Source organism: Coturnix japonica, unplaced genomic scaffold, assembly GCF_054131305.1.
Source record: "Coturnix japonica strain WE unplaced genomic scaffold, WE-NBRP24 Scf107, whole genome shotgun sequence".
Taxonomy (NCBI): Eukaryota; Metazoa; Chordata; class Aves; order Galliformes; family Phasianidae; genus Coturnix; species Coturnix japonica.
In genome coordinates, this window is record NW_028189010.1 from 1 (window position 1) to 123,681 (window position 123,681).

The window sequence follows — 123,681 nt, forward strand, 5'->3', positions numbered from 1 at the left end:
ATGTGGGGACAATAGGGGGATATGGGAGCAATAGGGGGGATATAGGGACTATAGGGGGGATATGGGGACTATAGGGGGATGTGGGGGCAATAGGGGGGATATGGGGACTATAGAGGGGATATGGGGACACAGTGGGGGGATGTGGGGGCAATAGGGGGGACATGGGGACTATAGAGGGGATATGGGGACAATAGGGGGGAAATGGGGGCAATAGGGGGGATATGGGGGCAATAGGGGACACAATGGGGGTACATGGGGACTATAGGGGGAATATGGGGGCAATAGGGGGATATGGGGACTATAGGGGGGATGTGGGAGCAATAGGGGGCAATAGGGGGCAATAGGGAGGATATGGGGGCAATAGGGGGGATATGGGGAATATAGGGGGGATGAGGGGGCAATAGGGGGCAATAGGGGGGATATGGGGACAATAGGGGGGATGTGGGGACAATAGGGGGCGATAGGGGCCAATAGGGGGCGATAGGGGACAATAGAGGGCGATAGGGGACAATAGGGGGCGATAGGGGACAATAGGGGGCGATAGGGGACAATAGGGGGCGATAGGGGACAATAGGGGGGACAATATGGGGGATATGGGGACAATAGGGGGATGTGGGGGCTATAGGGGGGATATGGGGACTATAGGAGACACAATGGGGGGACATGGGGACAATAGGGGGATGTGGGGACAATAGGGGGCACATGGGGACAATAGGGGGGATATGGGGGCAATAGGGGATGACTGGGGACACAATGGGGGGACATGGGGGCAATAGGGGGTCATGGAGACTATAGGGGGGATATGGGGACTATAGAGGGGATATGGGGGCAATAGGGGGGATGTGGGGGCAATAGGGGGGATATGGGGGACATGGGGACTATAGGGGGGATGTGGGGGCTATAGGGGGGATGTGGGGGCAATAGGGGGGCAATAGAGGGCAATAGGGGGGACATGGGGGCAATAGGAGGCAATAGGGGGCAATAGGGAGGATATGGGGGCAATAGGGGGGATATGGGGAATATAGGGGGATGAGGGGGCAATAGGGGGCAATAGGGGGGATATGGGGACAATAGGGGGGATGTGGGGACAATAGGGGGCGATAGGGGACAATAGGGGGCGATAGGGGACAATAGGGGGGATGTGGGGGCACAATGAGGATGTTGGGGACATTGGGGATATTGGGGTCAATGGGTACATTGGGGTCAATGGGGATATTGGGGGCAATGGGGACAATAGGGGCATTGGGGATAATGGGGACAATGGGGACATTGGGGATATTGGGGACAATGGGGACAATGGGGACACAATGGGGGGACATGGGGGCAATAGGGGGGATATGGGGGCAATAGGGGGACATGGGGGCAATAGGGGTGATTGGGGACTCAATGGGGCCTTGTGGACTCAATGGGGCCTCGTGTCCCCCCCGTTGCCGCCATGTTGCCCCTCAGGTGATTGGGGGCAATGAGGACCCCCACGGGGTGGTGCTGAAGGACCTGGCCCCCCCCCCGGTGTTGGTGGCACTTCGGGTCCATCCCCGAAGCCCCCGCGCCATGAGCGTCTGCATGAGGATGGAGCTCTACGGCTGCACATGGGACGGTCAGTGGCACCCCATAGCGCCCCATAGCGCCCCATAGCGCCCCATAGAGCCCCATAGCGCCCCATAGCGCCCCATAGAGCCCCATAGAGCCCCATAGCGCCCCATAGAGCCCCATAGCACCCCATAGCGCCCCATAGCGCCCCATAGAACCCTATGGAACCCCATAGAGCCCCATAGCGCCCCATAGCACCCCATAGCACCCCATAGCGCCCCATAGTGCCCCATAGCACCCCATAGCACCCCATAGCACCCGATAGCACCCCATAGCACCCCATAGAACCCCATAGAACCCTATGGCACCCCATAGCACCCCATAGCACCCCATAGAGCCCCATAGCACCCCATAGCACCCCATAGAGCTCCATAGAGCCCCATAGCACCCCATAGCACCCTATGGAACCCCATAGCACCCCATAGAGCCCCATAGCGCCCCATAGCACCCCATAGCACCCTATGGCACCCTATAGCACCCTATGGAACCCTATGGCACCCCATAGCACCCTATGGCACCCCATAGCACCCCATAGCACCCTATGGAACCCTATGGCACCCTATGGCACCCCATGGCACCCCATAGTACCCCATAGAGCCCCATAGCACCCCATAGCACCCCATAGCACCCCATAGAACCCTATGGCACCCCATGGCACCCCATAGCACCCCATAGCACCCCATGGCACCCCATAGCACCCCATAGCACCCCATAGCACCCTATAGCACCCCATAGAACCCTATGGCACCCCATAGAGCCCCATAGCACCCCATAGCACCCCATGGCACCCCATAGCACCCCATAGCACCCTATGGCACCCTATGGCACCCCATAGCACCCTATGGCACCCCATAGCACCCCATAGCACCCCATAGCGCCCCATAGCACCCCATAGCACCCCATGGCACCCTATGGCACCCCATAGCACCCTATGGCACCCCATGGCACCCCATAGCGCCCTATGGCACCCCATAGAGCCCCATAGCACCCCATAGCACCCTATGTCACCCCATGGCACCCCATGGCACCCTATGGAACCCTATGGCACCCAATGTCACCCTATGGCACCCTATGTCACCCCATGGCACCCCATGGCGCCCATCTCTGCCCCCAGCCGGCCTGCTGTCCTACACCGCCCCACGGGGACACGCCATGACCCTCCACCCCACAACCATCGTCCTCAATGACTCCACCTACGACGGGGACAGCGCCGGACCGTGAGTCCCATAATATCCCCTAATGGCCCCAAATGGCCCCTAATATCCCCTAATAGCCCCTAATAGCCCCTAATAGCCCCTAATATCCCCTAATAGCCCCTAATATCCCCTAATAGCCCCTAATAGCCCCTAATATCCCCTAATAGACCCTAATATCCCCTAATGGCCCCTAATATCCCCTAATATCCCCTAATATCCCCTAATAGCCCCTAATATCCCCTAATGGCCCCTAATATCCCCTAATATCCCCTAATAGCCCCTAATATCCCCTAATATCCCCTAATGGCCCCTAATATCCCCTAATATCCCCTAATAGCCCCTAATATCCCCTAATAGCCCCTAATAGCCCCTAATATCCCCTAATATCCCCTAATAGCCCCTAATATCCCCTAATGGCCCCTAATATCCCCTAATATCCCCTAATATCCCCTAATATCCCCTAATAGCCCCTAATATCCCCTAATATCCCCTAATAGCCCCTAATATCCCCTAATATCCCCTAATATCCCCTAATGGCCCCAAATGGCCCCAAATGGCCCCTAATGGCCCCTAATATCCCCTAATAGCCCCTAATATCCCCTAATATCCCCTAATATCCCCTAATGGCCCCTAATATCCCCTAATAGCCCCTAATGGCCCCTAATATCCCCTAATATCCCCTAATAGCCCCTAATATCCCCTAATATCCCCTAATAGCCCCTAATAGCCCCTAATATCCCCTAATGGCCCCTAATATCCCCTAATGGCCCCTAATATCCCCTAATATATCCCCTAATAGCCCCTAATAGCCCTTAATATCCCCTAATATCCCCTAATATCCCCTAATATCCCCTAATAGCCCCTAATATCCCCTAATGGCCCCTAATATCCCCTAATATCCCCTAATAGCCCCTAATATCCCCTAATGGCCCCAAATGGACCCAAATGGACCCAAGTTGGCCCCAAATGGCCCCAAATGAACCCAAATGGACCCAAATAGGCTCCAAATGGCCCCAAATAGCCCCAAATAGGCTCCAAATGGCCCCAAACATCCCCAAACTGGCCCCAAATGGCCCCCAAACCAACCCTAAATGTCCCCAAAACCACCCCAAAATGGCCCCAAACCACCCCAAATATCCCAAAACCAACCCAAATTGTCCCTAAACCACCCCAAATGGCCCCAAACCAACCCTAAATGGCTCCAAATGGCCCCAAACATCCCCAAGTTGGCCCCAAATTGGCCCCAAATGGCCCCAAACCAACCCTAAATGGCCCCAGACCACCCCAAATGGTCCCCAAACCACCCCAAACTGACCCTAAACCACCCATAAATGCCCCCAAAACCAACCCTAAATGGCCCCAAAACCAACCCAAATTGTCCCCAAACCACCCCAAATGCCCCTAAACCACCCCAAATGCCCCCAAACCACCCCAAAATGCCCCAAACCACCCCAAATTGCCCCCAAACCACCCCAAATCATCCCAGGGCTGACCCATACGAGCAGCTCTATGGGGTCTCGGTGGGTGAGCAGACCCCCTTGGCTGCCCCCCAGGCTGCTCTATGGGGGGCTGGGCCAGCTGGCGGATGGGGTTGTGGGGCTGGAGGACTTCACACGGAGCCGAGAGCGGCGGCTTTGGCCCGGTTACGACTACGTGGGGTGGAGGAGACCCCCAGGACCCCAGCCCCATTTAGAGCTGCAGTTTGAGTTCGAGCACATGAGGGTGTTCCGTGCCATGCAGGTGACCCACGGTGACCCCATAGCGGGTGTGGGGGGTGGTTATGGGGTCAATGGTTGGGTTATAGGGTCAATGGTTGGTTAAGGGGTGGTTGGTTGGGTTATGGGGTCAATGGTTGGGTTGTAGGGTCAATGGTTGAGTTATGCGGTGGTTGGTTGGGTTGTAGGGTCCGTGGTTGAGTTATGGGGTCAATGGTTGGGTTATGGGGTGGTTGGTTGGGTTGTAGGGTCTGTGGTTGGGTTATGGGGTCTGTGGTTGGGTTATGGGGTCAATGGTTGGGTTATGGGGTGGTTGGTTGAGTTGTAGGGTCAATGGTTGGGTTATGGGGTCAATGGTTAGGTTGTAGGGTCTATGGTTGGGTTATGGGGTGGTTGGTTGGGTTATGGGGTGGTTGGTTGGGTTATGGGATCAGTGGTTGGGTTATATGGTCAGTGGTTGGGTTATAGGGTCAATGGTTGGGTTATGGGGTCTGTGGTTGGGTTATATGGTCTGTGGTTGGGTTATGGGGTCAATGGTTGGGTTATGGGGTCAATGGTTGGGTTATGCAGTCAATGGTTGGGTTATGGGGTGGTTGGATGGGTTATGGGGTGGTTGGTTGGGTTATGGGGTCAATGGTTGGGTTATGGGGTGGTTGGTTGGGTGATGGGGTCAATGGTTGGGTTGTAGGGTCAATAGTTGGGTTATGGGGTCAATGGTTGGATAATGGAGTCAATGGTTGGGTTATGGGGTCAATGGTTGGGTTATGGGGTGGTTGGTTGGGTTGTAGGGTCTGTGGTTGGGTTATGGGGTCAATGGTTGGGTTATAGGGTCAATGGTTGGGTTATAGGGTCAATGGTTGGGTTATGGGGTGGTTGGTTGGGTTATGGGGTCAATGGTTGAGTTGTAGGGTCTGTGGTTGGGTTATGGGGCCAATAGTTGGGTTATGGGGTGGTTGGTTGGGTTATGGGGTCAATGGTTGGGTTATAGGGTCAATGGTTGGGTTATAGGGTCAATGGTTGGGTTATGGGGTGGTTGGTTGGGTTGTAGGGTCTGTGGTTGGGTTATGGGGTCAATGGTTGGGTTATAGGGTCAATGGTTGGGTTATGGGGTGGTTGGTTGGGTTGTAGGGTCCGTGGTTGGGTTATGGGGTCAATGGTTGGGTTATGGGGTCAATGGTTGGGTTGTAGGGTCAATGGTTGGGTTATAGGGTCACTGGTTGGGTTATGGGGAGGTTGGTTGGGTTATAGGGTCTGTGGTTGGGTTATGGGGTCAATGGTTGGGTGATGGGGTCAATGGTTGGGTTATGGGGCCAATAGTTGGGTTATGGGGTGGTTGGTTGGGTTGTAGGGTCTGTGGTTGGGTTATGGGGTCAATGGTTGGGTTATGGGGTCAATGGTTGGGTTATGGGGTCAATGGTTGGGTTATAGGGTCAATGGTTGGGTTATGGGGTCAATGGTTGGGTTATGGGGTGGTTGGTTGAGTTATGGGGTGGTTGGTTGGGTTATGGGGTCAATGGTTGGGTTACGGGGTCTATGGTTGGGTTATGGGGTCTGTGGTTGGGTTATGGGGTGGTTGGTTGGGTTGTAGGGTCTGTGGTTGGGTGATGAGGTCAATGGTTGGGTTATGGGGTCAATGGTTGGGTTATGGGGTCAATGGTTGGGTTATGGGGTGGTTGGTTGGGTTATGGGGTCAATGGTTGGGTTATGGGGTGGTTGGTTGGGTTGTAGGGTCAGTGGTTGGGTTATGGGGTCAATGGTTGGGTTATGGGGTCACTGGTTGGGTTATAGGGTCAATGGTTGAGTTATGGGGTCTGTGGTTGGGTTATGGGGTCAATGGTTGGGTGATGGGATCAATGGTTGGGTTATGGGGTCAGTGGTTGGGTTATGGGGTCAATGGTTGGGTTATAGGGTCAATGGTTGGGTTATGGGGTCAATGGTTGGGTTATGGGGTCTATGGTTGGGTTATGGGGTCAATGGTTGGGTTATGGGGTCAGTGGTTGGGTTATAGGGTCAATGGTTGGGTTATGGGGTCAATGGTTGGGTTATGGGGTCTGTGGTTGGGTTATGGGGCCAATAGTTGGGTTATGGGGTGGTTGGTTGGGTTATGGGGTCAATGGTTGGGTTATAGGGTAGTTGGTTGAGTTATGGGGTCAATAGTTGGGTGATGGAGTCAATGGTTGGGTTATGGGGTCAATACTTGGGTTATGGGGTCACTGGTTGGGTTATGGGGTCACTGGTTGGGTTATAGGGTCAATGGTTGGGTTATAGGGTCAGTGGTTGGGTTATGGGGTCAATGGTTGGATAATGGAGTCAATGGTTGGGATATGGGGTCTGTGGTTGGGTTATGGGGTGGTTGGTTGGGTTGTAGGGTCAATGGTTGGGTTATGGGGTCAATGGTTGGCTTATGGGGTCAATGGTTGGGTGATGGGGTCAATGGTTGGGTTATAGGGTCAATGGTTGGGTTATGGGGTCAATGGTTGAGTTATGGGGTCAGTGGTTGGGTTATGGGACCAACAGTCTCATTATGGGATGTCCGGTTGCATTATGTCTTGGTTGGTCTGAGTTATGGGTCTGTTACGGGTCCATCATTTGAACCAGGTCAGATGATCTATGGGGTCGACCCCAAGCCCCCCCCATAGACCACCCCCCTGCCCCCCACCCCATATAGGTCCACTGCAACAACATGCACACGCGTGGGGTGAGCGTCTTCATGTCGGTGCAGTGTCGCTTTAAGAGCAGCCCTGACGCCCCCTGGGACCCCCCCGAATCCCCCCACCACCCCCAAGGGACGAGTGGGGACCCCCGGGGGGACCCCCGAGCCCTGTGGGTCACTGTCCCTTTAAGGGGGCGCCGCGCTCGCTTCGTTAGCTGCCGATTCTTCTTCGCTAACGAGTGGATGCTCTTCAGCGAGGTCAGCTTCGAATCCGGTGAGGGCATTAATTAGTGATGGGGTTGTTAATTAAGTGATGGGGTCGTTAATTAATGATAGAGTCATTAATGAAGTGATGGGGTCATTAATTGGGTAGTGGGGACATTAATGAAGTGATGGGGTCGTTAATTGGGTTTTGGGGTCATTAATTGGGTAGTGGGGTCATTAATTAAGTGATGGGGTCGTTAATTAAGTGATGGGGTCATTAATTAATTGATAGGGTCATTAATGAAGTGATGGGGTCATTAATTGGGTAGTGGGGTCATTAATGAAATGATGGGGTCGTTAATCAAGTGATGGGGTCGTTAATTAAGTGATGGGGTCATTAATTAATTGATAGGGTCATTAATTAAGTGATGGGGTCATTCATTAAGTGATGGGGTCATTCATTAAGTGATGGGGTCATTAATTAAGTAGTGTGATCATTAATTAATTGACAGGGCCATTAATTAAGTGGTGGGGTTATTAATTAAGTGATGAGGTCATTAATTAAGTGGTGGGGTTGTTAATTAAGTGATGGGGTCATTAATTAATTGATAGGGTCATTAATGAAGTGATGGGGTCATTAATTGGGTAGTGGGGTCATTAATGAAGTGATGGGGTCGTTAATGAAGTGATGGGGTTGGTAATTAAGTGGTGGGGTTGTTAATTAAGTGATGGGGTCATTAATGAAGTGATGGGGTCATTAATTGGGTAGTGGGGTCATTAATGAAGTGATGGGGTCGTTCATTAAGTGATAGAGTCATTAATTAAGTGGTGGGGTCGTTAATTAAGTGATGGGGTCGTTAATTAAGTGATGGGGTCGTTAATTAAGTGATAGGCTCATTCATTAAGTGATGGGATCATTAATTAATCAGTGGGGTCATTAATTGGGTGGTGGGGTCGTTAATTAAGTGATCGGGTCATTCATTAAGTGATGGGGTCGTTAATTATGTGATGGGATTGTTAATTAATTGATGGGTCATTAATTAATTGGGTAATGGGGCCATTGGTTGGTTAATGAGCTCATTAAGCAGCAACAAGGCCATTGATTGGCCGACGAGCTCGTTAACAGCCCCAACCAACCCCATTAGCTATGCTAATTAATTAACGAGCTGGGGATCCTGGTCCCTTAATTAGCCGCTTCATTAAGGCTCTCATTAATGCAGATGTGGTGGAAGAAGCAATGGCCGCCAGTGATTGGCTCCCATCAACGCCCCCCATGGAATCCACCAATCACAGCACGGCTGGTGGGTGGGGCTTAATGGGGGCGGGGCTTAAAGGTTGGACCAATAGGGTGGGACTTGGAGGGGGCGGGGCTTAATGGGGTCGGTGTCCCCCCATTGGCAGCCCCTTGGGAGCCCAAAGCCGGGCAACCAATGGCCAAAGAGGATCACAGCCACACGTCCATCCTGATTGGCTGCTTGGTGGCCATCATCCTGCTCCTATTGGCCGTCATCGTCCTCATCCTCTGGCGGCATCATTGGAGGAAGATCTTGGGGAAGGTGAGGAGTTGATTGGTCGGTAATGGGGTGATGGGGGCGTTGATTGGCTAACGGGGTCCTTAATGTGGTTATGGGGCGGTTCATTGGTTAATGGGGTCCTCAATGTGGTTATGGGGCGGTCCATTGGTCAATGGGGTCCTCAATGTGGTTATGGGGCGGTTCATTGGTCAATGGGGTCCTCAATGTGGTTATGGGGTGGTCCATTGGTTAACAGGGTCCTCAATGGGGTTATGGGGTTGTCCATTGGTCAATGGGGTCCTCAATGTGGTTATGGGGCGGTTCATTGGTCAATGGGGTCCTCAATGTGGTTATGGGGCGGTCCATTGGGTAATGGGGTCCTCAATGTGGTTATGGGGCGGTTCATTGGTTAATGGGGTCCTTAATGGGGTCCTCAATGTGGTTATGGGTTGGTCCATTGGTCAATGGGGCCCTCAATGTGGTTATGGGGCGGTCCATTGGTCAATGGGGTCCTTAATGGGGTTATGGGGTGGTTCAATGGGTAATGGGGTCCTTAATGGAGTCCTCAATGTGGTTATGGGGCGGTCCATTGGTCAATGGGGTCCTCAATGTGGTTATGGGGCGGTCCATTGGTTAATGGGGCCCTCAATGTGGTTATGGGGTGGTTCATTGGTTAATGGGGTCCTTAATGGGGTCCTTAATTAGGTTATGGGGTGGTTCAATGGGTAATGGGGTCCTCAATGTGGTTATGGGGCGGTTCATTGGGTAATGGGGTCCTTAATGGGGTTATGGGGCGGTTCAATGGGTAACAAGGTCCTTAATGGGGTCCTCAATGTGGTTATGGGGCAGTTCATTGGGTAATGGGGTCTTTAATGGGGTTATGGGGTGGTTCATTGATTAATGGGGTCCTTAATGGGGTCCTCAATGTGGTTATGGGGCGGTTCAATGGGTAATGGGGTCCTCAATGTGGTTATGGGGCGGTCCATTGGTCAATGGGGTTCTCAATGTGGTTATGGGGCGGTTCATTGGTTAATGGGGTCCTCAATGTAGTTATGGGGCGGTTCATTGGTTAATGGGGTCCTTAATGGGGTTATGGGGTGGTTCAATGGGTAATGGGGTCCTTAATGGGGTCCTCAATGTGGTTATGGGGTTGTCCATTGGTCGATGGGGCCCTCAATGTGGTTATGGGGCGGTCCATTGGTCAATGGGGTCCTCAATGTGGTTATGGGGCGGTTCATTGGTCAATGGGGTCCTCAATGTGGTTATGGGGCAGTTCATTGGTTAATGGGGTCATTAATGGGGTCCTCAATGTGGTTATGGGGTTGTCCATTGGTCAATGGGGTCCTCAATGTGGTTATGGGGCGGTCCATTGGTTAATGGGGTCCTCAATGTGGTTATGGGGCGGTTCATTGGTTAATGGGGCCCTCAATGTGGTTATGGGGCGGTTCATTGGTTAATGGGGTCATTAATGGGGTCCTCAATGTGGTTATGGGGCGGTCCATTGGTTAATGGGGTCACTAATGGGGCCCTCCATGTGGTTATGGGGCGGTTCATTGGGTAATGGGGTTTTTAATGGGGTTATGGGGCTGTCCATTGGTTAATGGGGTCATTAATAGGGTCCTCAATGTGGTTATGGGGTTGTCCATTGGTTAATGGGGTCATTAATGGGGTCCTCCATGTGGTTATGGGGCGGTCCATTGGTTAATGGGGTCCTCAATGTGGTTATGGGGTTGTCCATTGGTTAATGGGGTCCTTAATGGGGTTATGGGGTGGTTCAATGGGTAATGGGGTCCTTAATGGGGTCCTCAATGTGGTTATGGGGTGGTTCATTGGTCAATGGGGTCCTCAATGTGGTTATGGGGTTGTCCATTGGGTAATGGGGTCCTCAATGTGGTTATGGGGTTGTCCATTGGTCAATGGGGTCCTCAATGTGGTTATGGGGCTGTCCATTGGTCAATGGGGTCCTCAATGTGGTTATGGGGCGGTCCATTGGTCAATGGGGTCATTAATGTGGTTATGGGGCGGCCCCATGCAGGCCCAGCGCCGTCCCTCGGAGGAGGAGCTGCGTGTGCAGCTGTCGGTGCCCGGTGACACCGTGGTGATCAATAACGCCACCGCGATGGGACGGGGGTCACCGCGATACGAGAGGATCCCACCCGGGCTGGGGGAGTATCAGGAGCCCAACGGACCCACATTGCCCCCAGTGCCCCCTGTGCCTGGTGAGGGGGCTGGGGGGAGCGGGGACGGGGGGGGAGAGGGGGGGAAGGAGGGGAGAGAGGAGGGGGAGATGGAGGGAGGGAGATGGAGGGAAGTAGGGAGAGATGGAAGGAGGGAAGGAGGGAGGGATGGAAGGAGAGATGGAAGGAGATGGGGAGATGGGAAGGGGGGAGATGGAAGGAGGGATGGGATGGGATGGGATGGGATGGGATGGAGAGAGGGAGGGAGGGAGGGAGAGATGGAAGGAGGGAAGGAGGGAGGGATGGGGAGATGGAGGGGGGGGAGATGGAGGGAGGGAGGGAGGGATGAGATGGAGAGGGAGAGGGAGGGAGAGAGGAGGGAGGGAAGGAGGGAGGGATGGGGGGGAGATGGAGGGAGGGAGGGAGGGAGGGATGGGATGGAGAGGGAGGGAGGGAGGAAAGGAAGGAGAGATGGAGGAAGGGAAGGAGGGAGGGATGGGGGGAGATGAAGGGAGGGAGGGAGGGAGGGATGGGAAGGGGAAGATGGAGGGAGGGAAGGTGGGAGGGAGGGAGGGAGGAAAGGAAGGAGAGATGGAAGGAGAGATGGAAGGAGGGAGGGAAGGAGGAAGGGATGGGGAGATGGAGGGAGGGAGGGAGGGATGGGATGGAGAGGGAGGGAGAGAAGGGAGGGAAGGATGGAGGGATGGGGGGAGATGGAGGGAGGGAGGAAAGGAAGGAGAGATGGAGGAAGGGAAGGATGGAGGGATGGGGAGATGGAGGGAGGGAGGAATGGGGGAGAGGAGGGAGGGAAGGAGATAAGTAAGGAGAGATGGAAGGAGGAAGGGGAGATGGAGGAAAGGAGGGAGATGGAGGAGGGAGGGAAGGGAGGAGAGATGGAGAAAGGGAAGGATGGAGGGATGGGGAGATGGAGAGAAGGGGGGGGATGGAGGGAGGGAGGGATGGGGGGGAGGTATGGGGAGATGGGAAGGGGGGAGATGGAAGGAGGGAGGGAAGGATGGAGGGATGGGGGGAGATGGAGGGAGGGAGATGGAGGGAAGGAAGGAAGGGAGGAGGGGGGGAGAGGAGGGAGAGAAGGAGGGAGGGATGGGGGGGAGATGGAAGGAGAGAGGGAGGGAGGGATGGGATGGAGAGGGAGGGAGGGAGGAAAGGAAGGAGAGATGGAGGAAGGGAAGGAGGGAGGGATGGGGAGATGGAGGGAGGGAGGGAGAGAGGGAGGGAGGGAGGGAGGGATGGAGATGAAGGAGGGAGAGAGTGGAGGGAGGGAAGGAGGGAGAGAAAGAGAGATGGAGGAAGGAAAGGAGAGAGGGATGGATTGAGATGGAGGGAAGGAGGGAAGGGAGGAGGGGAGGAGAGGAGGGAGAGAAGGAGGGAGGGAAGGGAGGAAGGATAGAGAGGGAAGGAGGGAGGGATGGATGGGGGGATGGATGGGGGGATGGATGGGGGGATGGAGGCCCCGCCCTGATCCAGGCCCCGCCCCCCACCCAACCAATAGCGCCCTTCGCCAACCCGGCCTATCGCCTCCTACTGGCCACCTACGCTCAGCCAATAGGAGGGCTCGCCCGCGCCCCGCCCGACGGAGCCAAGCCAATCAACACCGACGGTGAGGCCACGCCCACTCCTCGCCCCGCCCACCTCCGGCCTTAAGCCCCGCCCCTTTTTGACGCCTCCCCTCCCCCCATAGGTTCAATGGAAGCCGAGTTGGGGGCTGGGGCCTACGCGGAAGCCGACGTCACCGGAGGCTCCGCCTACTCCCTGGCTGGCCCCGCCCCCTGCGTTGGCCCCGCCCCCAGCCCCGCCCTCCCCTCCTTCCCACGGGGTCAACTTCGATTCCGGGAGAAACTGGGGGAGGGGCAGTTCGGAGAGGTGAGAAACGACCACCAGGACATGGAACCTTCAAATAGAGGACGCGGCCCCTTTAAGACGAGGCCACGCCCCCTATAGAGGCCACGCCCAACCCATAGGCCACGCCCACATCGTAAGCCACGCCCCCTTAATGCCCCACAGCCAATACGAGGCCACGCCCACATCATAAGCCACGCCCACCAGTTCGTAGCCACGCCCCCAAACCCGAGGCCACGCCCACCACCCTTATCCTCATCCCCTATTGGTTCACAGTGACTCTAAGACCACGCCCCCAATAGACAACACCCAATCGGAGCACAGCGTGGCCACACCCACTTCCCCAGGCCACGCCCCCAGCTTGCTGTCATCCAATAGCAAGCCAGCTCCAAAGCCACGCCCACCGACTTCCAAACCACGCCCACTATCACAAAGCCACGCCCCCACCCCTCCCATTGGCTCAGATTGTGCTCATTTGCATGAAGCCACGCCCCCAAACCCCAAACCACGCCCACTATCACAAAGCCACGCCCCCACCCCTCCCATTGGCTCAGGTCATACTCATTTGCATGAAGCCACGCCCCCATACCACAAACCACGCCCACTAACTCAGACCACGCCCCCGCATAAAAGCCACGCCCCTTTATACGAAGCCACGCCCACTAACAAGAAGCCACGCCCCCTTTACATGAAGCCACGCCCCTATCATGAAGCCACGCCCCTTTAGACGAAGCCACGCCCACACAACCGAAGCCCCGCCCCCTTTACATGAAGACACGCCCCTTAATCAAAGCCACGCCCCTTTACACGAAGCCACGCCCACTATCAAGAAGCCACGCCCACACAATCGAAGCCCCGCCCCCTTTACCTAAAGCCCAGTCCCTTCCATGAAGCCACGCCCCCTTATCATGAAGCCACGCCCACACAATCGAAGCCACGCCCCCTTTGCCTAAAGCCCCGCCTCCTTAACATGAAGCCACGCCCCTTTACACGAAGCCACGCCCACACAACCGAAGCCCCGCCCCCTTTACATGAAGCAACGCCCCATATCCAAGAAGCCCCGCCCCCATCCAAGAAGCCCCGCCCCCAGCCATGAAGCCACGCCCCTTTACATGAAGCCACGCCCCCTTAATCAAAGTCACGCCCCTTTCCATGAAGCCACGCCCCCTTTACACAAAGCCACGCCCCCTATCAAGAAGCCCCGTCCATTTACATGAAACCACGCCCCCTTTCATGAAGCCCCGCCTCCTTTACACGACGCCCCGCCCCCCCCCATAGGTTTTGCTGTGCGAAGTCGAAGACCCCCAGGAGCTGCCCCCCCCCTCCCGCCCCCCGGAGCTGCCCCACGGGCGCCCCCTGTTGGTGGCCGTCAAAGTGCTGAGAGCCGACGCCTCCAAGAACGCCAGGTGGGGGGGGGGGGGTAAAGGGGGCAATGGGGGTCGTGGGGGTCGTGCCCCCCCATTATCCCCAATAGGAGGGGTCCCTCATTGCCCCCCATTATCCCCTATAGGAGGGGTCCCTCAATGCCCCCCATTATCCCCTATAGGAGGGGTCCCTCATTGCCCCCCATTATCCCCTATAGGAGGGGTCCCTCATTGCCCCCCATTATCCCCTATAGGAGGGGTCCCTCATTGCCCCACCATTATCCCCTATAGGAGGGGACCCTCAATCCCCCCCCATTATCCCCTATAGGAGGGGTCCCTCATTGCCCCCCATTATCCCCTATAGGAGGGGTCCCTCATTGCCCCCCATTATCCCCTATAGGAGGGGTCCCTCATTGCCCCACCATTATCCCCTATAGGAGGGGACCCTCAATCCCCCCCCATTATCCCCTATAGGAGGGGTCCCTCATTGCCCCCCATTATCCCCTATAGGAGGGGTCCCTCATTGCCCCCCATTATCCCCTATAGGAGGGGTCCCTCATTGCCCCCCATTATCCCCTATAGGAGGGGTCCCTCATCGCCCCCCATTATCCCCTATAGGAGGGGTCCCTCATCGCCCCCCATTATCCCCTATAGGAGGGGTCCCTCATTGCCCCCCATTATCCCCTATAGGAGGGGTCCCTCAATGCCCCCCATTATCCCCTATAGGAGGGGTCCCTCATCGCCCCCCATTATCCCCTATAGGAGGGGTCCCTCAATGCCCCCCATTATCCCCTATAGGAGGGGTCCCTCATTGCCCCCCATTATCCCCTATAGGAGGGGTCCCTCAATGCCCCCCATTATCCCCTATAGGAGGGGTCCCTCATCGCCCCCCATTATCCCCTATAGGAGGGGTCCCTCAATGCCCCCCATTATCCCCTATAGGAGGGGTCCCTCATCGCCCCCCATTATCCCCTATAGGAGGGGACCCTCAATGCCCCCCATTATCCCCTATAGGAGGGGTCCCTCATTGTCCCCCATTATCCCCTATAGGAGGGGTCCCTCATTGCCCTCCATTATCCCCTATAGGAGGGGTCCCTCATTGCCCCCCATTATCCCCTATAGGAGGGGTCCCTCATTGCCCCCCATTATCCCCCATAGGAGGGGTCCCTCATTGCCCCCCATTATCCCCCATAGGAGGGGTCCCTCATTGCCCCCCATTATCCCCTATAGGAGGGGTCCCTCATTGCCCCCCATTATCCCCTATAGGAGGGGTCCCTCATTGCCCCCCATTATCCCCTATAGGAGGGGTCCCTCATTGCCCCCCATTATCCCCTATAGGAGGGGTCCCTCATTGCCCCCCATTATCCCCCATAGGAGGGGTCCCTCATTGCCCCCCATTATCCCCCATAGGAGGGGTCCCTCATTGCCCCCCATTATCCCCCATAGGAGGGGTCCCTCATTGCCCCCCATTATCCCCCATAGGAGGGGTCCCTCATTGCCCCCCATTATCCCCTATAGGAGGGGTCCCTCATTGCCCCCCATTATCCCCTATAGGAGGGGTCCCTCATTGCCCCCCATTATCCCCTATAGGAGGGGTCCCTCATTGCCCCCCATTATCCCCTATAGGAGGGGTCCCTCATTGCCCCCCATTATCCCCCATAGGAGGGGTCCCTCATTGCCCCCCATTATCCCCCATAGGAGGGGTCCCTCATTGCCCCCCATTATCCCCCATAGGAGGGGTCCCTCATTGCCCCCCATTATCCCCCATAGGAGGGGTCCCTCATTGCCCCCCATTATCCCCCATAGGAGGGACTTCCTGCACGAGGCTCGCACCCTGGGCTGTTTGCGGGACCCCAACATCGTCCGTTTGCTGGGGGTTTGTTCGGGGCCGGGGGGTCCGTGGTGCATCGTCACCGAGTACATGGAGCACGGGGACCTGCACCGATTCCTGGGGGGGCCACGGGGGAACACGCTCAGGTGGGGACGCAGCCCATAAACACCCCAGTATTCAGCCCCCATTCACATACCTTAAAGCCAACCCCGTTACATGACCCCCACCCCAACCCCATTACCCACCCCCCTAACCCCTCTACCAGCCCCCCAACCCCATTATGGACCCCCCAACCCCAACCCCATTACACAACCCCAACCCCAACCCCATTACCCAACAACCCCCATCCCAACCCCATTATGGACCCCCCAACCCCATTATGGACCCCCCATCCCAACCCCATTACATGACCCCCATCCCAACCCCATTATGGACCCCCCATCCCAACCTCATTACCCAGCCCCCATCCCAACCCCATTACCCACCCCCCTAACCCCTTTACCAGCCCCCCAACCCCGTTATGGACCCCCCAACCCAACCCCATTATACAACCCCCATCCCAACCCCATTACCCAGCCCCCCTAACCCCTTTACCAGCCCCCCAACCCCATTATGGACCCCCCAACCCCAGCCCCATTACACAACCCCCATCCCAACCCCATTATGGACCCCCCAACCCCAACCCCATTACACGACCCCCATCCCAACCCCATTATGGACCCCCCAACCCCAACCCCATTACATGACCCCCATCCCAACCCCATTACCCAACAACCCCAACCCCAACCCCATTACCCAGCCCCCCTAACCCCTTAACCAGCCCCCCAACCCCATTATGGACCCCCAACCCCATTACACAACCCCAACCCCATTATACAACCCCCATCCCAACCCCATTACCCAGCCCCCCAACCCCATTATGGACCCCCCATCCCAACCCCATTACACAACCCCAACCCCATTATACAACCCCCATCCCAACCCCATTACACGACCCCCATCCCAACCCATTACCCACCCCCCTAACCCCTTTACCAGCCCCCCAACCCCATTATGGACCCCCCAACCCCAACCCCATTACACAACCCCCATCCCAACCCCCTTTACCAGCCCATCAACCCCGACTCCAACCCCATTACAAGCCCCCTAATCCCAATCCCTCCTTAAGTCCCGCCCCCAGCCCATCTAAGCCCCGCCCCCTCCATTTAAGCCACGCCCCATCCATTTAAGCACCGCCCCCATTCAATCTAAGCTCCGCCCCTCCGTTTAAGCCCCGCCCCTTCCATCTAAGCCCCACCCAACCCATTTAAGCCCCGCCCCTTCCATCTAAGCCCCACCCAACCCATTTAAGCCCCGCCCATTCCATCTAAGCCACACCCCCATCCAATCTAAGCCCCTTCCATCTAAGCCCCGCCCCCTTCCAATCTAAGCCTCGCCCAATCCATATAAGCCCCGCCCCTTCCAATCTAAGCCCCGCCCACATCTCAATTAAGCCCCGCCCCCTCCATTTAAGCCCCTCCCACAGCCTATTTAAGCCCATCCTCATCAATATAAGCCCCGCCCCTTCCAATCTAAGCCCCGCTCCATCCATTTAAGCCCCGCCCCCTCCATCTAAGCCCCGCCCCCTTCCATATAAGCCCCGTCCATCAATCTAAGCCCCGCCCCCAGTCCATATAAGCCCCGCCTCCATCCATTTAAACCCCTCCCATTCAATCTAAGCCCTGTCCATCAATCGAAGCCCCGCCCCCTCCATCTAAGCCCCGCCCCCTTCGATCTAAGCCCCGCCCCTTCAATCTAAGCCCCGCCCCATCCATATAAGCCCCGCCCCCATCCATTTAAGCCCCGCCCCCATCCAATCTAAGCCCCGCCCCCATCCATTTAAACCCCTCCCAGTCGCTCTAAGCCCCGTCCATCAATCTAAGCCCCGCCCCCAGTCCATATAAGCCCCGCCCCCATCCATTTAAACCCCTCCCATTCGTTCTAAGCCCCGCCCATCAATCTAAAGCCCCGCCCCCAGCCCATTTAAGCCCCGCCCCCATCCATTTAAATCCCTCCCATTCAATCTAAGCCCTGTCCATCAATTTAAGCCCCCCCCTCCATCTAAGCCCCGCCCCCTCCATCTAAGCCCCGCCCCCTTCCATATAAGCCCCGTCCCCATCCAATCTAAGCCCCGCCCCCATCCATTTAAACCCCTCCCATTCGCTCTAAGCCCCATCCATCAATCTAAGCCCCGCCCCCAGCCTATTTAAGCCCCTCCCCCTCCATCTAAGCCCTGCCCCCTTTGATCTAAGCCCCGCCCCCTCCATATAAGCCCCGCCCCTTCTAATCTAAGCCCCGCCCCCAGACCATTTAAGCCCCGCCTCCATCCATTTAAACCCCTCCCATTCAATCCAAGCCCCGCCCCCTCCATCTAAGCCCCGCCCCTTCCATCTAAGCCCCGCCCCCATCCAATCTGAGCCCCGCCCCCAGCCCATTTAAGCCCCACCCCCATCCATTTAAACCCCTCCCCTTCGATCTAAGCCCCGCCCCATCCAATCTAAGCCCCGCCCCCTCCATCTAAGCCCCACCCCTTCCATATAAGCCCCGCCCCCATCCATTTAAACCCCTCCCATTCGCTCTAAGCCCCGTCCATCAATCTAAGCCCCGCCCCCAGCCCATTTAAGCCCCTCCCCCAGTCTCCGCACGCTGCTCCACGTGGCCGCTCAAATCGCTTCCGGGATGAGTTTCCTGTCCCGCCTCAATTTCGTTCACCGTGACCTGGCGACCCGGAACTGTTTGGTGGGGGACGGATTTACCGTCAAAGTGGCGGATTTCGGGATGAGCCGCCATCTTTACGGGGCTCATTATTACCGGGTGAGGGGGAGAGCGCTGCTGCCCATACGGTGGATGGCCTGGGAGTGTATCCTGCTGGTAAGGGGGGAGATATGGGGGGATATGGGGGATATGGGGTTATATGGGGAGATATGGGGGGATATGGGGGGATATAGGGTCATATATGGGGGGATATGGGGTTATATGGGGGTATATGGGGGGATATGGGGTTATATGGGGTTGTATGGGGTTATATGGGGGGATATGGGGGGATATGGGGGGATATATGGGAGGATATGGGGTTATATGGGGTTATATGGGGTTATATGGGGAGATATGGGGAGATATGGGGGGATATGGGGTTATATGGGGGGATATGGGGTATACGGGGTTATATGGGGAGATATGGGGAGATATGGGATTATATAGGGGGTATATGGAGGATATATGGGGTTATATGGCAGGATACAGGGGAGATATGGGGTTATATGGGGTTATATGGGGGGATATAGGTCTCTATGGGGTGATATAGGGGGATATGGGGGATATGGGGGCTATATGGGGAGATATGGGGTTATATGGGGTTATATGGGGGGATATGGGCTTATATGGGGAGATATGGGGAGATATGGGGAGATATGGGGTTATATGGGGGTATATGGGGTTATATGGGGGGATATGGGAGTATATGGGGGGATATGGGGGTATATGGGGGATATGGGGGGATATGGGGGTATATGGGGGGATATGGGGTGATATGGGGGTGTATGGGGGTATATGGGGTCTCTATGGAGGTATATGGGGTTATATGGGGAGATATGGGGGGATATATGGGGTTATATGGCGGGATATGGGGTTATATGGGGGGTATATGGAGTATATATGGGGTTATATGGCAGGACACAGTGGGGATATGGGGTTATATGGGGGGATATGGGGGATATAGGTCTCTATGGGGTGATATGGGGGGTGAGGGGGAGAGCACTGCTGCCCATACGGTGGATGGCGTGGGAGTGTATCCTGCTGGTAAGGGGGGATATGGGGGTATATGGGGGTTATGGGGGGAGATATGGGGGGATATGGGGTTATATGAGGGGATATGGGGTTATATGGGGAGATATGGGGGGATATGGGGTTATATGGGGTTATATGGGGAGATATGGGGTTATATGGGGGGATATGGGGGGATATGGGGGGATATGGGGAGATATGGGGGGATATGGGGGGATATGGGGTCTCTATGGGGGGATATGGGGTTATATGGGGGGGATATGGGGTTATGTAGGGAGATATGGGGTTATATAGGGGGATATGGGACTCTATGGGGTGATATGGGGGGATATATGGGGTTATATGGGGGGATATGAGGTTATATGGGGAGATATGGGGGGATATGGGGTTATATGGGGGGATATGGGGGGATATGGGGTCTCTATGGGGTCCGTATGGGGTGATATGGGGGAATATATGGGGGGATATGGGGGATATAGGTCTCTATGGGGTGATATGGGGGGTGAGGGGGAGAGCGCTGCTGCCCATCCGCTGGATGGCGTGGGAGTGTATCCTGCTGGTAAGGGGGGATATGGGGGATATGGGGGGATATGGGGTTATATGGGGTTATATGGGGTTATATGGGGGGATATGGGGGTATATGGGGGGATATGGGGTTATATGGGGGGTATATGGAGTATATATGGGGTTATATGGCAGGATACAGGGGGGATATGGGGTTATATGGGGGGATATGGGGTTATATGAGGGGATATGGGGTTATATGGGGGGCATATGGAGGATATATGGGGTTATATGGCAGGATACAGGGGGGATATAGGGTTATATGGGGGGATATGGATGGGGTATGGGGGAATATGGGGGGATATGGGGGTATATGGGAGGGGTATGGGGGAATATGGGGTGGGTTGTGGGGTGACTGAAGGGGGTCTTTATCCCTATAGGGCACCTTCACCCCCGCCAGCGACGCGTGGGCTTTTGGGGTCACCCTATGGGAGGTGCTGACCCGCTGTAGGGAGCAGCCCTATGGGGCACTGAGCGACGAGCAGGTGATCGCCAACGCGGGGCGACACTGCCGGGGCCATGGGGAGGTGAGCAATGGGGCCGGACTGGGACAAACTGGGGGGGAATGGGGCCATACTGGGAGCAATGGGGCCATATTGTGGCCATATTGGGGTCCCTGGGGCCATATTGGGGCCATACTGGGAGCAATGGGGCCATATTGGGGCCATACTGGGATCCCTGGGGCCATATTGGGGCCGTACTGGGAGCAATGGGGCCATACTGGGAGCAATGGGGCCATATTGGGGCCATACTGGGATCACTGGGGCCATATTGTGGCCATACTGGGATCCCTGGGGCCATATTGGGGCCGTACTGGGAGCAATGGGGCCATACTGGGGCCATACTGGGGCCATATTGGGGCCGTACTGGGATCCCTGGGGCCATATTGGGGCCATACTGGGATCCCTGGGGCCGTATTGGGGCCATACTGGGAGCAATGGGGCCATATTGGGGCCATACAGGGAGCACTGGGGCCGTATTGGGGCCGTACTGGGATCCCTGGGGCCATATTGGGGCCATACTGGGAGCAATGGGGCCATATTGGGGCCATACTGGGAGCAATGGGGTCATATTGGGGCCATACTGGGAGCAATGGGGACATATTGGGGCCATACTGGGATCCCTGGGGCCGTATTGGGGCCATACTGGGATCCCTGGGGCCATATTGGGGCCATATTGGGAGCAATGGGGCCATATTGGGGCCATACTGGGATCCCTGGGGCCATATTGGGGCCATACTGGGATCCCTGGGGCCATATTGGGGCCATACTGGGAGCAATGGGGCCATATTGGGGCCGGACTGGGAGCAATGGGGCCATATTGGGAGCAATGGGGCCATATTGGGGCCATACTGGGAGCAATGGGGCCATATTGGGGCCATATTGGGGCCATACTGGGAGCAATGGGGCCATATTGGGGCCATATTGGGAGCCCTGGGGCCATATTGGGGCCATACCGGGATCCCTGGGGCCATATTGGGGCCATACTGGGAGCAATGGGGCCATATTGGGGCCATACTGGAGCCAACTGGGGCCATATTGGGGCCATACTGGGAGCAATGGGGCCATATTGGGGCCATACTGGGATCCCTGGGGCCATATTGGGGCCATATTGGGAGCAATGGGGCCATATTGGGGCCATACTGGGATCCCTGGGGCCATATTGGGGCCATACTGGGAGCAATGGGGCCATATTGGGGCCATACTGGGAGCAATGGGGCCATATTGGGGCCATATTGGGAGCAATGGGGCCATATTGGGAGCAATGGGGCCATATTAGGGCCATACTGGGAGCAATGGGGCCATATTGGGGCCATACTGGGAGCAATGGGGCCATATTGGGGCCATATTGGGAGCAATGGGGCCATATTGGGGCCATACTGGGATCACTGGGGCCATATTGGGGCCATACTGGGAGCAATGGGGCCATATTGGGGCCATACTGGGAGCAATGGGGCCATATTGGGGCCATATTGGGAGCAATGGGGACATATTGTGGCCATACTGGGATCCCTGGGGCCATATTGTGGCCATACTGGGAGCAATGGGGCCATATTGGGGCCATACTGGGAGCAATGGGGCCATATTGGGGCCATACTGGGAGCAATGGGGCCATATTGTGGCCATACTGGGATCCCTGGGGCCATACTGGGAGCAATGGGGCCATATTGGGGCCATACTGGGAGCAATGGGGCCATATTGGGGCCATACTGGGATCACTGGGGCCATATTGGGGCCATATTGGGAGCAATGGGGCCATATTGGGGCCATACTGGGAGCACTGGGGCCATATTGGGGCCAAATGGGATGGAATGGGGCCATATTGGGGCCATATTGGGGCCATACTGGGGCCATATTGGGGCCATATTGTGGCCATATTGGGATCACTGGGGCCATATTGGGGCCATACTGGGGCCATATTGGGGCCATACTGGGAGCAATGGGGCCATATTGGGGCCATACTGGGATCCCTGGGGCCATATTGGGGCCATATTGTGGCCATACTGGGGCCATACTGGGGCCATATTGGGGCCATACTGGGGCCGTATTGGGGCCATACTGGGGCCGTATTGGGGCCATACTGGGAGCAATGGGGCCATACTGGGGCCATATTGGGGCCATATTGGGGCCATATTGTGGCCATATTGGGGTCCCTGTGGCCATATTAAGGTCCCTGCTCCATCCTGTTGGGGCTCATTCCCCCTTTGCCCCCCCTGCAGTTCCTGCCGTGCCCCCCCGGCTGCCCCCCAGCTCTGCACGCGTTGATGCGCCGCTGCTGGGCGCGGGACGCGGCACAACGACCCACATTCGGCGTCTTGCACCGACTGCTCCGCGAGCTGGGATGAGCCTTCGGCCTCGGGGAGCTTCCTCTTCCTCCTCATCCTCCTCCTCTTCCTCTTCCTGTTCCTCTTCCTCTTCCTCATCCACTTCCTCTTCCTCCTCTTCCCCTTCCTCTTCCTCTTCTTCCTCTTCCTCTTCCTCTTCTTCCTCTTCCTCTTCCTCCTCATCCTCCTCCTCTTCCTCTTCTTCCTCATCCCCTTCCTCTTCCTCTTCCTCCTCCTCTTCCTCCTCTCCTTCTTCCTTCTCCTCTTCCTCTTCCTCTTCTCCTTCCTCTTCCTCCTCTTCCTCCTTCTCCTCTTCCTCCTCCTCCTTTTCTTTCTCCCCTTCCTCCTCCTTCACTTCCTCCTCCTCTTCCTCCTCTCCTTCTTCCTTCTCTTCCTCCTCTTCCTCTTCTCCTTCCTCTTCCTCTTCTTCTTCCTCCTCCTCTTCCTCTTCCTCCTCTTCCTCTTCTCCTTCCTCTTCCTCCTCCTCCACTTTTTCTTCCTCCTCCTTCTCTTCCTTTTCCTCCTCCTCCTCTTCTTCCTTCCTCTCTTTCCTCCTTCCCCTTCCTCTTCTTCCTCTTCCTCTTTTTTTTCTTCTTCCTCTTCCTCTTCCTCCTCCTCTTCCTCCTTCTCTTCCTCCTCTTCCTCTTCCTTTTTCTCCTCCTCCTCCACTTCCTCCTCCTCCTCCTTTTCTTTCTCCCCTTCCTCCTCCTTCACTTCCTCCTCCTCTTCCTCCTCTCCTTCTTCCTTCTCTTCCTCCTCTTCCTCTTCTCCTTCCTCTTCCTCCTCCACTTCCTCTTCCTCCTCCTCCTCTTCTTCCTTCCTCTCTTTCCTCCTTCCTCTTCCTCCTCCTCTTCCTCCACTTCCTTTTCCTCCTCCTCCTTTTCTTTCTCTCTTTCCTCCTTCCTCTTCCTCTTCCTCTTCTTCCTCTTCCTCCTCCTCTTCCTCTTCCGCTTCTTCTTCCATTTCCTCCTCTTCCTCCCCTTCCTCCTTCTCTTCCTCTCTCTCTCCTTCCTTCCTCCTCCTCTTCCTGCTCCTATTTCCTCTTTTTCCTTCCTCCTTTTCCTCCTCCTCTTCCTCTTCCTCCACTTTCTCCTCCTCCTCTTTTCCTTCTTCTACTTCCTCCTTCACTTCCTCCTCTTCCTCTTCCCCTTCTTTTCTTCCTCCTCTTCTTCCTTCCTTCCCCTCTTCCTTCTCTTTCCTCCTTCCTCCTCCTCCTCCTCCTCTTCCTCTTTCTCTTCCTCTTCCTCTTCCTCTTCCTCTTCCTCCACTTCCTCCTCCTAATCCACTTCCTCCTCCTCTTCTTCCTCCTCCACTTCCTCTTCCTCCTCCTCCTCTTCCTTTTCCTCCTCCTCCTTTTCTTCCTCTCTTTCCTCCTTCCTCTTCCTCTTCCTCCTCCTCCTCCTCTTCCTCTTCCTCTTCCCATTTCCTCACCCACCATTGGACCCCCCCCCCAACCCCACATTATCCAATGGGGAGGACGGGGGGGGGGGGGCATTAATTAATTAATGTGGCCTTGTTAATGAGGTGGGGGAGGGGGCTGTAAATACGGGGCTGCCAAAATGGAGGTTTTTTACACTGTTGTCACCGCGTTGTTTTTTGGGGGACAATGGGGACAGTAGGGGACAATGGGGACAATGGGAGACAATGGGGAAACAATGGGAGACAATGGGGGGCAATGGGAGACAATGGAGACAATAGAGACAATGGGAGACAATGACAAAGGTTCCCCCCCCCCCCCCTCCCCGTGTGACTCAGGGCACTGCAATGGGGTTGTGTAATATGGGGAAACCCCATAGAAATGGGGGGGGGAGGGGATGAGGGGGTTATGGGGGGTCTATGGGGGTCTATAGGGGGGTCATGGGGGGGCTGTACCCTCCTATAGACCCCAAAGCGTCTCCTATAGCCCCCCATATGTTGTTCATATAAACCTTGACAGATTCGTATATACAGCCCTATATAGACCCTTATGGAGCCCTATACAACCCCTATAAACCCCTTATAGAACCCTATAGGCCCCCATAGACCCCTAAATGTCACCTACAGACCCCTTATAGAACCCTATAGACCCCTATGGACCCCTATACGTCCCCTATATGCCCCCTACAGACCCCTTATAGAACCCTATAGGCCGGAAAAGACCCCCATATAGAACCCTATAGATCTCCCATACAGCTCCTATAGAACCCTATAGACCCCATATAGCCCCAATAGATCCCCAGAAACCCCTCTATCCCTACACACGGAACCCTATAGCCCCCTATAGACCCCCTATATCCCCCTATATCCCCCCCTATTTCCCTATAGCCCCCTATAGACCCCCTATATCCCCCTATATCCCCCCTATTCCCCTATATCCCCCTATAGACCCCCTATATCCCCCTATATCCCCCCCTATTTCCCTATATCCCCCTATAGACGCCTTATATCCCCCTATATCCCCCCTATTTCCCTATAGACCCCCTATATCACCCTATATCCCCCCTATTTCCCTATATCCCCCTATAGACGCCCTATATCCCCTATAGGGCCCTATAAGGAATGGAAAATCCCCAGCAGGCCACGCCCACCTCATGAATAAGCCACGCCCATTCCGCTCTAGGCCACGCCCCTCCACCCCGAGGCCACGCCCCTCGCCCCTCTCTCTACCCAATAGGAAGCCGCCACGCCCACCCCCTCACTACACTCCCAGCCAATAGCAAGCCGCGGTGGGCGGGCCCGCCACCCGACCCTATAAAAGCGGCTCTCTGAGGTACGGCCGCCATTTTGTTTGGAGGCCGCGGACGAGTTGTAATGGCTGCCACAGCAACGACGGCAACGGCGGCGGCTCCGGGGGGTGTTTGGGGGGGTCTCACCCCGTCCCCTCCGCGTTACTTCACCTTCGACATCCCCCCGACCCACAGCGGGACCCCAAGGCCGCGTCGACGGCACCGACGGGTCCTATATCCACCTGTGGTAAGCATAATCCCCCCTATAGGGCCCTATAGGGCCCCATATACCCCCATAGGGCCCTATATCCACCTGTGGTAAGCATAATCCCCCCTATAGGGCCCCGTATACCCCCATAGGGCTCTATATACCTCCATAGGGCCCCATATACCCCCATAGGGCCCCATATACCCCCATAGGGCCCCGTATACCCCCATAGGGCCCTGTATCCACCTGTGGTAAGCATAATCCCCCCCTATAGGGCCCCATATACCCCCATAGGGCCCTATATACCCCCATAGGGCCCCATATACCCCCATAGGGCCCCATATACCCCCATAGGGCCCCGTATACCCCCATAGGGCCCTATATCCACCTGTGGTAAGCATAATCCCCCCCTATAGGGCCCCATATACCCCCATAGGGCCCCATATACCCCCATAGGGCCCCATATCCCCCCCATAGGGCCCCATATACCCCCCTATAGGGCCCTATATCCACCTGTGGTAAGCATAATCCCCCCTATAGGGCCCCGTATACCCCCATAGGGCCCTATATACCTCCATAGGGCCCTATATCCACCTGTGGTAAGCCTACCCCCCCCTATAGGGCCCTATACCCCACCCATAGGGCCCTATACCCCCCCATAGGGCCTTATATCCACCTGTGGTAAGTCTATCCCCCCCATAGAGCCCTATACCCCCCCTATAGGGCCCCATATACCCCCCCATAGAGCCCTATATCCACCCATAGGGCCCTATATCCACTTGTGGTAAGCCTATCCGCCCCATAGGGCCCCATATCCCCCCATAGGGCCCTATATCCACTTGTGGTAAGCCTACCCCCCCCATAGGGCCCCATAGGACTCCATACCCCCCCCGTAGGGCCCCATATACCCCCCTATAGGGCCCTATATCCACCTGTGGTAAGCCTACCCCCCCCCTATAGGGCCCCATAGGACTCCATACCCCCCCCCCATAGGGCCCCATACCCCCTCATAGGACCCCCATAACCCACCCCAGGATCCACCATTTCTGTGAGGAAATAGGGATAAAGCCCCCCCCCCCCCCCCCCCCAGGACCCCCCTTTCTGTCTGGAAATACTCTCTTCTATGGGGCCCTATATCCACCCTATTTCCCTATAGCCCCCTATAGACGCCCTATGACCCCTATATCCCCCCCTATTTCCCCATAGCCCCCTATAGATGCCCTATATCCCCCTATATCCCCCCCTATTTCCCTATTTCTGGGGGACCCCATTTAGGACCCCCCCCAAACCCCCATTTCTGTGTGTTCTTTTCTATGGGACCCCCCCCCATCTTCCCAAAACCCCCATTATGGGGGGGGGGGGGGGGGGGGGCAGAAATGGACCCATTTCCTGCATGGCGGGGGGGGGGGAGTTGAGTCACAACCCCATATGAGTCACAGCCCCACACATGGCACGAAGGGGAAGAGAAGGGAATTTTCCATATCCAGTCACGTATTTTGTCCTTTTTTAAGGTATTTTAACTCAAATCTGGGGTGATATTTCCCCCCTTAAAATGACATTTCTCCTTTTTTTAGGACATTTACCCCCAAACTAGAGCAGGATATCCCCACCTGGATTCTCTTTTTCCCATATTTTAGGCTTTTTAACCCAAAATTAAGGCACTTTTCCCCTCCCCGCCCTCCAAATAATACCCAATTTTAGGGTTTTTGAACCTAAAACTGGAGCTGCATAGATTTATTACATTTTCCCTCATTTTAGGGCTTTTCACTCCAAATTGAAGCAGTATTTTGGGGTCCCCGTAAGAACCCCTGGAAATATAACCCGAAATGGGGGATTTTCCCCATAAAATTACATTTTGTCACTCAAGTGATGATAATTCGCCTCTTTTTGGGGTTTTTTAACCCAAAATTAGGTTGGTATATAAGTATATTCCCCCTCAGGGTGTTATTAAGCCATTAACCCTCATGGAAGCAACCCAAAATTGGGGTATTTCCCACCAATTACATTTGTCCTCTCAAGGATGATATTTTCCTTCATTTTAGGTGTTTTTAACCCAAAATTTAGGCAGCATCACCCCCTACAGCTCTGGGCTTATTAACCCATTAACCCCAGCAGCTAATTAGGCTTTGCATTCAGATGGCTCCCCTCTACTCAGGCACTGATAATCACTTAAAAGGGGGGGGGATGCTCCCTGATAACGCTGTTTTCTCTCATTTTAAGCCTTTTTACCCCAAAAAAAGCCATATATGAACCCTTTATCACCCCTGTTTCCAGGTACAATGGCCGATAACGCAGTTTTCTCTCATTTTAAGCCTTTTTACCCCCAAAAAAAGCCATATATTAACCCTTTATCACCCCCTTTCCAGGTACAACGGCCAATAATGCTGTTTTCTCTCATTTTAAGCCTTTTTACCCCCAAAAAACCCATATATGAACCCTTTATCACCTCCTTTCCAGGTACAATGGCCGATAATGCTGTTTTCTCTCATTCTAAGCCTTTTTACCCCAAAAAACCCCATATATAAACCCTTTATCACCCCCGTTTCCAGGTACAATGGCCAATAATGCTGTTTTCTCTCATTTTAAGCCTTTTTACCCCAAAAAAAGCCATATATGAACCCTTTATCACCCCCCTTTCCAGGTACAATGGCCGATAACGCTGTTTTCTCTCATTCTAAGCCTTTTTACCCCAAAAAATGCCGTATATGAACCCTTTATCACCCCCCTTTCCAGGTACAATGGCCGATAATGCTGTTTTCTCTCATTTTAAGCCTTTTTACCCCAAAAAAGCCATATATGAACCCTTTATTCCCCCCTTTTCCAGGTACGACGGCCGCCCCCATCAGAAGAAGCCAGCCCGGCCACGCGGCTCCTCCTGGTGTTGTTGGCTGTGGTCGGTGTTCAGGTGTACAGCGCGCCAACGGACCCGGTGACAACGCAACTAGAGGTGGCCATGACACCCGAGGTGGTCGAGGTGACAACACAACCCGGGTTGGTGGCCATGACACCCGAGATGGTCATGGGGACAACTCAACTGGGAGAGGCGGCCATGACACTTGAGGTGGTTGGGAAGACGACACAACCTGGGTTGGTGGCCATGGGGACAACACAACCGGGAGAGGCGGCCATGACACCTGAGGTGGTTGGGAAGACAACGCAACCCGGGTTGGTGGCCATGACACCTGAGGTGGTTGGGAAGACAACGCAACCAAGAGAGGTGGTGGTGACACCAAGGGTGGTTGGGAAGACGACACAACGCGGGTTGGTGGCCATGACACCTGAGGTGGTTGAGGTGACAAAGGAACTGGGAGAGGTGGCCATGGGGACAACACAACCGGGAGAGGCGGCCATGACACCCAAGATGGTCGCGGTGACGACACAACTGGGAGAGGCGGCCATGACACCCGAGATGGTCGCGGTGACGACACAACCAGGAGAGGTGGTGATGGTGACACCCGAGATGGTGATGGTGACACCCACGGTGGTCGCGGTGACGTTGAACGCGTCATCGTTACCCCCCTACGTGTCACCACAACCCGAAGAGTTGGACGTGGGGACGACACCACCACGACCCGAAGAAGTGGTGACACAGGAGATGGTGGTGGCGCTGCCTGGCCCCACAGCGACAACGTGCCCATCCAATGGGGGGCAGGTGACACCCATGGGTACCCCCTACCCACGGTTGTTGCCGTCGCCAACCCTACGGGCCTACAACGTCACCGCACACTGACTGTCCACCCTGTTGTCTGGGTGACGCCGTATGACCGTCACCTCCCCATGGAGGTGACACCCATGGATATAGGGACGGCTCTGGGGGACCACGATGGCACCAAGCACCCATGGGTGCCCCTACCTCACCCTCAGAGATGGCCCCAGTTGTTTGTGTGGGTCACGTTGATATTTATTGGTCTATTTATATTTATTTAAGGGGTTTATTTAATTGTAGGGTTATTTAATATTTAACACTATTTATTTCGGGGCTGTTTGAACCCCGATTTTGGGTTATTTATTACAGAAATGAGTTGTTTACAACGTGAGTTGTCGCTGTGTTGTTATTGGAGCACCGTATCTATGGGGGAGGGGGGGATGAAACTGAAGGGTTTTGTGTTTTTTGACCCAATTTGTAAGGCTTTGTCATGGGACGCCAAAAGAAAACAATACATTTGGGTCAAGAAGTCCAGTTTTTGGGCAAAGTCCCATTTTAGGGTCATAAAAAAGGTTTTGGGTAGAAAGTCGAAAACTGGCATTTTTGGTGGAAAATGGCCATTTTTAGGTGGAGAAGAAGGTTTTTAGGTGGAAAACTCCACTTTTCATCCCAAATTGGACCCCGATTCCGAGGCTGCTCTGAAACAAACCATCACACCACAACTAACAACAAAAATCTATATTTTTTTTTTCTTAAAAAAAGAAAAAAAACCCAAACAACTGAAAAATAGGCCCATTTTGGGGCACATAAATGGGGGAATCGGGTAAAACCCAGCATGAGCGGCTGCAGTTCCCACACAGCAATGAGTCCACGTTGTCCGGTGCCAATGTCCTGCGTGGCTGACCCAAATCTGGGTGTTTTCTCCCCATTTTGGAGGGCCCCATGCCTCGAGAAATTCACAGAGACACAAAACAGTAGAAAATAACGAATAAAAAACCAATATTGTCCATCGATACCATTCGACTCTACCCGCCCCAAACCACCCTTTGCAATTCACGTGTGTTCCAGCAGAAATAGGTGAAAATAACCCCAAAATGACCCATTTTTTCTGCTTCAGTTTATATGGTTTTTCTCGGGGGCGGCCCGAGGAGATTTGGTAGATCCTGGGGGGGGCGGGGGAGGAGGAAATGGGGTAAAAAAAGGGGTAATTAAGTAGGGAAAAAGGTTTAAAAATGGAAACGAAGTGGGGAATTGATTGAATTTGCAGCTGCAGCACCAAAATGGGATTGGAACGATCCCAAAGGACATAGAGGTGTTGGGATGGATCCCAATGGGATTAGAGTGATCCCAATAGGGTTGGAGAGATCCCAATGGGTTCACAGGTGTTGGGATGGATCCCAATGGATTGGAGTGATCCCAATGGGCACAAAGATGTCGGGATGGATCCCAATGGAATCGTGGTGATCCCAAATGACATGGAGGTACTAGGGTGAATTCCAATGGGATGTCAGTGATCCCAAATGGACATGGAGGTATTAGGATGGATCCCGATGGGACTGGAAATGGGAACTGATGGATCCCAATGGATCAGCATCCCTAAAGAGACCCAGAAGTGGGAACCAATGGATCCCAAAGGCTGGATGACCCCATAGAGACCCCAAAACAGGAACTGATGGATCCATAGAGAACCCCAAATGGGAACTCATGGATCTCAGTGGCTGGATGACCCCATGGAGAACCCACAATGGGAACAGATGGATCCCAATGGGTCAGCATCCCCATATGGATCTGGGAATGGGAACTGATGGATCCCAATGGCTGGATGACCCCATAGAGACCCCACAGTGGGAACAGATGGATCCCAATGGGTCAGCATCCCCATAGAGACATGGAAATAGGAACATCCGACCCCCATCAGCCCTCACTCCCCCCCTGCACCGCGCTCATTCGGCACTGGGGGGACACCAGGGGGGGCACTGGGGGTGGTGAGTGATGGGAAGCTATGGGGCACGAAAGCACGTGGTGGGAAGGAGAGGGCCCAGGGCAGCTCCAGGGGGGACAGAGGGGAGGAGAATGGCGGCGGGGGTCCGGCGTTGTTGGCAGCGCCGGGCTGTGGTGGTGGTGGTGGTTGTGGTGGTTGGGCTGGGGGTGTGTTGGGGGTCTTCTCCCCATTGCTGTGGGTCCGTCGGTGCCGGTTGAGGTGTGAGCTGCGGCTGAAGCACTTCCCGCAGGCCGGGCAGGCGTAGGGCTTCTCTCCGGTGTGAACGCGGCGATGGATGGTGAGCTCGGAGCGTTGGATGAAGCTCTTCCCACACTCGGGACACCCATAGGGCTTCTCCCCTAAGTGTGTCCTACGATGGGTCAGGAGGTTGGAGGACACGCTGAAGCACTTCCCACATTCACCGCATCGATACGGCTTCTCCCCGGTGTGCATCCTGCGGTGGATGGTCAGATCCGACTTCTGGATGAAGCCCTTCCCGCAGTCCCCGCAGGCGTACGGCTTCTCCCCGGTGTGAATCCGACGGTGTTTCACCAACGCCGATCGTTGCCCGAAGCCTTTCCCACAATCCCCACACTTATAGGGCTTCTCCGGCACCGCCGCCGTCGCCGCGCCGTCCCCATCGCCGTCACATTGATGATGGGGCGGTGGGCGCCCGCCGGCGTGAGCTCGTTGGTGTTTAAGCAACGCGGCCCCTTGGCCAAAGCAACGGCCGCATTCCCCACACTTATAGGTCCGGCCGTGCCGGTGAGCGGCCAAAAACTCCTCCACGTGCTCATGGCACCGCTCGGCAACGTGGATCTTGCGATGCCTTTCTAAGTGTGAACTCACACTGAAGCTCTTCCCGCACTCTCCGCATTGATACGGCCTCTCTCCGGTGTGAACGCGCCGGTGCCGCTCCAGGTCGGAGCGTTGGATGAAGCCTTTACCGCAATCACCGCACGCAAACGGCCGCTCGCCGGTGTGGATCCGCCGGTGCTGGGTCAGGTTGGACCCACGGCTGAAGCTCTTCCCACAATCCCCACAACGATGAGGCCTTTCCCCTCCGTGAGTCTTACGGTGTTTGGACAGCGCCGAACGTTGGCCGAATCCTTTACCGCATTCAGGACAACGATGCGATGCCGATGAACCCGCGTCATTAACCGGCACCGGACGATGAGCGTTACGGTTCCCCACCACGCTTCCAACATGGGTCCGGCGGTGCCGATCCAAATGGGAACTAACACTGAAGCTCTTCCCACAGTCCCCACATGGATACGGCCTCTCTCCGGTATGAACGCGCCGGTGCCGCTCCAGATCGGAGCGTTGGATGAAGCCTTTACCGCAATCACCGCAGCGGTGAGGCCGCTCCCCGGTGTGGATCCGCCGGTGCTGGGTCAGGTTGGACCCACGGCTGAATCCTTTGCCGCATTCAACACAACGATGCGGCTTCTCGGTGCTGGCGGCATTTCGGCATCGCCGGGAACAACCAGGGCAACAACGTGGTTTGGTGACGGCACCGCGGGCGCATTCGGTACATGGAGCTGGGTCGGGTTTCTTGGTGTTACGGCGTTGGGTTTTGGTCACGGGTTCTGGTTGGGATGGGGATGGATCCGCTGTTCCGTTTGGGGACACGTCTTCGGTGCCGGTAGCTGTGCCATAAAAGCGCCGTTAGCACCCATGGGTGACACCGAAACACCAACAGGATCCCATTGTGTCCAGCCCCAAAATTAGAGGTTCTGTGCCCAAATTTGGGGTCCTGCGTTAATATTAATAAGGGGGCCATGCCATAATTGGGGGTCCCGTGCCAAAATTAGGGGGTTCTGCACCACAACTTGATTTCCCGTGCCAAAATTGGACGTTCTGTGCCCAAAGTTGGGTTCCTTTGCTAAAAATGGGGGGTCTTATGCCAAAATTGGGGATCCCGTGGCCAAACATTGAGTTCCTGTGCCAAAATTGGGCACCCCCATGCCAAAATGGAATCCCACATTTGGGGCTCCCCATCTTCCAACCCCAAATCTCCCCTTCCAGCCCCAAATATGGGGTTCCCACCCCCACATTTCCACTCCCAACCCCAAATCTCCCCTTCCAACCCCAACTATGGGACCCTTTCCCCCCATATCTCCCCTTCCATCCCCAAATATGGGACCCCCCCCAAAAAATCTCCCCTTCCAACCCCAAATATGGGGCTCCCACCCCCACATTTCCACTCCCACCCCCCAAAATTCCCCCAAAATTGGGGTTCCTCATCTCCCAACCCCAAATTTCCCCTTCCAGCCCCAAATATAGGACCCCCCCCCCCCAAATCTCCCCTTCCAGCCCCAAATCTCCCCTTCCAACCCCAAATTTTCCCTTCCAACCCCAAATATGGGACCTCCCCCACCCAAATCTCCCCTTCCATCCCCAAATCTCCCCTTCCACCCCCAAATCTCCCCTTCCAACCCCAAATCTCCCCTTTTTAGCCCCAAATCCGTGCTCCACCTCCGTCCCTGTTGCTGGGTGCCGTCCTCCTCCTCCCGCGCCATGTCCCCCCACCCCAAATCTCCCCTTCCAACCCCCCCCCCAAAATCTCCCATCCCCAAATATGGGACACCCCACCCCCAAATCTCCCCTTCCAGCCCCAAAATCTCCCCTTCCAACCCCAAATCTCCCCTTTTTAGCCCCAAATCCATGCCCCCCACCTCCATCCCTGTTGCTGGGTGCCGTCCTCCTCCTCCCGCGCCGCCCCCCCTGCTCCCGCACCAGCTCCCTGAGCATCCTTTCCACTTGGCCCCGTCCCGCGCTCTGCAGTAACAGCCCCAGTTGTCTCCTCAATTCGGGGGTCCCGACGCCCCCAGACCCTGATCCCGGCTGGGACTGAGGGGTGGGTTCTGTGGGGGGGGGGTCGCAGTCGGCGTCGGTGCCTGGATAGGAAAGAGATGGACCCGAAATCACGGAGATAAGGGGTGAAAGAGTCAGATTTGGGACCAAAATCGCATGGTTTTAGCCCAATAACACATGGTTTTAGCCTAGTATCCCGTGGTTTGAACCAAAACACCAAGATTTTACCCCGAATCCCAAGGTTTCATCCCCAAATCCCAAGATTTTACCCCAAATCCCAAGAATTTACCCCAAATCCCACGTTTTCCACCCTATACCCAAAGGTTTTACCCCAAATCCCAAGTTTTTACCCCCAAATCCCAAGATTTTACTCTAAATCCCAAGATTTTGCCCCAAAATCCCAAGATTTTACCCCAAATCCCAAGGTTTTATCCCCACACTGAAAGATTTTACCCCAAATCTCAAGGTTTCATCCCTAAATCCCAAGATTTTACCCCGAATCCCAAGGTTTCATCCCCAAATCCCAAGGTTTCGCCCCAAAATCCAAAGAATTCACCCCAAATTTGCCCCAAATCCCCCACATTTGCCCTAAATCCCCCGAATTCACCCCAAAATCCCAATAAATCCCCCAAGTCCATAGAAATTGCCCCCAAAACCACCCAAATTCACCTCAAATCCCCAAATCCCTCAAATTCACCCCAAGTTTGCCCCAAATCCCACAAATTCACCCCAAAACACTCAAATTTGCCCCAAATCCCCCACATTCACCCCAAATTCGACCAAAATCCCCCAAATTCACCCCAAATCCCCCAAATTTGCCCCAAATCCCCCAAATTTGCCCTAAATCCCCCAAATTTCCCCCCAATCCCCCAAATTCAACCCAATTTCAACCCCAAATCCCCTAAATTCACCCCAAATCCCCCAAATTCACCCCAAACCCCCCAAATTTGCCCCAAATCCCCCAAATTTGCCCTAAATCCCCCAAATTCCCCCCCGATCCCCCAAATTCAACCCAATTTCAACCCCAAATCCCCTAAATTCACCCCAAATCCCCCAAATTTACCCCAAACCCCCCAAATTCACCCCAAACCCCCCAAATTTGCCCCAAATCCCCCGAATTCACCCCAAAAACGGACTCTTTTGTGTCTCCCTCACCCGTCACCATCCCGCGGCGTCGCTGCGATTCGGCGAAGGCCGTGATCCGCGGCCAACTGATGGCGATCTCCTCAGCTATGGGGGCATTTTGGGGTGAAAAAAGGGGATTTTGGGCAAAAAAGGGGAAATAATGGGGGGATTTGGGGCAATTTATGGGATTTTGGGGTTTTTTTGGGGGACATTTGGGGCATTTTGGGGTTATTTTGTGAGGGAAATGAGGGTTAATGGTTAATGGGAAGGAATGGGAACTGATCTGATTTTGGGGTGAAAAAATGGGATTTTGGGCAAAAAAGGGGAAATAATGGGGAATAATGGGGGGGATTGGGGGCAATTTATGGGATTTTGGGGGTTTTTTGGGGGGCATTTGGGGCATTTTGGGGTTGTTTTGTGAGGGAAATGAGGGTTAATGGGGGTTTAAGGGAAGGGATGGGAACTGATGTGTTTTTGGGGTGAAAAATGGCGATTTTGGTTAAAAAGGGGAAATAATGAGGAATAATGGGGGGGATTTGGGGCAATTTATGGGATTTTGGGGTTTTTTTGGGGGGCATTTGGGGCATTTTGGGGTTGTTTTGTGAGGGAAATGAGGGTTAATGGTTAATGGGAAGGGATGGGAACCGATCTGATTTTGGGGTGAAAAATGGTGATTTTGGCTAAAAAGGGGAAATAATGAGGAATAATGGGGGCGATTTGGGGCAATTTATGGGATTTTTGGGGGGATTTGGGTCATTTTGGGGTTATTTTGTGAGGGAAATAAGGGTTAATGGTTAATGGGAAGGGATGGGAACTGATCTGATTTTGGGGTGAAAAATGGTGATTTTGGTTAAAAAGGGGAAATAATAGGGGGGATTGGGGGCAATTTATGGGATTTTGGGGGTTTTTGGGGGGACATTTGGGGCATTTTGGGGTTGTTTTGTGAGGGAAATGAGGGTTAATGGGGGTTAAAGGGAAGGGATGGGAACCAATCCGATTTTGGGGTGAAAAATGGTGATTTTGGTTAAAAAGGGGAAATAATGGGGGGGATTGGGGGCAATTTATGGGATTTTGGGGTTTTTTTGGGGGGCATTTGGGGCATTTTGGGGTTGTTTTGTGAGGGAAATGAGGGTTAATGGTTAATGGGAAGGGATGGGAACCGATCTGATTTTGGGGTGAAAAAATGGGATTTTGGGCAAAAAAGGGGAAATAATGGGGAATAATGGGGGGGATTTGGGGCAATTTATGGGATTTTGGGGGTTTTTTGGGGGGCATTTGGGGCATTTTGGGGTTATTTTGTGAGGGAAATGAGGGTTAATGGGGGTTAAAGGGAAGGGATGGGAACTGATCTGATTTTGGGGTGAAAAATGGCGATTTTGGTTAAAAAGGGAAAATAATGGGGGGGATTGGGGGCAATTTATGGGATTTTGGGGGTTTTTTGGGGGGGATTTGGGGCGTTTTGGGGCTTTTTTATGGTGGAAATGGGGGTTAATGGGACCCAATGGGAAGGGATGGGAACTGGCTCTGATTTTGGGGTAAAAACAAGCGATTTTGGTTAAAAAGGGTTATTTTTCCTCACCCAAAGAGATGACATTCTCGTAGTTGTCCTGCATGGTCCCTAAAAAAAGACCCCCCACAAAATGGGTCAAAAACCACCAATTTTGGGTCATTTTGGGAGGGGTAAAAACTTACATTTTTATTTCCCTTTTTTGGGGCAATTTCTTCCATTTTTGGGGTCATTTCTTTCCAATTTGGTCCCTCTCTTCCCCCCCCCCCCCCCCCCAATATTCCCATTTTTGGGTCAATTTCCCCCAATTTTGGGTCATTTCTGCCCTATTTTGGGTCCCCCCCCTCCAAATTTCCCCATTTTTGGGTCAACCTCCCCCAATTTTGGGTCATTTTTGCCCCTTTTTGGGCCATTTCTGCCCAATTTTGGGTCATTTCTGCCCCTTTTTGGGTCCCCCCCCCTCCAAATATCCCCATTTTTGGGTCAACCTCCCCCAATTTTGGGTCATTTTTGCCCTTTTTTGGGTCATTTTTGCCCCTTTTTGGGCCATTTCTGCCCAATTTTGGGTCATTTCTGCCCTATTTTGGGTCCCCTCCCTCCAAATTTCCCCATTTTTGGGTCAATTTCCCCAAATTTTGGGTCATTTCTGACCCTTTTTGGGTCCCCCCCCTCCAAATTTCCCCATTTTTGGGTCAATTTCCCCTATTTTCGGTTCATTTCTGCCCTATTTCACCCCCGAATTTCCTCATTTTGGGCTCAATTCCTCCATTTTTAACCAATCCCCCCCCCCCCCCCCATTCCGAATTTCCTCATTTTGGGGCCATTTCCCCCTTTTTAACCAATCTCCCCCATTTTAATTGCCCCCCCCTCCCATTTCAGAAGCCTCATTTTGGGGCCATTTCCCCCTATTTCGGCCCATTCCCCCCCCCCCCAATAACCCCATAACGGCCCCATATCCACCCCATACCCGCCCCATAACCCCCCCCAGCCCCATAACCCCATTACCTTCACCCTCCGGCCTTGGTTTGGGGGGGGGGGGCGCCGCTTTTTGGGGCCGTTTATAGGGTCGGGGCGGCCCCAAAGACCCCCAAAGCGGCGCCGCCCCGGATATAGGGCCGCGCGTCTCCTTCCTCCCCCGCCCCATATCCTCGTCTTCCTCCGCCGCCCCCTGGCGGTGTGGGGCGGCCCTATAGGGGCGGGGATATGGGGCGGCCCTATAAGGGCGGCCCTATAGGAGCGGGGATATCGGGCGGCCCTATAGGGGCGGGGATATGGGGCGGCCCTATAAGGGCGGGGATATGGGGCGGCCCTATAAGGGCGGGGATATGGGGCGGCCCTATAGGGGCGGGGATATGGGGCGGCCCTATAAGGGCGGAGATATGGGGCGGCCCTATAGGGCGGCCCTATAAGGGCGGGGATATGGGGCGGCCCTATAAGGGCGGTCCTATAAGGGCGGGGATATGGGGCGGCCCTATTAAGATGGCGGTATATAGGGCGACCCTATAGGGGCGGGGATATGGGGGGGATGCGGCTATGGGGCTGATGTGTGGGTTATTATGGGGGGGGGGGGGGATGTATTTATGGGGTTTGCTATGGGGTGGCCCTATAGGGGCATACTATAGGGTGACCCTATAGGGGTGTGGATATGGGGGGGGGGGGGGGGGGGGATGCCCTTATGGGGCGAACATGTGGGTTATTTATGGGGAGGGGGATGCATTTATGGGGTGAGATATAGGGTCTGCTATGGGGCAACCCTATATGGGGGATAATGTGCTTATAGGGACCCAAAACCGCCCTTTTTCACCCCAAAAGCACAGAGGCGGGACATCTCTATGCTCTATTTTATTCACCACAAGAACACAGCCCCAAAATCGCTCCGATTGACCCTAAAAAGAGCTGCCAGCCCCCTCCCCAAGCCCCCCCTCCAACCCCCACGCATGGTTTTAACTAAAAATCCATAAATTACACCCAAAAAAGGAAGGGGGGAAGGGGGGGGGGGGGGGCGGAAGATCCCACAGGACCCCATAAAAAAGACCCCATTGAAGACACTGGACCCCATAAGACTCCATAGGACCCCATAAAAGACCCCATTGAACACAATAGACCCCATAGGACCCCATAAAAGACCCCATTGAACACAATAGACCCCATAGGACCCCATAGGACCCCATAAAGACCCCATTGAACACACTGGACCCCATTGTACCCCATAAAAGACCCCATAGGACCCCATAAAAGACCCCATTGAACACACTGGACCCCATAGGACCCCATAAAAGACCCCATAGGACTCCATAAAGACCCCCATTGAACACACCAGACCCATAGGACTCCATAAAAGACCCCACTGAACACACCAGACCCCATAAAATCCCCCATAGGACCCCATAAAATCCCCCATAGGACCCCATAAAGACCCCGTTGAATACACTGGACCCCATAGGACCCCATAAAAGCCCCCATAGGACCCCATAAAAGCCACCATAGGACCCCATAAAGACCCCATTGAACACACTGGATCCCATAGAACCCCATAAAAGCCCCCATAGGACCCCATAAAGACCCCACTGAACACACTGGACCCCAAAAGACCCCATAAAAGACCCTGTAAGACCCCCACAGGACCCCATAAAGACCCCCATTGAACACACCAGACCCATAGGACTCCATAAAAGACCCCACTGAACACACCAGACCCCATAAAATCCCCCATAGGACCCCATAAAATCCCCCATAGGACCCCATAAAGACCCCATTGAACACACTGGACCCCATAGGACTCCATAAAAGCCCACATAGGACCCCATAAAAGCCCCCATAGGACCCCATAAAGACCCCATTGAACACACTGGACCCCATAAAGACCCCATTGAACACACTGGACCCCATAGGACCCCATAAAAGCCCCCATAGGACCCCATAAAAACCCCCATAGGACCCCATAAAAGCCCCATAGGACCCCATAAAATCCCCCATAGGACCCCATAAAAGCCCCATAGGACCCCATAAAATCCCCCATAGGATCCCATAAAAGCCCCATAGGACCCCATAGAGACCCCCATCCATCACCCACCCCCCATCACTCCTCCTCCGGCACCGCCATCACCGCCGCGTGCCGTCGCGCCGCCGCCATGTTTTGCCGATGGCTCTTTTGGTGCCGTTGGAAATGGAGGGTGCTGTTAAAGCTCCTCCCACACACCCCACAGATGTGGGGCCGCCCCCCGGCGTGGGTACGTTGGTGTCGGTAAAGGTGTGAGGTACGACCGAAACGTTTGCCGCAGTCACCGCATTGGTACGGCCGCTCGCCGGTGTGGATGCGTTGGTGACGTTCCCAATGGGAGCTCCAAGAGAAAGACTTGCCGCAGTCGGCACAGCGGTACGGCTTTATGGGGGCTATGGGGTGGGTGGTGGGATCTATGGGGTCAGTGGTGCCTATGGGGTGGGTTGTGGGGCTTATGGGGTCTGTAGGGCGGTTGGTGGTGTCTATGGGGTTGGTGTGGTTGATGGGGTCTATGGGGTGGGTTGTGGGGCTTATGGAGTGGGTGGTGGTGTCTATGGGGTGGGTGGTGCCTATGGGGTGGTTGGTCATGCCTATGGGGTCATTGGGGTTGGTCATGCCTATGGGGTGGTTGATGCCAACGGGGTGGTTGGGGTCAGTGGTGGTGTCTATGGGGTCATTTGTGGTGTCTATGGGGTTGTTGGTGCCTATGGGGTTGTTGGTGTCTATGGGGTGGTTGTTGGTATCTATGGGGTCATCGGTGATGTCAACGGGGTGGTTGGTTCCTATGGGGTGGTTGGTAGGGTCTGTGGGGTGGTTGATGGGGTCTATGGGGTCATTGATGGTGCCTTTGGGGTCGTTGGTGCTGGCGGTGCCGTTGGTGCGCCGATGACTCTCCCCATAGGAGCTCCATGAGAAGGATTTGCCGCAGTCGGCACAGCGGTTCGGTTCGGTGCCATTGGGTCCATCACTGGTGGTGCCTATGGGGTTCTCGGTGATGCCTATGGGGTCGTTGGTGCCTATGGGGTCGTTGTTGGTGCCTATGGGGTCATCGGCGATGGAGGTCCCACCATTGGTTCTGGTGGTGCCATTGGTGCTCCGGCAATGGGAACTCCATGAGATCCTCACCCCACAATCACCACAACGCCGTCTCTTGGTGCCGTTGGTGCCGTCATCGCCGATGGAGACCCCACCATTGGCCATAGAGACCCCATCATTGGCCATAGAGACCCCACTGTTGGTGCCGGTGATGCCGTTGGTGCACCGGTGTTGTTCCCAATGGGATTGGCAAGAGAATGTCTTCCCACAGTCACCGCAGCGCCGTCTTTTGGTGCCATTGGTGCCGTTGATGGTGATCCCAATGGTGGTGTCGGTAATGGAGGTCCCACCATTGGCAATAGAGACCCCACTGTTCTTGGAGGCCCCACCATTGGCCATGGAGACCCCACTATTGGCCATGGAGACCCCAATGTTGGCCATGGAGACCCCACCGTTGTTGGAGACCCCAGTATTGGCCATGGAGACCCCACTATTGGCGATAGAGGCCCCACCATTGTTGGAGGCCCCATTGTTGGCCATAGAGACCCCAATGTTGGCCATGGAGACCCCACTATTGGCCATGGAGTCCCCACCATTGGCGATAGAGGCCCTACCATTGTTGGAGACCCCATTGTTGGCCATAGAGACCCCAATGTTGGCCATGGAGCCCCCACCATTGGCGATAGAGGCCCTACCGTTGTTGGAGACCCCATTGTTGGCCATGGAGACCCCACTATTGGCCATGGAGCCCCCACCATTGGTGATAGAGGCCCTACCGTTGTTGGAGGCCCCACTATTGGCCATGGAGACCCCATTATTGGCCATAGAGACCCCACTGTTGACCATGGAGACCCCACCACTATTGACACTGGCCCCACCATTGACCCCAACCCCTCCGGTGCCGCCATCACCGCACCAATGCCATTCCCAATGGGAGCTCCAGGAGAACACCACGCCACAATCCCCACACCTCCTCCCTTTACCCCCACCCCCATCACCCCCCTTTTTCCCTCCCCGGCCCCACGGTGATGACGACCACCCCCCTTCTTCCAAATGACCCCGTTGATGCCGAACCAACGCCGGCGCGTCGCCGAAACTCTTCCGGCACCGCGTACATTTATAGGGCCTCCTCCCAACGTGGGTCAATTGGTGCCTCTCGAAATGAGTGGTGCTACCAAAGCTTCTCCCACAATAGGTACAGATATAAGAGCGGCCGCCGGCGTGACCGCGTTGATGCCGGTAAAGGTGTGAGCTTCTACCGAAGCTTTTGCCGCACTCGGCGCATCGGTACGGCCTCTCGCCGGTGTGGGTCCGCCGGTGCCTTTCCCAATGGGAGCTCCATGTGAAGGTCTTGCCACAGTGGGAACATTGGAATGGGGAGAGCCCGGTGTGAGCGCGGCGGTGAGTGGCCAATTCTTTGGCACGGCGGAAGCTGCGGTCGCAGTCGGGGCATTGGTAGGGGGAGACAAGGGTGGGGGTCGTGGGTGGTGATGGGGAGGGGGGTTTTGGTGACGTAGAGTTGGGTTTTGGTGATGTAGGGGTGGGTTTTGGTGATGTAGGGGTGGGTTTTGGTGACGTAACGTTGGGTTTTGGTGATGTAGGGGTGGGTTTTGGTGACGTAACGGTGGATTTTGGTGATGTAAGTGTGGGTTTTGGTGATGTAGAGTTGGGTTTTGGTGATGTAGGGGTGGGTTTTGGTGATGGAGAGTTGGGTTTTGGTGACGTAACGGTGGGTTTTGGTGATGTACAGTTGGGTTTTAGTGATGGGGAGGTGGGTTTTGGTGATGTAGGGGTGGGTTTTGGTAACATGGAGGTGGGTTTTGGTAATGGGGAATTGGGTTTTTGTGACCTGGAGGTGGGTTTTGGTGATGTAGGGGTGGATTTTGGTGATGTAGGGGTGAGTTTCAGTGATGTAAGGGTGGGTTTTGGTAACACGGAGGTGGGTTTTGGTGATGGGGAGGTGTGTTTTGGTGATGTAGGGCTGGGTTTTGGTGATGACATGGATCTGGTGGTGGGTTGGGTGGGCTTTGGTGATGGGGGGGTGGGTTTTGGTGAAGTATTGGTGGCCATGTTGGGTTCTGGTGAGCTGTTGTTGGCCATGTTGGGTTCTATTGAGCCGTTGTTGGCCATGTTGGGTTCTGGTGATGCCTTGTTGGGTTTTGGTGAAGCCTTGTTGGGTTTTGGTGAGCCGTTGTTGGCCATGTTGGGTTTTGGTGATGTATTGTTGGCCGTGTTGGGTTCTGGTGAAGCCTTATTGGGTTTTGGTGAGCCGTTGTTGGCCATGTTGGGTTTTGGTGATGTATTGATGGCCATGTTGGGTTCTGGTGATGTATTGATGGCCATGTTGGGTTTTGGTGATGTATTGTTGACCCTGTTGGGTTTTGGTGATGCCTTATTGGGTTCTGGTGAGCCGTTGTTGGCCATGTTGGGTTTTGGTGATGCCTTGTTGACCCTGTTGGTCTCCAGTTGGGCACATTGGTGCTGGTCGAGGTTATTGGTGCCGGTGTTGGCGTTGCCTTGTTGGTGCCAACAACCAAATGGACGCTGTTGGTTTTGGCTGCGCCGGTGTTTGCCGAAGTGTGAACGGCAGCCGAAGGTTTTGCCGCAGTCGGGACATCGATAGAGGGGCTGGAGGACCAGGAGGTTGTGGGGTGGGGGGTTATGGGGGGAGGTGGGAGGTGGGACCCCAACGGTGCCGTCAATGGGGTCCGGCTGTTGGATGACCGTCCAATGGAAGGTGGGGGGGGAGGGGGGTGGGATGAGGGGGTGGGGGGCTGTGGGGGGAGAAAGGGGGGGGTTAGGGGGTGGGGGGTGAGACATAGAGACCACCTGACCCCCAACTATGGGGTGGGGGGAAGATAGCCATCCCATAGAACCCAATTATGGGAGGGGGGGAAATGGGAACCCATAGACCCCATTGGTTGGGGGGGAAGACCCCATAGACCCCAATGGTGGGAGGGGGGGAAATGGGAACCCATAGACCCCATTGGTTGGGGGGAAGACCCCATAGACCCCAATGGTGGGGAGGGGGGGAAATGGGAACCCATAGACCCCATTGGTTGGAGGGAAGACCCCATAGACCCCAATGGTGGGGAGGGGGGGAACCTGTCCCAGTAGACCCCAATGGTGGTGGTTGTGGAGACCCCTCCCATAAACCCAGTGGGGATGGAGACCCCATAGACCCCCAAGACCATTCCAAGCCCCATAGGGGATCTCCCACCCTATTGGTCCACTCCCAAGCCCCATAGAGAACCCCAGCTGCCCTATAGAGGACACCTAGCCCCATAGAGAACCCCCAGATCCACATGGCTGCCCCCAGCCCCATTAAACCACCCCCAGCCCCACAGAGGACCCCCACCCCATAGGAACACCCCCAGCCCCATAAAGGACCCCCAACCCCATATGACTGCCCTTAGCCCCATAGGGGACCCCCACCCCATAAAGCCATCCCTAGCCCCATAGGGGACCTCCCACCCTATAGGACCACCCCCAGCCCCATAGAAGACCCCAGCCCCATAGAAGACCCCAGCCCCCTACCCTTCATCCCTCCACCGTCCTCCTCCTCCTCGCTGCCCCCCAGCAGCTGCTGCTCCCCATTGGCCTCGTCCCACAGCTCCATGGGGCCGGGGGGGTCCGGGGGGGTTTTGATGCTGCTCTGCATCCCAAAATGTGGCAGTGGGGTCAATGGGTCCGGACCCATCACAGTACAGTCCATCCCATCCCATCCCACCCCATTCCCATCCTATTCCCATCCCATGCCCCATTTCCAGTCCCCCCCATTCCCATCCCATTACCCCCCCATCCCCATTCCCAGTTCCCCCCCCCCATTTCAAGCCCCCATTCCCAGTTCCCCCCCCATCCCATTCCTATTCCCTCCCCCCATTCCCATCCCATTATCCCATTACCCCCCCATTCCCAGTTCCCCCCCATCCCCATCCCATAACCCCCCCATCCCGATAACCACCCCATCCCATTATCCCTCCATTACCCCCCCATCCCATTCCCATTACCCTCCATATCCCATCCCATTCCCCCCCCATCCCCATCCCCATAACCCCCCCATCCCCATTCCCCCATATCCCATCCCATTCCCATCCCATTACCCTCCATATCCCATCCCATTCCCATCCCATATCCCATCCCATATCCCACCCCATTCCCCCCCCCATATCCCATCCCATATCCCATCCCATCCCCATCCCATTCCCCCCCCATCCCATATCCCACCCCATCCCCCCCCCCATTGCCCCCCATATCCCATCCCATATCCCATCCCATCCCATATCCCATCCCATCCCATATCCCATCCCATTCCCCCCCCATTACCCCCCATATCCCATCCCATATCCCATCCCCATCCCATCCCATATCCCATCCCATATCCCACCCCATTTCCCCCCACCCCATTCCCCCCCATTAGCCCCCATATCCCATCCCATATCCCATCCCATATCCCATCCCCATCCCATCCCATATCCCATTCCATATCCCACCCCATTCCCCCCCATCCCATTCCCCCCCATTCCCCCCCATATCCCACCCCATTCCCCCCCATCCCCCCCCCATTCCCCCCCATATCCCACCCCATTCCCCCCCCATTGCCCCCCATATCCCATCCCATATCCCACCCCATATCCCCCCCATCCCCCCCCCATTGCCCCCATTCCCCCCGTTACCTCCCGACCCCGTTCCCGATCCCGTTCTATTTCCGCCCCCCCCCTTTTCCAACCCTAAAGCTCCGCCCCCCCCCCGGGCCCGGCCCCTTCCTGTTGCCCCCCCCCCTTCCAGCCCCCCCCCCCCCCCAAATCCGCTCCCGGAGCCGCGCGCTGGGCAGGTACCACCCCCCCCCCAACCCCAAACCCCCCCACACCCCCATCCCATAATACCCCCCCCCCCCATTCCACCCTATAGACCCTATAGACCCCCATTCGCCCTATAGACATCCCCCCGCCATCCCATAATACCCCTACCCTATAGACCACCCCTCACCACCACCCCCATCCCATAATACCCCCCCCCACCCCCATCCCACCCTATAGACCCTATAGACCCCCATTCGCCCTATAGACATCCCCCCGCCATCCCATAATACCCCGACCCTATAGACCCCCCCCCCCCTACGACCCCATCCCATAATACCCCCCCCCCCATCCCACCCTATGGACCCTATAGATCCCCCTTTGCCCTATAGACAGCCCCTGCCATCCCATAATACCCCAAACCCCCCCACCCCATAGACCCGCCCCCCCCCACGACCCCATCCCATAATACCCTATGGGCCCCCCTTCCCCCTATAGACAGCCCTCCGCCATCCCATAATAACCCCCTATAGACCCCCTAGACCCCCCCCACCATCCCATAATAACCCCATGGACCCCTCCCCATCCCATAATACTCCCATAGACCCCCCCCTATTAATTAACAACCCCTATTAATTGGAGACCCCCCCCCCCCCATCATTAAGACCCCTCCCATTAATTAATAACCCCAATTAATTGAGGACCCCCCCATCATTAGGTACCCCCCCCCATTAATTTGGGGTCCCCATTAATTAGGGACCCCCCCCATTAATTAAGAACCCCAATTAATTGCCCCCCCCATCATTAAGACCCCCCCCATTAATTAATAACTCCAATTAATTGATGACCCCTCCCTTTCTCTTTCAGCCCCCCCCCCAATTAATTAATAACCCCAATTAATTGGGCTCCCCCATCATTAAGACCCTCCCCCCATTAATTAATAACCCTAATTAATGGGGGACTCCCCCCATTAATTAATAACCCCAATTAATTGAGGACCCCCCCCTTTCTCTTTCAGCCCCCCCATTAATTAATAACCCCAATTAATTGGGCCCCCCATCATTAAGACCCTCCCCCCATTAATTAATAACCCTAATTAATTGGAGACCTCCCCCCCCATTAATTAATAACCCCAATTAATTGAGGACCCCCCCCTCTTTCTCTTTCAGCCCCCCCCATTAATTAATAACCCCAATTAATTGGGCCCCCATCATTAAGACCCTCCTCCCATTAATAACTCTAATTAATTGGAGACCCCCCCCTATTATTAACACCCTCCCCCCCCCGTTAATTAATAACCCTAATTAATTGAGGACCCCCCCATTAATTAATATCACTAATTAATTGCCCCCCCTTTCCCTTGCAGCCCCCCCCATTGGAGGCCGCAATGCAGGAGAGCTACGAGAACGTCATCTCATTGGGTGAGGGGGCTTGGGGGGGGGGGGGGGGTTCTGACCCAAAATGGCTGATTTTTAACCCAAAAAAGGGGCAGAAAAGATGAAAGTGTAAAAAATGGCAACTTTGGGGTGGGGGGAGGGGGGGAAATAAGCTGAAATTGAGGGGTTTTGGGTCAAAATTGGGCTCAAAAATGGGGGGTTTGGAGTCAAAATGGAGGCTGAAAATGGGAGGTTTTGAGTCAAAATTGAGACCCAAAAATGGGAGGTTTGGACCCAAAATTGGGCTCAAAAATGGGGTGTTTTGAGCCAAAATGGAAGCCAAAATTGAGGGGTTTTGGGCCAAAATTAGGGCCAAAAATGGGAGATTTTGACCCAAAATGGGAAGTTTTGAGACAAAACTGGGCCCAAAAATGGCAGATTTTGACCCAAATTGACCCAAATCAATCAAGTTTTGACCCAAATTTCTTCCCGACTTCCACAGTTCTGCCCCATTTTTTGCCCCAAAATTGTTCTTTTTCACCCCAAATTAGCCCCCAAAACCCACCATTTTTGGTTCAAACCAATCGGGACCGACCAAAAATGGCCATTTTTGAGGGGGGGGGGGGGGGCAGATTTTTGGGTTAAAATCTCCTGATTTTGGTGCTTTTTGCAGCTGAGGAAATCGCCATCAGTTGGCCCCGAATCACCGCGTTCGCTGAGTCCCATCGACGCCGCGGGATGGTGGGAGGTGAGTGAGGATTTTGGGCTGAAAAAGGGCGATTTTCGGGCTTTTTGGGGGCCATCATTGAGTCACATTGATGCTGTGGGATGGTGGGAGGTGAGTGAGGATTTTGGGCTGAAAAAGGGCAATTTTGGGGCTTTTGTGGTATATATGGGGGTCTTCATTGAGTCCATTGATACATGGGTTGCTTTGGTGCTGATTTTGGGGTGAAAAAAGGGGATTTTGGGGCTTTTTGGGGGCCATCATTGAGTCACATTGATGCTGTGGGATGGTGGGAGGTGAGTGAGGATTTTGGGGTGAAAAAGGGCCATTTTGGGGCTTTTGGGGTCTATAGAGGGGCCTTCATTGAGTCTATTGATACATGGGTTGCTTTGGTGCTGATTTTGGGGTGAAAAAGGGCGATTTTGGGGCTCGTTGGGGGGCATCATTGAGTCGCTTTGGTGTTGTGGGATGGTGGGAGGTGAGTGAGGATTTTGGGCTGAAAAAGGGCAATTTTGGGGCTGTTCGGGTGTATATGGGGGTCTTCATTGAGTCCATTGATACACGGGTTGCTTTGGTGCTGATTTTGGGGTGAAAAAGGGGGATTTTGGGTCTTTTTTGGGGTCATCATTGAGTCGCTTTGGTGTTGTGGGATGGTGGGAGGTGAGTGAGGATTTTGGGGTGAAAAAGGGCCATTTTGGGGCTGTTCGGGTCTATATGGGGGTCTTCATTGAGTCCATTGATACACGGGTTGCTTTGGTGCTGATTTTGGGGTGAAAAAGGGGGATTTTGGGTCTTTTTTGGGGGCCATCATTGAGTCACATTGATGCTGTGGGATGGTAGGAAGTGAGTGAGGATTTTGGGGTGAAAAAGGGCCATTTTGGGGCTTTTTGGAGGGTGTTACTGAATCAAACCAGTGCTGTGGGGAGGAGAGTGAGGATTTTGGGGTGAAAAAGGGCCATTTTGGAGCTTTTGGGGTTTTTGGGAGGCCTTGGGTGAGTCACATTGGTACCAAGGGTTAATTTGGTCTGATTTTGGGGTGAAAAAGGGGGATTTGGGGGCTTTTGGAGTTTGCCTTTGTTGAATTTCAACCTGACAAACCAACCCAACCTGATATAACCAACCCACCCCAACACACCATAACCAACCCATCTCAACTCAACTCATCCCAACCCACCATAACCAACCCATCCCATATAACCAACCCATCCCATATAACCAACCCCTCCCATCCCACCATAACCAACCCATCTCTTCCTATCCCAACCCACCATAACCAACCCATCCCATATAACCAACCCATCCCACCCCCCATAACCAACTCAACCCACTTAACCAACCCATCCCATATAACCAACCCATCCCACCCCCCCATAACCAACCCATCCCATATAACCAACCCATCCCAACCCACCATAACCAACCCACCATAACCAACCCATCCCATATAACCAACCCATCCCAACCCAACATAACCAACCCATCCCATCCCACTATAACCATCCCATCCCACCCCCCCATAACCAACCCATCCCATATAACCAACCCATCCCATATAACCAACCCATTCCACCCCCTATAACCAACCCATCCCATATAACCAACCCATCCCATATAACCAACCCATCCCCCCCATAGACCCTCCCGCTCCCCCCTCAGATCCAACCCTACAGAGCGACCCGGAAGAGGAAGAAGAAGAAGAGGAAGAAGAGGAGGAAGAAGAAGACGAAGATCCACCACCCCCCCCCCCTCCCCCACCATCAGAACCAGAACCAGAACCCGACCCGGACCCCAAACCCAAACCAGGTACCGACCAAAGTTCATCATCGACGTCCATTGAACCCAATGAGGCCGAAGGGTCTCAACCTCCTCCTCTTCCTCCTCCTCGTTTGTCCAAACGGGGCCGGGCCGGTAAAACCGGACGTCGCGGTTACAAGAAATTCCCCCAACGGAACCATTTGGGTCACGGGAGGTGCCAGGATTGCGGGAAGGCTTTGACTTATGGGGTGACGTATCCCAAACGTCGCCGTGGGGCTGAGAAACCCCATAAATGCCCCGAATGCGGGAAGGGTTTTAGGTTGAGTTCGACCCTTATCACGCACCAAAGGAGACACGGGGCTGAAAAACCCTATAAGTGCCCTGAATGTGGGAAGGCCTTTGTTGTAGGGTCGGCCTTTATCCAACACCAACGGGTTCACGGTACCGGTACCGGCACGGCACCGACCCAACCGTGTCAATGTGGGGTGTGTGGGAAGACGTTTCAAGGCGGTTCTGGTTTGATCCGACACCAAAAGCAACAGCACCAAGAGGAGAAACCCTATAAGTGCCACGACTGCGGTAAAGGGTTCAATTGGAATTCCCATTTAGAACGGCACCGTAGGATCCATACGGGGGAGAAACCCTATATGTGTCCTGAATGTGGGAAGAGCTTCAGCTGGAGTTCCCATTTGGATCGGCACCGCAGGACTCACGGAACCGGATCGACCCGATGTCGGGAATGTTGTGGGAAAGGATTAGGGAAGAACATGGCGACCCCGAAAAGGCAACGGGGGGAGAAACCCTATAAATGCCCCGATTGTGGGGATGGATTCGGGTCGAAGTCGAATCTGGTTCGGAACCAACGTGGTTCCGGTACCAATAAAAGCTTTGAGTGTTTGGATTGTGGGAAGAGCTTTGCATGGAGTTCCCATTTGGATCGGCACCGTCGGATCCACGCGGGGGAAAAACCCTATAAGTGTATGGACTGCGGGAAGAGCTTCTCGCAAGGATCCCATTTGGACCGGCACCGCCGGACCCACGGGCAGGACGAGGAGGAGGAAGGGAGGAAGAAATGGAGAGCGGATGGGAGGAGGTGCAAGCAATGCGGGAAGAATATGGCCGACAACGTCAAGCATCAAGGAACCCAAACGGGATCAATAGGGGAGCATCATAAATCCCATATAGGGGAGAATAAGTCCTATATAGGGGATAATAAAGCCTGTATAGGGGACCATAATAAGCCCTGTATGGGGGATCATAATAAAGCCTGTATAGGGGATCATGATAGGCCCTATATAGGGGATCATAATAAGGCCTGTATGGGGGATCATAATAAAGCCTGTATAGGGGATCATGATAGGCCCTATATAGGGGATCATAATAAGGCCTGTATAGGGGATCATAATAAAGCCTGTATAGGGGATCATAGCAAACCCTATATAGGGGATCATAAACCCTATACGTGCCCCGAATGCGGGAAGGCCTTTGGACAGAACTCAGCCCTGGTCAAACACCGTCGGATGCACACGGGGGAGAAACCCTATAAGTGCACGGAGTGCGGGAAGAGCTTCGGGGTCAGATCCAACCTCATCAAACACCAACGGACCCATTTGGGGGAGAAACCCTATAAATGCTCGGACTGCGGGAAGGGCTTCATCCAGAAATCGGATCTAACCAAACACCATCGCATGCACACGGGGGAGAAACCCTACAGCTGTACGGTGTGCGGGAAGAGCTTCAGCGTCTCGTCCAACCTTATAAAGCACCGTAGGATCCATTTAGGGGAAAAACCCTATAAATGCCCCGAATGTGGGAAGAGCTTCATCCAACGCTCCGAGCTCACCATCCATCGCCGCGTTCACACCGGAGAGAAGCCCTACGCCTGCCCGGCCTGCGGGAAGTGCTTCAGCCGCAGCTCACACCTCAACCGGCACCGACGGACCCACAGCAATGGGGAGAAGACCCCCAACACACCCCAAACCCAACCACAACCTACAACCGGCCCCGCCGGACCCACAACCCCATTCCCGTCATCGTTGGCCCCATTGGAGCTGCCCTGGGCTCTCTCCTTCCCACCGCGAGCTTTCGTGCCCCATAACTTCACATCGCTTCCCTCCACTGCTGCCCCCCTTGGTGCCCCACAAGTGCAGAGTGAGCGCGGCACGGGGGGGGAATGAGGACCCTATTTCCATGTCTCTATAGGGTCATCCGGCCATTGAGATCCATTGGTTCCTATTTCCATGTCTCTATGGGGTCATCCGGCCATTGGGATCCATTAGATTCCATTGTAGGGTCTCTATAGGGTCATCCATCCATTGGGATCCACTCTATGGGGTCATCCAGTCATTGAGATCCATCAGTTCGTGTTGTAGGGTCTCTATGGGGTCTCTATGGGGTCTCTATGGGTTCATCCATCCATTGGGATCCATTGGTTCCCGTTTCCATGTCTCTATGGGGTCATCCAGCCATTGGGATCCATTAGATCCCATTGTAGGGTGTCTATAGGGTCATCCAGCCATTGGGATCCATTAGATTCCATTGTAGGGTCTCTATAGGATCATCCAGCCATTGGGATCCATTAGATTCCATTGTAGGGTCTCTATAGGGTCATCCAGCCATTGGGATCCATCAGTTCTTGTTGTAGGGTCTCTATGGGGTCATTGATCTATTGGGATCCATCAGTTCTTCTTGTTAACCCATTGGGATCCATCTGTTCCCACTGGGGGTCTCTATGGGGTCATCCATCCATTGGGATCCACTCTATGGGGTCAGCCATCTCTTGGGATCCATCAGTTCTTGTTGTAGGGTCTTTATGGGGTCTCTATGGGGTCTCTATGGGGTCTCTATGGGTTCATCCATCCATTGGGATCCATTGGTTCCCGTTTCCATGTCTCTATGGGGTCATCCAGCCATTGGGATCCATTAGATCCCATTGTAGGGTCTCTATAGGGTCATCCAGCCATTGGGATCCACTCTATGGGGTCAGCCATCTCTTGGGATCCATCAGTTTTTGTTGTAGGGTCTTTATGGGGTCTCTATGGGGTCTCTATGGGGTCATCCATCCATTGGGATCCATTGGTTCCCATTTCCATGTCTCTATAGGGTCATCCAGCCATTGGGATCCATTAGATCCCATTGTAGGGTCTCTATAGGGTCATCCAGCCATTGGGATCCATCAGTTCCTGTCTTAGGGTCTCTATAGGGTCTCTATGGGGTCAACCATCCCATTATGATCCCTCCCAACCCCATTAGGACCCCCCCGACCCCATTAGGGCCCCCCTGACCCCATTAGGACCCTTCGACCCCATTAAGATCCCCCCGACCCCATTAAGATCCCTCCCAGCCCCATTAGGACTCCCCGACCCCATTAGGACCCTCTGACCCCATTAGGACCCTCTGACCCCATTAGGACCCCCCTGACCCCATTAGGACCCCCCGACCCCATTAAGATCCCCCCGACCCCATTAAGATCCCTCCCAGCCCCATTAGGACTCCCCGACCCCATTAAGACCCTCTGACCCCATTAGGACCCCCCTGACCCCATTAGGACCCCCCTGACCCCATTAGGACCCTCTGACCCCATAGGACCCCCCTGACCCCATTATCTTCACCTCCCCAAACCCATCATTTTCATTTAGGGTTTTTTTTTGCCCAATTTCCCCCATTTTTGGGGTTGTTTTTTTTTTTTTCCTTCTAACGGCGCCGATTTTGGGGGAAAAAAGGGGGAAAATGGGTCAATGTGGGGTTTGTTTTTTCACCCCATTGGGATCAATGGGAAACGGGGAGGGGTGGGGGTTGACCCCTTCATTTTGGTGTAAAAAAAGGCGATTTTGGGTCTTTGAAAGTGAACAAAAAAGGTTAATTATGAAAAGGGGGAAAAAAAGGCCGGGGGGGGGGAAATTTGGGGTGAAAAAAGGCAAAAATGGGTAAAAAATGAATGGAAAAAGGGGTCGTTTTTTGGGGGGAAAAAAGGTGATTTTGGGGTCTGGCTGTTGGTTGTTTTTTTGTCGCTGTGTTTTGATGATGGAATAAATGGAGAATGGAGGGAAAAGGCTCTTTTTTGGGGTGAAAATGGGGGATTTTGGGGTCATTTGGGGGTAAAAATGGGGGATTTTGGGGTCGCTTGGGGGGAAAATGGGGGTTTGGGGGTGAAAAGGGGTGGTTTGGGGTCATTTATTTGGGGAAATGGGGGATTTTAGGGTGAAAAATGGGGGTTTTGGGGTCGTTTGGGGTGAAAATGGGGTATTGGGGTCGTTTTGGGGTGAAAAAGGTGGGTTTTGGGGTCGTTTGGGGGGTGATCCGGTGATGAACAAAAGCAACACTGTTCAGTCTCAGATTTAGGTTAAAAAAAGGCAAATTTGGGTCAAAGGGGGGAAAGCAGGAATTGAACTCAAAGCTTTTTATTTCTCCTCACAATTCAATTTTAGGGCAGAAAATACCTCGAAATTGACCCAAAGTGCCCCAAAATCCACTTAATTTAGGGGGGATTTAATGGGGTTGGGGGGCACAGAATTGAGACCCCCCCCCACCCCATAAGTGGAGCTGAATGGGGCTGCTCGAACCCATTGGTTTTCATGGCCGCCCCACACCTCAAAATGACCCAATTTGGGGGTTTTTTGACCCATTTTGGCCATGGAGAAGATAGGAGACCCTATTGTTGGTGTTAAGGGGGGAACCATGACTTGAAATGACCCGATTTGGGGCTTTTTTGACCCATTTTGGCCATGGGGAAGATGGGAGACCCAAGTAGTGTTAGGAGATCCAACCAGTGCAGTTTAGGGGCAAAACCTGCTTCGAAATGACCCGATTTTGGGTCTTTTTACCCCATTTTGGCCATGGAAGAGGCCAGGACACCCAACTGACGCCATTTTGGTGCCCAACACACCTCAGAATGACCCGATTTTGGGTCTTTTTACCTCATTTTGGACATGGAGACTCAACTGGTGCCATTTTGGTGCCCGACACCCCTCAGAAGTGCCCAATTTTGGGTCTTTTGCCTCATTTTTGACATGGAGAAGAGTGGAGACCCAATGGAAGCCATTTTGGTGCCCAACACACCTCAAGATGACCCAATTTTGGGTCTTTTTACCTCATTTTAGACATGGAGACCCAACCGATGTTTCTTTGGTGCCCAACACACCCCCAAAGTGCCCAATTTTGGGGTCTTCCTGCCCAATTTTTGGTCTTTTTACCCCATTTTGGCCATGGAAGAGGCCAGGACACCCAACGGACGCCATTTTGGTGCCCAACACCCCTCAGAAGTGCCCTATTTTGGGTCTTTTTGCCTCATTTTTGACATGGAGAAGAGTGGAGACCCAATGGAAGCCATTTTGGTGCCCAACACACCTCAAAATGACCCGATTTTGGGTCTTTTTACCTCATTTTGGACATGGAGACCCAACGGAGGCCATTCTGTTGCCCAACACACCTCAAAATGACCCAATTTGGGGTCACCTTGCCCAATTTTGGGTCTTTTTACCCAATTTTGGCCACTTGAAGAGCCAGCACCGCCAGTAGAGCGTTGGCCAACCCCAACCCAACCATGGCCAACCAACGTCATCCAATGCAGCCTCCCCCCCATTGAGAGGAGGAAGAGGAAGATGAAGATGAAGATCTGATCTTTAAAGGCTGACGCTGCGGTGGTGCCGGAACCGACCCGGTTCTCCTCTCCGTGCCGTGTTCTCTTCCATTTCCTCCCCTTTTAAACTACTGGCATCAGAAAGGTCCTTCAAACAGCCTCATTTTGGGTCTTTTTACCTCATTTTGGACATGGAGACCCAACTGAGGCCATTTTGGTGCCCGACACCCCTCAGAAGTGCCCAATTTTGGGTCTTTTTGCCTCATTTTGGACATGGAGACCCAACTGAGGCCATTTTGGTGCCCGACACCCCTCAGAAGTGCCCTATTTTGGGTCTTTTTACCTCATTTTGGACGTGGAGACCCAACTGATGTTTCTTTGGTGCCCAACACACCCCCAATGTTCCCAATTTTGGGGTCTTTTTGCCCAATTTTGGACATGAAGAAGACTGGAGACCCAACTGATGCTGGCATCAGAAAGGTCCTCCAAACAGCCTCATTTTGGGTCTTTTTGCCTCATTTTGGCCATGGAAGAGGCCAGGACACCCAACCAACGCCATTTTGGTGCCCAACACACCTCAAAATGACCCGATTTTGGGTCTTTTTACCTCATTTTGGACATGGAGACCCAACGGAGGCCATTCTGGTGCCCAACACACCTCAAAATGACCCGATTTTGGGTTTTCTTGCCCAATTTTGGGTCTTTTTACCCCATTTTGGCCACTGGAAGAGCCAGCACCACCGGTAGAGCGTTGGCCAACCCCAACCTCAACCCAACCAACGTCATTTAACGCAACCTCCCCCCCATTGAGAGGAGGAAGATGAAGATGAAGATGAAGATCTGATCTTTAAAGGCTGACGCTGCGGTGGTGCCGGAACCGACCCGGTTCTCCTCTCCGTGCCGTGTTCTCTTCCATTTCCTCCCCTTTTAAACTACTGGCATCAGAAAGGTCCTTCAAACAGCCTCATTTTGGGTCTTTTTACCTCATTTTGGACATGGAGACCCAACTGACGCCATTTTGGTGCCCGACACCCCTCAGAAGTGCCCAATTTTGAGTCTTTTTGCCTCATTTTGGACATGGAGACCCAACTGAGGCCATTTTGGTGCCCAACACACCCCAAAATGACCCGATTTGGGGTCACCTTGCCCAATTTTGGGTCTTTTTACCCCATTTTGGCCATGGAAGAGGCCAGGACACCCAACAGATGCCATTTTGGTGCCCAACACACCTCAAAATGACCCGATTTTGGGTCTTTTTACCTCATTTTGGACATGGAGACTCAACTGGTGCCATTTTGGTGCCCGACACCCCTCAGAAGTGCCCAATTTTGGGTCTTTTTGCCTCATTTTGGACATGGAGACCCAACTGAGGCCATTTTGGTGCCCAACACACCTCAAAATGACCCGATTTTGGGTCTTCTTGCCCAATTTTGGGTCTTTTTACCCCATTTTGGCCATGGAAGAGGCCAGGACACCCAACCGACGCCATTTTGGTGCCCAACACACCTCAAAATGACCCGATTTGGGGTCACCTTGCCCAATTTTGGGTCTTTTTACCCAATTTTGACCACTTGAAGAGCCAGCACCGTTGGAAGATGAAGATCTTTAAAGGCTGACGCTGCGGTGGTGCCGGAACCGACCCGGTTCTCCTCTCCGTGCCGTGTTCTCTTCCATTTCCTCCCCTTTTAAACTACTGGCATCAGAAAGTCCGACCAAATGTTCCACCGAATCGAATTTCTGCAGGTCCGACGCGATGGTTTGAAGGCTCAGAACCGACGCGGTGTCGGACGGACCCTCGGCACCGCGACTCGGACCCGACTCAGCGCCGATCGGTGACGCCCGACGTGATAAGAGACGTTGGAGCCGCCGCGCGTGGATCTGCTCGCTGATCTGCTCCAGGTTCCGAAGGGCGACTGAGTAGCGGGTCTTGGCCTGGGCCACGCGCTGCTCCAGCGCCGTCACCTTGGATTTGTGCTCCTTGGGGGGTTATAAGGGGGGTTATGGGGTTAAATTGGGGGTGGGGGGTTGGTCAGGGTTGGGTTGGGGTGGGCTCAGCCTATAGGGTGGGGTTGGGTTGGTCAATGTTGGGTTGGTTCCTTCCTATGGGGTTGGGTTGGGTTGGCCAATATTGGGTTGGTCAATGTTGGGTTGGGTCCATCCCATGGGGTGAGGTTGGGTTGGGTTGGTTCTATCCTATGGGATTCCATCCTATGGGGTTGGGTTGGTCATTGTTGGGTTGAGCTCAGTCTATGGGGTTGGGTTGGTTCTATCCTATGGGGCTGGGTTGGGTTGGTTCTATCCTATGGGTTTGGGTTGGTTCCATCCTATGGGGTTGGGCTGGGTTGGTTCTGTCCTATGGGGTTGGGTTGGGTTGGTTCCATCCTATGGGGCTGGGTTGGGTTGGTTCCATCCTATGGGGTTGGGTTGGGTTGGTTCCATCCTATGGGGTTGGGTTGGGTTGGTTCCATCCTATGGGGTTGGGTTGGGTTGGTTCCATCCTATGGGGTTGGGTTGGGTTGGTTCCATTCTATGGGGCTGGGTTGGGTTGGTTCCATCCTATGGGGTTGGGTTGAGCTGGTTCTATCCTATGGGGTTGGGTTGGTTCCATCCTATGGGGTTGGGTTGGCATGTTGAGTTGGTTTCATCCTATGGGGTGTTAAGACTCCCAATCCCCCCCCAAAGACCCCAAATCCCCATCAAAAGACCCCAATGACCCCTTAAGACCCCAAATCCCCCCTAAAGGCCCCCAAACACCCCTCAAAGACCCCAAATCCCCCCCAAATACCTCTTAAACCTGTCCTACCTCCCTAGAGACCCCCTATTTCACCCCCAAGGACCCCTATAGACCCCCATAAAAACCCCCAAATCCCACCTCCAGTATCACGCTGAACTGCGCCTTGAGCTCGAAGTAGGGCTTGCTCTTGACGATGGCCCCCCAAGGACCCCCCATAGACCCCCAAGGACCCCCCATAGACCCCCAAATACCCCCCATAGACCCCCAAGGACCCCCCATAGACCTCCATAAACTCCCCAAATCCCCCCATAGCCCCCCAAAGACCCCCAAGGACCCCCCATAGACCCCCAAATACTCCCCATAGACCCCCAAGGACCCCCCATAGACCTCCATAAACTCCCCAAATCCCCCCATAGCCCCCCATAGACCCCCATTAAAGCCCCCCCATCACCTCGAGAACCACGCTGAACTGGGCCTTGAGCTCAAAGTAGGGCTTGCTCTTGATGATGGCCCCCCAAATACCCCCCATAGACCCCCAAAGACCCCTCTTATGCCCCCATAGACCCCAAATACCACCCATAGAGCCCCATAGCCCCCCATTAAAGACCCCCAAGGACCCCTCCCCACCTCCAGCACCACGCTGAACTGCGCCTTGAGCTCAAAGTAGGGCTTGCTCTTGACGATGGCCCCCCAAATCCCCCCATAGACCCCCAAATCCCCCCCATAGACCCCTCTTATGCCCCCAAACCCCCCCATAGACCGCCATTAAAGCCCCCTCCCCACCTCAAGCACCACGCTAAACTGGGCCTTGAGCTCGAAGTAGGGCTTGCTCTTGACGATGGCCCCCTATAGCCCCCCATAGACCCCCAAAGACCCCTCTTATGCCCCCATAGACCCCAAATACCCCCCATAGACCCCAAATACCACCCATAGCCCCCCATTAAAGCCCCCTCCCCACCTCGAGCACCACGCTGAACTGGGCCTTGAGCTCGAAGTAGGGCTTGCTCTTGACGATGGCTCCCCATAGACCCCCCATAGACCCCAAATCCCCCCCATAGACCCCAAATCCCCCCCATAGACCCCAAATACCACCCATAGCCCCCCATAGCCCCCCATTAACGCCCCCTCCCCACCTCGAGCACCACGCTGAACTGGGCCTTGAGCTCGAAGTAGGGCTTGCTCTTGACGATGGCCCCCTATAGCCCCCCATAGCCCCCCAAAGACCCCTCATAGCCCCCATCGACCCCCATTTCGCCCCCATAGACCCCCATTAAAGCCCCCTCCCCACCTCCAGCACCACGCTGAACTGGGCCTTGAGCTCAAAGTAGGGCTTGCTCTTGACGATGGCCCCCCAAATACCCCCCAGAGACCCCCAAAGACCCCTCTTATGGCCCTATAGACCCCAAATACCCCCCATAGACCCCGCCCAACCCCCATAGACCCCCATTATAGCCCCCTCCCCACCTCGAGCACCACGCTGAACTGGGCCTTGAGCTCGAAGTAGGGCTTGCTCTTGACGATGGCCCCCATAGACCCCCCATAGACCCCCAAATACCCCCCATAGACCCCCAAGGACCCCCCATAGACCCCCATAAACTCCCCAAATCCCCCCATAGCCCCCCATAGACCCCCATTAACGCCCCCTCCCCACCTCGAGGACCACGCTGAACTGTGCCTTGAGCTCGAAGTAGGGCTTGCTCTTGATGATGGCCCCCCAAATACCCCCATAGACCCCCATAAACTCCCCAAATACCCCCCAGCCCCCATTAAAGACCCCCTAGGCCCCCCAAAGACCCCCAACCCCCCCCAAATCCCTTCCATAGACCCCCAAAAACCCCCCTAAAGACCCCCATGACCCCTCTAATCCCCCCATAGACCCCAAATCCCCCCCTAGCCCCCCTCTACCCCCAATATCACCCCCCATAGACCCCCATTTCGCCCCCATAGCCCCCCATTAACGCCCCCTCCCCACCTCGAGCACCACGCTGAACTGTGCCTTGAGCTCGAAGTAGGGCTTGCTCTTGACGATGGCCCCCCATAGACCCCCCATAGACCCCTAAAGACCCCTCTTATGGCCCCATAGACCCCAAGTGCCCCCCATAGACCCCAAATACCCCTCATAGACCCCCATTATACCCCCCAAATCCCACCTCGAGCACCACGCTGAACTGTGCCTTGAGCTCGAAGTAGGGCTTGCTCTTGACGATGGCCCTTTTGAGCCCCTTGTGCAAGGCCTGCACGCGGCCCTCGGCCTGCAGGCACCTCCTGCTCACGCGCTGGTGCTCCCCCTCGCTGCGCACGCGCTCCTCCTCCGCCTCGTTCACCTGCTGGACGCACGGCCGCCATCTTGGGGACGCCATCTTGGCATCATGGCCGCCATTAAGTCCCCATGGCCGCCATCTTGGACTCATGGCCGCCATCTTGGCATCATGGCCGCCATTCAATCCCCATGGCCGCCATCTTGGCATCATGGCCGCCATTCAATCCCCATGGCCACCATCTTGTCCCCATGGCCGCCATCTTGGACTCGGGGACGCCATCTTGGCATCATGGCCACCATTCAATCCCCATGGCTGCCATCTTGTTTTCATGGCCGCCATCTTGGGGACGCCATCTTGGCATCATGGCCGCCATTAAGTCCCCATGGCCGCCATCTTGGACTCATGGACGCCATCTTGGCATCATGGCCGCCATTCAATCCCCATGGCCGCCATCTTGGCATCATGGCCGCCATTCAATCCCCATGGCCACCATCTTGTCCCCATGGCCGCCATCTTGGACTCGGGGACGCCATCTTGGCATCATGGCCACCATTCAATCCCCATGGCTGCCATCTTGTTTTCATGGCTGCCATCTTGGCCCCATGGCCACCATTACATCCCCATGGCCACCATCTTGGACTCGTGGCAGCCATCTTGTTTTGATGGCTGCCATCTTGGACTTGGGGATGCCATCTTGGCATCATGGCCGCCATTAAGTCCCCATGGCCACCATCTTGGCATCATGGCCGCCATTCAATCCCCACGGCCGCCATCTTGGCATCATGGCCGCCATTCAATCCCCATGGCCGCCATCTTGGCATCACGGCCGCCATTCAATCCCCATGGCCGCCATCTTGTCCCCATGGCCGCCATCTTGGCATCATGGCCGCCATCTTGGACTCGGGGACGCCATCTTGGCATCATGGCCGCCATTCAATCCCCATGGCCGCCATCTTGGTATCATGGCCGCCATTAAATCCCCATGGCCGCCATCTTGTTTTCATGGCCGCCATCTTGGACTCGGGGACGCCATCTTGGCATCATGGCCGCCATTCAATCCCCATGGCCACCATCTTGTTTTCATGGCTGCCATCTTGGACTCGGGGACGCCATCTTGGCATCATGGCTGCCATTCAATCCCCATGGCCGCCATTCAATCCCCATGGCTGCCATCTTGTTTTCATGGCCGGCATCTTGTCCCCATGGCCGCCATCTTGGCATCATGGCTGCCATTAAATCCCCATGGCCGGCATCTTGTCCCCATGGCCGCCATCTTGGCATCATGGCTGCCATTAAATCCCCATGGCCGCCATCTTGTCCCCATGGCTGCCATCTTGGACAAGTGGCCGCCATCTTGTTTTCATGGCTGCCATCTTGGCATCATGACCGCCATTCAATCCCCATGGCTGCCATCTTGTTGTGATGGCCGCCATCTTGGACTTGTGGCCGCCATCTTGTCCCCATGGCTTCCATCTTGTCTTCATGGCCGCCATGATGTCCCCATGGCCACCAACCCAACCCTATGGCCACCCCACATCCCCCACCCCATCCCCATGGCCACCACCTCCCACCCCACCCCCCTTCCCCCCTCCCAGCCCCACACATCCCCCCCTTCCAGCCCCCCACCTTGGCGGTGGCGTGGTTGAGCATCTCCTGCCACGTTGGGTCCAGGCGGTTGCGGTCGGCCATGACACCTTGTTCGGCCACAAACACCATCTCCCTGGCGGCGTTGTGCATGCTGACCGCACGCTCGTACCTCAGCGCGGCCCTCTGGGTCTCCTGCTGGGCCTGTGGGGCAGCCCCAGACCCATAGCGTCATCCCCAGCCCCATAGGGTCGATCCCAGCCCCATAGGGTTGACCCCAGCCCCATAGGATCATTCCCAACCCATTAGAACGTTCCCCATCCCATTGGGTCATCTTCCAACCCAATGGGTGGTCTCCAGCCCCATAGGATGGTTGCCAGTCCAATGGGGTCGATCCCAGCCCCATAGGGTCATCCCCAGCCCCATAGCATCATCCCCAGCCCCATAGGATCATCCCCAGCCCCATAGGATTGTCCCCAACCCATTAGAACGTTCCCCATCCCATTGGGTCGTCTTCCAACCCAACGGGTTGTCTCCATCTCTATAGGGTGTCCCCAGCCCCATAGGGTCGACTCCAGCCCCATAGAGTCATCCCCAGCCCCATAGGGTCGATCCCAGCCCCATAGGGTTGACCCCAGCCCCATAGGATCATCCCCAGCCCCATAGAATCATCCCCAGCCCCATAGGATTGTCCCCAACCCATTAGAACGTTCCCCATCCCATTGGGTCGTCTTCCAACCCAACGGGTTGTCTCCATCTCTATAGGGTGTCCCCAGCCCCATAGGGTCGACTCCAGCCCCATAGAGTCATCCCCAGCCCCATAGGGTCGATCCCAGCCCCATAGGGTTGACCCCAGACCCATAGGATCATCTCCAGCCCCATAGAATCATCCCCAGCCCCATAGGATTGTCCCCAACCCATTAGAACATTCCCCATCCCATTGGGTCGTCTTCCAACCCAATGGGTTGCCCCCATCCCTATAGGATCATCCCCAGCCCCATAGGATCATCCCCAGCCCCATAGGGTTGACCACGGCCCCATAGGATCGATCCCATCCCCATAGGATCATCCCCAGCCCCACAGGATCACATCCACCCCCATATACTCACCCCCAGCCCCATAAGTTCATCCTAAATCCCTCAATCCCATCCCCATCCGTTCCCCACCCCATAGGCTCACTCCTCACCCCATAGAGGACTCCCTGCCCCATAGATCCACCCCATAACCCCCCTCACCTCCTTGGCCAGGCGCCGTGCCTCGTAATAGGGCCGTGCCTTCTCAATGCAGGCCCCCAATTGGGATCCCTGAGCGTTCAGCTTCCGCGCCGACTCCGATAGGATCCGCCTATAGGCCGTACGGGCGTCCTATAGGGTGGGCAACGGGGACCCTATAAGGAAGATGTGGGGTCCCAGGACCCTATAATGGGGGTTTGGGGTCTTTGATCCCAATAGGGAAAGATTTGGGGTCTTTGATCCCAATAGGGAACGATTTGGGGTCTATGATCCCAATAGGGAATGATTTGGGGTCCCAGGACCCTATAATGGGGATTTGGGGTCTTTGATCCCAATAGGGAAGGACTTGGGGTCTATGTTCCCAATAGGGAATGATTTGGGGTCCCAGGACCCTATAATGGGGGTTTGGGGTCTTTGATCCCAATAGGGAAGGACTTGGGGTCTATGTTCCCAATAGGGAAGGATTTGGGGTCCCAGGACCCTATAATGGGGGTTTGGGGTCTTTGATCCCAATAGGGAATGATTTGGGGTCTATGACCCCAATAGGGAAGGATTTGGGGTCTATGATCCCAATAGGGAATGATTTGGGGTCCCAGGACCCTATAATGGGGATTTGGGGTCTTTGATCCCAATAGGGAATGATTTGGGGTCTTTAATCCTTATAGGGAAGGATTTAGGGTCCCCATTTCCAACTATAGGGCCATATTGGGGTCCCTTTTGGGGTCCCTATGGGGTCATTTTGGGGTCCCTATGGAGGCGTTTAGGGATCCCTTTTGGGGTCTCTTTTGGGGTCCCTATGGGGGTATTTTAAGGTCCCTTTTGGGGTCCCTATGGGGTCATATTGGGGTCCCTATGGGGTCATTTTGGGGTCCCTATGGGGTCGTTTTGGGGTCCCTATGGGGTCGTTTTGGGGTCCCTATGGAGGCATTTAGGGATCCCTTTTGGGGTCTCTTTTGGGGTCCCTATGGGGGTATTTTAAGGTCCCTTTTGGGGTCCCTATGGGGTCTTTTTGGGGTCCCTATGGGGTCATTTTGGGGTCCCTATGGAGGCGTTTAGGGATCCCTATGGGGTCTTTATGGGGTCCCTATGGGGTCATTTTGGGGTCCCTTTTGGGGTCCCTATGGGGTCATTTTGGGGTCCCTATGGGGTCTTTTTGGGGTCATTTTGGGGTCTTTTTGGGGTCTCACATCCAGCTGCAGCTCCAGGCAGTTGATTTCGGCGTTGGCCTCATTCAGATGCTCCAATTCTTCCTGCAGACCCCAAAAGACCCAAAATTCAACCCAAAATGACCCCAAATCCCCCTGATTTGACCCAAAATGACCCAAATTCACCCCAAAAACGCCCAATTTCTCCCCCCCAAAACCCCCATTTTCATCCCAAAAAGCCCCCAAATCCCCCATTTTCGCCCCCAAATCCCCCATTTTCGCCCCCAAAAATCCCCAAATTCTCCCCAAAATGACCCAAAATCCCCCAATTTTCCCCCAGAAAGCCCTAAAATCCCCCCAAAAAAGCCCCCAAATCCCCCATTTTCACCCCAAAATGACTCAAACTCCCCCCAATTTCCCCCCAAAACCCCCCAATTTCACCCCCAAAATCCCCATTTTCTCCCCAAAAGCCCCTTAAATCCCCCCCCAAAAGCCCCCAAATCCCCCATTTTCACCCTAAAAAGCCCCAAAATCCCCCATTTTCAGCCCAAAAAGCCCCCAAATCCCCCATTTTCAGCCCAAAATCTCACCTGGATCCTGGGGTCCAGCTCTTCCTCCTCCTCTTCCTCCCCCTCTTCCCCTTTTTGGGGGGGTTTCGTTTCCTCCCCCCCCCCCATTTCCTCCATGTCCCCCATTGACCCCCCCCAAAAATGGGCAAATTTAGCTCAAATTTTGCCCAAAAATGCAAGAATTCGACCCAAAAACGTCATGGAGACGATGGGGTGGGGGGGTGGGGGGGAGGACATTGGGGGTTTGGGGGGGGGGGGGGCTGTAAAAAACAAGGGGTTTAAGGGGAAAAATAGGTTAAAATGACCCAAAATGGCCCAAATTTGACCCAAAATGACCCAATTTCCAACAAATTTAGCCCCCGAATGACCCAAAATGGCCCAAATTTGACCCAAAATTGAGCCAAAATGACCCAAATTTGACTCAAATTGGACTCAGTTTTGACCCCCCAAATAGCCCAAATTTGTCCCAAAATGACCCAAATTAGACCCAAAATGGCCCAAAACTGAACCAAAATAGCCCAAAATTGAGCCAAAATGACCCAAAATGACCCAAAATGTCCCAAAATTGAGCCAAAATGACCCAAATTTGTCTCAAAATTGACTCAAATTTGGCCCAAAATGACCCAATTTTGACCCTAAAATGGCCCAAATTTGACGCAAAAATGGACCCAAAATAGCCCAAAATTAAACCAAAATGACCCAAATTCCCCCAAATTTGACCCAAAATGACCCAATTTTGACGCAAAAATGGGCCCAAATTTGAACCAAAATGACCCAAAATTGACCCAATTTTGACCCAAAAATGGCCCAAATTTGACCCCAAAATGGACCCAAAATAGCCCAAAACTGACCCAAAATGACCCAAATTCCCCCAAATTTGACCCAAAATGACCCAAATTCCCCCAAATATGACCCAAAATTGCCCCAGACTGAGCCAAAATGACCCAAAATGGCCCAAATTTGACCCAAAAATGGGCCCAAATTTGACCCAAAATGTCCCAAATTTGAACCAAATTTGACCCCAAAATGACCCAAATTCCCCCAAATTTGACCCAAAATGACCCAAATTCCCCCAAATTTGACCCAAAATGACCCAAATTCCCCCAAATTTGACCCAAAATTGCCCAAAATTGACCCAAAATGACCCAAAATGGCCCAAATTTGACCCATAAATGGACCCAAATTTGAACCAAAATGACCCAAAATTGACCCAATTTTGACCCAAAAATGGGCCCAAATTTGAACCAAATTTGACCCCAAAATGACCCGAAATCCCCCAAATTAGACCCAAAATAACCCAAAATAGCCCCAAACTGACCCAAATTCCCCCAAATTTGACCCAAAATTTCACCCAAATTGACCCAAAATCCCCCAAATTTGACTCAAAATTTGACCCCAAATCCCATAAATTTGCCTCCAAAATGACCCGAAATGGCCCAAATTTGAGCCAAAAAAGCCCAAAATTGAACCAAATTTGACCCAATTTGACCCCAAATTCCCCAAATTTCCCCCAAAAAGCCCCAAAATCCCCCAATTTTACCCCAAAATCCCCCCCCCCAAAAAATGCCCCATTTTCCTCCCTAAAAAGCCCCAAATCCGCCCCAAAAGCCCCAAATTCTGTCCCCAAGGCCCCAAAATACCCCAAAATGCCCCAAATTGGCCCAAATTTGCCCAAAATCGCCGTTTTTTCCCCCATTTTCCCCCTCCCCCCCCCCCTCTGTTTACCTCCGCCGCCACCACAGCGCCTCAGTTACCCCCCCACTCCTCCCATTTCCGCCGGAAGCGGAAGTGACGCTCACCCCCCCCTCAGGGCACTTCCGTTCCGTACAACATGGCGGCTCCCATTTGCTCTCTATCACCGCCGCTTCTACCGCCATTCCGCCTCCCGGTTAAGCCTCACCGAGACCCCAAACCGGGCCCACTCGCCTCTCCCATACCGGAAATCAACCTCCCGGTAACTTCCGGTTCCGCCCCGTTATCCCGTTGCCCACAGAGCGCGCTGAGGCCTGGACCGGAAGTGCCTAACAGTGCGCGCCGCCATTTTGTTGGAGGTTTCAAGATGGCGGCGTTGCGGCCTAGTCGGAATTTTGAGGCGTTTTGGGGCATTTTGGGGCGATTTTTGGGGTTAAAATGGGGGATTTTGGGGTCGAGAGACACGAAGGTGGAAAAATACACATTTTGGGGGCGGTTTTTGGGGGGTTTTGGTGTTAATTTGGGGGTTGGGATGGAGGGGAAGATGGGGCGAGGATGAGGATGGGGATGAAGGCCGCACTTCCGGGGTCAGCGCCGGAGCCTCCATTGAGTGAACAGGGAACGGCCGGAAACTGCCGGAAACTGCCGGAAATTGCCGAAGCTGGATCGGGAACGGCCGGAAATAGCCGAACCGCGAACAGCCGGAAATAGCCGAACGGGAACGGCCGGAAATAGCCGGAAACTGCCGAACCGGGATCGGGAACGGCCGGAAATAGCCGAACGGGAACGGAAACAGCCGGAAATAGCCGAACAGGGAATAGCCGGAAATAGCCGAACCGGGAACGGAAATAGCCGAACCGGGAACAGCCGGAAATAGCCGGAAACTGCCGAACCGGGATCGGGAACGGCCGGAAATAGACGAACCAGGAACTGCCGGAAATTGCCGAACCGGGAACGGAAATTGCCGAACCGGGAACAGCCGGAAATAGCCGAACCGGGACCAATAAGAGCCGGACCGGGACCGGAAAAGGACGAACCGGGATCGGGAAAAGCCGAACCTGGGCTGGGAAAGGCCGAACCGGGACCGATAAGAACCGGACCGGGACCGGGAAAAGACGAACCGGGATTGACAAGAACCGGACCGGGACCGAAAACAGCCGAACCGGGACCGAAAACAGCCGAACCGGGACCAATAAGAGCCGGATTTGGACCGGGAACAACCGAACCGGGACTGACAGCAGCCGAACCGGGATCGGGACCGGCCGAACCGGGATCAATAAGAGCCGGACCGAGGCTGGAGCCGAACCGGGATCGAGAACAGCCGAACCGGGACGGATTTGGACCGGGAACGTCCGGACCGGGATCGAACCAGAACTGGAACCGAACCGGGACTGGGACGGAACCGGGACTGGGTTCAAACCCGGCCCGGGGCTGACGGTAAGAGCCGGGCTGGGAACCGAACCGGGACTGGAACCGCAATTGGACCGGGCTGACGGGAACAGAACAAAACACGGAGTGGATCGGAACCAGGACGGGATTCGAACCGGGATTGGGATCGAACCTGGACCGGAACCAGGACAGGATCAGAACCGGGACTGGATTCAAAGCCAGATTGGATCAGAACCGGGACTGCATTAAGACCTGGACTGGATCAGAACCCGGACTGGATTAAGACCTGGACTGGATCAGAACCGGGACTGGATTAAAGGTCGGACTGGATTCAAAGCCAGACTGGATTAAAAGCTGGACTGGATTCGAACCCGGATTGGATCAGAACCGGGACTGGATCCAAACCTGGACTGGACCAGAATCTGGTCTGGATTAAAGCCCGGACTGGATTCAAAGCTGGACTGGATCAGAACCGGGACTGGATTAAGACCAGGACTGGATTCAAACCTGGACCGGGGTAAAATCCGGCCTGGATTCAAACCAGGACTGAATCAGAACCGGGACTGGATTAAGACCCGGACTGGATTCAGAACCGGACTGGATCAGAACTGAGACTGGATCAGAACCAGGACTGGATTCGAACCCAGACTGGATTAAGACCCGGAGTGGATCAGAACCGGGACTGGATTAAAGCCTGGACTGGATTTAAGCCTGGACCGGGGTAAAACCCGGACTGGATTCAAACCAGGACTGAATCAGAACTGGGACTGGATTCGAACTGGACTGGATTAAGACCCGGACTGGATTCGAACCCGTATTGGATCAGAACCGGGACTGGATCAGAACCAGGACTGGATTAAGGCCTGGACTGGATTCAGAACCGGACTGGATCAGAACCAGGACTGGATTCGAACCCAGACTGGATTAAGACCCGGACTGGATCAGAACCGGGACTGGATTAAAGCCTGGACTGGATTTAAGCCTGGACCGGGGTAAAACCCGGACTGGATTCAAACCAGGACTGAATCAGAACCGGGACTGGATTAAGGCCCGGACTGGATTCAGAACCGGACTGGATCAGAACTGAGACTGGATCAGAACCAGGACTGGATTCGAACCCAGACTGGATTAAGACCCGGAGTGGATCAGAACCGGGACTGGATTAAAGCCTGGACTGGATTTAAGCCTGGACCGGGGTAAAACCCGGACTGGATTCAAACAAGGACTGAATCAGAACCGGGACTGGATTCGAACCTGGACTGGATTAAAGCCCGGACTGGGGTAAAACCCGGCCTGGATTCGAACCCGGATTGGATTGAGACCCGGATTGGATTGAGGCCTTTATTGGGGCTGATGGTAAAACCCGGCCTGGAGCAGGAGCCGGATCGGAGCTGGGAGCGACAGCTGGAAGCACAGGTACCAAAATAGGGGGAATCCAGCCCAAAATGACCCTAAAAGACCCTAAAATACCCCAAATAGACCCCAAAAGACCCCAAATCAACCCCAAAATGTGTTTCAGGTTCTGGGTGCCCCCACGATGCAGGAGAGCTACGAGGCGCTGATCCTAATGGGTGAGAAATGGGGTCAATGGCCATAAATGGGACCCTATTAATGGCCCTATATGGGGGAATGACCCTATAATGGGGGAATGACCCTATAATGGGGGAATGACCCTATAATGGGGTAGAATGGCCCTATATGGGGGGGTATAGCCCTATAATGGGGGGGTATGGCCCTATAATGGGGTTAATGGCCCTATATGGGGGTGTATGACCCTATAATGGGGGGTAATGGCCCTATAATGGGGTTAATGGCCCTATATGGGGTTAATGGCCCTATATGGGGGGGTATGGCCCTAAATGGGGGGGGAATGGCCCTATAATGGAGTTAATGGCCCTATAATGGAGTTAATGGCCCTATAATGGGGGTAATGGCCCTATAATGGAGTTAATGGCCCTATAATGGGGGGGTATGGCCCTATAATGGGGTTAATGGCCCTATATGGGGGGGTATGACCCTAAATGGGGGGTTAATGGCCCTAAATGGGGGTTAATGGCCCTATAATGGGGGTTAATGGCCCTATAATGGAGTTAATGGCCCTATAATGGGGATGAATGGCCCTAAATGGGGGGTAATGGCCCTATATGGGGGGGTATGACCCTATAATGGGGTTAATGGACCTAAATGGGGGGGTATGGCCCTATAATGGGGATGAATGGCCCTATAATGGGGTTAATGGACCTATAATGGGGATTATGACCCTATAATGGGGTTTATGATCCTATAATGGCCCTAAATGGGGAGGTATGACCCTATAATGGGGGGTAATGGCCCTAAATGGGGTAGAATGGCCCTATAATGGGGTTAATGGCCCTATATGGGGGGTAATGGCTCTAAATGGGATAGAATTGATCTATATGGGGTTAATGGCCCTATATGGGGGGGAATGGCCCTATAATGGGGTTAATGGCCCTATAATGGGGGTTAATGGCCCTATAATGGGGGTTAATGGCCCTATATGGGGGGGTATGACCCTATATGGGGGGGTATGGCCCTAAATGGGGGTTAATGGCCCTAAATGGGGTAAAATAGCCCTATATGGGGGGGGTATGACCCTATATGGGGGGTATGACCCTATATGGGGGGTATGGCCCTATATGGGGGGGTATGACCCTATAATGGGGTTAATGGCCCTTAAATGGGATAGAATGGCTCTATATGGGGTTAATGGCCCTATATGGGGGGGGTATGACCCTATAATGGGGCAGTATGGCCCTAAATGGGATAGAATGGCCCTAAATGGGGGGAATGACCCTAAATGGGGACGAATGGCCCTATAATGGGGATGAATGGTCCTATAATGGAGTTAATGGCCCTATAATGGGGTTAAAGGCCCTATAATGGGGATGAATGGCCCTGTATGGGGGGGGGTATGACCCTATAATGGGGTTAATGGCCCTATAACGGGGGGGTATGACCCTATAACGGGGGGGTATGACCCTATAACGGGGGGTAATGGCCCTAAATGGGGTAAAATGGCCCTAAATGGGGTATAATAGCCCTATATGGGGGGGTATGACCCTATAATGGGGGTTAATGGCCCTATATGGGGGTGAGGTGACCCTATAATGGGGTTAATGGCCCTATATGGGGGGGGGAATGGCCCTAAATGGGATAGAATGACCCTATAATGGGGTTAATGGCACTATATGGGGGTGTATGACCCTATAATGGGGGGCAATGGTCCTAAATGGGGGGTAATGGCCCTATATGAGGGGGGAATGGCCCTATATGGGGGTGTATGGCCCTATAATGGGGTTAATGGCCCTAAATGGGATAGAATGGCCCTATATGGGGTTAATGGCCCTATATGGGGGGGTATGACCCTATAATGGGGTTAATGGCCCTAAATGGGGGGGAATAAACCTATATGGGGGGGTATGACCCTATAACGGGGGGTATGGCCCTATATGGGGGGGTATGGCTCTATAATGGGGTTAATGGCCCTATATGGGGGTTAATGGCCCTATATGGGGGGGAATGGCCCTATAATGGGTGGTATGACCCTATAATGGGGTTAAAGGCCCTATAATGGGCATGAATGGCCCTATATGGGGGGGTATGACCCTATAATGGGGTTAATGGCCCTATATGGGGGGGAATGGCCCTATAATGGGTGGTATGACCCTATAATGGGGTTAAAGGCCCTATAATGGGCATGAATGGCCCTATATGGGGGGGTATGACCCTATAATGGGGTTAATGGCCCTATATGGGGGGGGTATGACCCTATAATGGGGGTTAATGGCCCTATATGGGGGTGTATGACCCTATAATGGAGTTAATGGCCCTATAATGGGGGTATGACCCTATAATGGGGTTAATGGCCCTATAATGGGGTTAATGGCCCTATATGGGTTGGATTGACCCCAAATCGCTGCCCACCCCATAGAGTTCCCTGTCCCTAAACCCATCGTGGTGTCGAGGCTGGAGCTGGACGAGGAGCTGGGGGGAAACGAGGGCAAAGAGTGGGAGACCCTCAGGGTGGCACCCACCGGTAAGGGGGGGTATGGGGGTAATAGGGGATATGGGGTCAATGGGGTTAATAGGGGATATGGGGTCAATGGGGGATATAGGGTCAATAGGGGATATAGGGGATATGGGGTCAGTGGGGTTAATAGGGGATATGGGGGGGTATGGGGGATATAGGGGATATAGGGGATATGGGGTCAATGGGGGATATAGGGTCAATAGGGGGTATAGGGGATATGGGGTCAATGGGGGCTATAGGGGATATGGGGGTAATAGGGGATATGGGGGGTATAGGGCCAATGGGGTTAATGGGGGATATAGGGTCAATAGGGGATATAGGGGATATAGGGGATATGGGGTTAATAGGGGATATGGGGGGATATGGGGTCAATGGGGGGATATGGGGGGATATAGGGGGATATGGGGTCAATGGGGTTAATAGGGGATATGGGGGATATAGGGGATATGGGGTTAATAGGGGATAAGGGGGGATATATGGGGTCAATAGGGGATATGGGGTCAATGGAGGCTACGGGGGATATAGAGGGATATGGGATCAATAGGGGATGTAGGGGATATGGGGGGATATGGGGTCAATGGGGGATATGGGGTCAATGGGGGTAATAGGGGATAAGGGGGAATATAGGGTCAATAGGGGATATGGGGGATATAGGGTCAATAGGGGATATGGGGGATATAGGGTCAATGGGGGCTATAGGGGGATATGGGGTCAATGGGGGATATGGGGGCTATGGGATCTATGGGCCCCTATATCCCCTTTGAACCCCCTATATCCCCCCCTATAACCCCCATATAACCCCATATCCCCCCCTATAACCCCCTATAACCCCCCTATAACCCCCATATAACCCCATATGTCCCCCTATAACCCCATATAACCCCCCTATAACCCCATATGTCCCCCTATAACCCCATATAACCCCCCTATAACCCCCATATAACCCCATATCCCCCCATATCCCCCCCTATAACCCCATATAACACCCCTATAACCCCATCTAACCCCATTTCACCCCATATTACAGACGACCCCACAACCAGCGACGCCGACGACGTCGACACCGAACCCCAAATGCTGGATCACCCCATAGACCCCCATATAGACCCCATAGACCCCATAGACCCCCATAGCCACCCCATAGACCCCCATATCCACCCCATAGACCCCCATATCCACCCCATAGACCCCCATATCCACCCCATATCCCCCCCTATAGACCCCATATCCCCCCCCCGACCCCATAACCCCCCCTCCAAACCCTATAAGTGCCCCCAATGCTTCAAGTCCTTCACCCGCAGCTCCAACCTCAACGCCCACCAACGCAACCACGACCCCATAACCCACCCACCCCATAGGACCCACCAGCCGCCCTATAGGGCCAATAGGGTCCGAACCGGGCCCTATAAATGCCCCGAATGCGGGAAGGCTTTTACCTATAGCTCGGCCTATATCAAACATAGGAGGGCGCACGGGGACCCCCACCCCATAGAGCCCCATTGGTGTCAATGGTGCGGGAAGGGGTTCGCGGGGGGGGCGGCCCTAAGGAGGCACCAGAGGGTGCATATGGGGTAGGGGGGAAAAGGGGGGGTGGCCCTTTAAGGGATAGGGGGGGTATGGCCCTTTAAGAGCCAGTTGTGGGGTGCCTGGCCCTTTAAGAGCCTGGGGGGGGGAAATGGGGTGTATGGCCCTTTAAGAGATGGGGGGGTATGGCCTTTTAAGAGCCAATGGGGGAGGGGTGTATGGCCCTTTAAGAGCCAATGGGGGAGGGGTGTATGGCCCTTTAAGAGCCAGTTTTGGGGTGTATGGCCCTTTAAGAGATAGGGAGGGAAAGGGATGTATGGCCCTTTAAGAGCCATGGGGGGAAAAGGGGTGTATGGCCCTTTAAGAGCCAATGGGGGAGGGGTGTATGGCCCTTTAAGAGCCAATGGGGGAGGGGTGTATGGCCCTTTAAGAGCCAGTTTTGGGGTGTATGGCCCTTTAAGAGATAGGGAGGGAAAGGGATGTATGGCCCTTTAAGAGCCATGGGGGGAAAAGGGGTGTATGGCCCTTTAAGAGCCAATGGGGGGGGGTGTATGGCCCTTTAAGAGGCAGTTTTGGGGTGTATGGCCCTTTAAGAGATAGGGGGGTGTATGGCCCTTAAGAGCCAGTTGTGGGGTGCCTGGCCCTTTAAGAGCCATGGGGAGGGGGGAAATGGGGTGTATGGCCCTTTAAGAGCCTTGGGGGGGGGAAATGGGGTGTGTGGCCCTTTAAGAGCCATGGGGGGAAAAGGGGAGTATGGCCCTTTAAGAGATGGGGGGGATGGCCCTTTAAGAGATGGGGGGGGGGGGTATGGCCCTTTAAGAGCCTGGGGTAGGGTTAAAAGGGGGGTATGGCCCTTTAAGAGATGGGGGGGGTCTGGCCCTTTAAGAGGCAGTTTTGGGGTGTATGGCCCTTTAAGAGCCTGGGGAGTGTATGGTCCTTTAAGAGCTAGTTTGGGGGTGTATGGCCCTTTAAGAGATGGGGGGGGTGCCTGGCCCTTTAAGAGCCATGGGGAGGGGGGTGTATGGCCCTTTAAGAGATGGGGGGGTGTATGGCCCTTTAAGAGCCATGGGGAGGGGGGTGTATGGCCCTTTAAGAGATGGGGGGTGTATGGTCCTTTAAGAGGCAGTTTTGGGGTGTATGGCCCTTTAAGAGCCATGGGGGGAAAAGGGGTGTATGGCCCTTTAAGAGATGGGGGGGTGTAGGGCCTTTAAGAGCCAGTTTTGGGGTGTATGGCCCTTTAAGAGCCAGTTTTGGGGTGTATGGCCCTTTAAGAGCCATGGGGAGGGGGGTGTATGGCCCTTTAAGAGCCGAGCCAATGGGGGTGTATGGCCCTTTAAGAGATGGGGGGGGTGGGGAAATGGGGTGTGTGGCCCTTTAAGAGCCAGTTTTGGGGTGTATGGCCCTTTAAGAACCAGTTGTGGGGTGTATGGCCCTTTAAGAGCCATGGCGAGGGGGGAAATGGGGTGTATGGCCCTTTAAGAGCCAGTTTTGGGGTGTATGGCCCTTTAAGAGATGGGGGGGTGTATGGCCCTTTAAGAGATGGAGGGGGAAAAGGGGTGTATGGCCCTTTAAGAGCCATGGGGGGGGGGGGGGAAATGGGGTGTGTGGCCCTTTAAGAGCCAATGGGGGGGGTGTATGGCCCTTTAAGAGGCAGTTTTGGGGTGTCTGGCCCTTTAAGAGCCCCAAAAATGGGGGTTTTCGGGGTCATTTTGGGGTGAAAAGTCGCGTTTTTGGGGTCTCCCAATAAAGTTTTTCACCATAATGATGAAAATGGCTCTTTTTGACCCCAAAAATGGGGGGGGGGGGGGGTTGGGGTCTCTATGGGTCCCTATGGGGTTTCTATGGGGTCTCTATGGGGCCAGGGGGTCTCTATGGGTCTCTATGGGGTCTCTAAGGGGTCCCTATGGGGCAGGAGGGCCCCTATGGGGTTGGGGGTCTCTATGGGGTGGGGGAGTCTCTATGGGGTCGCTATGGGGCCGGGGGGTCTCTATGGGTCCCTATGGGCTCTCTATGGGATCTGGGGGTTTCTATGGGTCTCTATGGGTCCCTATAGGGTTTCTATGGGGTTCCTATGGGGTCTCTATAGGGCTGGGGATCCCTATGGGGTCTCTATGGGGTGGGAGGTTCCCTATGGGGCTGGGGGGGGCTCTATGGGGTTTGGGGTCCCTATGGGTCCCTATGGGGTTTCTATGGGTCCCTATGGGTTTTCTATGGGGTCCCTATGGGGCTGGGGATCCATATGGGGTCTCTATGGGGTGGGAGGTTCTCTATGGGGCTGGGGGGGGGTCTCTATGGGGTTTGGGGTCTCTATGGGGTTTCTATGGGGTCTCTATGGGGCTGGGGGTCCCTATGGGGTCTCTATGGGGTCTCTATGGGGCTGGGGGTCCTTATGGGGTCCCTATGGGGTCTCTATGGGGTTTTTGGCCCTAATTAAGTCCCGCCCTTAATGACCTTCGTCCTTAATGAGTTGCCCCAGTGGGGCCCCATTGGGGCGCTGACCTATAGGGCGGGATGTGGGGCAGCCCCACCGCTTCCAGGAATGGGGGGAGGGGGGTCATTGCACAACACAGCCCCATAGGGACTGACCCCATAGATCCCCGCCCCATAGAGCCCAGCCCCATAGGGACTGACCCCATAGAGCCCAGCCCCACAGATCCCAGCCCCATAGATCCTGCCCCAATGGCTGCAGCGCTGCTCGGCTTCGTCCTTCTGCTGCCCCACATCGCGGCCGGTAAGTGACCCACAGCTGCCCCATAACCTGCCCCATAACCACCCCATAACCACCCCATAACCTGCCCCATAACTACCCCATAACTACCCTATAACCACCCCATAACCCACCCCATAGCCCCATAGCTGCCCCATAATCTGCCCCATAACCACCCCATAACTACCCTATAACCACCCTATAACCACCCCATAACCTGCCCCATAACCACCCCATAACTACCCTATAACCCCCCACAGCTGCCCCATAACCACCCCATATCGGCCCCATAACCACCCCATAGCTGCACCCCAGCCCCATAACCACCCCATAGCGGCCCCATAGCCGCCCCCCCCCGCCCCATAGCGGCCCCATAGCCTCCCTATAGCCCCATAGCGGCCCCATAACCCACCCCATAGCTGCACCCCTGCCCCATAGCTGCCCTATAGCCTCACCCCCGCCCCATAGCGGCCCCATAGCCGCACCCCCGCCCCATAGCCTCCCCATAGCCCCATAGCCGCCCCATAACCACCCATATTGGCCCCATAACCACCCCATAACTGCCCTATACCCTCAGGTTCCCCCCTTGGCTGTGACCCAGCCTCCATCCCCATAGCCACCCATAGCGGCCCCATAACCCCCCATAGCGGCCCCATAACCACCCATATCGGCCCCATAGCTGCACCCCCGCCCCATAACCACCCATATCAGTCCCATATCAGCCCCATATGACCCCATATGGGCCCCATAACCACCCCATAACCCTATACCCCTCTAGGTTCCCTTGGCTGTGACCCGTCCTCCATCCCCATAGCCACCCATAGCGGCCCCATAACCACCCATAGCCCCATAGCGGCCCCATAGCCACCCATAGCGGCCCCATAGCCCCATATGGGCCCCATAGCCGCCCCATAACCACCCATAGCGGCCCCATAGGCCCCCCATAGCCCCATAGCGGCCCCATAACCACCCATAGCGGCCCCATAGCCCCCCATAGCGGCCCCATAACCCCCCATAGCGGCCCCATAACCCCCCATAGCGGCCCCATAACCACCCATAGCCCCATAGCGGCCCCATAACCCCCCATAGCGGCCCCATAGCCACCCATAGCGGCCCCATAAACCCCCATAGCGGCCCCATAACCACCCATAGCGGACCCATAGGCCCCCCATAGCCCCATATCGGCCCCATATGGCCCCATATGACCCCATAGCAGCCCCATATGGCCCCATATGACCCCATAACCCTATACCCCTCTAGGTTCCCTTGGCTGTGACCCGTCCTCCGTCCCCATAACCACCCATAGCCCCCCCATAGCCCCATAGCGGCCCCATAACCGCCCATAGCGGCCCCATAACCACCCATAGCGGCCCCATAACCACCCATAGCCCCATAGCGGCCCCATAACCACCCATAGCGGCCCCATAACCACCCATAGCGGCCCCATAACCACCCATAGCGGCCCCATAGGCCCCCCATAGCCCCATATCGGCCCCATATGGCCCCATATGACCCCATAGCAGCCCCATATGACCCCATAACCCCATACCCCTCTAGGTTCCCTTGGCTGTGACCCGTCCTCCGTCCCTATAGCCACCCATAGCAGCCCCATAGGCCCCCCATAGCCCCATATCGGCCCCATAGCCCCACATATCCGCCCCATATGGCCCCATATGGCCCCATATGACCCCATAGCAGCCCCATATGGGGCCCCATATGACCCCATAACCGCCCTATACCCCTATAGGTTCCCCCCTTGGCTGTGACCCGTCCTCCGTCCCCATAACCACCCATAGCGGCCCCATAACCACCCATAGCCACCCATAACCACCCATATGACCCCATATCGACCCCATATGGCCCCATGTGACCCCATAGCAGCCCCATATGACCCCATAACCCTATACCCCTATAGGTTCCCTTGGCTGTGACCTGTCGTCCGTCCCCATAGCCACCCATAGCGGCCCCATAGGCCCCCCATAGCCCCATAGCGGCCCCATAACCACCCATAGCGACCCCATAGCTGCACCCCCGCCCCATAGCCGCCCCATAGCCGCCCCATAGCCCCCCCATAGCCCCATATCGGCCCCATATGGCCCCATATGACCCCATAGCAGCCCCATATCGGCCCCATAACCGCCCTATAACCCTATAGGTTCCCTTGGCTGTGACCCGTCCTCAGTCCCCATAGCCACCCATAGTGGCCCCATAGGCCCCCCATAGCCCCATATTGGCCCCATAGCCCCCCATAGCGGCCCCATATGACCCCATATGGCCCCATAGCAGCCCCATATCAGCCCCATATGACCCCATAACCCTATACCCCTATAGGTTCCCTTGGCTGTGACCCGTCCTCCGTCCCCATAGCCACCCATAGCGGCCCCATAACCACCCATAGCGGCCCCATAGGCCCCCCATAGCCCCATATCGGCCCCATATGGGCCCCATATGACCCCATAACCCTATACCCCTTTAGGTTCCCTTGGCTGTGACCCGTCCTCCGTCCCCATAGCCACCCATAGCGGCCCCATATGGCCCCATATGACCCCATAGCAGCCCCATATCGGCCCCATAACCACCCTATACCCCTATAGGTTCCCTTGTGGGTTCGCCCCCCTTGTGACCCGTCCTCCGTCCCCATAGCCACCCATAGCGGCCCCATAGCCCCATATGGGCCCCATAGCCGCCCCATAACCACCCATAGCGGCCCCATAGGCCCCCCATAGCCCCATATCGGCCCCATATGGCCCCATATGACCCCATAACCCCATACCCCTATATGTTCCCTTGGCTGTGACCCGTCCTCCGCCCCCATAACCACCCATAGCCCCCCCATAGCCCCATAACCACCCATAGCCCCATATGACCCCATAACCCCATACCCCTCTAGGTTCCCTTGGCTGTGACCCATCCTCCGCCCCCATACTGGGGGGCTGGGCGGAGCTGGAGCCGGGGGGCGCCGCGCTGCGCTACCGCTGCCCACAGGGGCAGTTCCCGAGTCCCACCGCCAGGCGGCGCTGTGGGAACGACGGACAATGGGAACCAATGGGGGACGGGACCCCGAAGTGTAAAGGTAAAGGGGACCTATGGGGCCATAGGGCGTTATGGGGTGATATGGGGTGATATGGGGTCCCTATGGGGTGACATGGGGTGATATGGGGTGATATGGGGTCTCTATGGGGTGATATGGGGTCCCTATGGGGTCGCTAAGGGGCCCTATGGGGTGATATGGGGTTTCTATGGGGCCCTATGGGGAGATATGGGGTGATATGGGGTCCCTATGGGGTGATATGGGGCGATATGGGGTCGCTGTGGGAACGACGGACAATGGGAACCAATGGGGGACGGGACCCCGAAATGTAAAGGTAACCCCATATAGACCCCATATAATGACCCCATATAACCCCATATAATCCCATATCCCCCCATATAACCCCATATAACCACATATAACCCCATATACCCCCATATAACCCCCCATATCCCCCCATATAACCCCATATACCCCCCTATAACCCTATATAACCCCATATAACCCCATATAACCCCATATAACCCCATATAACCCTATATAACCCCATATAACCCCAATATAATCCCATATAATGACCCTATATGGCCTATATCCCCCTATATAACCCCATATACCCCCCTATAACCCTATATAACCCCATATAACCCCATATCCCCCCATATAACCCCATATCCCCCCATATAACCCCATATCCCCCCATATAACCCCATATAACCCCATATCCCCATATATAACCCCATATAACCCTATATATCCCATATATAACCCTATATAACCCTATATAATCTCTCCCGGCAGCCATCTTGTGCCCCCCCCCCCAGGCCCTGGATCATGGCGTCCTATGGCCCCTGTTGCCCCGTTACCCCCCGGGGGTCGTGGTTCATTTCCGGTGTTTTGATGGTTTTTACTTCCGGGGGTCACCGAACCGGACGTGTGGGGTGGGCGGGAAATGGACCGGAACCGGCCCGGTGTGCGATGATGGAGGTAAGGCCTAAAACCCCATAGAAACCTATAGAAACCTATAGAAACCCTATAGGATCCCATTGAATCCCATAGGATCCCATTGAGACCCTATAGGATCCCATAGGGCAGCATAGGACCCCATAGAATCCCATAGAACCCCATATAATCCCATAGAAACCCCATAGAACCCTATAGAACCCTATAGAAACCCTATAGGATCCCATTGAATCCCATTGAATCCCATTGAGTCCCATAGAAACCCCATTGAATCCCATTGAGTCCCATAGGATCCCATTGAGACTCTATAGGATCCCATAGGGCAGCATAGGACCCCATAGAATCCCATAGAACCCTATAGAACCCTATAGAAACCCTATAGGATCCCATAGAAACCCTATAGAAACCCTATAGAAACCCTATAGAAACCCCATAGAAACCCCATTGAATCCCATAGGATCCCATTGAGACCCTATAGGATCCCATAGGGCAGCATAGGACCCCATAGAATCCCATAGAACCCCATAGAACCCTATAGAAACCCTATAGAAACCCTATAGGATCCCATTGAGTCCCATAGGATCCCATTGAGACCCTATAGGATCCCATAGGGCAGCATAGGACCCCATAGAATCCCATAGAACCCCATAGAATCCCATAGAACCCTATAGAATCCCATAGAAACCCCATAGAAACCCTATAGAAACCCTATAGAAACCCCATAGAAACCCCATTAAATCCCATAGGATCCCATTGAGACTCTATAGGATCCCATAGGGCAGCATAGGACCCCATAGAATCCCATAGAACCCTATAGAAACCCCATAGAACCCTATAGAATCCCATAGAAACCCCATAGAAACCCTATAGAAACCCTATAGAAACCCCATTGAATCCCATTGAATCCCATTGAGTCCCATAGGATCCCATTGAGACTCTATAGGATCCCATAGGGCAGCATAGGACCCCATAGAATCCCATAGAACCCCATAGAACCCTATAGAAACCCTATAGAAACCCTATAGGATCCCATTGAGTCCCATAGGATCCCATTGAGACCCTATAGGATCCCATAGGGCAGCATAGGACCCCATAGAATCCCATAGAACCCCATAGAATCCCATAGAAACCCTATAGAAACCCCATTGAATCCCATTGAAACCCATTGAGTCCCATAGGATCCCATTGAGACTCTATAGGATCTCATAGGGCAGCATAGGACCCCATAGAATCCCATAGAACCCTATAGAAACCCCATAGAACCCTATAGAAACCCTATAGAAACCCCATTGAATCCCATTGAAACCCATTGAGTCCCATAGGATCCCATTGAGACCCTATAGGATCCCATAGGGCAGCATAGGACCCCATAGAATCCCATAGAACCCCATAGAACCCTATAGAAACCCCATTGAATCCCATTGAATCCCACTGAGTCCCATAGGATCCCATTGAGACCCTATAGGATCCCATAGGGCAGCATAGGACCCCATAGAATCCCATAGAACCCCATAGAACCCTATAGAAACCCCATTGAATCCCATTGAATCCCATTGAGCCCCATAGGATCCCATTGAGACCCTATAGGATCCCATAGGGCAGCATAGGACCCCATAGAAACCCCATAGAACCCTATAGAAACCCTATAGAACCCTATAGAAACCCTATAGAAACCACATTGAATCCCATTGAGTCCCATAGGATCCCATTGAGACTCTATAGGATCCCATAGGGCAGCATAGGACCCCATAGAATCCCATATAACCCCATAGAATCCCATAGAACCCTATAGAAACCCCATAGAATCCCATAGAAACCCCATAGAACCCTATAGAAATCCTATAGAAACCCTATAGAAACCACATTGAATCCCATTGAGTCCCATAGGATCCCATTGAGACCCTATAGGATCCCATAGGGCAGCATAGGACCCCATAGAATCCCATAGAATCCCATATTATCCCATAGAAACCCCATAGAACCCTATAGAATCCCATAGAAACCCCATAGAAACCCTATAGAAACCCTATAGAAACCCCATTGAATCCCATTGAATCCCACTGAGTCCCATAGGATCCCATTGAGACCCTATAGGATCCCATAGGGCAGCATAGGACCCCATAGAAACCCCATAGAACCCTATAGAAACCCTATAGAAACCCTATAGGATCCCATAGAAACACCATTGAATCCCATTGAGTCCCATAGGATCCCATTGAGACTCCATAGGATCCCATAGGGCAGCATAGGACCCCATAGAATCCCATAGAACCCCATAGAATCCCCATATAACCCCATATACCTCCATATATCCTCCCTTCTAACCCCATATCCCCCCATAGAGACCCCATATCCCACCCTATAGCGCCCTTATAAACCCATATAATCCCATTGAGACCCCATATAACCCCATATCCCCCCATATCCCCCAATATAACCCCATATAACCCCATAGAGACCCCATATCCCCCCATAGGGACCCCATAGGACCCATAGATACCCCATATCCCCCCATATAACCCCCATATCCTCCCATATAACCCTATATACTCTCTATATGACCCCATATCCCCCCATATAACCCCATATCCCCCATATCCCCCCCCATATCCCCTCCATATCCCCCCCTATAACCCCATATCCCCCCATATACCCCCCATATAACCCCATATATCTCCATATCCCCCCATATCCCCCCATATAACCCCATATAACCCCATATAACCCCATAGCCCCCCCATATACCCCCATATAACCCCATATCCCCCCATATCCCCCCATATAACCCCATATCCCCCCATATCCCCCCATATAACCCCATATCCCCCCATATCCCCCCATATAACCCCATATCCCCCCATATCCCCCCATATAACCCCATATCCCCACATAGGAACCCCATAGGACTCATAGGGACCCCATATCCCCCCATATCCCCCCATATCCCCCCATATAACCCCATAGGGACCCCATAGGACCCATATAACCCCATATAACCCCATATCCCCCCATATAACCCCATATAACCCTATATAACCCCATATCCCCCCCATATCCCCCCATATCTCCCCATAGGGACCCCATAGGGACCCCATAGGACCCATAGATACCCCATATAACCCCATATATCCCATAATCCCCTATAGGCGGTGACTGCCCCGCCCCCCCCGTCCCGTTCGGCGGTACCAAGGAAGGTTCCCGGTACCGGCTGGAGGACTCGGTTCGGTTCCGTTGTGGTTCCGGTTTGGTTCTATTGGGTTCAGCCGTCAGACGGTGCCTGGAAGGGGGAGTGTGGAGTGGGACCGAGCCCGAGTGCAGGGGTATGTGGGGGTATATGGGGTATATGGGGGTTATGGGGTATATGGGGTTATATAGAGAGTATATAGGGTTATATGGGGGTATATGGGGTATATGGGGTTATATGGGGTTATATGGGGTTATATGGGGGGATATGGGGGGATATGGGGTCATATGGGGTTATATGGGGTTATATGGGGGGATATGGGGGGAGATATGGGGTCTCTATGGGGGGATATGGGGTTATATGGGGGGATATGGGGGGATATGGGGGTATATGGGGTTATATGGGGGTATATGGGGGGATATGGGGTTATATGGGGGGATATGGGGGGATATGGGGTTATATGGGGTTATATGGGGTATATGGGGTTATATGGGGGGATATGGGGTCCCTATGGGTCCTATGGGGTCCCTATGGGGGGATATGGGGTCTCTATGAGTCCTATGGGGTTCCTATGCGGTTATATGGGGGGATATGGGGGGATATGGGGGTATATGGGGTTATATGGGGGTATATGGGGGGATATGGGGTTATATGGGGGGATATGGGGGGATATGGGGTTATATGGGGTTATATGGGGTTATATGGGGGGATATGGGGGGAGATATGGGGTCTCTATGGGGGGATATGGGGTTATATGGGGTTATATGGGGGGATATGGGGTTATATGGGGGGATATGGGGGTATATGGGGTTATATGGGGGGATATGGGGTCCCTATGGGTCCTATGGGGTCCCTATGGGGGGATATGGGGTCTCTATGGGGGGATATGGGGTTATATGGGGTTATATGGGGGATATGGGGTTATATGGGGTTATATGGGGTATATGGGGGAATATGGGGGGATATGGGGTCCTTATGGGTCCTATGAGGTCCCTATGGGGGGATATGGGGTCTCTATGGGGTTATATGGGGTTATATGGGGTTATGTGGGATATATGGGGTTATATTGGGTTATATGGGATATATGGGATATATGGGGTTATATGGGATTATATGGGGTTATACGGGGTTATATGGGATATATGGGATATATGGGGTTATATGGGATTATATGGGGTTATATGGGATGTATGGGTTATATGGGGTTATATGGGGGGATATGGGGTTATATGGGATGTATGGGATATATGGGGATCTATGGGGGGATATGGGATATATGAGGTTATATGGGGTTGTATGGGGGGATATGGGATATATGGGGTTATATGGGATATAGGGGGGTATATGGGGTTATATGGGTTTATATGGGGTTATATGGGGTATATGAGATATATGGGGTTATATGGGGTTATATGGGATTATATGGGATATATGGGGTTATATGGGGTTATATGGGGTTATATGGGATATATGGGGTTATATGGGGTTATATGGGGGGATATGGGGTTATATGGGGTTATATGGGGTTATATGGGGGGATATGGTGTTATATGGGGGTATATGGGGTTATATAGGGTCTATAGGGTCCCTATGGTTCTCTATGGGGCGCTATAGGGTGACTCCCCCCCCCAGACCCCCACTCGTTCGATACCCCCGAGGATGTGGCCACGTCCTTTATGGCCTCACTCAGCCAGAGCGTGGAGAGAGCCGACACCGACCGCGGTATGGGGTGATATGGGGCGATATGGGGTGATATGGGGTCCCTATGTGTCCTTATAGGTCCCTATGGGTCCCTGTGTGTCCCTATGGGGTCCCTATGGGGCCGATATGGGGTCCCTATTAGTCCCTATTCGCTCCTATGTGTCCCTATGTGTCCCTATGGGTATCTATGTGTCCCTATGGGTCTCTATGGGGTCCCTATGTGTCTCTATGTATCCCTATGGGTCCCTATAGGTCCCTATGGGGTGCTATGGGGTCTCTATGGGGTCTCTATGGGGCGCTATGGGGTCCCTATTAGTCCCTATAGGTTCCTATGTGTCCCTATGTATCCCTATGTGTCTCTATGGGTCCCTATGGGTCTCTATGTGTCCCTATGGGTCTCTATGGGTCTCTATAGGTCTCTATGGGGTCTCTATGGGGCGCTATGGGGTCCCTATTAGTCCCTATAGGTCCCTATGTGTCCCTATGTGTCCCTATGTATCCCTATGTATCTCTATGGGTCCCTATGTGTCCCTATGGGTCTCTATGTGTCCCTATGGGTCCCTATGTGTCCCTATGGGTCCCAATGCGTCTCTAGGGGGTCCCTATGTGTCTCTATGTATCCCTATGGGTCCCTATAGGTCCCTATGGGGTGCTATGGGGTCCCTATGGGGTCCCTATGGGTCCCTATGTGTCTCTATGTGTCCCTATGTGTCCCTATGGGTCCCTATGGGTCCCTATGGGTCCCTATGGGTCTCTATGGGGTCTCTATGGGTCCCTATGTGTTCCTATGTGTCCCTATTAGTCCCTATGTGTCCCTATGGGTCCCTATGTGTCCCTATGTGTCCCTATTAGTCCCTATTAGTCCCTATGTGTCCCTATGTGTCCCTATGGGTCTCTATGGGTCCCTATTAGTCCCTATGTGTCCCTATGTGTCTCTATGGGGTCCCTATGGGTCCCTATGGGGTGCTATGGGGTCTCTATGGGGCACTGTGGGGTCCCTGTGGGTCCCTATGGGGTGCTATGGGTTCCCTATGGGGTTCCTATGTGTCCCTATGTGTCCCTATGGGTCCCTATGTGTCCCTATGGGTCCCTATGGGTCCCTATGTGTCCCTATGGGGTCTCTATGGGGCGCTATGGGGTCCCTATTAGTCCCTATGTGTCCCTATGTGTCCCTATGGGTCCCTATGGGGCGCTATGGGGTCCCTATGTGTCCCTATTGGTTCCTATGTGTCCCTATGGGGTCCCTATGTGTCCCTATTGGTTCCTATGTGTCCCTATTAGTCCCTATGTGTCCCTATTATTCATTATGTATCCCTATGTGTCCCTATGGGGTCTCTATGGGGCGCTATGGGGTCCCTATTAGTCCCTATGTGTCCCTATGTGTCCCTATGGTTCCCTATGGGGTGCTATGGGGTTTCTATGGGGCACTGTGGGGTCCCTATGGTTCCCTATGGGGTGCTATGGGGTCTCTATGGGACGCTATGGGGTCCCTATGGTTCCCTATGGGGTGCAATGGGGTCCCTATGGGGTCCCTATGTGTCCCTATTAGTCCCTATAGGTCCCTATTGGTTCCTATTATTCCCTATGTATCCCTATGGGGTTGGGTTTGGCGCCCCCTGCAGGTCAGACTGAGAAGCGCAGGATCCGCGTGGACGGTTCGGCCGCAATGAACGTGTTCCTGGTTCTGGACGCGTCCCAAAGTATCGGGTCCAAAGGGTTCCGAGAGTCCAGGAGCGCCCTGCAGCAGCTGGTCGAGAAGGTGGGGGCCCTATGGGTCCCTATGGGTCTCTATGGGTCCCTATGGGGTCCCTATGGGTCCCTATGGGTCCCTATGGGGTGATATGGGGGTGATATGGGGGGATGTGGGGTGATACTGGGGGGATATGGGGTCCCTATGGGTCTCTATGGGGTCCCTATGGGTCTCTATGGGTCCCTATGGGTCTCTATGGGGTTTCTAGGGGTCTCTATGGGGGGGATATGGGGGGATATGGGGTCCATATGGGTCCATATGGGGTATATGGGGGGATATGGGGTCCCTATGTGGGGATATGGGTCTCTATGGGTCCCTATGGGTCTCTATGGGGTCCCTATGGGGTCATATGGGGTCCCTATGGGGTCCCTATGGGGGGATATGGGGAGATATGGGGTCCCTATGGGGTGATATGGGGGGTATCGGGTCCAAATGGTTCCGAGAGTCCAGGAGCGCCCTGCAGCAGCTGGTCGAGAAGGTGGGGGCTCTATGGGTCCCTATGGGTCCCTATGGGGTCATATGGGGTCCCTATGGGTCCCTATGGGGTGGTATGGGGGGGATATGGGGTTCCTATGGGTCACTGTGGGTCCCTATGGGTCCCTATGGGGTCATATGGGGTCATATGGGGTCCCTATGGGGTCCCTATGGAGGGATATGGGGTCCCTATGGGTCCCTATGGGGTCCCTGTGGAGTCATATGGGGTCCCTATGGGTCCCTATGGATCCCTATGGGGTCATATGGGGTCCCTATGGGGTCCCTATGGGGTCTCATTGGGTCTCTATGGGTCCCTATGGGGTGGTATGGGGGGGATATGGGGTCCATATGGGTCCCTATGGGTCCCTATGGGTCCCTATGGGGTGATATGGGGTGATATGGGGGGGATATGGGGGTATATGGGGTCCCTATGGGGTGATATGGGGGGTATCGGGTCCAAAGGGTTCCGAGAGTCCAGGAGCGCCCTGCAGCAGCTGGTCGAGAAGGTGGGGGGGGATATGGGGTGATATGCGGTCCCTATGGGGTCCCTATGGGTCTCTATGGGGTCCCTATGGGGGGATATGAGGTGATATGGTGTCCCTATGGGTCTCTATGGGTCTCTATGGGGTCATATGGGGTCCCTATGGGTCCCTATGGGGGGATATGGGGTCCCTATGTGTCCCTATGGGTCCCTATGGGGTCATATGGGGTCTCTATGGGGTCCCTATGGGGTCATATGGGGTCCCTATGGGGGGATATGGGTCTCTATGGGGTGATATGGGGTGATATAGGGTGTATCGGGTCCAAAGGGTTCCGAGAGTCCAGGAGCGCCCTGCAGCAGCTGGTCGAGAAGGTGGGGGCCCTATGGGTCCCTATGGGTCCCTATGGGTCCCTATGGGGTCATATGGGGGATATAGGGTCCCTATGGGTCCCTATGGGGGGATATGGGTTCCTATGGGGGGATATGGGATGATATGGGGGGATATGGGGTGATATGGGGGGATATGGGGTCCCTATGGGGTTATATGGGGGCCCTGTGGGGGGATATGGGGTGATATGGGGGGTATCGGGTCCAAAGGGTTCCGAGAGTCCAGGAGCGCCCTGCAGCAGCTGGTCGAGAAGGTGGGGGGGGATATGGGGGGATATGGGGGGATATGGGTCTCTATGGGTCCCTATGGGGTCATATGGGGGATATAGGGTCCCTATGGGTCCCTATGGGGGGATATGGGTTCCTATGGGGGGATATGGGATGATATGGGGGGATATGGGGTGATATGGGGGGATATGGGGTCCCTATGGGGGGATATGGGTCTCTATGGGGTGATATGGGGTGATATAGGGTGTATCGGGTCCAAAGGGTTCCGAGAGTCCAGGAGCGCCCTGCAGCAGCTGGTCGAGAAGGTGGGGGCCCTATGGGTCCCTATGGGTCTCTATGGGTCCCTATGGGTCCCTATGAGGTCATATGGGGTCCCTGTGAGTCTGTATGGGGTCCCTGTGTGTCCCTATGGGTCTCTATGGGTCCCTATGGGTCTCTATGGGTCCCTATGGGGTCATATGGGGTCCCTATGGGTCTCTATGGGTCCCTATGGGGTGATATGGGGGGATATGGGGTGATATGGGGGGGATATGGGGGGATATGGGGTCCCTATGGGGTGATATGGGGGGTATCGGGTCCAAAGGGTTCCGAGAGTCCAGGAGCGCCCTGCAGCAGCTGGTCGAGAAGGTGGGGGGGGATATGGGTCCCTATGGGGGGATATGGGGGGGTATGGGGTCTCTATGGGTCTCTATGGGTCCCTATGGGTCTCTATGGGGGTATATGGGGTCCCTATGGGGTGATATGGGGGGGATATGGGGGTATATGGGGTCCTTATGGGGGGATATGGGGAGATATGGGGTCCCTATGGGTCTCTATGGGGTCTCAGTGGGTCTCTATGGGTCCCTATGGATCCCTATGGGGTGATATAGGGGGTATCGGGTCCAAAGGGTTCCGAGAGTCCAGGAGCGCCCTGCAGCAGCTGGTCGAGAAGGTGGGGGGGGATATGGGTCCCTATGGGTCCCTATGGGTCTCTATTGGGTCCCTATGGGGTGATATGGGGGGATGTGAGGTGATACTGGGGGGATATGGGGTCCCTATGGGTCTCTATGGGGTCTCTATGGGTCCCTATGGGTCTCTATGGGGTCTCTAGGGGTCTCTATGGGGGGGATATGGGGGGATATGGGGTCCATATGGGTCCATATGGGGTATATGGGGGGATATTGGGGGATATGGGGTCCCTATGAGTCTCTATGGGGTCATATGGGGGGATATGGGGTCTATATGTGGGGATATGGGTCCCTATGGGTCCTTATGGGGTCCCTATGGGTCTCTACGGGGTGATATGGGGTCCCTGTGGGGTATCAATGGGTCTCTATGGGGTGATATGAGGGGATATTGGGGGATATGGGGTCCCTATGGGGTGATATGGGGTTATATGGGGTGATATGGGGTTATATGGGGAGATATGGGGTTATTAGGGAGGATATGGGGTTCCTATGGGATGATATGGGGTTCCTATGGGTCCCTATGGGGGGATATGGGGTATATGAGGTCCCTATGGGTCTCTATGGGGTCCCTATGAGTCCCTATGGGTCTCTATGTGTTCCTATGGGTCCCATTGCATCCCAATGGGGCAGTGACCCCCCTATATCTCTTCCTGCCCCACAGATCGCCAGCTATGGGGTGGACCCCCACTATGGGATCATCACCTTCGGGACCGAGGCCCACGTGGTTCTCAGCCCCACAGATCCACAGGCGGCCGATGGGGCTCATGTGGGGCAGCTGCTGGAGGACCTCAGCTTCGACTGTGGGTCCCTATGGGGCGCTATGGGGTCGCTATGGGTCCCTATGGGTCTCTATAGTGCGCTATGGGGTCCTATGGGGTGCTATGGGGCACTATGGGGTCCCTATGGGGCGCTATGGGGCACCATGGGGTGTCTATGGGGTCTCTGTGGGGCGCTGTGGGGTCTCTATAGGTCCCTATGGGGTGCTATGGGGTATTATGGGATGCTATGGGGTCTCTATGGGTCCCTATAGGGCGCTATGGGGTCTCTATGGGTCCCTATGGATCCCTATGGGGTCTCTATGGGGTCTCTATGGGTCCCTGTGGATCCCTGTGGGTCTCTATGGGTCCCTATGGGGCTCTGTGGGGTCTCTATGGGTCCCTATGGGGCACTAAGGGGTCTCTGTGGGTCTCTATGGGGCACTATGGGGTCTCTGTGGGGCGCTATGGGGTCTCTATGGGTCCCTATGGATCTCTATGGGGTCTCTATGGGTCTCTATGGGGTCTCTATGTGTCCCTATGTGTCCCTATGGGTCCCTATGGGTCTCTATGGGGTCTCTATGGGTCTCTATGTGTCCCTATGGGTCCCTATGGGTCCCTATGGGTCTCTATGGGGTCTCTATGGGTCTCTATGTGTCCCTATGGGTCCAATGACTCCCTATGGGTCCCTATGTCCCTCTATGTGTCTCTATGGGTCCCTATGGGTCTCTATGGGGTCTCTATGGGTCTCTATGTGTCCCTATGGGTCCAATGACTCCCTATGGGTCCCTATGTCCCTCTATGTGTCTCTATGGGTCCCTATGGGTCTCTATGGGGTCTCTATGGGTCTCTATGTGTCCCTATGGGTCCAATGACTCCCTATGGGGACCCTATGTCCCTCTATGTATCTCTATGTATCCCTATGGGTCTCTATGGGGTTCCTATTCATCTCTATGGGGTCTCTATGTCCCTCTATGGGTCCCTATGGGTCTCTATGGGTCGCTATGGGTCCCAGCCCCCTTTCTGCCCCATAGCTCACGGTTCCAAGCCCGGTACGAACCCTCACGCCGCTCTCCATTCCATCTATCCCTATGGGTCCCTATGTATCCCTATGGGTCCCTATGGGTCCCTATGGGTCCCTATGGGTCTCTATGGGTCCCTATGGGTCTTTATGGGTCTCTATGGGTCGCTATGGGTCCCAGCCCCCTTTCTGCCCCATAGCTCACGGTTCCAAGCCGGGTACCAACCCCCACGCCGCTCTCCATTCTATCTATCCCTATGGGTCCCTATGGGTCCCAATGTATCCCTATGGCTCTCTATGGGTCCCTATGGGTCTCTATGGGTCGCTATGGGTCCCAGCCCCCTTTCTGCCCCATAGCTCATGGTTCCAAGCCTGGTACGAACCCTCACGCCGCTCTCCATTCCATCTATCCCTATGGGTCTCTATGTGTCTCTATGTGTCCCTATGGGGTCTCTATGGGTCGCTATGGGTCCCAGCCCCCTTTCTGCCCCATAGCGCACGGTTCCAAGCCCGGTACGAACCCTCACGCCGCTCTCCATTCTATCTATCCCTATGGGTCTCTATGTGTCCCTATGGGTCCCTATGGGTCCCTATGGCTCTCTATGGGTCCCTATGGGTCCCAATGTCCCTCTATGGGTCGCTATGGGTCCCAGCCCCCTTTCTGCCCCACAGCTCACGGTTCCAAGCCCGGTACGAACCCTCACGCCGCTCTCCATTCTATCTATCCCTATGGGTCCCTATGTATCCCTATGGGTCCCTATGGGTCTCTATGGGTCTCTATGGGTCCCTATGGGTCTTTATGGGTCTCTATGGGTCGCTATGGGTCCCAGCCCCCTTTCTGCCCCATAGCTCACGGTTCCAAGCCGGGTACAAACCCTCACGCCGCTCTCCATTCCATCTATCCCTATGGGTCCCTATGGGTCTCTATGGGTCCCTATGGGTCTCTATGGGTCGCTATGGGGTCTCTATGTCCCTCTATGGGTCCCTATGGGTCTGTATGTCCCTCTATGGGTCCCAGCCCCCTTTCTGCCCCATAGCTCACGGTTCCAAGCCCGGTACCAACCCCCACGCCGCTCTCCGTGCCGTGTATTCGCTGCTGGTCCAACAGGAACGAATGGAAGAAATGAAGGGGATGAGACCCCCCCCCGTCACCAACAGCACCCGGCACGTCATCCTCATCTTCACTGATGGTAAATGGGACCCCATATAACCCTATAGACCCCTATAGACCCCCATAGATCCCTATAGACCCCCATTGATCCCTATAGACCCCTATAGACCCCCATAGATCCCTATAGACCCCCATAGACCCCCATAGATCCCTATAGACCCCATATAACCCTATAGACCCCTATAGACCCCCATAGATCCCTGTAGACCCCATATAACCCTATAGACCCCTATAGACCCCCATAGATCCCTATAGACCCCCATAGATCCCTATAGACCCCCATAGACCCCCATAGATCCCTATAGACCCCATATAACCCTATAGACCCCTATAGACCCCCATATAACCCTATAGACCCCATATAGACCCCATAGATCCCTATAGACCCCATATAACCCTATAGACCCCCTTAGATCCCTGTAGACCCCCATAGATCCCTATAAACCCCATATAGCCCTATAGACCCCATATAACCCTATAGACCCCCATAAACCCCCATAGATCCCTATAGACCCCATATAACCCCATATAACCCCATATAACCCTATAACCACCCCATAACCCCCCCCGTCACCAACAGCACCCGGCACGTCATCCTCATCTTCACTGACGGTACATGGGACCCCATAGATCCCATATAGACCCCATAGATCCCATATAGACCCCATAGATCCCTATAGAGCCCATATAACCCTATAGACCCCATATAGCCCTATAGACCCCCATAGATCCCATATAGACCCCATATAGCCCTATAGACCCCATATAGCCCTATAGACCCCCATAGACCCCCATAGATCCCTATAGACCCCCATAGATCCCTATAGACCCCCATAGACCCCCATAGATCCCTATAGACCCCCATAGATCCCATAGACCCCATATAACCCCGTAGACCCCATATAACCCTATAGACCCCCATAGATCCCTATAGACCCCATATAACCCTATAGACCCCCATAGACCCCATAGACCCCCATAGATCCCTATAGACCCCCATAGATCCCTATAGACCCCCATTACCCCCCATAGACCCCCATAGACCCCCCATAGACCCCCCCATAGATCCCCATAAACTCCATAGACCCCATATAACCCCCTATAATCCTATAACCCCCCCCATAACCCTATATGACCCTATATAACCCTATCTGACCCTATATAACCCTATATAACCCTATATGACCCTATATGCCCCCATAACCCTATATGACTCTATATGCCCCCATAACCCTATATGACCCTATATGCCCCCATAACCCTATATGACTCTATATGCCCCCATAACCCTATATGACCCTATATGCCCCCATAACCCTATATGACCCTATATGACCCCATAACCCTCTATGCCCCCATAACCCTATATGACCCTATATAACCCTATAACCCTATAATCTGACCCCATAGGCCGTATCAATATGGGGGGGTCTCCCCTCCCGACCCTATAACCCCCCATAACCCTATATGACCCTATATGCCCCCATAACCCTATATAACCCTATATGACCCTATATAACCTTATCTGACCCTATATAACCCTATATGCCCCCATAACCCTATATAACCCTATATGACCCTATATGACCCTATATAACCCTATATGCCCCCATAGGCCGTATCAATATGGGGGGGTCTCCCCTCCTGACCCTATAACCCCCCCCATAACCCTATATGACCCTATATAACCCTATAACCCTATATGACCCCATAACCCTATATGACCCTATCTGACCCCATAACCCTATATGACCCTATATAACCCTATATGCCCCCATAACCCTATCTGACCCTATATAACCCTATAACCCTATATGACCCTATATAACCCTATATAACCCTATATGCCCCCATAGGCCGTATCAATATGGGGGGGTCTCCCCTCCCGACCCTATAACCCCCCATAACCCTATATGACCCTATCTGACCCCATAACCCTATATGACCCTATATGCCCCCATAACCCTATATGACCCTATATGCCCCCATAACCCTATATGACCCTATCTGACCCTATATGCCCCCATAGGCCGTATCAATATGGGGGGGTCTCCCCTCCTGACCCTATAACCCCCCCCATAACCCTATCTGACCCTATATAACCCTATCTGACCCTATATGACCCTATACGACCCTATATAACCCTATCTGACCCTATATAACCCTATATAACCCTATATGCCCCCATAGGCTGTATCAATATGGGGGGGTCTCCCCTCCTGACCCTATAACCCCCCCCATAACCCTATATGACCCTATATAACCCTATAACCCTATATGACCCCATAACCCTATATGACCCTATCTGACCCCATAACCCTATATGACCCTATATAACCCTATATGCCCCCATAACCCTATCTGACCCTATATAACCCTATAACCCTATATGACCCTATATGACCCTATATAACCCTATATGACCCTATATAACCCTATATGACCCTATATAACCCTATATAACCCTATGTGACCCTATATAACCCTATATGACCCTATATGACCCTATATAACCCTATGTGACCCTATATAACCCTATATAACCCTATCTGACCCTATATAACCCTATATAACCCTATATAACCCTATATGACCCTATATAACCCTATCTGACCCTATATAACCCTATATGCCCCCATAACCCTATATAACCCTATACGACCCTATATAACCCTATCTGACCCTATATAACCCTATATAACCCTATCTGACCCTATATAACCCTATCTGACCCTATATAACCCTATCTGACCCTATATGACCCTATATAACCCTATCTGACCCTATATAACCCTATCTGACCCTATATGCCCCCATAGGCCGTATCAATATGGGGGGGTCTCCGCTCCCCCCCATCAGGAAGATCCGGGAGCTGCTCAGCATCGGCCGCGACCCCATTAACGACAGGGAGGATTTCCTGGGTGGGGGGCCCTTTAAATTGGGGGGGGGCTTTACATTGGGGGGGTTCTGAATGGTGTCTGGGGGGGTCCTGGGGAGGATATGGGGGGGGGGTTGGGGGTCCTGGGGGGGTCGGAATAGGATTTAGGGGGGTCTGAATGGGGCCTGGGGGGGGTCTTGGGGGTCTTTGGGGGTCCTGGGGGGGTTTTGGGGGGTTTTGGGGGTCTGGGGGGGTCTAAAGGGTCTTGGGGGGGTCCTGGGTGGGGTTTTGGGGGTCCTGGGGGGCTTTGGGGGGTTCTAACTGGGGTCTGGGGGAGTTTTGGGGGTCCTGGGGGGGGGTCTAAATGGGGTTTGGGGAGGTTTAGGGGGGATCTGGGGGGAGTTTGGGGGTCCTGGGGGGGATTTTGGGGGCTTTGGGGGGTCTTGGGGGGTCTTGGGGGTCTAAAGCAATTTGGGGGGGGGTCCTGGGGGGTCTTGGGGGGGTTTTGGGGGTCCTGGGGGGGTCTAAAGGGTCTGGGGGGGTCCTGGGGGGGGTCTGAATGGGGTTTGGGGGGGTCCTGGGGGGGTCCCATGGGGGCTATGGGGGGGGTCTTTGGGGAAGATATGGGGGGGGTTTAAAGGGACTGGGGGGGGGGGGTTGGGGGGGTCTAAATGGGGTCTGGGGGCGTTTGGGATCCTGGGGGGGTCTAAAGGGATCTGGGGGGGTCCTGGGGGGGTCTGAATGGGGTCTGGGGGGGTCTTGGGGGGGATATGGGGGGGGTCTGGGGGTCCTGGGGGGGTTGAATGGGTCTGGGGGGGTCCTGGGGAGGTCCCATGGGGGCTATGGGGGGGTCTTTGGGGAGGATATGGGGGGGGGTTTAAAGGGACTGGGGGGGGGCTTTGGGGGGGTCTAAATGGGGTCTGGGGGGCCGTTTGGGGTCCTGGGGGGGTCTAAAGGGATCTGGGGGGGGTCCTGGGGGGGTCCTAGGTGGGCTATGGGGGGGTCTTGGGGGGGGGGTTGGGGGGGGCTTGGGGGAAGTTCTGGGGGTCTAAATGGGGTCTGGGGGGGTCCTGGGGGGGTTTGGGGGTGTTTAAAGGGTCTGGGGGGGTTTTGGGGGGGGTCCTCGTGGGGGGGGGGTCCTTTAAATTGGGGGTGGGGGTCTCTTATTTAGGGGTGGTCCTTTAAATTGGGGGGGGGTCCCTTTAAATTGGGGGGGGGTCTTTTATATATGGGGGTTCCTTTTAATTGGGGTGGGGGTCTCTTATATGGGGGGGTCCCTTTAAATTGGGGGGGGTCTTTTATATTGGGGGTCCCTTTAAATTGGGGGTGGTCCCTTTAAATTGGGGGGGGTCCCTTTGAATTGGGGGGGGGTCTTTTATATGGGGGGGGTCCGTTAAATTCGGGGGGGTCCCTTTAAATTGGGGGGGGGTCTCATGTATAGGGGGGGTCCCTTTAATTTGGGGGGTGTCCCTTTAAATAGGGGGTGGTCCCTTTAATTTGGGGAGGGGTCTCAAACCGCCCCCCCCCCCTCCATTCAGACATCTACGTGTTCGGGGTGGGGGAGCTGTCCGACCACGCGGTGCTGAACTCGATGGCGTCTCACAAGGACGGCGAGAAACACGTGTGGATATTGAAGGAGCTGGACGACCTGCACAGCGCCTTCCACGCCATGATAGGTCCCAAAAATGGCTCTTTTTAACCCAAAAATATGGCCTGAAATCGACATAATTCAGCCCAAAAATCGGCCCGAAAATCAGCCCGAAAATTGGACCCAAAATGCCCCAAAAAAGCCCCAAAAATCGGCTCTGAAATGACCCAAATCAGCCCCAAAATGGGTCCCGAACTATGGGTCTCTATGGGTCTCTATGGGTCTCTATGGGTCTCTATGGGTCCCTATGGGTCTCTATGGGTCCCTATGGGTCTCTATGGGTCTCTATGGGTCTCTATGTGTCCCTATGGGTCCCTATGGGTCTCTATGTGTCCCTATGGGTCTCTATGGGTCTCTATGTGTCCCTATGGCTCTCTATGGGTCTCTATGGGTCCCTATGGCTCTCTATGGGTCCCTATGGGTCTCTATGGGTCTCTATGGGTCCCTATGGGTCTCTATGGGTCTCTATGGGTCCCTATGGGTCCCTATGGGTCTCTATGGGGTCCCTATGGGTCCCTATGGGTCTCTATGGGTCCCTATGGGTCCCTATGGGTCTCTATGGGGTCCCTATGGGTCCCTATGGGTCTCTATGGGTCCCTATGGGTCTCTATGGGGTCTCTATGTGTCCCTATGGGTCTCTATGTGTCCCTATGGGTCCCTATGGGTCTCTATGGGTCTCTATGGGCCTCTATGGGGTCTCTATGGGTCCCTATGGGTCCCTATGGGTCTCTAAGTGTCTCTATGGGGTCTCTATGGGTCTCTATGGGTCTCTATGGGTCTCTATGGGGTCTCTATGGGTCCCTATGGGTCCCTATGGGTCTCTGTGTATCTCTATGGGTCCCTATGAGTCTCTATGGGTCCCTATGGGTCTCTATGGGTCCCTATGGGTCTCTATGGGTCTCTATGGGTCCCTATGGGTCCCTATGGGTCTCTATGGGTCCCTATGGGTCCCTATGGGTCTCTATGGGTCCCTATGGGTCCCTATGGGTCTCTATGGGGTCTCTATGGGTCCCTATGGGTCTCTATGGGGTCTCTATGTGTCCCTATGTGTCTCTATGGGTCTCTATGTGTCCCTATGGGTCTCTATGGGTCTCTATGGGTCCCTATGGGTCCCTATGGGTCTCTGTGTATCTCTATGGGTCCCTATGGGTCTCTATGGGTCCCTATGTGTCTCTGTGGGTCACTATGGGTCTCTATGGGTCTCTATGGGTCCCTATGGGTCTCTATGGGTCTCTATGTGTCCCTATGGGTCCCTATGGGTCTCTATGGGTCCCTATGGGTCTCTGTGGGGTCTCTATGGGTCTCTATGGGTCTCTATGGGGTCTCTATGGGTCCCTGTGGGTCCCTATGGGTCCCTATGGGTCTCTATGGGTCCCTATGGGTCTCTATGGGGTCCCTATGGGTCCCTATGGGTCTCTGTGTATCTCTGTGGGTCCCTATGAGTCTCTATGGGTCTCTATGGGTCCCTATGGGTCTCTATGGGTCCCTATGTGTCCCTATGGGTCCCTATGTGTCCCTATGGGTCCCTGTATGTCCCTATATGTCCCTATATGTCCCTATGGGGTCCCTGTATGTCCCTATATGTCCCTATGGGGTCCCTATATGTCCCTATGTGTCCCTATGGGATCCCTATATGTCCCTATATGTCCCTATGTGTCCCTATATGTCCCTATGGGTCTCTATGGGTCCCTATGGGGTCCCTATATGTCCCTATATGTCCCTATGGGTTCCTATGGGTCTCTATGTGTCCCTATGGGTCCCTATGGGTCTCTATGGGTCCCTATGGGTCTCTATGGGGTCTCTATGTGTCCCTATGTGTCCCTATGGGGTCCCTATGTGTCCCAATGGGTCTCTATGGGGTCTCTATGTGTCCCTATGTGTCCCTATGGGGTCCCTATGTGTCCCTATGGGTCTCTATGGGGTCCATATATGTCCCTATGTGTCCCTATATGTCCCTATAGATGAAGGTGCGGCCGCGGGTCTTTGTGGGATCGCCCACGAGGGGAAAAGCGCCACCCAGCGACAGAGGAACCCGTGGGGGGGCAGCGTCAGCGTCACGGTATGGGGTGATATAGGGTTATATAGGGGGTATATGGGGTGATATGGGGTTATATGGGGTTATATAGGGGATATATAGGGGATATATGGGGTTATATGGGGTTATATGGGGTTATATGGGGTTATATGGGGGGATATGGGGTTATATGGGGTTATATGGGGTGATATGGGGTTATATGGGGTTATATAGGGGATATATGGGGTGATATGGGGTTATATAGGGGATTCTATAGGGGATATATGGGGTTATATGGGGTTATATGGGGGGATATGGGGTTATATGGGGATATATGGGGTTATATAGGGGGATATGGGGTTATATAGGGGATATATGGGGTGATATGGGGTTATATGGGGTTATATGGGATTATATGGGGGGATATGGGGTTATATAGGGGATATATGGGGTTATATGGGGTTATATGGGTCTCTATGTGTTTCTATGGGGTTTCTATGGGGTTCTATGGGGCAGAGACCCGAGCTGGGCCGTGAGCACTGCGCCGTGTCCAGCTGTGATCTATGGGGTTCTATGGGTCCCTATGGGTCTCTATGGGATTTATATGGGATTCTATGGGTCCCTATGGGTCCCTATGGGTCTCTATGGGTCCCTATGGGTCTCTATGGGGTTTATATGGGTCTCTATGGGGTTTCTATGGGGTTCTATGGGGCAGAGACCCGAGCTGGGCCGTGAGCACTGCGCCGTGTCCAGCTGTGATCTATGGGGTTCTATGGGTCCCTATGGGTCTCTATGGGATTTATATGGGATTCTATGGGTCCCTATGGGTCTCTATGGGTCCCTATGGGTCTCTATGGGTCCCTATGGGTCTCTATGGGATTCTATGGGGTTTCTATGGGGTTCTATGGGGCAGAGACCGGAGCTGGGCCGTGAGCACTGCGCCGTGTCCAGCTGTGATCTATGGGGTTCTATGGGTCCCTATGGGTCTCTATGGGATTTATATGGGATTCTATGGGTCCCTATGGGTCTCTATGGGTCCCTATGGGTCTCTATGGGTCCCTATGGGTCTCTATGGGGTTTATATGGGTCTCTATGGGGTTTCTATGGGGTTCTATGGGGCAGAGACCCGAGCTGGGCCGTGAGCACTGCGCTGTGTCCAGCTGTGATCTATGGGGTTCTATGGGTCCCTATGGGTCTCTATGGGATTTATATGGGATTCTATGGGTCCCTATGTGTCCCTATGGGTCTCTATGGGTCTCTATGGGGTTTATATGGGTCTCTATGGGGTTTCTATGGGGTTCTATGGGGCAGAGACCGGAGCTGGGCCGTGAGCACTGCGCCGTGTCCAGCTGTGATCTATGGGGTTCTATGGGATTCTATGGGGTTATATGGGTCTCTATGGGATTCTATGGGGTTATATGGGATTCTATGGGTCCCTATGGGTCCCTATGGGTCTCTATGGGGTTTCTATGGGGTTCTATGGGGCAGAGACCCGAGCTGGGCCGTGAGCACTGCGCCGTGTCCAGCTGTGATCTATGGGGTTCTATGGGATTCTATGGGTCCCTATGGGTCCCTATGGGTCTCTATGTGTCCCTATGGGTCTCTATGGGGTTTATATGGGTCTCTATGGGGTTCTATGGGGCAGAGACCCGAGCTGGGCCGTGAGCACTGCGCCGTGTCCAGCTGTGATCTATGGGGTTCTATGTGGTTCTATGGGGTTATATGGGATTTATATGGGATCCTATGGGGTTATATGGGATTCTATGGGTCCCTATGTGTCCCTATGGGTCCCTATGTGTTTCTATGGGGTTTCTATGGGGTTCTATGGGGCAGAGACCCGAGCTGGGCCGTGAGCACTGTGCCGTGTCCAGCTGTGATCTATGGGGTTCTATGGGATTATATGGGTCTCTTTAGGTCTCTATGGGGTTCTGTGGGATTCTATGGGTCCCTATGGGTCCCTATGGGTCCCTATGTGTCCCTATGGGTCTCTATGGGGTTTATATGGGATTCTATGGGATTCTATGGGGTTTCTATGGGGTTCTATGGGGCAGAGACCCGAGCTGGGCCGTGAGCACTGCGCCGTGTCCGTTGTGTCCCGTTACTTCGTGCTGACGGCGGCTCATTGCTTCCGGGGTGAGGACAGACCGGAATGGGTCACCGTCAGCGTAGGTAATTAACAGTAATTAATTAATTAATGGGGTAATTAATTAATGGGGGGGTTGATTAATAAGGCGGGGGGTGGGGCTAACTGATAGGGGGGGGGATATTGTGGAGGGGGTGGTTATTTAGTGGGTTAATTGGGGGTAATTAATGGGGGTTATTAATTAGGAGTCATTAATTAGGGTTCATTAATTAATTACAAGGGGTGTTAATTAATAAGGGGGTCAGTTAGGGGCTTAATGGGGTAATTAATGGGGGATTAATGAATGGGGGGGTAATGAATGGGGGTTTCTTAATGGGGGGGTAATTAATAGGGGGTTATTAATTAAGGGTTGTTAATTGGGGGTTAATTAATAAGGGGTGGTTAATTAGTTAATTAACGGGGGGTTAATTAATAAGGGGGGTTAATTAAGGGTTTTAATGGGTTGTTAATGGGGTAATTAATGGTTGGTAGTTAATGGGGGGTTATTAATTAGGAGTTGTTAATTAGGGGTCATTAATTAATTTGGGGGATTAATTAATAAGGGGGGATAATTAAGGGGTTAATGGGGTCCATTTGGGTCCATTTAGGTCCATTTTGGGCCCATTTAGGTCCATATAGGGTCCATATAGGGCCCATTTAGGCCCATTAAGGTCCATTTAGGTCCATACAGGATCCATATAGGGCCCATTTAGGTCCATATAGGGTCCATTTAGGTCCATTTAGGTCCATATAGGGCCATTTTGGGTCCATTTAGGGCAATTTAGGGTCAATTTAGGGCCATTTTGGGTCATTTTGGGTCCATTTTGGGCCCATTTAGGTCCATATAGGGTCCATATAGGGCCCATTTAGGTCCATATAGGGTCCATTTAGGTCCATATAGGATCCATATAGGGTCCATTTAGGGCCATTTTGGACCCATTTAGGTCCATTTAGGTCCATTTAGGTCCATATAGGGTCCATATAGGGCCCATTTAGGTCCATATAGGGTCCATTTAGGTCCATATAGGGCCCATTTAGGTCCATATAGGGTCCATTTAGGTCCATATAGGGTCCATTTAGGTCCATATAGGATCCATATAGGGTCCATTTAGGGCCATTTTGGACCCATTTAGGCCCATTTAGGTCCATTTAGGTCCATATAGGGCCCATTTAGGTCCATATAGGGTCCATATAGGGCCCATTTAGGTCCATATAGGGTCCATTTAGGGCCATTTTGGACCCATTTAGGCCCATTTAGGTCCATTTAGGTCCATATAGGGTCCATATAGGGTCCATTTAGGGTCCATATAGGGCCCATTTAGGTCCATATAGGGTCCATATAGGGTCCATTTAGGTCCATATAGGGTCCATTTAGGTCCATATAGGGTCCATATAGGGCCCATTTAGGTCCATATAGGGTCCATTTGGGTCCATTTAGGTCCATATAGGGCCCATTTTGGTCCATATAGGGTCCATATAGGGCCCATTTAGGTCCATATAGGATCCATATAGGGTCCATTTAGGGCCATTTTGGACCCATTTAGGTCCATTTAGGTCCATATAGGGCCCATTTAGGTCCATATAGGGTCCATTTAGGTCCATATAGGGTCCATATAGGGCCCATTTAGGTCCATATAGGGCCCATTTAGGTCCATATAGGGTCCATTTAGGTCCATATAGGGCCCATTTAGGTCCATATAGGGTCCATATAGGGCCCATTTAGGCCCATTTAGGTCCATTTAGGTCCATATAGGATCCATATAGGGCCCATTTAGGTCCATATAGGGTCCATTTAGGTCCATTTAGGTCCATATAGGGCCATTTTGGGTCCATTTAGGGCCATTTAGGGTCAATTTAGGGCCATTTTGGGTCCATTTTGGGTCATTTTGGGTCCATTTTGGGCCCATTTAGGTCCATATAGGGTCCATATAGGGCCCATTTAGGTCCATATAGGGTCCATTTAGGTCCATATAGGATCCATATAGGGTCCATTTAGGCCCATTTAGGTCCATTTAGGTCCATATAGGATCCATATAGGGTCCATTTAGGGTCCATATAGGGTCCATTTAGGTCCATATAGGGCCCATTTAGGCCCATATAGGTCCATTTAGGTCCATATAGGGTCCATATAGGGCCCATTTAGGTCCATTTAGGTCCATATAGGGTCCATATAGGGCCCATTTAGGTCCATATAGGGTCCATTTAGGTCCATATAGGATCCATATAGGGCCCATTTAGGTCCATATAGGGTCCATATAGGATCCATATAGGGCCCATTTAGGTCCATTTAGGTCCATATAGGGTCCATTTAGGTCCATATAGGATCCATATAGGGCCCATTTAGGTCCATATAGGGTCCATATAGGATCCATATAGGGCCCATTTAGGTCCATTTAGGTCCATATAGGGTCCATTTAGGGTCCATATAGGATCCATACCCCCCCAGGCTCCCAGGAGCGCCGTGCTGCGGAGCTTCACATCCACCCCCAATACGACTTGGGGGGCAGGAAGGACCGGGGGGTCCCCGAGTTCTATGACTATGACGTGGCCTTGGTGCAGCTCCAGGAGCCCCTACAGCTCTCTGACACCATACGGTACGGGGCTATTATGGGATGGGGGGGTTATAGGGTCTCTATGGGGCAATATGGGGTCCCTATGGGTCTATATGGGGCCCTATGGGTCTCTATCAGGAGTTAACGGGTCTCTGTGGGTCCTTATGGGGTCTCTATGGGTCTCTATGGGTCCTTAAGGGGTTTCTATGAAGTCTCTATGGGACCATAGGGGGTTATGGGGTCTCTATGGGTCCTTATGGGGTCTCTATGGGGCGATATGGGGTCTCTATGGGTCCCTATGGGTGGCCTTGGTGCAGCTCCAGGAGCCCCTACATACGGTAGGGGCTCTCTGACACCATACGGTACGGGGCTATTATGGGATGGGGGGATTATAGGGTCTCTATGGGGCAATATGGGGTCCCTGTGGGTCTCTATGGGTCCCTATGGGTGGCCTTGGTGCAGCTCCAGGAGCCCCTACAGCTCTCTGACACCATACGGTACGGGGCTATTATGGGATGGGGGGGTTATAGGGTCCCTATGGGTCTCTATGGGGCGATATGAGTCCTTATAGGGTTTCTATGGGGCGATATGGGGTCTCTATGGGGCCCTGTGGGGTCCCTATGGGTGTTTATGGGGTATCTATGGGTATCTATGGGGCCTTATGGGTCTCTATCAGTAGTTATGGGGTCTCTATGGGACCCTATGGGGTCTCTATGGGTCCTTAGGGGGTCTGTATGGGGTCTGTATGGGACCATAGGGGGTTACGAGGTCCCTATGGGTCCTTATGGGTCTCTCTAGGTTTCTATGGGCTCTCTATGGGTCCTTATGGGGTCTCTATGGGGCGATATGGGGCCCTATGGGGTCTCTATGGGTCCTTACAGTTTCTCTATGGGTCCTTATGGGGTCTCTATGGGGCAATATGGGGTCCCTATGGGTCCCTATGGGTGGCCTTGGTGCAGCTCCAGGAGCCCCTACAGCTCTCTGACACCATACGGTACGGGGCTATTATGGGATGGGTCTCTTATGGGGTGATATGGGGTCTCTATGGGTCTCTATGGGGTGATATGGGGTCTCTATGGGTCCTTATGGGTCCCTATGGGTCTCTATGGGTCTCTATGGGTCCTTATTGGGTCTCTGTGGGTCCCTATGGGTCTCTATGGGGCCCTATGGGTCTCTATCAGGAGTTATGGGGTCTCTATGGGTCTCTATGGGACCATAGGGGGTATCTATGGGTCCTTATGGGGTCTCTATGGGTCTATATGGGGCACTATGGGTCTCTATCAGGAGTTAAGGGGTCTCTATGGGTCCTTAAGGGGTTTCTATGGGGTCTCTGAGACCATAGGGGGTTATGGGGTCCCTATGGGTCCTTATGGGGTCTCTATGGGTCCTTATGGGGTCTCTATGGGTCCTTATTGGGTTAAAATGGGTCCTTATGGGGTTAAAATGGGTCCTTATGGGGTCTCTGTGGGTCTCTATGGGGTCTATCTGTGTCTCTCTGAGTCCTTATGGGGTCTCTATGGGTCCTTATGGGGTCTCTATGGGTCTCTATGGGTCCTTATGGGGTCAAAATGGGTCCTTATGGGGTCTCTTTGGGGTCTCTATGGGTCCTTATTGGGTCTCTGTGGGTCCTTATGGGGTCTCTATGGGGTCTCTATGGGTCCTTATGGGTCTCTATGGGGTCCCTGTGGGTCCTTATGGGTCTCTTTGGGGTCTCTATGGGTCCCTATGGGGTCTCTATGGGGTCTCTATGGGTCCTTCAGGTGTCTCTCTTGGTCCTTATGGCTCCCTATGGGTCTCTATGGGTCTCTGTGGGTCTCTATGGGTCCTTATGGGGTCTCTATGTGTCTCTATGGGATCTCTGTGGGTCCCAATGTATCTCTATGGGTCTGTGCCCCATAGCCCGCTGTGTCTGCCCTGCACTGAAGTTGCCTCCCGCGCTCTGCGGCTGCCACCGAATCTCAGCACCTGCAGCGAGCACCGTGAGCCCCACATCCTGCCCCATAGAACCCCATGGAACCCTCATATCCCCCCATAGAACCCCATGGAACCCCATAGAGCCCCATAGAACCCCATAGAACCCCATAGAGCCCCATAGAACCCCATAGAACCCCATAGAACCCTCATATCCCCCCATAGAGCCCCATAGAACCCCATAGAACCCCATATCCCCCCATGGAACCCCATAGAACCCCATATCACCCCCATATCCCCCCATAGAACCTCATAGAACCCCATAGAACCCAAATCCACCCCATAGAACCCACCGTGAGCCCCACAACTCCCTGCCCCATAGAACCCCAAATCACCCTCATATCCCCCCATAGAACCCCAAATAGACCCCATAGAACCCCATATCCCCCTCATATCCCCCCATAGAACCCAAATCCACCCCATAGAACCCCATGGAACTCCATATCCCCCCATGGAACCCCATAGAACACCATATAACCCCCATATAACCCCATATAACCCCCATATAACCCCATATAACCCCATATACCCCATATAACCCCATATAACCCCATATAACCCCATATACCCCCATATAACCCCATATAACCCCATATACCCCCATATAACCCCATATAACCCCATATACCCCCATATAACCCCATATAACCCCATATACCCCCATATAACCCCATATAACCCCATATACCCCATATAACCCCATATAACCCCATATACCCCCATATAACCCCATATAACCCCATATACCCCCATATAACCCCATATAACCCCATATACCCCCATATAACCCCATGAACCCCCATGACCCCTTGTGACCCCCCATGACCCCCCATGACCCCATATGACCCCATGACCCCCCTTGACCCCCCTTGACCCTACATGACCCCATGCCCCCATGACCCCATATGACCCCACATGACCCCATGACCCCATATAACCCCACATGACCCCATATGACCCTGTGACCCCATGTGACCCCATGACCCCAATAAAGACCCCATATAACCCCATATCCCCCCATATAACCCTATATAACCCCCTTATAACCACATATCCCCCCCTATAGCCCCCCATGTCCCCCTATATTCCCCCATATCCCCCCATATAACCCCATATGACCCCACATGACCCCATGACCCCCCATAGCCCCCCATGACCCCATATAACCCGATATGACCCCATGAGCCCCATGACCCCATGTGACCCCCATGACCCCATATAACCCCATATAACCCCATATAACCCCCCCATATAACCCCATATAACCCCCATATAACCCCATATAACCCCCCCATATAACCCCATATAACCCCCATATAACCCCATATAACCCCATATAACCCCCATATAACCCCATATAACCCCAATAAAGACCCCATATAACCCCATATAACTCCATATAACCCCATATAACTCCATATAACCCCATATCCCCCCATATAACCCCATGACCCCATATGACCCCATGACCCCATATGACCTCGTGACCCCATATGACCCCATGACCCCATGACCCCACGTGACCCCGTGACCCCCCGTGACCCCAGGCCGTCTCCTGCTGCCCCCATCCAACATCCCGTCGTTCTTTGTGTCCGATCGCGGCCACGAGGGGCTGCAGCGCTACAACATCCTGCTGCGACACGGCGACATGGTGACCTTTCACCCCTGACCCTGTGACCCCTGACCCCGTGACCCCTTATTGACCCCCTGACCCCGTGACCCCTTGCTGACCCCATGACCCCATACTGACCCCATGACCCCATGCTGACCCCATAACCCCCTGACCCCATGACCCCTTGCTGACCCCATGACCCCAAACTGACCTCATGACCCCATACTGACCCCATGACCCCATACTGACCCCATGACCCCATGCTGACCCCATGACCCCATGCTGACCCCATGACCCCATGCTGACCCCATGACCCCTGACCTCATGACCCCAAACTGACCCTATGACCCCTTGCTAACCCCATGAACCCTTGCTGACCCCATGGCCCCAAACTGACCCCATAACCCCCTGACCCCTTGCTGACCTTGTGACCCTTGACCCCGTGACCCATGACCCCATTACCCTTCACTGACCTCATGACCCCATGACCCCATGACCCCAAACTGACCCCATGACCCCATACTGACCCCATGACCCCTTGGTGACCCCAAACTGACCCCATGACCCCATGCTGACCTCATGACCCCTTACTGACCCCATGACCCCTTGGTGACCCCAAACTGACCCCCTGACCCCATGACCCCATGCTGACCCCATGACCCCATTCTGACCCCATGACCCCAAACTGACCCCATGACCCCTTGCTGACCATATGACCCCATGCTGACCCCATGACCCCATGCTGACCCCATGACCCCATACTGACCCCATGACCCCTTGGTGACCCCATGACCCCATGCTGACCCCATGACCCCATGCTGACCTCATGACCCCTTGCTGACCCCATGACCCCCTGACCCCTTGCTGACCCCATGACCCCATGCTGACCCCATGACCCCTTGCTGACCCCATGACCCCATGCTGACCCCATGACCCCATACTGACCCCATGACCCCATGCTGACCCCATGACCCCATACTGACCCCATGACCCCTTGCTGACCCCATGACCCCATGCTGACCCCATGACCCCTTGCTGACCCTATGACCCCAGTGACCCCATGACCCCTTGCTGACCCCATGACCCTTGACCTCTGATGACCCCTGACCCCGTGCCCTTTGACCCCACAGCGCCCTTCCTGTGAGCGTGACGCTCTCCGTGCTCGTCCGTACGAGAACGTGACGGAGCTGAACCACGTCGTCACCAACAGGTTCCTCTGCTCGGGGGGAACCGAGCCCAGCGTCGATAGTAATGCATGTAAAGGTAGGGGGGGCTATGGGGTTATATGGGGCTCTATGGGGCTCTGTGGGGCAGTATAGGGCTCTATGGGGCTGTATGGGGCTGTATGGGGCTGTATGGGGCTGTATGGGGATCTATGGGGATCTATGGGGTCTATGGGGGTCTATGGGGATCTATGGGGGTCTATGGGGTCTATGGGGGTCTATGGGGCTGTATGGGGGTCTATGGGGATCTATGGGGGTCTATGGGGCTGTATGGATCAGTATAGGGCTGTATGGGGATCTATGGGGCTGTATAGACCCAACAGGTTCCTCTGCTCGGGGGGGACAGAGCCCAGCGTCGATAGTAATGCATGTAAAGGTACAGGGGGCTATGGGGATATATGGGGCTCTATGGGCGTCTATGGGGATCTATGGGGGTCTATGGGGGTCTATGGGGCTGTATAGACCCAACAGGTTCCTCTGCTCGGGGGGGACAGAGCCCAGCATCGATAGTAACGCCTGTAAAGGTAGGGGGGGCTATGGGGTTATATGGGGGTCTATGGGGCAGTATAGGGCTGTATGGGGCTCTATGGGGCTGTATGGATCAGTATAGGGCTGTATGGGGCTGTATGGGGATCTATGGGGGGTCTATGGGGCTCTATGGGGCAGTATGGGGCTCTATGGATCAGTATAGGGCTGTATGGGGATCTATGGGGGTCTATAGGGTTATATGGGGTCTATAGGGATCTATGGGGGTTTATGGGGGTCTATAGGGTTATATGGGGTCTATAGGGATCTATGGGGGTTTATGGGGGTCTATAGGGTTATATGGGGTCTATAGGGATCTATGGGGGTCTATAGGGTTATATGGGGTCTATAGGGATCTATGGGGGTCTATAGGGTTATATGGGGTCTATAGGGATCTATGGGGATCTATGGGGGTCTATGGGGCAGTATAGGGCTGTATAGGGCTGTATGGGGCTCTATGGACCAGTACAGATCAGTATGGACAAGTATAGAGCTGTATGGGGCTGTATGGGGCTCTATGGGGTTATATGGGGTCTATGGGGGTCTATGGGGATCTATGGGAGTCTATGGGGCTGTATGGGGCTGTATGGACCAGTAGTGACCAGTTCCCCCCCCCAGGTGACTCCGGTGGTCCCGTCATCGTCACCAGAGGGAAACGATACTTCCAGGTCTGGGGGCAACTGGGGGTAACTGGGAGGGGATGGGGGGCACTGGGATGGGGTTATGGGGCACTGGGAGGGGATGGGGGGCACTGGGAGGGGGTTATGGGGCACTGGGATGGACTGGGAGGGGATGGGGGGGGCACTGGGAGCACTGGGATGGACTGGGTGCCACGTTGCCCCATTGTGACGTCACTGAGACCCCCCACATTGCCCCCATTGTGACGTCACTGAGACCACCCATGTCGCCCCATTGTGACGTCACAGAGACCACCCACGTTGCCCCATTATGACATCACTGAGACCCCTCATGTCGCCCCATTGTGACGTCACTGGGACCACCCACGTTGCCCCATTGTGACGTCACTGAGACCACCCACGTTGCCCCATTATAACGTCACTGGGACCACCCACGTTGCCCCATTGTGACGTCACCGAGACCCCCCCACATTGCCCCATTGTGACGTCACTGAGACCACCCACGTTGCCCCATTGTAACGTCACTGGGACCACCCACATTGCTTCATTGTGACGTCACTGAGACCACCCATGTTGCCCCATTGTGACGTCACAATGCCCTCCCCATTGTCCCGCCCCCCCCCTCCCATTGTGACGTCACTGAGGCCACCCACGTTGCCCCCATTGTGACGTCACTGAGACCACCCACGTTGCCCCATTGTGCTCCATTATGACGTCACTGAGACCCCCCCACATTGCCCCATTATAACGTCACTGGGACCACCCACGTTGCTTCATTATGACGTCACTGGGACCACCCACGTTGCTTCATTATGACGTCACTGGGACCACCCATGTTGCCCCATTATGACGTCACTGAGACCCCCGCACATTGCCCCACTGTGACGTCACTAGGACCACCCACATTGCCCCATTATAACGTCACTGGGACCACCCAAGTTGCTTCATTATGACGTCACTGAGACAGCCCATGTTGCCCCATTATGACATCACTGAGACCCCCGCACATTGCCCCATTGTGACGTCACTGGGACCACCCACGTTGCTTCATTATGACGTCACTGGGACCACCCATGTTGCCCCATTGTGACGTCACAACGCCCTCCGCATTGCCCCGCCCCCTCCCCTCCCATTGTGATGTCACTGAGACCACCCACATTGCCCCATTATAACATCACAGAGACCACACACGTTGCCCCATTGTGCTCCATTATGACGTCACTGAGACCCCCCCACATTGCCCCATTATGATGTCACTGGGACCACCCACATTGCTTCATTATGACATCACTGGGACCACCCACGTTGCCACATTGTGACGTCACAATGCCCTCCCCCATTGCCCCATTTTGCCCCATTATGACGTCGCTGAGACCACCCACATTGCCTTATTGTGACGTCACTGAGACCACCCACGTTGCCCCATTGTGACATCACGGAGACCCCCCCACATTGCCCCATTGTGACGTCACAATGCCCTCCCCATTGCCCCATTGTGCCCCATTACGACATCGCTGAGACCACCCACATTGCCCCATTGTGACATCACTGAGACCCCCCACGTTGCCTCCCTCAGGTCGGGGTGATCAGTTGGGGCGTGGAGGACGTTTGTCGCCGTGGGGGGGTCGGTTCCGGTGGGGGGGGGGGGGCGTGTTTTATCCCCCCCCCACGCCCGGGATTTTCACATCAACCTCATGGAGGTGCTGCCGTGGCTCGGGGGGGTCCTCAAGGATGAAGATATGGGGTTCCTGCCATAGGGAGACAATGGGGGGGGGGGGGAATATGGGGGGACAATGGGGGGGGGGGAATGGGGAGACAATGGGGGGGTCCTGCCATAGGGAGCCAATGGGGGTTAATGAGGGTCCAGTGGGGGTCCAATGGGGAGGGGAGGGGGTTAATTGGGGTCTAATGGGGGGGGGGTGTTAATGGGGGGGTCCTCAAGGATGAAGATATGGGGTTCCTGCCATAGGGAGACAATGGGGGGGGGGAATATGGGGGGACAATGGGGGGGGGGTTAATGGGGGTCCAATGGGGTGGGGGGGGGGTTAATGGGGGTTCCTGCCATAGGGAGACAGTGGGGGGGGGGGGAAATGGGGGGACAATGGGGGGGGGGGAATGGGGGGACAATGGGGGGGGTCCTGCCATAGGGAGACAATGGGGGGGGGGGAAATGGGGGGACAATGGGGGGGTCCTGCCATAGGGAGACAATGGGGGGGGGGAATATGGGGGGACAATGGGGGGGGGTGGATTAGTGGGGGTCCAATGGGGGTCCAATTGAGGGGGGGGTTAGTGGGGGAGTTAATGGGGGTCCAATGGGGGGGGGCTTTAATGGGGGTGGGGTTAATTGAGGGGTCCAATGGGGGGGGTAATGGGGGTCCAATGGAGGGGGGGGGGTTAATTGGGGGTCCAATGGGGCAGGGATTAATGGGGGTCCAATGGGGTGGGGTGGTTAATGGGGGTTCCTGCCATAGGATGACATTGGTGGGGGGGTTAATGGGGGTCCAATGTTCGGGGGGGGGTTTAATAGGGGGGTTAGTGGGGGTCCAATGGGGAGGGGGGGGTTAATGGGGGGGTCCTCAAGGATGAAGATATGGGGTTCCTGCCATAGGGAGACAATGGGGGGGGGGGGGAATATGGGGGGACAATGGGGGGGTCCTGCCATAGGGAGACAATGGGGGGGGGGGGGAAATGGGGGGACAATGGGGGGGGCCTGCCATAGGGAGCCAATGGGGGTCCAATGGGGGGTGGGGAGGTCAGTTAATGGGGGGTCAATGGGGGGGTCCTGCCATAGGATTACATTGGGGGGGTGGTTAATGGAGGTTCAATGGGGGGAGGGAATTAATGGGGGGGTCCTGCCATAGGGTTGCATTGGGGGGGGTTAATGGGGGTCCATTGGGGGGGGGGATTAATGGGGGTCCTATTGGTTGGGGGGGGATTAATGGGGGTCCAATGGGGGGGGGGGAATTAATGGGGGGGTCCTGCCATAGGGTTGCATTGGGGGGGGATTAATGGGGGTCCTATTGGGGGGGGGCTGGTTTAATGGGGGTCCACTGGGGGGCGGGGGTTTAATAGGGGGGTTAATGGGGGCTTCCTGCCATAGGATTCCATTGGGAGGGGGTTAATGGGGGTCCAATGGGGGGGGTCCTGCCATAGGGATCCAATGGGGGTCCAATATGGGGGGGGGGGGGGTTAATGGGGGTCCTATTGTGGGGGGCTGGTTTAATGGGGGTCCATTGGGGGGGGGGTGTTAATAGGGGGGTTAATGGGGGCTTCCTGCCATAGGATTCCATTGGGAGGGGGGTTAATGGGGGTTCAATGGGGGGGGGTCCTGCCATAGGGATCCAATGGGGGTCCAATATGGGGGGGGGGGGGGGTTAATGGGGGTCCAATGTGAGGGGGGGGGGGCAGAATAAGTGGGGGGGGGGGTCTGAGACCCTAATAAAGATGGAGGATGTGATCGATTGCAATAAACTTGGTGTTCAATCCCATTTCCAGCTCTTTATTGGCACTGTTCGATAATGGGGGGGGGGGGGATATGGGGCACTATAGGGGGGCTATGGGGCACTATGGGGGACGCTATGGGGGTTATGGGGCACAATGGGGGGCTATGGGGCAGAACGTGTGTCTCTATGGGTCGCTATGGGGCACAATGGGGGGCTATGGGGCAGAACATGTGTCTCTATGGGTCGCTATGGGGCACAATGGGGGGCTATGGGGCAGAATGGAGTACTATGGGGTCGCTATGGGGCACAATGGGGGTCTCTATTGGGCAGAATGGGGGGCCATAGGGGCAGAACGTGGGTCTCTATGGGGCACAATGAGGGTCCATGGGGCACAATGGGAGGCTATGGGGCACAATGGGTTTGCTATGGGTCTCTATGTGTCCCTATGTGTCTCTATGTGTCCCTATGGGTCCCTATGTCTCTCTATGTATCCCTATGTGTCCCTATGTGTCTCTATGGGGTCCCTATGTATCCCTATGTGTCCCTATGGGGTCTTTATGGGGTCCCTATGAGTCTCTATGGGGTCTCTATGTATCCCTATGTGTCTCTATGTATCCCTATGTGTCCCTATGTGTCTCTATGTATCTCTATAGGGTCCCTATGTGTCCCTATGTATCCCTATGGGTCCCTATGGGGTCTCAGTGTGTCCCTATGTGTCTCTATGGGTCTCTATGGGTCCCTATGTCTCTCTGTGTGTCCCTATGGGGTCCCTATGAGTCTTTATGGGGTCTCTATGGGGGTCCCTATGTCTCCCTATGTGTCCCTATGTATCCCTATGGGGTCCCTATGGGGTCTCTATGTGTCCCTATGTATCTCTATGGATCCCTATGTATCTCTATGGGGTCCCTATGTGTCCCTATGGGGTCTTTATGGGGTCCCTATGTGTCCCTATGGGGTCCCTATGGGTCTCTATGGGGTCCCTATGTATCCCGATGTGTCCCTATGGGGTCTTTATGGGGTCCCTATGTCTCTCTATGTATCCCTATGGGGTCCCTATATGTCTCTATGGGGTCCCCATGTATCCCTATGGGGTCCCTATGTATCCCTATGTGTCCCTATGGGGTCTCTATGTATCCCTATGGGGTCCCTATGTGTCTCTATGGGGTCCCCAGGTATCCCTATGGGGTCCCTATGTATCCCTATGTGTCCCTATGGGGTTTCTATGGGGTCTCTATGTATCTCTATGGGGTCCCTATGTGTCTCTATGGGGTCCCCATGTATCCCTATGGGGTCCCTATGTGTCCCTATGGGGTCCCCAGGTATCCCTATGGGGTCCCTATGTATCTCTATGGGGTCCCTATGTATCTCTATGGGGTCCCTATGTATCCCTATGTGTCCCTATGAGTCTTTATGGGGTCTCTATAGGTCTCTATGGGGTCCCTATGTACCCCTATGTGTCCCTATAGGTCTCTATGGGGTCCCTATGTATCCCTATGTATCCCTATGGGGTCCCTATGGGTCTCTATGGGGTCCCCAGGTATCCCTATGGGGTCCCTATGGGTCCCTATGGGGTCCCTATGTATCCCTATGGGGTCCCTATGTATCCCTATGTATCTCTATGGGATCCCTATTACTCCCTATGGTGACACTGTCATGGCGGCGGCAGCGCCATCAGTGGCGGCATTACATCCGGGTTCTCGTTCCGGCCCCGCCCCCCATCGCGGCCTACTTCCGGTGCGGCGGCGTCGGCGCCATGTTTGCATTTCTCGGAGCCGCATTGACACGGGAAGTACTTGGACTTGATGTCCCAGAAACGGTCACCGTAATCAAACCTGACCCGGAACCGGAAATTACACACCGGAAATGGAAATTAAGAAGGGACGGACCGGAAGTTAGGGAGGGACCGGAAAACATATCCACCCCATATAACCCCATGTAACCCCATATAACCCCATATAACCCCATATAACCCCATATAACCCCATATAACCCCATATAACCCCATATTCCCCCCATATAACCCCATATAACCCCATATAACCCCATATCCCCCCATATAACCCCATATCCCCCCATATAACCCCATATAACCCCATATAACCCCCATATAACCCCATATCCCCCCATATAACCCCATATCCCCCCATATAACCCCATATAACCCCATATACCCCATATAACCCCATATACCCCATATAACCCCATATAACCCCATATACCCCATATAACCCCATATAACCCCATGTAACCCCATGTAACCCCATATAACCCCATATAACCCCATATAACCCCATGTAACCCCATGTAACCCCATGTAACCCCATATAACCCCATATAACCCCATATAACCCCATATCTCCCCATATAACCCCATATAACCCCATATAACCCCATATCTCCCCATATAACCCCATATCTCCCCATATAACCCCATATAACCCCATATAACCCCATATCTCCTTATATCCCCCCATATTCCCCCCATATAACCCCATATCTCCCCTTATAACCCCATATAACCCCCATATATCCCCCTTATAACCCCTTTATCCCCCCTTAATGACCCCATATCCCCCCATACGACCCCATATCCCCCCATATCTCCTCCATATAACCCTATATCCCTCTCATATCTCCCTATATCCCCGCATATCCCCCCATATAACCCCATATCTCCCCATATATCCACATATCCCCCCATATAACCCCCATATACCCCTTCATATCCCCCCATATCCCCCTATATCGCCCCTTAATGACCCCATATCCCCCCATAACCCCATATCCCCCCATATATCCCCATATCCCCCCTTAGAACCCCATATAACCCCCATATACCCCCTTATATCCCCTCATACCCCCCTATATCCCCCCATATAACCCCATATCTCCCCCATATTCCCCCCATATCTCCCCATATAACCCCATATCCTTCCTATACCCCCATATCCCCCCATATATCCCCATATACCTCCCATATAACCCCCATATAACCCCATATCCCCCCATATATCCCCCATATACCCCCTTAATGACCCCATATCCTCCCTATATCCCCCCATATAACCCCATATCTCCCCTATATACCCCTTCATATCCCCCCATATCCCCCTATATCTCCCCTTAATGACCCCTATATAACCCCATATCCCCCCTTAATGACCCCATATCCCCCTATATCCCCCCATATTCCCCCCATATAACCCCATATCCCCCTATATCCCCCCATATTCCCCCCATATAACCCCATATCTCCCCATATCCCCCCATATAACCCCATATCCCCCCATATATCCCCCATATACCCCCTTAATGACCCCATATCCCCCCTTATAACCCCATGTAACCCCCATATACCCCCTTATATCCCCCATATACCCCCTTAATGACCCCATATCCCCCCTTATAACCCCATAAAACCCCCATATAACCCCATATCCCCCCTTATAACCCCATGTAACCCCCATATACCCCCTTATATCCCCCATATACCCCCTTAATGACCCCATATCCCCCCTATATCCCCCCATATAACCCCATATCTCCCCTATATCCCCCATATAACCCCATATCTCCCCTATATCCCCCCATATAACCCCATATCCCCCCTTATAACCCCATATCTCCCCTATATACCCCTTCATATCCCCCCATATCCCCCTATATCTCCCCTTAATGACTCCATATAACCCCATATCCCCCCATATAACCCCATATCCCCCCATATCACCCCATAACCCCCTCACCCCAGCTCCATATAACCCCATATCCCCCCATATAACCCCCATATCCCCCCATATTGCCCCATATAACCCCTATCCCCCCATATAACCCCATATCTCCCCCCATATATCTCCATATCTCCCCCATATAACCCCATATCCCCCCATATAACCCCATATCTCCCCCATATAACCCCCATATAACCCCATATCCCCCCATATAACCCCATATCTCCCCCGTATAACCCCCATATAACCCCATATCCCCCCATATAACCCCATATCTCCCCCATATAACCCCATATCCCCCCATATATCCCCCATATACCCCCTTAATGACCCCATATCCCCCCATATAACCCCATATCTCCCCCATATCCCCCCATATAACCCCATATATCCCCCTCCTCACCCCAGCTCCTCCCCAGGCCGTATGTGTCTGCTGCTGAAGAAGGCGATACGGGGGAACCTCAGGTCCTGGTGCAGCATGAACACCCTGACCGGGATGATGTTGGGGTCACAAAGGTGGTTGATGAACCGGCTCACGTTGCCGTAATAACGGGCGTCGATGCAGTACACCTCGCCGTCCTGTAGGGGGCGGTAGGGAGTAATGGGGGGTTATTGATTAAGGGGGTATATGGGGATATATGGGGGGAGATGGGGGGGATATGGGGTGGATATGGGATTATATGGGGGGATATGGGGGTATATGGGGGGATATGGGGTTGTATGGGGGTTATATGGGGTTATATAGGGTTGTATGGGGGTTATATGGGGTTATATGAGGTTATATGGGGGGATATGGGGTTATATGGGGGGATATGAGGTTATATGGGGGGATATGGGGGTTATATGGGGTTATATGGGGGGATACGGAGGGATATGGGCTGGATATGGGCTGGATATGGGGTTATATGGGGGGATATGGGGTTATATGGGGTTATATGGGGGGATATGGGGTTGTATGGGGGGATATGGGGGTATATGGGGGGATATGGGGTTGTATGGGGGTTATATGGGGTTATATAGGGTTGTATGGGGGGATATGGGGGTTATATGAGGTTATATGGGGGGATATGGGGTTATATGGGGGGATATGGGGGGATATGGGGTTATATGGAGGGATATGGGGGGATATGGGGTTGTATGGGGGGATATGGGGTGGATATGGGGTTATATGGGGTTATATGGGGGGATATGGGGTTATATGGGGGGGATATGGGGTTATATGGGGTTATATGGGGGGATATGGGGTTATATGGGGGGGATATGGGGTTATATGGGGTTATATGGGGTTATATGGGGGGATATGGGGTTATATGGGGTTATATGGGGGTATATGGGGTTATATGGGGTTATATGGGGTTATATGGGGGGATATGGGGTTATATGGGGTTATATGGGGGTATATGGGGTTATATGGGGTTATATGGGGTTATATGGGGGGATATGGGGTTATATGGGGTTATATGGGGGGATATGGGGTTATATGGTGGGATATGGGGGGGATATGGGGTTATATGGGGGGATACGGGGGGATATGGGGGTATATGGGGTTGTATGGGGGGGATATGGGGGGATATGGGGTTATATGGGGTTATATGGGGTTATATGGGGGGATATAGGGTTATATGGGGGGATATGGGGTTGTATGGGGGGGATATGGGGTTATATGGGGGGATATTGGGTTATATGGGGTTATATGGGGTTATATGGGGCGATATGGGGTTATATGGGGTTATATGGGGTTATATGGGGGGATATGGGGTTATATGGGGGGATATGGGGTTATATGGGGGTTATATGGGGTTATATGGGGTTATATGGGATTATATGGGGGGATATGGAGGGATATGGGGTTATATGGGGTTGTATGGGGTTATATGGGGTTCTATGGGGTTATATGGGGTTCTATGGGGTTATATGGGGGGTTATGGGGTTATTAATGGGGCACATAACGGCACCTTGTTGTCCAGGTCAAACAAATACGAATCGTCCTCACGGACGTCGGCCTCAGCATCAGAAATCAGCTCCCCCACGTACCTGAGGACCCCAAAACCCCCCAAATTCAGCCCAAAATCTCATACAGAGACCCCCAAATCCCCCCATATCCCCCCCCCTCCCCAAATCCCCCCATATACACCCCATATCCCCCCCAAATCCCCCCATTATACCCCATATCCCCCCCCAGGACCCCCAAATCCCCCCATATCCCCTATATTCCCCCCTATGTTCCCCCCATATACCCCACATATCCCCCCCAGGACCCCCAAATCCCCCCATATCCCCTATATTCCCCCCTATATTCCCCCCATATACCCCACATATCCCCCCCAGGACCCCCATATCCCCCCCAGGACCCCCAACTCCCCCCCCCAGGACCCCCAAATCCCCCATATCCCCTATATTCCCCCCCATATACCCCACATATCCCCACCAGGACCCCCAAATCCCCCCATATCCCCTATATTCCCCCCCACACCCCCCCCCAGGACCCCCAAATCCCCTATATTCCCCCCATATACCCCCCATATCCCCACATATCCCCCCCAGGACCCCCATATCCCCCCCAGGACCCCCAACTCCCCCCCCCAGGACCCCCAAATCCCCCATATCCCCTATATTCCCCCCCATACACCCCCCATATCCCCCCCAGGACCCCCAACTCCCCCCATATCCCCTATATTCCCCCCCATATACCCCACATATCCCCCCCAGGACCCCCAAATCCCCCCATATCCCCAATATTCCCCCCCAATTCCTCCCATTTCCCCCCATAGGACCCCCAAATCCCCCCATATCCCCCCCTTTGCCCCCTCCAGGACCCCCAAATCCCCCCATATCCCCTATATTCCCCCCCATACACCCCCCATATCCCACCCAGGACCCTCAACTCCCCCCCAGGACCCCCCACTCACTCGCAGATGAAGGTCCCAGGGGGATGGCCTGCAGAGCCCGCACCCCCCACCCCATTTTGGCCGTCCTGTACAGCTGCAGCCGGACCCTGGGGGGGGGGAAAGGGGGGATTTGGGTTTGGGGGGGGGATTTGGGGTCCTTGAGGTGGCACAGGGGGGAAATAAGGGGGTCCTGGGGGGGTTAAAGGGGGAATTTGGGGTCCCTAAGGGGGCATGGGGGGGTAAAAGGGGGGATTTGGGTTTGGGGGGGGGATTTGGGGTCCCTAAGGGGGCACAGGGGGGAAATAAAGGGTCCTGGGGGGGTTAAAGGGGGATTTGGGTTTGGGGGGGGGGGATTTGGGGTCCTTGAGGGGGTATGGGGGGGAAATAAAGGGTCCTGGGGGGTTAAAGGGGGAATTTGGGGTCCCTAAGGGGGTATGGGGGGGAAATAAAGGGGTCCTGGGGGGGTAAAAGGGGGGATTTGGGTTTGGGGGGGGGGGATTTGGGGTCCTTGAGGGGGTATAGGGGGAAATCAGGGGGTCCTGGGGGGTAAAAGGGGATTTGGGTTTGGGGGGGGGGGGGGGATTTGGGGTCCTTGAGGGGAGACTGGGGGACTTAGAGGGTCCCTGGGGGGGGATTTGGGGTCCCTAAATGGACCTTAAAGAGTCTGAGGGGAGATTGGGGGATTTGAGGGGTCCTGGGGGGTATTTGGGGTCCCTAAATGGACCTTAAAGGGGATTTGAGTTGAGATAGGGGGATTTGAGGGGGTCCTGGGGGGAGTTTGGGGTCCCTAAATGGACCCTAAAGGGGGATTGGGTCCTTAAGGGGAGACTGGGGGATTTTGGGGGTCTCTGGGGGGGGATTTGGGGTCCCTAAATGGAACCTAAAGGGAATTTGGGGTTCTTAAGGAGAGACTGGGGTCCCTAAATGAACCCTAAATGGGATTTGGGGTCCTTGGGGGGAATTCGGGGTCCCTAAATGGACCCTAAAGGGGGATTTGGGGTCTCTAAGTGGAGACTGGGGGAGGACTGGGGTCCCTAAATGGACCCTAAAGGGGATTTGGGGTTCTTAAGGGGAGACTGAGGTCCCTAAATGGATCTTAAAGGGGGATTTGGGGTCCTTAAGGGGAGACTGGGGGATTTAGGGGTCCTAAATGGACCCTAAAGGGGGATTTGGGGTCCTTAAGGGTAGACTGGGGGACTTAGGGGGTCTCTGGGGGGGGATTTGGGGTTCTTAAATGGACCCTAAAGGGGGATTTGGGGTCTCTAAGTGGAGACTGGGGATTTAGGGGTCCCTAAATGGACCCTAAAGGGGGATTTGGGGTCTCTAAGTGGAGACTGGGGGAGGACTGGGGTCCCTAAATGGACCCTAAAGGGGGATTTGGGGTCCTTAAGGAGAGACTGGGGTCCCTAAATGAACCCTAAATGGGATTTGGGGTCCCTAAATGGAACCTAAAGGGGGATTTGGGGTCTATGATGGGAGACTGGGGTCCCTAAATGGATCTTAAAGGGGGATTTGGGATCCCTAAAGGGAGAATGGGGGGAATTTGGGGTCCCTAAATGGACCCTAAAGGGAATTTGGGGCTCTTAAGGAGAGACTGGGGTCCCTAAATGAACCCTAAATGGGATTTGGGGTCCCTGGGGGGGAATTGGGGTTTCTAAATGGACCCTAAAGGGGATTTGGGGTCTCTAAGTGGAGACTGGGGGATTTAGGGGTCCTAAATGGACCCTAAAGGGGTATTTGGGGTCCTTAAGGGGAGAATGGGGTCCCTAAATGGACCTTAAAGGGGATTTGAGTTGAGATAGGGGGATTTGAGGGGTCCTGGGTAGGGGATTTGGGGTCCCTAAATGGACCCTAAAGGGGGATTTGGGGTCTCTAAGTGGAGACTGGGGGATTTAGGGGTCCCTAAATGGACCCTAAAGGGGGATTTGGGTTTTGGGTCAAAAAAGGGCGATTTTGGCTGACTTGATGCCGCTCTGCACCACGCGGTTCTTGCAGCTGCGCCAACACGTGCAGGCCTGGTTGCATTCGAAGATGAGGGGGGGGCTCGATCTTATTGAACTCCTGCAGCAGCCGCCCGTCCTGGAGGGGGGGAGTAAAAGGGGGGGGGGGATTAGGGGGGTATTGGGGGGATATTGGGGGGGGGGGGCAAAAACTGGGACCCCCAGGGGGCATTGAGGGGGGTATTAATGGGGGGGTATTAATGGGGGGGGTATTAATGGGGGGGCATTGGGGGGGTAGTATTAAGGAGGAGTATTTGAGGGGGGGATTGGGGGGATGGTATTAATGGGGGGGGTATTATGGGGGGGCATTGGGGGATATTGGGGGGGGGGGTCAAAAATTGGGACCCCCAGGGGGCATTTGGGGTGGGGGGTATTATGGGGGGGGTATTATGGGGGGTATTGGGGGATATTGGTGGGGGGGGGCAATAATTGGGACCCCCAGGGGGGGTGTATTAATGGGGGGGGTATTTGGGGGGGGCGGGGTATTATGGGAGGTATTAGGGGGGTATTGGGGGATATTGGGGGGGGGGCAAAAATTGGGACCCCCAGGGGGCATTGGGTGGGGGGTATTAATGGGGAAGGCATTATGGGGGGCATTGGGGGGGTATTTGGGGGGGGGTATTATGGGGGGGGCATTGGGGGGGGGAGGCAAAGATTGGGACCCCCATTCACCAAAAATTGGGGTTCCGGGGGGTGTCCCCATTCATAAATGAGGTTTTTGAGGGGTCCCATCCATAAAATGGTGATTGAAGGGATCCCATTCACTAAAATTTGGGGTTCGGAGGGGTTCCCATTCACAAGAATTGGGGTTCTGAGGGGTTCCCATTCATAAATGGGGTTTTTGAGGGGGTCTCCATTCACAAAACAGAGATTCGGGGGTTCCCATTCACAAAACTTGGGGTTCTGAGGGGTTCCCCACTCTTAAATGTGGTTTTTGATGGGGTCCCATTCATAAAATGGTGATTGAAGGGATCCCATTAACTAAAACTTGGGGTTTGGAGGGGTTCCCATTCATAAGCATGTGGTTTTGAAGGGGTCCCATTCACAAAACTTGGGGTTCTGAGGGGTTCCCATTCATAAATGTGGTTTTTGAGGGGGTCCCATTCATAAAATGGGGCTTCAAAGTGTCCCATTGACAAAAAAGTGGGGTTCTGACGAGTTCCCATTGATAAAATGGGGATTTAAGGAGGTCCCGATCACAAAACTTGGGGTTCTGAGGGGGTCTCCATTCACAAAACAGGGATTCAGGGGTTCCCATTCACAAAACTTGGGGTTCTGAGGGGTTCCCATTCACAAGAATTGGGGTTCTGAGGGGTCCCCATTTATAAATGGGGTTTTTAGGGGGTCTCCATTCACAAAACTGGGGTTCTGAGGGGTCTCCATTCACAAAACAGGGATTCAGGGGTTCCCATTCACAAAACTTGGGGTTCTGATGGGTTCCCATTCATAAATGTGGTTTTTGAGGGGGTCTCATTCATAAAATGGGGTTTCAAAGGGTCCCATTGACAAAAAACTGGGGTTCTGATGGGTTCCCATTGATAAAATGGGGATTCAAGGGGTCCCATTCACAAAACTTGGGGTTCTGGGGGGTTCCCATTGATAAAATGGGGATTCAAGGGGTTCCATTCCACAAAACAGGACTTCATGGGGTCCCATTCACAAAAAATGGGGTTCCAGGTGCCCCCATTCACAAACAAGGGGGGGTTTGGAGCCCCCCCCAACCCACCCAAGGGCTCCCATTCATAAAAACGGGGCTTTTCAGACCACCCCCCCCCCCCCAACACAAACAAAGGCTCCCATTCATAAAATAGGGGGGTTTGGAGACCCCCTGTGACCCACCCAAGGGCTCCCATTCATAAAAAAGGGGGGTTTGGAGACCCCCCC

General features: G+C 54.2%; 9 protein-coding genes across 27 annotated transcripts; 5 read left to right on the forward strand and 4 right to left on the reverse strand.

Annotated features, from left to right (window-relative positions):
- Positions 1 to 1,356: 1,356 nt before the first annotated feature.
- On the forward strand, positions 1,357 to 23,349 carry LOC107307141 (epithelial discoidin domain-containing receptor 1-like). Its single transcript, XM_085535077.1, has 14 exons — positions 1,357 to 1,597; positions 2,705 to 2,807; positions 4,340 to 4,526; positions 7,170 to 7,428; positions 8,579 to 8,659; positions 8,760 to 8,914; positions 10,908 to 11,091; positions 12,563 to 12,670; positions 12,752 to 12,933; positions 14,188 to 14,315; positions 16,080 to 16,250; positions 18,780 to 19,014; positions 20,871 to 21,017; positions 23,210 to 23,349. Exons 1-14 carry the CDS (start codon positions 1,357 to 1,359, stop codon positions 23,333 to 23,335), a joined length of 2,307 nt encoding a protein of 768 aa, XP_085391203.1. The 3' UTR covers positions 23,336 to 23,349.
- On the reverse strand, positions 21,027 to 21,944 carry LOC146751260 (uncharacterized; the record flags this gene model as incomplete). Its single annotated transcript, XM_085535047.1, has 3 exons — positions 21,831 to 21,944; positions 21,575 to 21,737; positions 21,027 to 21,418 (listed from the first exon to the last, which is right to left on the reverse strand). Coding segments are annotated over exons 1-3 (669 nt in total), but the record flags the coding sequence as incomplete, so codon positions are not given.
- A 2,725-nt stretch (positions 23,350 to 26,074) lies between the features above and the next one.
- Positions 26,075 to 30,259, forward strand: IER3 (immediate early response 3). Of its 5 annotated transcripts, none has more exons than XM_085535048.1 (3): positions 26,075 to 26,266; positions 29,052 to 29,570; positions 29,619 to 30,259. In XM_085535048.1, exons 1-3 carry the CDS (start codon positions 26,105 to 26,107, stop codon positions 29,955 to 29,957), a joined length of 1,020 nt encoding a protein of 339 aa, XP_085391174.1. In that variant the 5' UTR covers positions 26,075 to 26,104; the 3' UTR covers positions 29,958 to 30,259. The 5 variants fall into 5 exon arrangements, with proteins under 5 accessions (XP_085391174.1, XP_085391175.1, XP_085391177.1 ...); XM_085535049.1 differs by having other exon boundaries at positions 29,052 to 29,361; positions 29,410 to 30,259; XM_085535051.1 differs by having other exon boundaries at positions 29,052 to 29,361; positions 29,632 to 30,259.
- Positions 30,260 to 30,596: 337 nt separating this feature from the next.
- On the reverse strand, positions 30,597 to 46,076 carry LOC107307144 (uncharacterized). The gene is made up of 8 exons (XM_085535078.1): positions 46,016 to 46,076; positions 44,877 to 44,994; positions 40,386 to 44,113; positions 38,309 to 38,531; positions 37,376 to 37,414; positions 35,827 to 35,901; positions 34,533 to 34,754; positions 30,597 to 33,503 (listed from the first exon to the last, which is right to left on the reverse strand). Exons 2-8 carry the CDS (start codon positions 44,956 to 44,958, stop codon positions 31,795 to 31,797), a joined length of 6,078 nt encoding a protein of 2,025 aa, XP_085391204.1. The 5' UTR covers positions 44,959 to 44,994; positions 46,016 to 46,076; the 3' UTR covers positions 30,597 to 31,794.
- Positions 46,077 to 46,092: 16 nt separating this feature from the next.
- LOC107307147 (uncharacterized) lies at positions 46,093 to 54,044 on the forward strand. Of its 2 annotated transcripts, none has more exons than XM_085535052.1 (4): positions 46,093 to 46,173; positions 47,505 to 47,559; positions 48,188 to 48,262; positions 49,874 to 54,044. In XM_085535052.1, the coding sequence occupies exons 2-4, from the start codon at positions 47,526 to 47,528 to the stop codon at positions 52,168 to 52,170; spliced, it is 2,406 nt and encodes an 801-aa protein (XP_085391178.1). In that variant the 5' UTR covers positions 46,093 to 46,173; positions 47,505 to 47,525; the 3' UTR covers positions 52,171 to 54,044. The 2 variants fall into 2 exon arrangements, with proteins under 2 accessions (XP_085391178.1, XP_085391179.1); XM_085535053.1 differs by having other exon boundaries at positions 46,131 to 46,173; positions 49,895 to 54,044.
- A 333-nt stretch (positions 54,045 to 54,377) lies between these two features.
- Positions 54,378 to 65,353, reverse strand: SH3BP5L (SH3 binding domain protein 5 like). Of its 13 annotated transcripts, none has more exons than XR_014941723.1 (7): positions 65,118 to 65,351; positions 64,570 to 64,632; positions 63,386 to 63,514; positions 62,193 to 62,354; positions 60,456 to 60,629; positions 57,104 to 57,548; positions 54,378 to 56,990 (listed from the first exon to the last, which is right to left on the reverse strand). XR_014941723.1 is itself a non-coding variant. In XM_015850583.2 (6 exons), exons 1-6 carry the CDS (start codon positions 65,220 to 65,222, stop codon positions 57,177 to 57,179), a joined length of 1,005 nt encoding a protein of 334 aa, XP_015706069.2. In that variant the 5' UTR covers positions 65,223 to 65,353; the 3' UTR covers positions 54,378 to 57,176. The 13 variants fall into 13 exon arrangements, 6 of the variants coding, with proteins under 6 accessions (XP_015706069.2, XP_085391181.1, XP_085391180.1 ...); XR_014941724.1 differs by having other exon boundaries at positions 54,378 to 56,964; positions 57,078 to 57,548; XR_014941719.1 differs by having other exon boundaries at positions 60,456 to 60,665.
- Positions 65,354 to 66,927: 1,574 nt separating this feature from the next.
- LOC146751261 (uncharacterized) lies at positions 66,928 to 69,739 on the forward strand. The gene is made up of 3 exons (XM_085535079.1): positions 66,928 to 67,050; positions 67,707 to 69,593; positions 69,697 to 69,739. Exons 1-2 carry the CDS (start codon positions 66,928 to 66,930, stop codon positions 68,424 to 68,426), a joined length of 843 nt encoding a protein of 280 aa, XP_085391205.1. The 3' UTR covers positions 68,427 to 69,593; positions 69,697 to 69,739.
- A 6,591-nt stretch (positions 69,740 to 76,330) lies between these two features.
- Positions 76,331 to 111,521, forward strand: CFB (complement factor B). 2 transcript variants are annotated; one of them, XM_085535059.1, is made up of 18 exons: positions 76,331 to 76,483; positions 79,350 to 79,532; positions 80,292 to 80,477; positions 83,600 to 83,773; positions 85,270 to 85,359; positions 86,961 to 87,097; positions 90,267 to 90,405; positions 92,419 to 92,571; positions 95,372 to 95,473; positions 96,969 to 97,106; positions 99,040 to 99,137; positions 101,144 to 101,261; positions 103,661 to 103,808; positions 105,666 to 105,745; positions 107,285 to 107,388; positions 108,480 to 108,612; positions 109,716 to 109,765; positions 111,312 to 111,521. In XM_085535059.1, the coding sequence occupies exons 1-18, from the start codon at positions 76,432 to 76,434 to the stop codon at positions 111,468 to 111,470; spliced, it is 2,244 nt and encodes a 747-aa protein (XP_085391185.1). In that variant the 5' UTR covers positions 76,331 to 76,431; the 3' UTR covers positions 111,471 to 111,521. The 2 variants fall into 2 exon arrangements, with proteins under 2 accessions (XP_085391185.1, XP_085391186.1); XM_085535060.1 differs by lacking the exons at positions 101,144 to 101,261; positions 103,661 to 103,808; positions 105,666 to 105,745; ... (2 more) ...; positions 109,716 to 109,765; positions 111,312 to 111,521 and adding an exon at positions 100,215 to 100,772.
- A 1,686-nt stretch (positions 111,522 to 113,207) lies between these two features.
- Positions 113,208 to 121,889, reverse strand: LOC146751262 (histone-lysine N-methyltransferase EHMT2-like). Its single transcript, XM_085535061.1, has 6 exons — positions 121,760 to 121,889; positions 119,819 to 119,904; positions 118,865 to 118,943; positions 117,313 to 117,488; positions 114,782 to 115,010; positions 113,208 to 114,656 (listed from the first exon to the last, which is right to left on the reverse strand). Exons 1-5 carry the CDS (start codon positions 121,820 to 121,822, stop codon positions 114,830 to 114,832), a joined length of 585 nt encoding a protein of 194 aa, XP_085391187.1. The 5' UTR covers positions 121,823 to 121,889; the 3' UTR covers positions 113,208 to 114,656; positions 114,782 to 114,829.
- Between the last annotated feature and the right edge of the window lie 1,792 nt (positions 121,890 to 123,681).

Excerpts from the sequence above, each read along its gene's own strand:
- LOC107307141 (XM_085535077.1), top strand. The coding sequence starts at position 1,357 with ATGGGGGCAATAGGGGTGATTGGGGACTCAATGGGGCCTTGTGGACTC. Across the intron at positions 1,598-2,704 it reads CTACGGCTGCACATGGGACG|CCGGCCTGCTGTCCTACACC; the intron begins GTCAGTGGCACC and ends CTCTGCCCCCAG. Across the intron at positions 19,015-20,870 it reads CCTGGGAGTGTATCCTGCTG|GGCACCTTCACCCCCGCCAG; the intron begins GTAAGGGGGGAG and ends TTATCCCTATAG.
- LOC146751262 (XM_085535061.1), bottom strand. The coding sequence starts at position 121,822 with ATGCAACCAGGCCTGCACGTGTTGGCGCAGCTGCAAGAACCGCGTGGT. Across the intron at positions 119,905-121,759 it reads GTGGTGCAGAGCGGCATCAA|GGTCCGGCTGCAGCTGTACA; the intron begins GTCAGCCAAAAT and ends CCCCCCCCCCAG. Across the intron at positions 115,011-117,312 it reads CGGCCTGGGGAGGAGCTGGG|GTTTGATTACGGTGACCGTT; the intron begins GTGAGGAGGGGG and ends GTTCCGGGTCAG.
- LOC107307144 (XM_085535078.1), bottom strand. The coding sequence starts at position 44,958 with ATGGAGCTGTGGGACGAGGCCAATGGGGAGCAGCAGCTGCTGGGGGGC. Across the intron at positions 38,532-40,385 it reads TGGCGGTGCCGGAGGAGGAG|GGCCGCCCTTATAGGGCCGC; the intron begins TGATGGGGGGTG and ends CCGCTCCTATAG. Across the intron at positions 33,504-34,532 it reads ACCCAGCAACAGGGATGGAG|CTACCGGCACCGAAGACGTG; the intron begins GTGGGGGGCATG and ends TTTATGGCACAG.
- IER3 (XM_015850592.3), top strand. The coding sequence starts at position 26,105 with ATGGCTGCCACAGCAACGACGGCAACGGCGGCGGCTCCGGGGGGTGTT. Across the intron at positions 26,267-29,051 it reads GGGTCCTATATCCACCTGTG|GTACGACGGCCGCCCCCATC; the intron begins GTAAGCATAATC and ends CCCCTTTTCCAG.
- LOC107307147 (XM_085535052.1), top strand. The coding sequence starts at position 47,526 with ATGCAGGAGAGCTACGAGAACGTCATCTCATTGG. Across the intron at positions 47,560-48,187 it reads CGAGAACGTCATCTCATTGG|CTGAGGAAATCGCCATCAGT; the intron begins GTGAGGGGGCTT and ends TGCTTTTTGCAG. Across the intron at positions 48,263-49,873 it reads ACGCCGCGGGATGGTGGGAG|ACCCTCCCGCTCCCCCCTCA; the intron begins GTGAGTGAGGAT and ends TCCCCCCCATAG.
- SH3BP5L (XM_085535054.1), bottom strand. The coding sequence starts at position 65,222 with ATGGGGGACATGGAGGAAATGGGGGGGGGGGAGGAAACGAAACCCCCC. Across the intron at positions 64,633-65,117 it reads AGCTGGACCCCAGGATCCAG|GAAGAATTGGAGCATCTGAA; the intron begins GTGAGATTTTGG and ends TGGGGTCTGCAG. Across the intron at positions 63,515-64,569 it reads GCCTGGAGCTGCAGCTGGAT|GACGCCCGTACGGCCTATAG; the intron begins GTGAGACCCCAA and ends CCCACCCTATAG.
- CFB (XM_085535059.1), top strand. The coding sequence starts at position 76,432 with ATGGCTGCAGCGCTGCTCGGCTTCGTCCTTCTGCTGCCCCACATCGCG. Across the intron at positions 101,262-103,660 it reads ATGGGTCACCGTCAGCGTAG|GCTCCCAGGAGCGCCGTGCT; the intron begins GTAATTAACAGT and ends ATACCCCCCCAG. Across the intron at positions 108,613-109,715 it reads CGATAGTAATGCATGTAAAG|GTGACTCCGGTGGTCCCGTC; the intron begins GTAGGGGGGGCT and ends TCCCCCCCCCAG.
- LOC146751261 (XM_085535079.1), top strand. The coding sequence starts at position 66,928 with ATGGCGGCTCCCATTTGCTCTCTATCACCGCCGCTTCTACCGCCATTC. Across the intron at positions 67,051-67,706 it reads TACCGGAAATCAACCTCCCG|ACGAACCAGGAACTGCCGGA; the intron begins GTAACTTCCGGT and ends GGCCGGAAATAG.